The sequence below is a fragment of the Talpa europaea genome, assembly GCF_964194135.1.
Source record: "Talpa europaea genome assembly, chromosome: 2".
In the NCBI taxonomy this organism is placed as follows: domain Eukaryota; kingdom Metazoa; phylum Chordata; class Mammalia; order Eulipotyphla; family Talpidae; genus Talpa; species Talpa europaea.
Window position 1 is genome coordinate 11,088,014 of NC_140068.1, and position 144,179 is coordinate 11,232,192.

The 144,179-nt window shown below is 46.5% G+C and overlaps 1 protein-coding gene across 1 annotated transcript; it reads left to right on the top strand.

Moving 5' to 3' along the window:
- Positions 1-19,535: 19,535 nt before the first annotated feature.
- On the top strand, positions 19,536-98,393 carry FNDC1 (fibronectin type III domain containing 1; the record flags this gene model as incomplete). Its single annotated transcript, XM_084257199.1, has 24 exons — positions 19,536-19,644; positions 40,515-40,709; positions 42,925-43,011; positions 43,767-43,835; positions 58,353-58,559; positions 59,911-60,009; positions 61,449-61,566; positions 63,332-63,519; positions 64,511-64,618; positions 66,992-67,180; positions 69,146-71,686; positions 73,425-73,525; positions 75,440-75,551; positions 77,033-77,342; positions 77,532-77,665; positions 80,845-80,913; positions 82,248-82,391; positions 84,255-84,485; positions 87,738-87,846; positions 91,115-91,194; positions 93,075-93,104; positions 93,865-94,026; positions 95,259-95,381; positions 98,278-98,393. The coding sequence occupies 24 exons, from the start codon at positions 19,536-19,538 to the stop codon at positions 98,391-98,393; spliced, it is 5,631 nt and encodes a 1,876-aa protein (XP_084113325.1).
- Between the last annotated feature and the right edge of the window lie 45,786 nt (positions 98,394-144,179).

A 144,179-nucleotide genomic window follows, 5' to 3' on the forward strand; every position in this document is an offset into this window, starting at 1 on the left:
GGAGTCGCCTTCAGGTTCCTGCTCTCAGGCCCGCCCTGAGGGTCTGGTTTGGGTTTATGTACTTTTGAGCAAAGCTGGCTCCCAGGAGGCAGCACGGCCAGCGGTCACTCCCTGTGTAGCTGCTGCTGGTTCCTGACGTTCCTGGCTGAGATGAGGGGCAGAGAGGCCAGCTGGAGCAGAGGCCTTCCCTCCCAGCAGCCAGCTCTCAGGATGTGTGAGAAGAGGGAGGACCCTGGGCCCGGGTCAGCTGCGTGTCCAGGGCCAGGTCCTCAGCCCAGCCTCACCTTCCCCTCCAGAGGTAAGGTGGCACCGGGGTGTGGTTTTCCAGAGCCTAGTCTTTGAGGCGACAGGAGCATCATCACAGCTGCTGGCTTCGCTAAGCTGGCTGCTGGCCTCTGGGCACCACCAGTGTCCCAAGTTACTTGACTTTTTGCTTATTTCTGCCCTCACTTCCAATGCAGCTCCACCTGACGTCAAAGGGATGACCATGAAAAGTCAAGAAGCCTGAAAAGACACCTTGAGGTCTTTTTACATTGAAAAAGCAGTTTGCAAAACTTTACAAAACAATGCCTGACATTTTCTTTGTTCAAAAACGCAGAGGTCTGCATCCAGGCAGGGACGCCATCTGGAGCAACTGGAGCAACAGCCACTGACATGGTAACTGATTATTTTCCAAGTGGCAGGATTGGAAGGTACTTTTTATCTTCTTCCCTGCATTGCCTGCCAGGAAAAAATAATCATCACCTAACATTTTTGGAATCAGAAGATCAATAAAGGTATTTGTTGCCTTTTGAAAAGAAATTCGCCTGGCTATGACCCCAGGGAGGTGAGCTTTTTTGAGAAACTGAATTCTAAGTTATGGAGGGGAGCCCTGCCCTCTGTGCTTCCCCCCTTTCATATCATAGGCTTCAACTCAGGTCTTGGTTTTCTAAGTCAGTGGTGGTGAGAGTTGGGGGACCTGCCCCCACCCCCTTCCGGGGAGGAGCAGGAGGGAGGGGAGCACCTGGTCCTGCTGGTCCTGGGTAGGACATCTGACAACCCCCCAACCCCCCCCCCCTCCACCACCCGGAGCAGCAGCCTGCTGGCCTGGAACCACTCTTCAAGAAACACGGCTCTACATAAGGAAGAGGCAGCTTTAACCTTAGAAGGATCGTCTCCTTGTCAACATTTCCAAATTTTCTAGAATAAGTTCTCCTTCAAAAATGTAACCTACAAAATATTGTAAACGATTTTGGAATGGGTCCCCCCGTACAATATATAACATTTCTGTGTGACTAACAATTACCTACCTCGTCGACTTCCAAATACCTGTCGACTGCATTTCACAGAAAACCCACTTCGCGGCGTGGGGTCCCGGACATGAGCAGCAGTCTTGGTTCACTGACAGTTGCTCTGCGGCGTTGGGCAGCTTTGCAGTTCTGTGGGATAAATTCCCGGCCTGAAGCCATTGTTCAAAAAGTCACACCATTTTCGACATTGCACGTTAAAGAATCTCAGTGAACCAGAAGGGTGCATGCCCTTGCTTGAAGTTTTTTAAAAACACTTCCTTCTCTGGGTTCTGTCTTGCACGTGCGCCCCTAGATCTCATCATGCACTAGCTTCAGAAGGCCTTGTCTTACCTGCCAGTGGGGGGCTGTGTGCCAGTCCGTTTTATCACCATCTCTGACGCCTTTTATAGGGCTACCCTCGGACTAGGGGAGAGCCTATCCCCAGCACCCCCTGAACCCAGCTCCCAGGCTGCCTCCTGGGGGGATAGCCCTGAGATGTAATTTACCCTCTGAGTGTTGTCTGTGGGGTCAGCTTGCTGCTCCCCTCTGTGGGGCTTCAGCTTGAGACTGAGTCTTGCTGGGCACCCCTTCTTGCTTCCATAATCAACACATTCCCCCGCACAGAAATCTCCATCTTGGGGTCCACGTCTGGGGAATGCTGATGACCAGCAAGTGTGGAGAGATACTGACATCCTGCAGGGAATCGAAATCTTGTTTGGGAAGACTCAGAACAAAGTTTAATAATACATGGGGCAGGATTATTTGAGACGCATCAGTTTGTTTTCATCTTTGCTTCGTCCTTTGCCATCTTCCCCGCCCCACCAGTGGGTGCTGGAACAGCCAGGAGTCCGTGCGCCCTGAGTGTGACACAGCAGTCACCAGAGAACCGCCCATAGGAAGGGTGGTGCGATTAGGCACGTAAAATGTGTGGGAGACTGGTGTGAAGGGGTGAGGTGAGGGCCAGCTGGTGCCTGCCCGAGGCTCCCTGCCTCCAAGCGTCCCGGACTTATATGCACCCCTGGCAAAGGACAGCAGAGGGGAGGAGCCTTGGCTGGAGGAGGCATCAAGAGAGATTTAATTTTTATGCACCCGAATACATTCTATTTATGATGTCTAATCTTGCCAGGAGCTGAGATGCCCCCTCACTGTCCTTGGTAACTCCTGGAGTGAAAGATGGGGGTGTCAGACCCTTGCTCCGGAAGGAACTTCTGTGTACTTGTTTGCTTTCTCTTTTGTGATACAGAGAGGGTGATGCTTGCCTTGCTAGTTATTAAGGCAATAGAAAAAATGAATCCTCTTAAAGATTTTGGCCTGCATGGAATACGTGTGATTTGAGAAAACTAATGCCTTTATGATTGATAATTTTTCCAATACTGACAATGAAAATATTGACAAATTCCTTGTATCAGCTAGGGTTTGAGCAGAGAAGCAGAACTACTTGGGGAGAGGGATGCGTGTCCCTCCTATGGATGGATGGATGGATGGATGGATGGATGGATGGATGGATGGATGGATGGATGGAAGGATGGATGGATGGATGGATGGGGCTCTGAACCCCACACAAAGCAGCTGCAGGGTGCCAGTGAGGCCTGACTGTAAGGCCCAGGTGATCTTCTCCAGCCTCTTTTCCTTCCAGCCTGCAGTGGGCCAGAATCCTTTAGTGGAATGAGATCTGGAAAGATCTAAGGAGGGAAACAGCAGCTTTCGAAGTCCACAGAACAACAAAAATCCAAACTTGATTCCAAGTAGATTTGTCTCCTAGCCCTCGAACTGGAGTCTGGAGACTTGTTCCATTACTGCACAGGGTCAGATGTGTTTAGTCACTGCGTGGACGCCGGGTGCATGAGTCCCTGGAACCCAGAGCTTGTTTTTTTTTCTTTTAAAGATTTACTTATTTATACAAGAACTGGGGTACAGTCAGAGGAGTAGGAGGGTGAGAAAATTCACCAGAGACAGAGTGGGGAGCAGAACAGGCAGACAGACCAAAGAAACTGCTGAGGGGAGCAGCGGGTGCTACAAGAGAGGCCTGTCGCGCCATGTGGGTTTCTCCCTGGCTGGCTGGGAATCGAACTCGCACTGCAGAGGCTGCGGACAGCTTCACAGCGCTGTGCTCAACCCACTGCACCACTGGGGAGGCCCAACCCAGAGCTTGTTAATCACTTGTGAGCTCACAGAGGCTGCCAGGCTATCTGGCTGGGAGGAGCTTTTATATATTCATAAAACTTTATAGATATAAACCTGCATGTATTTTCAAGGAACAGAGGAAGAAAGAACAGTTTCCTTATTATACCTTACAAGGCTCTCCTGCTCCAGATACATGTTACATTTCCACACAGCCATGTGTAGGCCTGACCCATGCTGACCTGTTCTTTTTTTTCTTTTTTCTTTTTCTTTTTTATTGATATAAGCACTGGGTACAGTCAGAAGCACGGGAGGGTGAGAGAATTCACCAGAGCCAGAGCAGGGAGCAGAGCAGGCAGACTGATGAAGTACACTGCTGAGGGGAGCAGCGGGTGGCAGGAGAGGTCTCACGCTGACCTGTTCTTAACCACCTCCAGGCTAACGGATGGGCGTCATGCTGCCTTGACTTTGATGGCTACGATATTTATTTAACAACTTCCTTTTCACAGCTAAATTATTTTTTGAGATAATGTTGGTCCACAACACTGTGTATGATTTAGGTACACAGGTTCATACCTCTTTGGATATGACCATGTCTCTAGTCTCCAACCTTCCACCATAGTTCACTGGGGTCCACCCCACCTCCAACACCCCTGACTCCAGCCTTGTATCATAGTCAGAGTCCAAGAGTTTGTTTTGATTTGATTCTGTCTGTCTCTTTCTTTGCTTTGTTTTTCATGTTCCACAAAAAAAGTAAAATTATCCAGTATTTGTTTTTTTCTTATTTCGCTGAGCAAGCATCATCCCCTCCAGTTTCATCTGGGTTGTCGCACATGGAAAGAGGTCATCTTTTTTTCCATAGCTGATGGACATTCCTTTTCTTTTTTACTTTTCACCATGAAAAACACTGTTTCAGCACAGTGTCCACCACCCACGTCACGTGGCTACCAGGCCCTTTGGGTGGATTCATGACATGGGATTGCTGCAGAGACTGGCTGTGCTGTTTTGTCTACATCTGTTACATGGTAGGGTGAAGGGCACCCCAGGACCCCCAAACCTCCATGCTCTAAGTGGGTTCTGCCACCCTCCACATCAAGAGAAAACATACTCCAGCGCATAAGACCTCCAGTGGAAAGAAACTTTAATACAATAAGTGCAACAGAGAGAAGAGAAAGAGAAAGAACATAGTTTCCAAATCCAGCACCCAAAGTTACCCACCCCCTCATGGGTAAATGCCCAGCCAAACAGGGTTGGCCCAAAGCAGGGCAGCGAAGGCCCAAAAGCCTGGCATAAGTCTAAGGCACCTTCTGGCGGGGACCCACAGGAAAGGGGTGAAAGGGGCCAGGCAGGGCTAGAGGGAAAGGAGCAAAATCAAAACCCAGTCAAGACAAAGACTGCCATTGTCGCCTCCCCAGGGTCTCTCAGCCATGTCTCTTTCAAGTGTCTCCTTCCATGTCCCCCAAGTTTCAGGTACCACCAGCCCAAGGCCTTGAAGCAAGTGCGGCTGCTTCTCCACATGTCTCTCTGCCCTGTGTGCCTCCTCCAGGACTCTCCTTACTCCCTTCCCGTCCTTGTCCCCATCTTTTCTCAGTCTTCTCCTCCCGGCTCAGCGCCCCCCTTCCTTAGGGTGGGGCAGGGAACCTGGAATCTCCCCTTTGCCCAGGGACCACCCTGTTGTGCTTCCTTTTGATAACAGTGCCTCCTTAGTCCAAGATTTCTGTAATTTTTGTCTTTTGCTGTTTTGGTTTTTTTTTTAAATCAAATCCACTAGGACCAGTACCAGCCCTGTCGGGGGAGGAGCTCTGTTTTTCTATTAGTTTTGTGTCCTAATACCCAGCAAAGCCCATCAGGTGTTCCCTCTCCGGACCTTGACTCTGGAAGTGTGACACACAAAATAATGAAAACCAGTTGGAGGTGATTTGTCCCAAAAAGGGCGTCTTAAAGGATCTGGAGGAAGCTTTCTGCCCCAAAGCTCTCCCATGTCCTACTTTTCTTGCAAAGCAGTTATTCAGCTTTTCCTTCACCCTGTGAACTACACCTATTCTTCTAACACTGAGGGTGTTGTTTGTTCTTACTTAACCTGGCCTGAGGGTGTCTCCTTTGGTTGTCAATGAAGAGTATGTGCAATTAGTATTTTGGCAAATACACTTGTCCTCCTGTCTGAAGTTTAAACTTCCCCCAACAGCTGTATGGTTATTTGCTTTAGTATCTTGTGGTGTTACAACAGAGAATCTCCTTTTATTCAATTTTCCTAATTCAATGCCACTTTGATTTCTTGATAGAGTGACTATTCATTTCTAAATGAGTGAAAGGTCATTTGTTACAGCTGGTTGGCCAACAAATAACACTTTTTGCTTGAATCCAACTGGTTTGTATTAACTTGCCAGAGGTATGGTTGATGAAGCAGTCCAGGGTCAAATTAATTTTATTTATAAGTAGAGTGATTCACAATGCTATGAGCCACATACTTTGACTCCAAGGATTCCAAAACTGAATATTCTCACATGATCACCTTAGCAACTGTAAGCAATGACCTAATTGTCAAATACCAGCAAAAAGAACGGACAAGCATGCTACCAAAAATTCCTGTAATTGACATCATGTTTGCCAGTTGTTTTATTCTTATTTTAAATACACATCGGAAAAACCAGTTGGAAAAGTAGAACAATCTGTGATTTCAAGTGAGGGCATATGAAAGAGATTCAGAAAATACCATCCCTAAAAGTAATGCTTGGCGGGTTTGTGGCTCTGTGTGAAGAAAAATGTCCAAGTGACCTATGGACACAGAATTTGTAGCTAAGATGAGTGATGGTGAGAGCTGACCCAGCAAGGGAGGACTTGTTCTGTCTCTGTCCCATCAGAGAAGCTCCCTTTTCCTTTATTTTACCCTCTAGGCTTAACAGACTTTGTTTCCTTACATTTCGAGTGAAGAGCATCACTAAGAAGACAGCATCTGAGTCTCTGGGCACCAGGTGATGGCGAGAGCAAGCTGGGGCCCACTGAAACCTCCAGACGCTCATGTCACAGGGATGGACATGCTGACTCTTGCCCACTCCCCCTTCTGCTCCCTGATAACTCTGGATAAATGCCCCTGCCCTCTGCCAACCCCTGCCCTCTGCCAAAGAGCAGGATGGTGGTATTTAAGACAGTTTGTCGACAAATTAAGACTTTCCTTCTCCCCAGGCTCTGTTTCCTTTTATTGGCCAAGGGAACCGAGATAGGCCAGCATTCCAGAATCAGAACTGTGTGATCAGGCAGAGTGTGGAGGGGTGAGTCCTGCCCAGACCAATTTTTTGAGACAATTCCTGCAGCATAAGAGGAAAAATGTGGATGTTTGAATCTGATCTCCTTTTGTCACTCTGCCTACTTTTGTTGAAACACAAGGAAGAATAAAAAATGTCCAGAGAGAGAGAATAATGCTTGGCCTGAGAGCTATTTGAAATATTTGACAGCCGGTGTGGTGATGGAAATTAATATAGAAGCCATGATTAAGTTAATTACAACCCTGAGGCTCCTAGGCCCCTACAAAGGAAGATTCCTTAAGTAAATCATTATGTTGTTTGTCACCAAGACACAAGGAAAAGATTGTCTTCCCGCACCAAGCAGGCTGGCAGACAGGCAGCAGGACAAACTGCCAAGTGCCTGAAATAGAGGCGGGCTCGTTGCCAAGGCTGGTGAGAGTGGACATGCTGTTTGCAAACAAGAAAGGTGTTTGCTGCATGGAGGCTCTGCAGAGAGTCTTCATCAGCCTGCAGTGTCATCTTGTGCTCTGCATCTCTCTCTCCCTCTTTTTATTTTTTAAAGATTTATTTATTTATGCATACAAGAGCTGGGGTACAGGCCAGAGATGCGGGGGGTGAGAGGAGACACAAGAGATAGAGTGGGGTACAGAACAGGCAGACTGACTGAAATACACTGCTGAGGGAAGCAGTGGGCAAGACAGGAGAGGTCTGCCTCGCCATGTGGGTTGCTCCCTAGCCGGCCAGGGATCGAACTCTTGCTGCAGAGGCTGCGGATTGCTTCGTAGTGTGGTGCTTAACCCCTTGCACCACCAGGGAGGCCCCTGCTCTGCATCTCTTAAGAATTTCTTTTACTAGGAAGGGATATTGAATTTTATGTAACATTTTTTTCTGAATCAACTGAGATGTATGATTTTTCTCCTCTAATCTATTAATGTGCTAAATTACTTTAATTCTGATGTTAAACCTCCCTTGAATTCTTGGGATAGAGAAAATTTGGACAAGACATATTTTTGTCTATGTACTCGGCTGGCTGCATTAATGTTGAGGCTCACCTACGTCTAGTTTTGGCATTAAGGATATATTAACCTTACTGAATGCTACTCCACATTTTCTACCTTCCAGAAGATTGGAGCCAGTGTTCTTTTAAGGGTATGCAGACTTTGCTAATAAAATTGGTTCTGCTATTTTCTCTATGGGAAGATATTAAACTACTGATGAAATTGCTAATGATTATAGGACCCTCTGATGGAGGAAAGAATAGGGAAAAAAATTAAAAAGGCGGTACCACAAGACCAGAAACCTGGCTCACACAAGGAGGTGGGGGCAGAAGAGATTAGCACAGCCATCAACACAGATGCTGAAACTGTTACAGGGCAGAGAGAGGGGCAGCCCAGACCCCGCAAACCTGCCTACACTTTATGGGTTCTGCCATTGGCTGCATTAACACAAAACATATGAGACTTTAATGGGAAGGAACTTTAATACAACTAGTAAACAACACAGGAAAGGCAAAGAGTCTAGTTTCTAAATCAAGCACCCAAAGTTACCCGTCCCCTCGTGGGTAAAACTCCATCCAAATGGGATTGGCCCAGAGCAAGGCCCCAAAGCTTGCCACAAGTCTAAAGCATCTTAGAGTGGGGACCCACAGAAAAGGATAAAAAACAATCAGACAAGACTGGCAGGAAAAGAACAAAATCAAAATCAAGATAAAAACTGCCATTGTCACCTCCCCATGGGTCTCTCACCCACATCTGTGGCAACCAGTCCCCGACCAAAAGGCAAGCGCAGTTTTTTCACGAGTCTCTCCGTTCCATGTGCCTCCTCCAGGGCTCCTTCTGGCTCCATCCTGCTTCCTTCCTTCTCAGTCTCCTCTGCAGCTTCTTCTCTCCCTGCTCAGCTCCACCCTCCATTTGGGTGGGGCAGGGAACCTGGAACCTCCCCCTTTCCTGGGGACCACCCTGTTACAAAACTAGTATCCCGAGGCACGGACGACACTAGTATCCCGAGCAGGGATGCCTAGATTACAAAGCATCACATCCAAGCAGCTATCAGTCTGCTGTGTAGAGCACAGGCCCAAAGGTAAAGATATGGAGATTGAGTCCATTGTAGAATCTCCGGTCCCTTTCAGATTCTGCCTAGTTATCCAAAATTAGCAACCAGCTGAATGCGCACAAGGAGTGTCCCCTCCCAAAAAGAAGAAGACTAGCAGTCTCCGCACAGGCTCTGGGCAGCAATCCCACTGCCCACCTGTGACTCTGCAGGTCCCTCTTTTCACCAACTCTCCTCTGCAGGGCAGCAGCCTCCTGCCTGCCCCTGACCTGTCAAGGCCCCCCACCTGCAACCATGCAGGCCTCTCTCAGCAAACCTGTCCCTTCTGGGGCAGCTCTTCCTGCCCACTTGTGTCTATGCAAGTGACTTTTACTCTTTTGTCCCGCTCCCTAATAAACCTGCCCTTTAAATATAACAACCATTTCTGTCTGGGGGGGGGGGGAACAAGCTGCGTGTCACTGAAACAGGAGCTCTGGTGACACCTTTCCCAGCGGGACCCCAAGGACCCCTCACTCCAAACCCACAGACTCCAAAAACGACACCACCATCCAGGCACTCTTTCTTCTTGAGTCAAACTTAGTAAGTTGTAACTTTCCAGGAGTCTGTGCACTTCATAGAAGTTCTCAAAATTATTAACTTTATATTTAGGAGCAGAGCAATTATGATGAGGAGATAATATAGAGATCATAATTTGTATTTTTTTCCCCCTTTAGTATCTGCTATTTGTAAAGTTTTGTCTTTCTCTCCCCACCCTGCCCCATTTATTACAAATTATCTGCAGGCCTTTAGTTCCTTTTCTGGATAAGGATAACTAGAGATTTGGTTATTATATTACTCTTTTCTAAGAATCAATTTGTTTTGCAATATATTCTCTGTTGAGCCTTTTCATTACTGTCTACTCATTTACTGTCTCCTTTTCCTTTAAAGAGTTTATTCTCTTCTTTTCCTGCCTTCTTAATTGGATGTTTAACGTACTTTCAACGTTATAATTTAAATACAAATGCTTAAAGTTATGTATTTTTCTCATATGTAAATATTTAAGTTTCCCTGTTTTCCAGTTTTGCAATATTCTACAGTTTATGATACAAAATTTATTATTCATTTCTGAGCATTTATAATGTTTCATTATGATTGTATCTATGAATATTTTCCAAAAGTATATTTTTTTAAATTAGTTTTTTTATCATTTTGATTTCTGACTTCATTGCACTGTGGTAAGAGAACATACTCTATATGCTACCTATTTTTTGAAATCGGTGTGGCTTCTTTATGGCCTAATTAATGGACAATTTCTGTAAATGTTCCATGTGTACTTGAGAATAATGGGTAGTCTATATGTGATCACTGTCCATCTTGGGTAACATTTCCTATAGATTTACTATTTTATCTATACTGTAATTGAAGAAGGAATGTTGAAGTTTCTCCTGTTGGATTAGAAGTTTTACATTCCATATTTTTCAGTCGTTACTCTCAAAATTTTGCCATACTCAATAAGAAAATTCCAAAGTTAATTTCCCAACCTCCTTCTTGAACAATCCAAGTTCATCTGGTATTCTAAACAGCCATGACCCCGGTGCCATTGCATTCTTTCATGCTCCAGTACTTATCATCTTTTTTTCATTCCTTGATCAGACACTATTTTTATTATCTTATACCACCAGTGTTTGTTTAGGTCCATGACTGTCTTAGCGCCCCCCCCACCCCCTTACATAGCACCCTCCATTCTGAGGTCAGGGGTTCCTCTGGCAAAGGTCAGTAGGTACTAAGTATTCTCAAATTTTATTTATCTGAAAATGGCTTTATTTTACCTAATTCTTGAAAGTTAATTTTGCGGGATACACAAATCTAGAGTTGAGGTCATTTTGTTAGGGGGAAAGGATGTCCTGAGCTAATTCCATACAGGCTTTGTGGACCCCACCCCGACTCCAGACCAAAGCCATCAGGACATTGGGAAAGACAAATCCCGTCACCACCAAAGAGAAGGTGGCTGGGACCTGAGGGTGGGGTTAAGCAGCCAGGTTGGGTATAAAACCAGACAGGTGGGCCTTGGGGGGCTCCCTTTTGGCTATCGGCCAGCTCGCAGCTCTCGGCCAGCTCTGAGAGTGCCTTTGGGTTTCCAGGTCGTCGGATCGGGTAGGACGCATTAAAGACTTTATTTCCCTATTTTCTCCCTGAGTTGTACATTTCCTCATTTCCCCTTCCCTTGTAAATAAACCTTTTATTAAGCTTTTGTGTGTGCCTGTAGTGGAGTATTCATAAGTCCCTTTTAAGCGCGCGGGTGAGGACCCACAGCCAGGCACCCGTTTCATATCGGGGCTGCTCTGTAACAATTTTCTCTGAAAATCTACCCTTATTGTTTTTCACCTTCAGCTTCCTGTTGCTGAGAAGACTGCTCTTTAACTATTATCCTTTTGCAGGTGTCCTTGCTTCTATCTCTGGCTCTTTTAATCATCTCCTCATAGTCTGTGCTCTCAGCATCATTCTGTGTATGGATTTCTTTGTACTTTTCCAGCATGACATTTACTGTGCTTCCTACACTAGTGGATGGATATTATTGATCAATACTCATTCATTATTTCTGCGAATACTGCTTTGTTTCTCTTCTGTTTATTCTTTTCTTCTGGGACATTGGACATAGGGTAGACTTTTCAGTTTTTTCCATCTATTTTTCATTCTTTATATTTTCCATCTCCTTGTGTCTGTGTGCTGCATTCTTAATAATTTCTTCCAACTAGTATTCCAGTTCTCCATTTTTCTCTTCTACCATCTCTAACCCACTATTTAACTCAATTTTTATAATCCATGGTAAGTTTATAGGCTATCGTTCTGGCTATTGTTCAAACCATTATTTATTTTTATTCTGTTTGTACGTTTGTATTTCTTTAAACATGCCATGTCTAATTATGCTATATTTTGAATGTTCTAGTGTCTAGTGTTTAGATACAGATAATAGTTCTAGTATCTAAAACCACTCAGGGGCCCAAATCTTACTTCTGCTCACTCATCTTGTGATATTTCTTTGAGGCTGTATAATCTGTCTCATATTTGATTGACCTTAAACTGGAAATTCTGAGGGACTAAATTGGCGTGCTTTCCTATGGAAAAATTTCATGTTTGTTTCTGCCAGGGACAGAGGATGTCACTGACCTCAGACACGGAGGGTCACCAGAGATTTTCATGGGGTCCCTTAAAGCCCCTTTTCCATCACACAGACATCTCATCTATTAACCCTGCCCCAAGGATCTTGCCTACGAACTCATTTCTCTGCGGAAGCCCTCATTCGCATCCCACCTGCCTGTCTGCCGCAATTCCTCACACAACCAACCAATTCTGCAGCCAGCTGCCTGATTCATCTTTCTCAAGCACAACTCTGACTTTTATAGTGTACATTCCTCGGGTTTATAGAGCTGTCACCTTAAAAAAAAAAAATACTGTCACTAAGTTACCTCACTTTCTCCACATTAGCTATGAAAAACACTGATAGACTTGCCTGCTCAGAGCAAATCCAAAGCCTTCAGGTCTACCTTTAACTTCTTTGACCACCTCCATCTACTTTAAACCTCACCACCTGCTAATCCCTTTCATGTAACCTAATTCTAGCCAAGTGGGCTTCTCAGCCCTCTGGTGAGAATGTTCTGTCCTCACTTTCCCCGGCCTTACCTTCCCTGCAGGTCTGGCTCAAATGCTGAGAACCTGCCACAGTCACCTGGTGTGGTGCTCAGCAGTTTCAAGTCCTCCTGGTGATATTTGGAGCTTTGCGTATTTTCTTGCCAATGGTTATAACCAAACAAATTTTTTTAAAAATGTATTCCAGTGGCATTTTCTTGTTGAACTCACAAAGCTATCAAGTTCCTAGAGAGACTCTTCAGCTCCATATTTACCTTCGCTTAGGAATTTGCTAACGATCCCAATTTGCAGTGACCACAATTCGCATATTTTAATTGCTACACTTGAAGTCTTTTTTTTTTTTTTTTTAATAGAAGCATGTTTCATTTATTTATTTATTTGTTTGTTTGTTTGTTTTTTGTTTATACATGCACTGGGTACAGTCAGAAGCGCGGGAGGGTGAGAGAATTCACCAGAGCCAGATCGGGAAGCAGAGCAGGCAGAAGGACAGAAGTACACTGCTGAGGGGAGCAGCGGGCGGCAGGAGAGGTCTGCGCGCCATGTGGGACCCTCCTCCAGTGGCCGGGGAGCAGCCGGGGATCGAACCGGCGCCGCAGAGGCCGCGGGCAGCTTCGCAACCCAGCGCTCAACCGCTGTGCCACCGGGGAGGCCCTTGAAGTCTTTTTTGACATGAAGGTTATTAAGCAGATAAATCACACATTGAAGTGAATGTAACACAATTGGACCTGCTGTTTTACTGCTACCCAAATATCCTCTAGGAGAAATCCCTCTTACTCATGCTTGTGCCTTTAGTATTTATCATAGTGCTTGACACACAGTAGGTGTTCCATAAATGTTTGTGGAAAAATCAATTAAGATACTTAAAAGTGATTTTTAAAACCTATGTTTTCTACATTCTTTTTTTTAAATTTTTATTTATTTATTTTTTTAAAGAGGCATGTATTATTTATTTGTTTGTTTGTTTGTTTATACATGCACTGGGTACAGTCAGAAGCGCGGGAAGGTGAGAGAATTCACCAGAGCCAGAGCGGGGAGCAGAGCAGGCAGAAGGACCGAAGTCCACTGCTGAGGGGAGCAGCGGGCGGCAGGAGAGGTCTGGCGCCATGTGGGACCCTCCTCCAGTGGCCGGGGAGCAGCCGGGGATAGAACTGGCGTCGCAGAGGCCTCGGGCAGCTTCACAACCCAGCGCTCAACCGCTGCGCCCCCGGGAAGACCCTATTTTCTACATTCTTAATGAATCTGTTACAGGGCAGGGAGAGGTGCACCCCAGACCCCCCCAAAAAAAAACCTGCCTGCTCTAGATGGGTTCTGCCATCCACTGCATTAACACAAAACATGAGACTTTAATGGGAAGGAACTTTAATACAATTAGGAAACAAGACAGGAAAGGCAAAGAATCTAGTTTCTAAATCAAGCACCCAAAGTTACCCGTCCCCTCGTGGGTAAAACTCCATCCAAATGGGATTGGCCCAGAGCAAGGCCCCAAAGCCTGCCACGAGTCGCACCTTCCAGTGGGGACCCAGAGAAAAGGGTCAGAAACAACCAGACAAGCCCGGAAGGAAAAGAGCAAAATCAAAATCAAGATAAAAGCTGCCACTGTCACCTCCCCACGGGTCTCACCCACATCTGTGTCACCCAGTCCATAACCAAAAGACAAGCGCAGTTTCTTCACGTGTCTCTCGGCTCCATGTGCCTCCTCCAGGTCTCCTGGCTCCATCCTGCTTCCTTCCTTCCTCAGTCTCCTCTGCAGCCTCTTCTCTCTGCTTAGCTCCACCCTCCTTTTGGGTGGGGCAGGAAACCTGGAACCTCCCCCTTTCCTGGGGACCCCCCTGTTACAGTTCTATGGGCTACCAGAGTAGAAAGGGAGTTTTAAACCAGAAAAAGAACATAAATGATAAGCAAAATGATGCAGAACAGAATATCAATACTAAAGAAGTTTGCAGGGGAAAGTCCTTTAAGGACATAGTCAGGAAAGGCTTCCAGGATGTGCCATAAGATTTGAATAAATGTTTCAAAAACATGGTTTGAAATGAATTGATCAGGTCAAGGGAAAATGGGTGTGGGACTTTTAGGGTAGGAGAGGTATGTAAGAGAACAGAGGTGGGCTGGCCCCATGGAGCAGTGAAGAGGGAAACCTTTGTTTCCATCCAGATGATTCTGTACACGGCCTCCTATTAAAGGCAATGAGGCTGCAAATGGAGTTTATCTTGCAGGGGCGCTGCATTGAATTTATGAGCTACAGTATATGTCATGTTTTACGAATGCACAAGAAGGATACCTGCCATAAAAGCAAACCAAAGGGTCATAATGTAGTTAAATACATCATCAGGGACACAGACAGGGGCATACACTGAAAGAGGGCCCCAGACGGGGTGAATAGGAGGGGGGAAGAAGAAGGGACGACTCATGTTCTATGACTTGCAGGACAGGTATTCTGGGGATCACAGGTGGAGTGCTTTCCCCAGGAGCCTGGCCTCAGTTGAAACAAAGGTGGGCGAGCTTAGAGTGAAGATTCAAAGAGAAGCATCTCATTGTTCAGTGAACCTGGCATGTGCCGGAAAGCAGGGACAGTGCTAGAGGGTCAAAGCCCCTTTGAGCCTCCAGGTCAGCACCTCTAGGCATTCATATCTTTGTCCCTCCCCTGTTGAGTCAAGGTTAATCTGTGTCACCAGTAGTATACTATGGAAATGACCGTAGGTGACTTCCAAAGCGGCCTTGGACTCTTGCTCCAGGGAAAGCCAAGTGCCATGCTTTTAAGATGCTCAAGGAGTTCTGCAGGAGGCCCATGTGCAGAGGGAAGCAGGTCACACCCAGCAGCCAGTGTGAGCATTTAGCCACCTGGCCACATCCCTGGGGAAGCAGGATCCTCAGCCCCAGTCACACCCTCAGAAGGTGGCAGCCTGAGCTGACATTCTGGCTGCAACTCACGAGGGAACTCCAAGCCAGAAAAAGGAGTAGAGAGCCGTGTGCACTCTGGACAAGGTTTGACGTCAGATGTTGCTATGAGACGTGCACTTTCAAAACTCTGGAGTCTGCACAGGATGGTCATTTGAACTTCGCCCCATTTATCCACATGAAACAGGAGAATAGCATTTTAATCTACCTTATCACATAGGAATGCCATGACAACATGTAAGGAAAGTGCTGAACTCTACGAATGTATGATTATTTAAAAAAAATAACGAGAAACAGTGATTGCATGTGTGGGTCTGACTGATTTCATGCAGCTAGAAATCAACCAGAGAAGTAAATTAGGGGCAAGGAAGGGTCCCATTTAAAGACTGAGGTTCTGTCTAGCCCAACAGTGCTTATCCCTGCCCTTCTGTTTTGATCAATCTAGTAGAAGCAACAAAGAGGAGCTTATGAAATCATCTGAAAACAAAACAACAGGGCATGAGTAACAATAGAGTGGACTAAAATTTCATTAGAGGGAAAAGAACTCCCAAGGGCTTATAATTTTGAGATGATCATATTCAGGGCAGATGGTAGGACTTTAAGGTCAGAGCTTTTTTTTTTTTTTAACTTTCTTAGTTTTTTTTATTTTATATGTATTTTTTACGTCATTTTCCATTTTTGCACAATGTATGCATTTTCATCTTGGTTATAGTGCCCAGACAATTCCCCCTCCCCTTGTTTTGATTCTATTCCCTCCCCCACCCCCCACTGTGTGTCTCTGGTTTGAACTTTTTGAAACCTAAAAGTAGTGATACCTTTGAAGTTTCCTTAAAAACTGTTGAAGTAGGGCCTCCCTGGTGATGCAAGGGGTTAAGCACCACAGTATGAAGCAATCTGCAGCCTCTGCAGCACGAGTTCAATCCCCTGCCAGCCAGGGAGCCACCCACATGGTGCAGCAGACTTCTCTTGTCTCGCCTGCTGCTCCCCTTAGCAGTGTACTTTGGTCAGTCTGCCTGTTCTGTTCCCCACTCTGTCTCTGATGAATCCTCTCACCTCCTGCATCTCTGACCTGTAACTCAGCTCTTGTATGCATAAATAGTCAATCTTTAAAAAAAAAAAAAAGACTGTTGAAGTAAACACTCTCAAATTTGTATTCAAATTATCATCCATAAATGTCACACCCATAAATGTCAGTAATTTCATTTAGTATCTACCAGCCATGGCTGACTGCTCCGAGGCAGTCATCCTAATTTTGTATTGTTCTTTTCTCTGAAGTTGCTCGAATCCATCAAGTGCTGGGAGGCAGGTGAATTGCATGCATTCATGAGAAAGGAAGGAAACTTCCCTGAGTCTTCCCTGTGTATTTCTGCATATTCATTATGTGATAATTTTATTAAAGCAAAATTGAAGAGCAAGATTCTGAAAGTCTTGATGGAGAGTTAAAGACACCAGGGTCAGTACAGTGTGACCTTGTATATTACCACTTCTCTTTTCTTCCTCTCTCCCCCCCACCCCCCACCTCTCACCCAAAAAGCAGAAAATCATCCTACCCCACCTTCAGGCTACTCCATCCACGTTCACGGCTAGCCTTCTGGTCCACCCACAGCCTTCTTTTGCCTGGATGATAAGAACCTGCTTATTGGTTGTCCTGCTTTCACCAGCTCAGCTGCAAATCTCGTTTGTGTCTCTGCTCTTACCAGAGTCTTCCCAACTCCCCCACATACTCTCAGAGCAAATGTGCAAGTCCCTCCAGGCCTGTCAAGTCCTTGCCACCACCTACCTCTCACCTCTCTTGATGACGGGCTGCTAAGTTTTAGTTTCCAAGGCTGATTTAGTCACACCTATCCCTGTGCCTACAGCAGTGTCAGGCCTGTGGTAAATAACCAATATTTGTTGCATGAACAAATGAACGACAATTAAGGTATCTTTATTTCCTGAAAGTGACTATGCCTTGGGTACTGGCATGGCCTCTTGGGGGTGGCCGATAGGAAATAAAGGGCAATATCCATTCTCCCCTCTAAGTACTGGTTAGAAGTGATTGGCAACCTGGGCGAGAAATCCTGCTCCAATTTAGCAAAAGGGAATTGACTTTCTTCCAAAATGAACCTTCAGGAACCTTCAGGAAGCAGGAGATGAAGCTGGGGCCCAGGCCTCATGCAGCAGCCACTCTTTTTCTCCTCATTCAACCACTTTCCTTTTGTTGGCTTCCTTCTCTCCTGGTGGTGTCCCAGTGCTGAAGCCAGACAGTTCCCTCTTTGGCAACTGGAGCCTTTCCTGTGGCTGCCGCAAGAAAGGAGGGCCAAGGAGGGGCTTGGCACTACAGAAATGTGTCCCTTCCCTGCTCCGGAGCCTAAAAGCCCAGATCAGTTACCCCAGATCAGATCCAGGAGCCCACAGGGCGGTGCTGCTCCAGAGGCCCTGGGAGGCTCTGTTCCTGTCTTCTAGGCTTAGCCAGGCCAGCGCTCCACCCACCTCCACCTCTGGGGTCACACCCTCTCACCAACCTCCTCCTCCTTAGAAGGATGCGGGATGGCATTTAGGGCCACCCCATAAGCCAGTTCATCTCTCCACCTCTAGAAGCTTAACAACCTCATTTATAACCACCCCCCCCAACGTAAGGTTGCATTTGCTGTTTCCAGGAATTAAGGCAAAGGTATATTTTAGGGGGTAAGGTGGCATATTTCAAGCTACCTGGGCAGGCATCTTTCCACATCAGAGGGAGAGAGAGAGAGAGAGAGAGAAAAGACTTCTGCCTGCCCCACTTACAAGGCCTGCCTCTCACTGTCCAGGCTTAGGCCCCTATGACCCTTGGACCAACTCAGGGGGCAGAAGGGCCTGGGAGGGAGCAAATCAACCCCGGGTTGTTATTCCTGAAGAAGAGCAGGTGGGGTCTGGGCAGCAGGAAGTGCCTTAAATGGCAGTGGGATCTAGAAAACTTAAATAAGGGATCAGGAAAAAGAATATAAGAAAGTGAAAATCAAAATCAACAAAAACTATGAACCAGAGACGCTTTTTGGGTGGTGGGGGCCGGGAGGGGAGGGATTGGGGTCAGAATGGGGCATGTGCAGTTGTATGGGGGAATATAAAAATAAAATTTATTATTTAATAAAAAAAAACAAAAAAAAAATGGCAGTGGGAAACCCGGCACATGAGGGAGCAATGGAAGTGTGTGCTTAAATGCTCAAGACCTTGCAAGGACAGGGACTCGGAGGCACAGAGCTTGCAAGAGGAAGGAAGGGGGAAGCCTCCTTGGGAAGCAAGAGGAAATTTGCCCTCAAGGAGCTGTCTCCAGGGGAAGACCCGCCTGGCAGGGCTCCACAGCCTGTGTGTCCTTTCAGAAAAGAGAGAGTTTTTCTCTTCTCCATCAGGCATTTATCCAACCTCTCCTCTTTACCCAACAGCACACATCTGCCCAAGCTCTGGTTGTCACCAAGGAGACAGCTTTAGGTTGTGAACTCCAACCATTTCAGCTCTGAGCGGGATCAGGGCGCAGGGGTCCGGCTCACCTCCAGGGGTGCTGCTTCCAGCGCCAGGAGCTGGTCCCCAGCAGGTGGGAGTCCACCAGAGGGACACCCTAAGCTGTAGCAACGTGCCTGACATCGGAGGGAGCGAGGCCAGCCATGTCCTCCACTAGAGCTCTCGGGCGTCCTCAGAGACGCTTCCTTCGAAATTCGGTCACGCGTTGCACAGAAATGACACCAGGGGCGACAGTGGCTCGGGGCACAAGCCCCTCTCCTGAGCGCGCGTGCGGGGCGAGCTTCGGGAACCCCCGCAATCGCGCGCAGATAGAGGCGAGGGTCTCGGCCGGGTCCCGACGTTGACACCAACGGTGTTTACTTAAGGGGGCGAGGGCACGCCTGACCTTGGCCGCGACTGGGCGCGAGTCAGAAAACCGGAGGTTCCCAGGCCCTTTCACCCGCCCACCACCAGCGAATTTCGAGTCTCCAAGCGGGATTCCGGGGTGCCCAGACACCCGGGGCCCCGGGACCTCGCGCAAGTCCCCCAACCCGGTCCTCTTACTCTTCTCCCCAACCCCCAGCTTCTGGCAGCTGTCCCCCCAACCTTTCACCCCGCGCCCCGTCCCCCGCGCCGACGGCAGGGGGCGCCGGCGCGCGGCTAAAAGGCGAGGCGCGCGGCGCGAGGTCTCAGTGCAGAGCAGCCGCGGCGCGGGCGGGGACCGAGCTGCGCGGGGTCGGGGTGTTGCCGGCGAGGCGCGGGCGCGAACCCTCCCGGACCGCGGGGACCCGACGGCGGCGCCGCAGCGCTCCCGACTCCAGCCCAGCGCCCCCCGCCAGCCGCCCCCTCCCCGCCCGCCGCGCACCCCGGGCTCCCGATGGCGCCCGAGGCTGGGGCGCCCCCGCTCGCCCGGGGTCCTCTGCCCTGGGCGGCGCTGCTGCTCCTGGCCGCGCTGCTGCCGGCCGCCTCCTCGGCGGGGGCTCCAGGTAGGCGCAGCCCGGGCGCGGCTGCCCGGCTCTCGGCGCCTGCTTCTCTGTCCCCCCTCCACGCACCGCTCACCCCGCCTGTCGCTCCGGGGTCCACCGCCCCGTTCGCTCTGTGCTCGCTCCGTGTCGTGTCACTAACCCGGGCGTCCTCATCGTTCGCGAATCGGGGTGCGGAGGGATGGCGGGGGGCGCGGGCTCTGGGCCCTTGGCGCCTTTTGCGCCGGAGGCGGACGAGGGGGACGCCGTCGGTGCCAGGGGACCCCAGCGCCCCGAGTTTCAGCTTTGCCGTCCAACCCGCGGCAGTCGGGAGACTCGAGCGGTCTGAGTTTCCGGGGAGACTCAGGCAAAACTTAAGAAATAATAATAAAAGGAATAAGAGCGACCCCGCGGGGGTGAGGGTGGGGTGACTTTCTTTCCAAGATTTCCTGGCGGCGCGGCTCAGGTGGGCAAGCTGCTTTCCTCCAGCTCACCTGCCCGGAGGCAGGGGTGCCCTTGGAGGGCGGCATCCGGGAGGGCAGAGAGGCGGGACGTCTCCAGAAGCGCCCTGGGAAAGCTGCGAGCCGCGCGGGGCGCCCGGGCACCTGGGCGCGGGGAGCAGCCGCGCGCTACCAGGCGGGCGCGGGGATGGGAACTCGGGGCCAGGGCCGGGAGGAGACAATGGTCCAGAGCAGGGGGAGAGGGACGCTCCAGAGCTGGGTCCCGAGGAGCCGGGACGGATGCTTTCGTGGAGGCTGAAACATGAGCAAGCTTTTCAGAAAATGCCAACGTGCTGTGGTCAGATTTCTTGTTCGTTTCCCTTGCGGACAGGGCTGCGGTGGGTTTCCATCGCCGAGCCGCCCCCGCACCCCCACCCTTCACCCCCACCCCTGCAGGCATTTACACACTCGAAACGATGTGGCTTTTGTTTATGTCATTATTTTACAGGGACCTAAGAAGTGGACTTTCTTGTTGTTGTGAGAACTCACTCTCAGCCGGGCTGTTAAAATTCAGATGCGATTCCTAGATTCCTTCCAGGTCCCTAGGGTGCCATTTGGTGCTTCTGTTGCGCTCACCACAGGGAAGGGGAAACGCTGGGAGATTTTGCCTTGTGACTCCTTGGCGGTTGCTTCCCGGGTGCCAAATTCCACTTTTTTTTTGTAGAAGGCAGCGCCAACTGTAGGTTTTGTTTTCCTGCCTGTTAGCATTCTCTAGGAAAGCATTCACTGAATATTTTGACAAGAATAAAACTATTCTAGAGCCTTTCAACTTCCCCACCTACAGCCCATGCCCTTTATTTTTTCTCTAAATCAAAATGTTCTGAGTGTTGAAAGAGTTTTTGTTTAGGAAAACGGACTGAACCAGGAACCAGCCAGAAGCTGGCTTCATGGTAGTTAGGGCTGTGATGCTGCCAGGTTCCTCGCCACCTGCCTGTGGGCTGCCTCAGAGTGTGTGTGAAGTCAGGGTTGCTGCGATCGCTCCCCAGTCTGTGTCCTGTGCGCTCTTCCTCCCCTTGCCTGCTGCTCTGTAAATCACTGAGCTGTGGAATGTTGGCGTTGGGAGGCTGCTGGCATTTCTCTCCACTGTGTTGACGTGGGATCTGCAGTAAAATGATGACCAGACTAGAAACGGATAAAGGAGGGAAGCCCCCCATTTTGCAGTGAACATCTACCACAGTTACATGAAATGAAAAAGGAAAGAGACAGACATAACAACCTGTGGACACCCTCTCCCACCCCACTCCCCACCCCACATGCCATGGGGAAATCAGGGGTGCTAGATTTGTTCCATCTGCTCCTAGAAAGGTTTACTCAGTCTTGCCCTACATAGCTACAACCATTGCTATGTACCGGTCCTGCGGGTCTGATGTCAAGGCCATGGGCAGATCACACTGGCTTGAGATGTATTAATGCATGGACCTAACCAGCTGCTGAAGTCAGCCCCCCAATACCCAACCTTCACTGCCAGAATCCGTATAATGAAATCATCCAAAGGCACTTTAACAATAATAGGCCACCAAAGCCAGAGGAACTAACCTTAAAACAGGTGCTTTGTAGGGAACGTTGAAGAGCTAATTAAACCCTTCCAATTGGCGATCATTAAAATGCAAAACAAAATAAGCCAGAGATTCCATCCCAACCCCCAACACCTCTCCCTCCATGGTCAAGTACGCCACCATTAAAATGTTGTTGGCGATGGCCAGTTCTGAGAGGATACAGTTTTCCACAAACATGTGGACACACACATTTCTAGTGATAATTTTGGGTGGGGGGGGGTTTAATTTTTTTCTTCAAAGCTTAAAAATCCTTTGAGGGAATCCAAAGGTCAAAATTGCTCTCAAAGTAATCCTAGGGTACTGTTTGCTTTTCTAAACATTATGATTACTTAGTTGACACATCCAGTGAAGGTGCAAATGTATGGTGGGTCAAAGTGTGGGTATTTTAGCATGAATCCAGGCCTGGAACCACAAGGAACTTGCCATCACGGAATGTTTCCAGCCTTTGAAGTTTAGAAATGGTGCAGCAATTTCTATTTAGAATGTCTTTGCTGACTTTTTCTTGACCTTTTGTTTGATTTCTCTGTATTCCACATAGAAGTGAGACCATCCAGAATTTATCTTTTTCCTTCTGACTTCTTTCAGCCAGCATCATCCCTTCCAGCTCCATGGGGACCATGATGTTGTAAGAAAAAAAAATCAATTAAAAAGAAATAAAAAATAAATTACACAACTAAAGAAATACAGAAATAATATGAATAAAAATCATTTTCTTAAAAAAAAAAGAATGTCCTTGGTGCAACAATAAAAATTATTAATTATTAGATGTCTGCCCTCCAATGTGTGTCTTCTCAGTATTCTCTGTGAAGAAATGAGGACACAGAAAGCACTGGACTGACCCCCGAGGATGGAGGCAGAGCTGAGGGAAAGCACGCGTGTGCTAGTTTGAGTTGTGAGCTGAACTGGCTGCCTTCCTTCTGGGGTGTCATGTCTACCAGAACCACTACAGACAAGCTGTAGTTATTCTGACTTTGGCCTTTGGCAGGCATTTTAAAGAACAAAGGAAGCCTGCCAGTTCTAGTAAAATATCTGCTAGTCTGTGTTGCCAGTGATAACATTTGAGCTTTCAAATGAAAATTAGAATTTTGCCAAGTTTTCTCCAACTTCATAAGCTTGACAGTTTCCCAATACTTAAAAACAGGATCATTGGGGCTATAAATGAATGTGATTTTCAAACACTGTGGTTTAAAACATGTCAGCATTTTGATTATCCCCCAAATCAAGTGAAATAGTAAATGCAAGCTATCACTGCTCAGTGTTATGAAATCTCACCCAGCAGACAACCCGTCCAAATGCAAGACAGCCCAGAGGATTTTTAATGTAATAAAATGAGACCAGTTCATCATATGGTTTCAGATTCTACACTGCAGTGAACTTTTAAGTAACTCCTACTTGATGAGTTTTGGTGTAGTATCAAAGATTTTCCAAAATTATCCAAAACAATTATTAAAATACTTTTCCAATTACACATTTGTATGAGGCAGGATTTTCCTCAGTGCTTTAACCAGAACAACTTCCTGCAAAGACCAGCATGAGCTGATAGGAGATCCTGTTGTCTTTTATTAAAGACATTTGCCAAAACATAAAATGCTACTCTTCTCACTATTTCTTCTTGTGTTAGAAACCAATTTCTTTTTTCCATAAAAGGCTTTATTGTGCCAACACTTAATAATTTACTCTTATTATTTTTAAAAGCACTCATAAATACATAATCCACCCTCTTCTTAGTTTTAACTTCTGGCACCAATAGATAAAACCTACACAAATATAACCCCATGAGATCCTCATTATTTTAAGAGCAGAAAGGAATCCAGAGAACAAAAGGTTTGATAATTCCTGGAATCAAGTCTCTGCACTGAGTCTCTGCACTGTGTGACGTTGGGCCAGTTAGTCAGTCTCTGTCAAGGGACTGGAAAGATCTGGTAGGGGCTGTCCTGTGGCCCAGCCACCTCCAGTTCAGTAGGACTCCCCTCTTCTGTCTTCCTTAACAGGAATATACCCTTTCCTTTTGTCCTGTGCACTGAAGCCCAGCCAGATAAAAGACCCGGTTTATAACATCCACTGAGTGGGCAGTTCCCTACCATGAAACTAGAGGTTGTAATAGAATTGAAGTGACAATTCATTTCCCCAGAAATTTGTCAGATGATTTGAGAGCATCGTCCATATGTCTTACCAAGACCACTCATATCTCTTTTGAGGTGGTACAGGCCATTCCCAGACCAACAGGCAGGGAGGGAGGGGTGGAAGGGAGTATTTGTTTCCTATTGCTGTAAAACACACGTATTATTCTGTAGTCTGGGAGGGCACTGGTCTGAGGTGGGTTTTCTGGGCTAGCACCAAGGGTGAGTCCCTTCTGCAGGCCCCAAAGGAGCACCCTGCCCTCACCTTTTGTGACTCCTAGAGGAGCCACGTGTCTTCCCACGCGGCACACTCAGCCCTGACCTTGCATTGCCTTCTCCGACTCTGACCTCCCGTCGCCCTCTTGCACTTATGACCACCTTTTGGATGGCACTGGACCTTGGGAATAACCCAGGCCCATCTCCTTTTCTCCAGATCCCTAACTTAATCACATCTGCAAAGCCCTTTTGCCACAGAATGGAACATCTTTGCAGGTTCCAGGGATTAGGGTGTGACCATTATTCTGTCCACTAGGGTGTAAAGGCCCACATTTCAGGAAGGAGCGACCTCACCCAACTGTTCCCCATGGGTCCCAGCCAGGGATTTCTTGAGTTAACATCAGCCCTCTGCTTACCTAGAGCTTTATTTCAGTTAGAAAATATAGAGGTGTGTAAAGGCATAAAAATAAAGGTGAGAAAAGCATACATATTCCCTTGTAAGACCACCTAATACTAGTTGGGAGACTTTAGAAACTGAAATCTTGGGTGCCTTCGGGTGGAACCAGCCACCTGGGGGTGGAGGTGATACTGCTTCATTATTTTTTCTACCAGTTGGGGTAGATACAGCGTTGAGCTTTTGGAATCGGGGAGTAATGGTTATACCTGTGAGCAAACGTCCTCTTTTCCTTCCTTCCAAAACTTATCTTTGGCTTAGTTACAGAAGATAGGAATTTTATTCAATTTGAAGGAATTGTGTTGTTATCATTATTATTTCATTAAGGGAAATTCTCCAATCTGGGCCAGATGGTTAAAGTTTAGAAGTCTTGAATAAGGGATGTTTGTGGCTGGGAGGGGAGGTGATGTCACGCAGAAGACACGTTTCCCTCCAGCTCTTTGCTCGGCTCCGGCCCGGCCGCGCTCGCGCCCCGCCGCCCTTAGAGGGCGCTCCTGGCCTGACGAAGCGTCTCCACCGCCCACTGGCCGGGCCGTTGTGCCCCAGGAGCTGCGACTTCGTAGAGACAAGAACATCAGAGTGGGGTGTTGACACGGACGGGGGGTGGGGGGTGGGGGGTGAGCTGAACACGTGCACATATGGAAGAACAAAAAAATATGACCCTCTCCCAAGGAGAGTAACGCTGGTCCTAGAGCAGGTTATAGGTGCAGGGAAATAACTTGAGAGTTCTTTATGTTGATGTCTCATAATTTTCTCCAGGTCCACACGTGGAGGAAATGATTAAGTTATAGCATCACCACCTATAAAGTGCAATCTTCATAATTCTATTTTCACCCTTATAAGAAGCGCTTAGGTGTATACTTTTCCTTTTCATAATCACCTGCCGTCCAGCCTGCGGAAGAGGCTGCCGTCTCCCCGGATTTCATTGCATTCATTCCCACAGCGGCTTTGTGAGGCTGGCAATACTCTCACCTTCACCGCAGATAACTGGATTCAGAGGGGTTAAGTGGTTTTCCCAAAGTCAGTATCTAGTACCTGGTAGTCCCAGGATTGGGACCTGAATCTTCTGTATCCAAGCCCCATCCTCGTCTTGCCACAATCCCTGCTACTGTCGGTTTGGGGGTCCCTGTAGTCCCCTTGTCTTCTTCCTTAGTCTGCGTGGGCACCATTTCTGACCTTCTCGGGATGCCCTTCTAGGTCCTTGCTCCTGCTGTGGGCTGATGAGAAATGATCCTCACCCCCCTGTGTTGAGCTTGCATAGCTTCCATCATCAAGATACAGAATGCACTTGGCTGCTACCCTCAGGATGCTCACTGTGGACGTGCCCGTCTCGATGGGTCCTGTTGCAAGTTGTCCTTGAGGCCAGTGCTGTGTCCGCTTTGTCACATGAATCCTTCAGTGTTTGATTAGCTGGTTCTCTGCAAGGTCCAAGCCTTAGGGTGGGGAGGGGGGAGGGTGAGAGGGGGGCCCCTCAGCACCCACACTGTGGCTAGAGCTAGTTACAGGGTCCCAGCAGTGAGAGTATGCAGTGACAGCTCCTAATTTGAGTTGACATCCCACCTGTGGCCAGAGCTGGGCAGGGCTGAGCAGGCCAAGAGGGGCCAGAGTCTCCAGGTGGCCAGGTGTGTCCTCATAGGAGCTCAGAGAACTGCAGCTGGTGGTGGATAGTTTGTGTGTCCAGAGGGGGCAAAGTGCCCATCCTCACACTGTCCTATAAAGTGATTCCCGGGAGCAGGCACAGCTCTCTGGACTAAGGTGGCTCAGGGAGCCTGCACCTGAGGCCAGCAGGGCTGTGTTTGCTGAGGGTCCGCTTACAGGGGTCACTTGCCAGGAGCCTCCTCAGGCGTAAGGGTCAGAGAGCGACTTCATTATTGGCTTAAAAGATTTTGTGAAAATGATTTTAAAAAAAGATTATTTTGAGATATTGATTTATATGCAATTGCAAGAAATAGTATAAATGCCCTGTGGGCGCATCACTCCATTTCTTTCAAAGGTAACATCTTGTATAAGGACAGCAAAATATCTCAGCCGGAAGGCAGACATTGGTTCAATCCATTGACTTTAGATATGACCAGTTTTATGTGTTTTCGTGTGTGTTTCTATGTAATTTTATCACATAGGTAGATTGTATGACTATCTCAGTCAAGGTCCAGAACATTCCATTGGAAGGCTCACTCAGGCTCCCTTTCTATGGCTGCATTTCCCTCCATCCCAGATACTGGCACCCGCTCACTGTTCTCCACTTCCATCATTTTGCCATTTCAGTATCTTATAAGTGGACTTGTACATGACATTTTGAACTAGACAAAAGCCTATATTTATAGAAAAGCACTTACCTTGTCCCATCTGCTGTAGCGCACCTCCATAAGCCTGGAGGTGTCTGGGTGTGCGCTGAGCTGTGGGTCACACATAGGTAATTAGCAGAGCAGGGGTGCTGCTGCCAGTCTGGTGCATGTTGCCACCCCTGGATTATTGCAGCATTGCGATAACTGCCTCACTGGTCTCCCAGCCTTTGCCCTCTGCCCCTCCACTTTAGTCTCAGAACATCAGCCACGCTGACTCTCTTGATACCTGAAGTCACGGAATCTCCCATTGGCTTCCTGTCTCCCTCAGATACAAACCAGTCCTAACAAGTTCTCAAGACTGCACATGGCCATCTCCTATACCAGTCCTCTCACTCTCAGCTGCACTTACTCAGCTTCTCGCTGGTTCTCTGATGTACTGGGTGCCTTCCACCCCAGTGCCTTTGCACTTGCTGTTCCTGTTGCCTGAGAAACTTTCTATAAATTTCTATGACACCTCACCTGCTTCAGCCTCTTTCTCATGAGGCCTGGCCTGGGCCCTCCTGCCATCAAAGAGCGGCACCCTCCGCCTACCCCAACACATCTTACCTGCTTCCCTTTCCTCCACGACCCCTTCACCTCCTGCTAGTTGATGTGTTTCACTTTAGCATTTGATAGTTCTTGTCTTCCAGCTCCCCGAGAACAGGGCATTGTGGTGGCTTTGTTCACTGGGGTCTCCTGCCTGCACGTGTGGGAAGCATGTGCCGCGTGGGCGGATGTGCTTCTGCTGGTCTTGATGGCAAGCATTAAATACCCTTCTGGGTGCCACCAGCAGGGTACACGTGGGTGGTAGTGAGAGGCGGTCCGTGTCCCTCTCACCCTAACCCAGTGGGGTCAGCACCAGTGCTTTGGGGGAACGTTGTGCTTTGGGAATGTGTTGGAAGTCCAGCCTGAGACTGGCGTGAAGAACGTATTTGCACTGTTTGTGTAGCCAATTACCAGACACGGAGAAGCTTCTTCTCTGGAATCTAGAAGTTTGAAGTCTGTAGGGTTGTAGGGTTGTGCACCCCCTGAAGTACAGCTAGGCCCTCTGCCTCCCCACCCCGCCTCCCCCCCCCCCCCCCGCATCTCTGTCGCTCCTGGTGGTTGCCAGGAATCCTTGGTGTTCTTTGGCTTGCACGTGCCTCGCTCTGATCTTACACGCCATTGTTGTAAGGGGCATCACCTTGTGTGCTGTTTGTCTCTTAGAAGGACACTGGTCACCTTGGATCAAGACCAGTCCCATCAAGTACAAACTCATCTTAACTTGATTACCCCTGCAGAAACCCTGTTTCCAAGTTGGTTCACAGACAAGGGGCTGGGGTGTCTGGGGGCTTTGCCTATTGTAGCTCCGTCTCCACCATCTGCGTTTTCACCCTGTTCTCTAGCTGAGAAGTCTAGTTGAAGACGCCAGCTTTGTTCTCCCACAGAATGTCACGCTGTTGGCATTCTGTATGTTCTGGAAAGCTGCCATGTTCTCTGTCACACGTGCCCTGGCCCTGCTCTGGCTCTTAATACCATCTTTACCCCACCCAACAAGTTCCTTCTGTTATTTTCTGATAGAGTTGAAACATCTTGTGGTTAATAACTCTCAGGATCCACAGAGGAGCCTGCAGATACCCAATCAAACCACACCCACAGGGAGGAAAAGAGCAGAGAATGCTAAATTCCTGACTCCCCAGAGACCTGGGCCATCTCTTTCCCCAGCTACATCACGATCCCATTTAGCCTGTTGCAGCAGGCGGGAAGGAGCACTGGGAGGAGGCAGCTGTGTGAGCAGAGGGCGGGTCTCTCTTACAGAACACGAGGGTTTCAGCTTGAGGCTCCTGGGAAGAGTTTCATAGGATCCACTGATGCTCTGAAATGGTAATGAGTTTTCATGAGAGGAAGCATTCTGAGGCGGCCAAGGGTGGGCTGGGTTAGGGTCACAGAGAAAAAACTCCATTAAATGCCCCCTTAGAATTCCAGCTGTTTGCGCAGGCGGGGAAATCTCCAGCGGAGCCCCCCTTGAGCCCTCCCAACACCACCCTTGGTTCTCTGGCCATCCGGGCGTGACGAGACCGCCTTTCCCCACCTCTCTGAGCTTTGGTCATGTTTATTGTGGGCGACACTCAGCTGATAGCTAGTGTACCGTGTCCACGCTCTGCGCATGTGCCCCGGGTGCTTCTGTCTGGAAACCATTGTCTTCCACGTCTGAGTAATAACTCACTCGTGTTCCCAGGACGCCTTTCTTAGTGACTTCATGTCACCCGACTGAGTAGCACGTTCATAGGTGTTGATTCAAAGATGGGGAACCGCGTTGGCGTTAAGCAGAGGAACTGCCTCCTCGGAATGCCAGGCTAGGTGCCCAGCTGGAGGAGCTTGAAGGGCAGTCCGATCAGATTACCTGTTTCCTTTCAACTCTCAAGTTTTTAAAACTCAATTTCGAAGTATATGCTCCAAGATTGAGGAAAAGGGGATGCAGGGCCCGATCCTGCCTGAGCTGAGAGCTCAGGCCCAGGTTACGCCGCCCTCCTGCCATTGGATTTTAATTGGTGCCCTCAGGTCTCTGGACTCCTCTCCCACTCGTGCCTCAGTTTGTCCGTGCTGAGTGCCTGACTTGCCTTTTATTCTTCTACTGATCCTTGAGGGTAGCTGTGGAAAGAGAACTAATTAGGTTACATATTTGCGGAGAGGAACTTTGGTGGCCTGTGTGCTTTGAGGACCTTCAGTGGGGCAGGACGCTGACCTAATCATGGGAGGAGAAAAATCGCCTCTTCTCAGGCTTCACGTGACTTGACTCTGAGGGACGTCCTTTCTTCCTGACCATCTCTCCTCTTCTGGCTTCCTTGTTTCCTGGGAGTCCTTGTTATCATGGTTATTTCAGATTTAAAATGTCTTCTCCCCAATTATGCCGCAGACACTCGTGTCTCTTGCTTTCTGCTGGGGGTGTTTGTAGGTGGTCAGACTCCCTGGAGCTCAGAGGCGAAATGTAATGCACTTGGCAGCCGTCAGCATAGGGATGCTGTTTGCAGTCTTGGGACCAGATGTGCTACTTGGGGTGACAAGACAGTGGGGCAGGGTGCAGAGAAGGGGAGGCCCCAGGCTGGGCTCCAAAACACAGAGGGGAGGAGGTGGCAAAGGACGTTAGTGTGGTGGAAGAGAATCCAGGGAGCAGGGTGTCCGGGAAACCAGGAAGACAGGAGAGGAGGTACTTCCCGAGGACGTCAGCTGTTGGGAGGAAGATGCGTGAAGGAGCGACAGATGCAGATCTGGCAACGTGGACTCTTCTTGATGTTCTGGAGAGTTCATGCAGGCAACAGGTTCGGGGGTCTCACGAATTCAGCTCCACCATAACTTTCAGTTTTATACCTTAGATTCTGATTTCTCTCCAGACCCACATTTATCACTGTTTTTTTTTTCGTTATTTGTTTTTTTTTTTTAAGTTATAATTATAACAGAGCCAGCCAAGTGTGTAGAAATATCATGGTCTTCGGCATGGGGTAGGTCTAGGTTTGATCCCAGGCACTTACGAGCTGTGTGAACATGCTTGGCAAACCACTTCACTCTCTAAGACTCAGTTTCCTCATTTGTAAAACTGGGGGTGCCAAAGCACTATTCACAGAACTATTTGGAGATTCAAGAGCTAATAGTTATGATAACATGGAACTCTTTTTAATCACTTTTGGATCCCTAGTGCCTAGCTCAGAGTCTGACAGAGTAGCTACTCAGTAAATGTCTGTCAGAGAAATAAATGAAATAGCTGACATTCAACAATTGCTCATTTCTTCTTTACTTCCCTGTTATTTTCTCCCTTCTCACAAATGGACCCACTCTAACACTTAGCCTTTTGCTTTTCATTAGGTGTGTATGCATTTTTTCTCCTTATTAGTAATTATTTGCCTGTGCCCATTCGTAATCATTAAGTGATTACTGACATACTTTTTCAAAATTTAAATATTAAAAATCATTTTTTTTAAGTGATTGTCTTTGGCTCGGTTTTCCTCGGGTCCGTGTGGTGGCTGGCACTGGGTCATGTGTGTGTCGTGTGCTCTGTCTCACACCTGCGTCTCCGCCACACGCTTGGCCTGGCTTCTAAGGGCATTCTTTTTTTTTTTTTTTTTTTAAAGATTCATTTATGCATGCAAGAGCTGGGGTAAAGGCCATAGGTGCTAGGGGTGAGAGGATTCACCAGAGCGGGGAACAGAACAGGCACTTTGACTGAAATACACTGCTGAGGGGAGCAGTGGGCGCGGCAGGAGAGGTCTGTCATGCCATGTGGGACCCTCGCTAGTGGATGGTGATTGAACTGGCGCTGCAGAGGCTGCAGGCAGCGTCATAGCCCAGGGCTCAACCACCTAGCCACCAGGGGAGGCCCCTAAGGGCATTCTTGAGGGAGCTTTCTGAGTAACATGAGTGGTGATTTCAGGGATAGTCATGCCCACGTGGTTACATAGTTGCACAATGACTTTCACACTTGGGGACAAAGAATGAATTTCCAGGGAGTTTTCTCTGGCCGCCATGTCAAGCAGTTTCTGGTAGGCCGACTACATGCTACACCAACAAACAATGGTAACTGTTCAAGAAATTATTTCTTAGTTACGAATTGAATTTGAAGAATGTGTAAAGAGATCCCACAAAAGTCTGGGAAATGCTGGTCTCCAGCGGGGTCAACAGCAAGCGTGTGTCCGTGTTGTCTTCACGTTCATGGGCGTTTTCTCTTTACAACCCCTCGTTTTCTTATTGCTGTTATAAATAAATACATCTATGGAATCCCTCCAGTTCTATTTCCCTCAGCCATTCTAGAAAGCTGGTGTTTTAGATTGGGAGAAAAATCTTATTTTTTTGTTTCCCCCCCTTGGGAAGAGTAGTTTTGCTTACACTCGTTCCTGAATAAAATGACTAAGAGCCCTAAAATCTTACATCCTAATGATCATATTCTGCCAGCTCTGCTGGTTCTGGTGACTTTAATTTCTGGCTGCATCATTTTCTGGACAGATGTCCTTACTCAGGTCCATGGCATACTGACAAGGAAAGCATTGGCATTGACAAAATTAAATTCCCAGAGTGGATCCCTTACAAACAACAAATGAAGAGAAGTTAAAATTAAAAGCAGGTCTCATTTAGAAATGTAGAGAAAAAGTGACTTGATTTTATAGATATAGAAATGAAAAAGCTGGGGGCGGTTGGTCGGGCTGCTGCTAAGACCATGCCTGACCAGCAGTGACTGATAAACAGGTGAGCGAGTTGTTTCTCTTGCTCACTAATAAACTTGGGAGCAGCAAGCCTGCCAGGGACTCAGGAGCTTTCCCTTTTTCATGCTACCATCCCTGCTAGGCCATCGCTATCCAAGATGATGCTGCTTCTTCAGGTGCCATGTTGACATTCTGGGAGGAGGAGGAAGACACAAAAGGACCAAAAGCATACTTGGCCGATTCTGACCCAGGAAGGGCCTCGTCCATTTAGGCGACGGCTTCCTTGGATGGTCGCGGCTGGACTTGGGTGCATGTGGCCAACCCTAGCTGCAAGGAGACGGGCAGGTCCTGAATGTCTAGCATCCCAAGAAGCCAAGGGAGGAGCCGAGAATGGCTCTTGGGTAGCTACTTCCCGCCTCCAAGTCCACCATGGCTGTTTCTGATTTCAGCGCAAGCTGCTAAACTTTTATAAACTAGTTGGGAAACTTGACTTGGATGGGACTAATAATAATTCCACTTAAAATGTCTCAGAAAACATCTAGAGAGAGAAGGCAGATTCGTTTTAACAGTATCCCTTGGGTCAGACTTGACAATTTGGACTGAGTTTTGCCTCTTGCTGTTTGTTTTGAAACAGAATTCTTGTTGCTTCATTTTATTCTCCCTTTTTGTGTCCTTCTGCTTTGTAGCTTTTACCAAGTTGGGGGAGGGGGGGAGGGAAGGAGGAAGGTAGGATGATGACGGAAGTTATATGGAGTAAAGTGTATTAACAAATATTCTGTCTTTCTCCCTTCGTCCCAGTTCCCCCCAAATGCAAATAAATAGACAAGCTAGAATCTGGAACATTCTAGCAAAGTTTGTCCTAGGGGCCATTAACTCTTGAGATAATGAGAAAGAATTTGTGAAAAGAAAACCTTTGTTTACCAGTAGCCCAGGGGTGTGGGTGCATTTAGAATGGGGGTGGTTTTGGCTGGGAGGTTGGGGGGGGGCCTGTCCTGAGGAGAAGGGGGACAAAGGAGTGAAGGGGCTGCCCACAGGACATTGAGGTTCTATTTTTGGGACATTCCCACATGCAAGCTGGGCCCCTGGCAGCCTCAGGGTGACCAGCAGGCACAGCCCTAGATGGAGCAGTTACTGAAGCCCAGGGGAGAGCAATCACTCTCTCCCTAACCCAGGATCCCCTGAAACTCGTCCAAGATGGAGATGCTGATGCAGAGAGAATCAGGGTGGCTGAGAGACAGAAATGGACTCAGATAAACGCACAGATGAGCCAGTGGCTGGGAGTTTGAGATCTGGGTGTCTTCACCATTTGGCTTCTTTGGGCTGATAGAGAAAAGTGTGATTCACAGTTGTGTTCTGTGATCAACTAGTGTCCTTATGTTCATTGGCACGTGTGCTTGTGAAGTTGGCCCTTTAGTCCAAACAAGTGATGCTTTGCTGTTATCAAAACACTGGCAAGTGCAGGGGCTGGAGAGAACAGCTGGGAAGGCAGGCTCCATCCGCAGAGGCCCCGTAGCGGGGAGGGGGAGCGCGCTCAGCCCAAGGGCCGTGTCCCCTCTACCCTCCGGGGCCTGTTGATGCCCATGAGTCACGGGCACTCTGGCCTCAGCAGGGATGGCCAGGCTCCTTTGGCCTCTAGCTTCTCACTCCATGCACCTCACCAGGTGAACACCAAGGGGCATTTTATGGTTGGAATCCAGCGAGTCCTCGTGACTCGGGACATGATTGGGTTTTGAGGCAAGTGCACCAGCAGGACAGTGGGGGGGTGGGGTGGGGTAGGGGGTTAGGCGGCTGCCCTTGATCTCCCAAGGGCTCCAGAAGGCTGCCCCTCTCCACCCCCCACCCCCACTCCCCGTTTTCTCTCCGATGTGGGGACAGTACTGTGGGCCTTCCCGGAGGTGGGGTCAGAGGAGGTCAGAGGTTCTGTTTGCAAAACTCTTTCTGCTCCTTGGAGGAATTTTTAAACTTAAAGTTTCCAAAGACCTAGAGTCTGATTTTGGAGCTTGGAAAGCATGACGGGTTTCGCTTTTTATGCAGTTGTCCCTGAAGAACCAGGCAAGTGTGGAAAACACTTTATTGAACCCTGTGTGTATTGTGAAATGTCAGAAGAGGAGCCAGGTTGTTCTTTTCAAACTCAGACCGTGTCTCCCCAACCTTGGCCTCCCCTGGGGAAGAGTCAGTCAGCCATTCGCAAATCTCACTAGTGTGTTTTCCGTCAGAGCAACAAAACCAGCTATTGCGGCCTCCCTTTTATGTTTGATGGGGAATCAGACTTATTTGGAAAAGCTAATCTGAGCATGTAGATGAGAAATTATTTAAAATTCAGTCAGGCATTTCTGTGTTCTGCCCACATGTTGCCAACTGTCTCAGCATTTTAAGAAGTCCTGTGCGGTCTGATGTCTTCTGGAAAACAGCTGAGTTTGCCCACCCATCCCGGGCCTCCTGGGCTTGAGGCTGGGCTGCACATTGATCGCCTCCTGAGCCACACGCACCCCAGTTTTGGTCCCTCCTAGCCTTTTCTGGCTTATCAACTGGGTCTCTGCTCAAACACTCATAGCCACGCTGAGATCTGTGTTTTCTTCATTTCAGAGTCTGGGAAGGATTTGTGGTTCCAGTGGAAAGTCAAACCTGAATTTCAAGCAAAGATGAAGTAGGGAGACTTACATAAACATAAAGGTTTTGTTGCATTAAAGAGCAGTCCTTGGTGTACTTATAAAATAATTGTTGCATTTTTGGGGCTTAGAGGGACTTGTTTATTTCCAAAGCCCTTAACATTCCTTCGGGTGTTTCTTCTTAGCCTGCTCTCCCGTCCACTGCCAGGCTGGGGTGGGGGTGCGCTGGGCTCAGCTGGCAAGGGTAGCCCTCCCCACTGGTAGGTGCCTTCACTTCTTTGGGTGTGTCTGCTCTGACAGCTGTTTATAACCAAGCGTCCTGGCTGCTGGGCTGGCTTTAAAAAGCTATTTTTGACTTTCACAGAAGATCTTCATTTGTTGTCTTTGAATCCATCAGGGTATGCAAATGCAAAAACCCACCTTGAACTTGTGTAAATCCCATAGCTCATTGGTTTGAGGAGCTATTCAGGGGGAAGGGCAGGGCTGAGCTGGCTCGGGGATGCCCAGCCTCTCCTCTTCTCTGCTCTCTTGTCTGGTGACAGTGGGGCTGATGCAGGTAATTCCAGGGTCCTCCGGCACAGCTTCAGGACCAGGTGGCACCGAGGATCCAGCGCCAGTCACAACAACTCCAGCCAAGTGGGGTCTCCCAGGCCCGCTGGGCTCATGTGATTAGAGGTTAGTTACCAGGAGAAATGGGTTGAGCATCTAAGAAAAACTCGGAATGTTGGACAACATGGGGCCTGAAGCCCTGCTTATAACGGGTCCCTGGAATGAAACTGTGGCTTCAGGCAGAGTGTCCTTAACACGCCTTCGCTGTTTGCTTGACCCTCCCGGTCCTTGGAGGCCTCTGGGGTGGAGAGACATGATGGACCTGACTGGGCTTAAATCCCTTCATGTCTTTTACTTTACTCTGACTCCCATTTAAGTGAGTGTGGTCAATACCTGGTGCCAAAAGAGAGGCCGGCGTGGGAAGACAGGGAAGGGGCAGAGAGGAGCTGTGTCCCTGTCCACCATGGACAGGCCTTGCAGATGTTGGTCAGGTCAGGCTGGCCCTGTGGACCTGGCTCTGGATCCAGGTCCCTGAGGGTGTTCATCAGCCCCACAGAACCTCTAGAGGCCACTCTGCAGAAGCTGATGACGTACAGGTGTTAGGGAGAAAGGATGTCCTGAGCTAATTCCATGCAGGCTTTGTGGACGCCACCCCCACTCCAGACCAAAGCCATCAGGACATTGGGAAAGACAAATCCCGTCACCACCCAAGGGAAGGTGGCTGGGACCTAAGGGTGGAGTTAAGCAGCCAGGTTGGGTATAAAACCAGACACGTGGGCCTTGGGGGGCTCGCTCTCTCGCTCTCTCGCTTGCCTCCTGGCTTCACGGCTCCTGGCTCGCGGCCAGCTCTCAGAGCACCATTTGGGATTCCAGATTGGCGGATCGGGTAGGATGCATTTAAAACTTTGTCTCCCACTTTTCTCCCCGAGTTGTACATTTCCTCATTTCCCCTTCCCTTGTGAATAAACCTTTTATGAACCTTTTGCGTGTGCCTGCAGTAGAGCATTGATAAATCCTTTAAAGCACGCGGGTGAGGACCCACAGTCAGGCACCCCGTTTTGTATCGGGGCTGCCCTATAACACAGGGACAGACACCACAGAGCCGGGGTCTCAGGGACCTCCCGTGCGCAGACGCAATCTGTGCATGGACATTTTGCTACTTGGCACCTAGCAAAATACTCTTGAATCTGGATGAGGTTTGCTGTAATGAACTCTGGAAATTACTTTGTCTTGGTGTGAGGTTGCCTGAGTTCTCACAGGTTCTTCCTGGCCTCCTTCTGTCTGGAATCCTTCCCAGCTGGTGCCATCCCAGACAGCCTTGAACAGGGCAGGGGGAGAAGGCCATAGACAGGAAATTCTTTCACTGGACCTGAAATCCCTTAGGCTGTACGTCAGTCCGTTTCCTCTGTTTTACCCTGTGGGAATGGGAAAACGGCTCGTCTGGGCCTCACCTGTCAGGTTTGACTGAGCTTGCACCAGGGTTCCCGTCTCGGGCCAGAGGATCCTTGGGGTGCAGACTTTGGACCTATAACTTCAAAGACCATCTCCAGTGTCATGTTCACTCTACGAAATTACTGGAAACTATTACAAAAGTGTGTGCTTCATTCACCTCCAAAGGCGCTGGTGGGCTCTTAGTTCTGGGGCCACTTAAAATAAATGAGGAGCACATTGTCCTATTTCATCTTTATGCCACTGGATGCTGAGGCTGCTCCCCAGTCTGTACAACCTGGATCCAACTTCATCTAATGTCCTCAATAGCCAAGGAATGAGTGGTGAGGCCGAGGGGATGGTGATGGGGAATAGAACTGATTGTCAGGTTTCTAGCTCCAAAGCCAGCTTTCTGTCAAGTAATCCAAGCTCAGGCAGGTTGATGTGCAGTGCTCTGGAATGGTGGTTGTTCGGACAGATGATAGTTTGATGCACTCACGTGGCGCTCAGATGAGGGGAGGTAGGGGACAGGGGTGGAGCTGGATCCACAAAAGAGATTTCCTCTTGCCCAGTGAGCATTCTTTCTGAATGAACCATGGAAGATGTGCCCAGGACATATCAATAACAACATCAATTTTAAATACTAAAGTCAATGGCAATCCAGGCAATGCAACTGTCTCCTACCCTAAATTGAGCTGAATCAACCCAATTGCTTGCATTGGGATTAGGGTGGGTGTGGGTGTGGGTGGGGGCTTGCTGGCTTAGGCCTTTGGAGAACCTTAAATTCAGGATAGACCCAAAGCCTGCCCTGAAGGTATGAATTCCGCATCCCCTCCCTTCCCCCCAGGGCCTTGTGTTCAATACCAACCCCATTAGGTAACTTTCCGGGGTCTGAAATTACACTCTTAGAAAGTTATTTCTTCGGCCTAAGCTTTTGCTGTAAGAATGCAAGTGTCCCTGAGAACCCTGGGATATCCGTTCTTTCCAGAGAGGAGGGGTTGAGGACACCTGCACAGGTGGAGGGACAGCAGGTAGGGGCGGCCATGCCCCTCTCCCTGAGGAGAACGTCTTGGGAGCTGGGATAAGGCAGAGGGCATGATGTGATAAGCACAACTATGGAGACCTCACCATTGTTCAGCATGATAGTGGCTCCCTAAATTAATTTTCCGTGGGCAGGGTCATTATCATTTACGAGTAGGGTCAGACGACAGACTCCGTGGTTCCGTGAGCTGTGGGATTACCTGGACTGGAGGTGGACAAAGTAGGGTCTGTGCTTGGCTCCACCCCACAGCAGCTGGTGGCTCGGGGCAGTTCTAACCTCTGAGTTCCAGTCCTTGCTTCCCTCGGCTGTGGTGTGGGGGAGCCACGAGGGCCCCAGGTTGTGCCTGTTAGGAGCGCCTGGTGCTGGGTACCTTTATGGGCTTGGAGAAGTGGGTGGCAGATGGCGGACACTCAATATTCCCTTTCCCATCCATTTCACTTTTATATACTCTAGAGTGGTTTGGGCCCTGTGGCCTTAACACGTGGATGCCAGTGCAGGGTTGGAGTTGAGGAGAGTGGCTGGATAGCACTTGATCCTGGGAAGGAAAGACCGTGGACTCCTCAGGGACTCCGACTGGGTCAACAGTGTGTGATGACGCTCATTAGTTACGGCAACCCAGAGGTCTTGCCCTTCTTTTTTTGCTATTCTTGTTGGATAATTCTGGAAGGTTTTGAGCATCTCTCCTCATGCTGGACGATGCAGACACTTGAATGTGGATTCTCTCTGAGTTAGAAATGATTTGATGTTGTGTCCAAGGATGCACCAAGGCACAGCAGGGAAGAGCTGTGAGTGTATCTAGAAACTGTCCTTCTTTTCATACAGCAGTAATGAAAGTAAGTCATTTTCAGGCCCAAGTACTTGTATACTGATTAGAGTCACTGGTACCCAACAGAAAATGTGATAGTGTTTGGATTTCACATTTTAGGCTTTCTGTCCAGGATCTAACTTTTCTTATTTTGAAAAAAAAAGATTTTTTTTTTTAAATGCATTAAAGAGCTGGGGTGGAGGCCAGAGGTGTGGGGGAGGGAGAGGGTGGTGGTAGTGGTGGTGAGAGGATTCATCAGAGACAGAGTGGGGAGCAGAACAGGCAGATTGACTGAAAGACACTGCTGAGGGGAGCAGCGGACAGGTCAGGAGAGGTCTGCTGTGCCATGTGGGTAGCTCCCTGGCTGGGAGATCAAACTCATGCTGCAGTGGCTGCGGATAGCTTCATAGTGCTGAGACTTTAACCCCTGCACCACCACAGAGGCCCAGATCTAACTTTTCATCTCTCATGGGACAGCTGCCAGCCCTCGGCTTTTCTCTGCAGGTTTTGGGGACCTCGCTTTGCTTCCACATGCCTTTGGTCAGTGTGAACTGTCAGAGTCCTGGGCATCCTTCTGCTCTTGCAGGAAATAAGGGTGACATTAGGAAAAGTTAGTCCAACACTCAGCAGAGACAGGAGAGGTTCTTGTAGTGAAACCTTGGGAGAAATAAAGGAAACCCAGGGAGGGAACCCCAGTCCTCCAGCAAAGAAAATCCTGAGAGGTTTTCTTGTAGGCAGGAGAGTAAATGAGACTCCTGGGGGGATATATACAACTGCTGGTGGTGATGCCCAGAAGCCACTGGAGACCCCAAATTTCCTAGAGGGCATTCAGTTTCTCAGCTGTGATTTCCCCTAGGGGAGTTGCAGGGACCTCACTTCTGAGTTGGGGGTGGGGGAGATGCTTTGTAGGTTTTGGTCCATGTCCATAGTCTGGTATTGTGCTTTGTCCCCAAAATGGACATGCTTTTTCTACTGCTTTGAAAATCATCATCTTCATTGTCTGTTTCTCCTTCCTCAGCTTTCTCTGAGCAATTCACAGGAGTTATCTCCTTTGGTCATCTTTTTATTCCAGAGGCAGTGGTGCAATTTTGGAAGAAATAAGTGGTATTTGTTAGAATCATCCATACTATTCTGTTCAGAATTTTCATTTGGTATTAAATTCACATACTAACCAATGTGTGTGTCATCACAAAACACTTCCCCTTTTTTCCTTTTCTGACATTTCAAAGTCACTTTTCTTAATGTTGTTAAGTTTAAAGGTTCAGGGTTTTTAAGGGTTATTTTCCTCCCCCTCCCCCTAGGACTGTCTTGCATCTTAGAATAATCCATTTCAGATGCAAGCTTGCCCAAATGTGATTGTTGATTGGTATTTAGCATCTATTTGTGTTCTGTCATATGGCCATGTTACATCGTAAACAGAGAGATGTTGTTTGGCAAAATGTTATGTTTCATTTTGGTCATATTGGAAAATCAACACCATTTTTATGGAGCTTCATAACTGAAGATGAAAATGTAACTGTGCATTTAATAGCTGTTTTTTTTTTTCTTCTGGGACAAAATATGGAAGCACAGTAATTAGCTATATGCAGATAAACCCGAGGGTCCCTCCCTTTTAAACTGTTGATGATCTTCATTTGGTTTCTTTGTGGAAACAAAAGCATCACTTCCTCCCTTTAGATCCACTGGGTAGTCTCCTGGTCATCAGAGTTTTATGTTATTCTTCTCAGAGGTATCCTGCCGTACCATGCGACACACTCAGAGCTTATTTAATACATAAAAGCCTCTGGAGACTATGTCAAATTACTAATTGGTTATTCTTGTACTAGCAAGTCACCATAATCAAGCCAGAGAATGTCTAGAATTTATTTTGATTTGTTTCACTCTTGGTTTAAATTTACCACCCACAGTTATCCAAAATACATAAAAGCTGTGGGTTTGGTGTGTTTGTTTTACTGTCATACTGTAACCATGTCCAAACACGACTGCACTTAAACTCATTAGGAACAGACAGATTAAAAGTTATTTGCTCTTTAGCTAACAATATCCAAGAACATTGGGGAAAAAAATTCCTTTGCCCCATCTGCCATTCCCATAAGTTGATGGTTGCGCTGTTTGCATAGCTGACCACCCACTGAAGCCAAGGCATGTGAAACTGCTGTCCACTAAAATGGGCCTGAAAGTCACGTGGGACCCACCCAAAGATGCTGCCAGTAGACCGGTGGAGCATTACAACATTGCCTATGGGAAGTCACTGAAAAGCCTTAAATACATCAAGGTGAATGCGGAGACACTCTCCTTCCTTATTGAGGACGTGGGTAAGTGATCCCTGGTCTTGTCCCCAGTCGGAGCTAACTGTACACCTACCTGCTCAGTCCTGTTCTCAGGACGGCTGTTTGTGGAAGCGGCACCTTCAGACCCCAGGTACAAGTGGCTTCTTGGAGCAGGTCGTCAAGGCCGTGAGCCCGTTCCTTAGCCTTCATTTTGCCCCTGGCTTTTCCCTCCAGCGTTTGAACTCTGGGATCCCTGTTCTCTCTCCAAACTGATGTAGGAAACAGTTTTTTTCATTTCTGAATGTAAGTTTGGAAAACCTAGGGATTCTTTTTTGTCTCATTGACACTTGACTGCTCGACAACTTAGGAGCCTAACATTGAGATTTCTCACCTGTAAACCACTTTATGATGGGCGTGGCCAGGCCGTGTCCTGTGAAGGTGTGTGTGACAGGTCACGCTGAGCCACGTCTGGGTCAGAGATGGAAGTCACAGCCTACCTGTTTGTTCAGTTTGGTTCCAAGTCTGGAGGGTTGTAAATTTCCCATGTATTGTTCCAGAAGTGCAGGCGCAGGTGCCTTGAATCTGAGAACTTGAGCTGCCTCCTGTGGATCCACTGTTCTGGGTTTTTTTTTTATCCCAGTAGGCTGAAGCTCCATTTGTTTTACAACCATCTCCTGGCCCAACCTTACCCGAGATCCCAAGGAGGTAGCAGAAGTCAGCACCTGTGAACACCAGGTCCTCCTTCCCCCCATTCCACCTACTCGGGGCCACCACACATCACCCCTTCTCCTCCTCTGCCCCCACCCTCGATGCCGGGCCTCCTACCTCTTTGTAATGGAGCAGAGAGTATGTGCAGAGGAGGTAAAGGGGGTCAGATTCCCTTCCTCATCATTCCAGCTAGACACACTGAGTCTCTTACCTATCTCTGGGGCCCCACAGAACCCAGTTGTGGGGTTCAGCAGAGACCCCATGGGATGGAGGCAGGAGCAGCATTGTAATTGCTTGTTACTATTGCTGCAGAGAAGACGCACATGCAGAAAAGGGACCGCAGCACTCCTTGAAAAACAATTAGTGTCTCTAACCGAGACCGAAGCACAGCCATGTGGACTAAATTCTTTGAAATGTGCATAAACTCAGAATGAAGAGAGAGAGCGCCTGGCGAGGCATGATGCTGCATTATCTGAACCAAATGCACTCCCCAGTTTGTCTGGCAGGTCATGCCAGCCCCTAAGTGCCACCAGGCCCTGCCACCATCAAACAGAAGCCACCCCTGTCCTGAGCGCTCGGGCCCCAGTTGGCACCGGCGGTGTCGCTGTTCCTGGGCCCCTGGCTGGAGAGCCCTGGACTGTTAGAGGAAGTTCCTCGTTTTGAAAATTACTGTTTTTGCCTCTGACAAAACTAACTCTCACCTCTCCCACCCTCATGCCCTGAAATGCATGTCCATCTCCTCAGGGTGCTGGCGCCTTCCCTGGCCTGGCACCAGTTAGCTGTGCGCTTTGAGGAAAACCAGCACACCAGGGGTCTGCTTTGGGAAGCAGCAAGTTCAGGATGTGCTCACCTGGTTTCCTTTCACATCCCCAAAACTTGAGGAGCTCAGTCAAAGGGCTAGCACGGTTGACCTTGACCACACATTCACCTTGACCCCTGGTCACTGGTCCAAAAGTGAAGCCTGATTATTTCAAGGTTAACATTTTCAAGATTCCAGGGACTGTTTCTAGATTCCCGGGAGTTATTTCTCTAGTCAAAGACAACTTGGGGCATCATAAGGAGAACATTTGATTGCAGAGCAGGAAATTTCATAAAACTTCATCTGTTGTAGCGAAGGTTTCCTATGTACTCAGTTTTATGATTTATATTGACATTCTCTTTTTTTTAAGCTTTTGTTTTGGAACATCTTGGGAAAATAATATTTGTAGTTGCTCACACTGTAGGTTAAGCCCCCACTTTGCGGATAGTGTATTTGTGTGGCCTACATCAATTTCACACTAAAAAGCTTATAAGCATTTTTATTGACTGCTAGTGAATCCAGGTTTCTACCATGTGCCATGTGCTTTGTACTAGACAAATCTTGTGGCTTTTTGGTCAGGTGCATTTGAGTTGCATGGGGAGGTTACCGATTTTGATTTTTAAAATAGAGAGAAAGTTATAGACTTGTCACTTAACTCAGATTTTTATAATTGGCTAGCACTGGTATAAGGGGGACAGTCAGTGAGTCACACTGTCCTTCTCGGGGTGGTTTGATGTCAACCATGTGTTCCAGAGCCGGGGGTAGTGTACTTTGTGCTGGTCACCGCAGAAAACCACAGTGGAGTGAGCCGACCCGTTTACAGAGCTGAGAGCCCGCCCGGTAAGTCTGACCTGGCATGGGGCTGTGCTTTGTTACACAGAATGTGAGAAACACCCCTCCTGCTTCTTCAGGTCAGTGCCCATTAGAATTATTACAGAGCTCCCGAACAAGATTTGTCGAGCAAGGCGAGAACTATCTCTTTGTTTAAAGTAATTTCATGTAGGTTAGCAGCATGTTGTCCTTCATTTTCCATTAGGGGAAGCCATAAGCAAAAGACCAAAAATCTGCACCATCCATTCAGCCCAAGGGCCCAGCCACTGCTGTGGTCAGAACAAATCCTTGAAAAGACCAGTTCAGCATCTGTAGGAGAGTGACAGCGCACTCGGGGTTGGCAGGGTGGGGGCGGGGGGTGGGAGGGAGAATAAGGTCCCAGATAGCACTTAGATGGTTTGAAAGATAAAGGGAATATTAAACAGTTTAGCAGTTGTCATCCTGGCTTGTACGGGAATAAGTTTGCTAAGATCCTGGGGTGGGGTTGGCGGGGGAGGACATGTGTCAATGTCACCACAGACAGGAAAAGCAGGAGACAGTAACAGAAAAGCAACAAGATAGGTTAAATAGGAAAAAATGCAAAAGGTAAACTTTTAGTAAGACAAGGATATTTAGCTTTGAGCATTTATCATGACATGAACCTAGAGTCTTTATATTAAACCCTTTTCCTTTGGAAAAAATAAATATGCCTTAGGGATGCTCTGAAATGTGGAAACTCCAATAGTCCTCATTTCTAACTATCAAGTTGCATTTTCCTAATTTAGGAGGTGAATGGATCGAGATTCATGGTTTTCCCATTAAGGGTCCAGGACCATTTAATGCAACCATCACAGGTACTATTTGCTCATTGAGTTCGTGTCTTCACTGAAGCACCGTCTCGCAAGAGGGTTGTGCTTCTGTTACACACATGTGCTCACAACCTCCGTTAGTTCCCATCGCTAAACTAACCCACATGCCACCGTGTCGGGCGTCTGCTCTGCACCTGTGGCCAGCCAGTGTCGCTCATTCCTCATTGTTCTTTTATGTTCTGCCTTGGAAAGTGTCTGCGTGTGCATCTGGGGATGCTCTTGTGCCGTGAACAGGCAAATATGGTGGTGGAGATGGCAGTTTGGGCCTGCCAAGGGCACTCCTGGCTCTCACCTCTGGGTGGCATAAAAGAAGGGGAGCCACCAAAGAGTGGTTTTGATTGGCTGGTATGTTGCATCAAGTCTTGCTCACTCATCACCAACAAAGTATCTGTAAGATGGCAGAGAGCCTGCCTCCATCTCTGCTCCATATTTGTCTATGTGTGTTTATCATTCGGATGTTGATGTTGTCTGGTCCTAATGTTTTCTGGAGAGAAGTGTTGACATTTCTTGTATGTTTCTTGAATATATTTAATTAATGTTGAAAAAGAATGCAAAATGAATGCAGTTGCTTAAGAGTGTGGTTGGGTGATACCCCAAATATGGCAGGGAGCTGTTTCATGCTAGTGACCATGTTTTTAAATGCATTAATCTGGTATTACTGTTGAGAGGAAGGTGAGTATGTTGAAACCAATGGCCATAACCTGCTTCTCCAATCTGATTTGATAGGTGTTGGCAGTTTTCAAAGTTCCTTTTATCTGAAAAGGGGGTGGAAAAACAAAGGGACAGAAAAGGAAAATGGTTTTCCAAGAAAGGTGATACGGTCTTGTTCAAATATCGGACTGGAGGGGACCTTTGGTTGTTGTAATGGAGATGCTTGTAGGTGACTGCAAGTTGGAAGAGAGAAGGAAGAGCTAGACAGGAATTTGGGAATCATGTTGTAGAGTGGGAGCCGAAGAAGAGAAAGAGCATTGAGTGGGCAAGAATCAGGAGATACGAGAGTAGAGGACCGAGACTCAAACTTGGAAGACGCTGATATAACATAGCTGGGAAGGTATACACCTAGGAAATTTGCAAAATTGGAAAGGATGTTTATTTCAGAGGTTGTCTACCTCAAAGACACCATGTAACCATTCACAAACACACGTGCTTTGTATTTAAATCTTATATTTTATGTTTTAAATAAGCATTTTATTTTTATAATCTTCTGGATAGTTGTCTGAATGACAGTAGTATAGAATAAGTTATTTTCTTAAGTAACTGTTTTTTATGCTATGCGGGGTGTGTGTGTGTGCACGCATGTGTGTGTGTGTGTCCTACTGAGCAAGCACATGTTTCAGAAAACCTGGGAATCTAGGACAAGAGACACATGCACTCCAACTCATTATTGGTGAGATCATTTAACCTCTTTCTGCAGGATCCCTTGTTGCTAAAATGCTGTAAGCAATACTATATTTGTCATATGATATAAAAAACTAGTGGAATAAATTGCTAGCTGAAACCATTTGCAACATATTAAATAGAACTTAAAAACAGAACAAAAAATGAATATCCAGAATGCATAGATTTGGTTGAAGTACTCCAGAAAAAAAAAAAAAAACTACATTATGTTGTTAACCATAATGAGAAACTATCGTAAGTTTCAAATATCAAGAGGCAGCGATACCTTTTTTTATGAGGTCTGGAAAGTATGCTAAGCTTGCTCTGAGGAATGGTTAATATATGATAACCCTGTCAAAGAAGTATTCTTAATTCCACCTATTTTCATTCCCCCTATCTTTATCAGAAAGAATTTATCCTCCAAAAGCTGATACTAGTATTGGCACTTAGGGACTTCACTTTAGTGCTTTAACTGATAACATCTCACCTTCTTCCAGTGTTTTATTTGAAACCAGAGGAAAATCCATTCTTTTACTCTCCTCAAAACAGTAGCTTTAGTTCAAGTTTCAGAGGCCCCATTTTGCTGGCTAAGATCTGTCTAGACTTCATTGTCTTTACTTAAAAATAGTAATTATTGATTTCATTCACAGGTGTAGATGCTAGAGATAATAAGTTGGTGAATAAGATAGACAAGATTATAATCCAGTAGGAAGGAAAGTCAACACACAAGTAAGCAAGAAGTAATGCATGTAGTCTGTATTAGTCTGCTGTGGCTGCCATAGCAAAAAAAAAAAAAAATCCATAGTTTGGGTGACTTAAATAATAGAAATTAGTTTTCTCATAGCTCTGGAAACTGAAAGTCTAAGATCCAGGTATTGGTGCAGTTGGTTTCTCCTAAAGGGGTGGTGGATTGCAGGCCATCTTCTTACTGTGTCTTCTCTTACAGGGTCTTCTCTCTCTGTGGGCACACGATTGTTTCTCACTGTGTGTTCAAATTTTTCTCTATCTATAAGGGCTCCAGTCATGCTAGATTAGTGCCTTCCCTAATGGCCTCATTTAAAAGTTCCAAATTTCAAATACCTCACATTCTGAAGTAACTGGAGGTAGGAATTCAACATGTGATTTTTTTGGAAAACAATTCAATATAAAACAATCATAAATTCTTTGAAAAATAAACAGATTTGTTATAGCACAGCCAGGGTGGGGAAGCCCAGGAGGTGCTGATAAGATGGTGGCCCCAGACCAAGACCAGGTGGAGACCCTCAAACAGGAAGCTGTATGAGAAGAGGGAGACCATCCAGGCATCCTGGAGGCCTGCAGGACTTGAGTGATTCTGTGACTGGTCACTTGGCCAAATAGGAATACTCTAAGGATTCAAAAAATGATAGGAGTCAGCAAAAATGCATCTCTGAGGCAAAGTTTTGGCTTCCTCTTTGGGTAGCTTGTCACATATCTTTAGTTAGAAAGTTTCTTTGTATTTAAATATAAAATCCCTCCTGTTGGGAATGTAAACCCATCTCCCTTTGTTTTGCCCCCAGGGAAGAGATGTCACAAGGTTCACATATTGAAATCCTGTTACTTAGTTTCTCTGCTGACTTCTTTCCTGAGATTGTTTCAGCTTTTCTCTGTGAAAATCTGGGGTGATCCAGTATCACAGAGCCAGGCAGTGGGAGTTGGACAAGGACCCAAATCTGTTTCCAAGCAGCCAAGGGACTCAAAGGAAGTTAATCTGCTTTTACTAGGGAAATTTTAGCTCTCAGTCGAATCATGTATTTTTAATAGGGTCATGATTAAAAAAAACCTAGTCTTAAGCCACGGAGCCCAAAAACTAGACCATAGTACTGACATTAAAGCTTCGCTTAGGACACATATTTTCTTTATATTATATTTTAGTTCATGAAGCTTGTTCATTTTGGGTGGGGGGAGGTGAACAATTAAACCATAACTTCAACTCAAGTTCAGTGTAGAGTTCACAGACCTCTGGCCGTTTTCAGCCAACACCAGCATGCTGCCTGAGGCCCTGCCGTCCCCTTCCTCATCAGGGTCACCCCGACCACTAGGTTGTTCCCTAAGTCCAAAGAGCACATGAGCACTGACTTCATAATATCCCTGTCCACACTGCTGTCCACATGTCGGCCTCCATGAGAAGGCCCCGTGGGTATTCCCGCCTTATTGTATTGGTAATTGGAATAAAAGTCACAGTAACAGTTAAACAAAGTTTATTAGATGATAAAAGTGAGCATTTAAACCCAGGAAGTAATCTCTTCCAGATTTTACTCTGCCAGAGAAGTATTCCATCAACTACAAGTTTGAGTTTAGAGTATAGGTAGGAACAGTGAGTAATTGATGTCAAATAATTCTTGATGGAATTGAGGGTGGGTGGTCCTGGGTTTTATCTCTAGGCTTAGATCTTCCAGTTTCCTAAGTGTCTTGACCTAAAGATATGTTGATGCCATCTATGCGCAGAGGAGGGCAAATGCTGGCTTTAATCAATTTACAGATTTCTAAAGACTCAGGCGTGACCATCTGCACCTGCCACTCCACTTTGGCTTTCAGATTCTAGGCTGTGAAATGAGGGCCCCCGACAAGAAAGTTCTAAGCCCCTTCTAAGAACCTTCTCAGGTTCTACATTTCATTCTAAGATTGCAGGGTTCCTTTCAGCTTTGACCTTTCGTGACTGTGACAACGGGGCCAATTCCACCACTGCTAATGAGTGGCCCTACATTTTGCAAGCAGTCAGAATTATTTGTATTCTTAAGAAATGGCTAATTTGCCTTTTTCTCCACCCTACTTTGAATGTGTTAGGTCAGGAAATCCAAAAATCATGTAAGTGAAGGAGAAAACACTGTGGTATAGTTTCTTTGCCTGAACACAAAGGCACACAATGATGGTCTCCAGGATGCACGTGAGGGTCCCACCATAGGCCCCGTCTGTGCAGTGGCAGGAATCCTGCCACAGGAGCCATGGAGACAGCACCTTAATTTATTTAAACTGCCCAGTGTCACGCGGGGTAAAAGTGCCAACCTAGGGAGGCAAATCACTTAGAAACCTCCTCAGATGACCCAGGCCATGGGCCATGGGCCTGCTGAGAACCAGACTCAAGTTTAAAGTATACCCCAGTTCAAATGTTTAAAATTAATTTTGAATTTTAAGAATTAATTTTAAGATTAATTATGAATAAAAGATTCTCCTCTTCACATACTAGTTTCAAAGTCTTTGACCAATGAGGAGTTAATGTCTGTGATGTCATTTTCTCAGCAGATTTCTCAAACAATTATGAATTTTTAAAAACTTTTTTAAAGATTTATTTGCTTATGCATACAAAAACTGGGATGTAGGCCAGAGGTGCAGGGGGTGAGAAGATTCACCAGAGACAGAATGGGGAGCAGAACAGGCAGATTGACTGAAATACACTGCTGAGGGGAGCAGCGGGCAAGACAAGAGATGTCTGCTGCACTGTGTGGGTCAGCATCCTGGCCGGGGATCGAACTTGTGCTGCAGTGGCTATGGATATCTTCCTAGTGCTGAGACTTAACCCCTTGTGCCACCAGGGAGGCCCCAATTATGAACTTTTTTAAGAGCACAGTTTGCAGAGCAAAACTGAGCTCTGGTTCATAGCCTGGAAGGTGGGCTTCTCAAGGGCAGGGCACAGTGATTCACTCTTCTTTGTATCTCAAGCATCTACTATGAGACAAGCACATAGTAGGTGCTCAATAAATGTGTGCAACGTGAGAAATGCAGTGGAGACTGCTTTTACTGGCTGTCTGTGTGTAGTGGGGGAAATGAGCCATGGCAAGGGCTGGGGGATGGGGCTGCAAGGCCACCTGTCAGAGCTCAGGGTCACCTGTCTAGTGCAGCCCCTGATTCTGGCCATTTTGTTGGCCACAGAGAGCTGCTGTCATTAATCAGAGAGCCTAATTCTGGGTGAAGATGAGCATGAAGTGCACGTGTAGACTGGAAAGGATGGCACCAATAGGGTTGTGAGCATGTGGAGGTGGGAATGGCTCCAGCCTGGCTGGTCAGCAAAGAAGAGGCCTTCATGTGCTGAGAGGTCGCCTCCTTCCCTGCATTGGAGGCACGTCCCGGGAACAGGGTGGCACTTCCCAGGCTCTCACATTCAAAGCCAGTCTTCACCAACCTCAGTGCCTGCTCATGACGAAAAGGCACACGAGGAGCTGTGGTGCAGAGCTGTTCAGCTCACACAGCCACATGTTCTTGAGTCAGAGCAATTAACTCAAGTCTCAGCAATTAACTTGAGTCTCAGTGGCAAGAAGTGCAGGGAGGGGCCCTGGACCACCCCAGTGGGAACAGGGGATGATTGTGAGCATCCTTCTCTGGGCTCAAACCAACATCTTGTATGTTCCATTCACAGATGAATGTAAATACCTGCTCAGAGATTTTCCCTCCAGAGAGTTCTTGGGAAGCAAGTGACAGCCAAGCCAGGATTATGCTTAGTGGGGGGCTGATGCGGGTTCTCTGAGAGGACAGGCAGGGACTATGGACATGGGAGAGGTAACTTCCCCATGTGTTTGGCCTTGAAAGTGGCCTTCGCCGACTTTGCCTTTGTGACCTGGTTCTCAATAAATCTAAGATTCTGCTGAATCATCCCCAGGGGCTGACTGTATTGCCATCTTGGGCTTTTGCTTAGATTCTGAGTGAAGAAGAGGCTAGATGGGAGTTGTGACATCACTGAGAGGGACGCACTTCTTTTGTGGGGTCCTGTCCCTGTAGAGTGGCCTTGAAAGAAAGTGCTTCTTCAAGTGCTTGAGCTACTTGTACATATGGGCCTTTCCTTGGCTGGTGATGTGTTGCTTAACAGAAAAAAAAAAAAAAAAAAAAGAAAGAGTCATTACTAGCCTTTCAGCAAAGCAAGGTTATTCACTGCAAGGAAGCAGCAGCTCTACTTCCTGTCCACTCCTGAAGGAACACAAGTACATGAGCTTTAGACAAAAACAAAACAAAACAAAACCACCTTTGAATTGAGACATATTTCTTCAAATATGTCACTCATGCCTCTTAACTGACATAGCCGACCAGACCATGGGGCCTGGAAATGCCAGATGCCTGCATTATACTGTGAAGATCAGAAAAGGGGGCGTCATCTTTGCTTTCTGTGGCCCCTAGAGTCCTCTGAGAGTGAGGCTGAAACTAAAGTGAAAATGACAGCACCCCCAGCTGGATCTTGAGCTGACATCCCTTTGGCCACACTTTCTCATCACTAATGGAGGAGCCTGTGGAGCTGGTCCCCCGGACAGGGCCTGGATTCTGTGTGGATGGCGGCTGCACCGTGGAGGAGAGGGGGAGCTGGGCTGGTGACCGAGGATGTCAGAGCTGGTATCGGCCTCCCAGGCTTGTAGATAAACCACTTACAGGACACAGATGCCCCTGCTCTACCTGCGTGGTGGTGGAGTGAGTCTATAGTCTCCCTGCAAAATGCTTCTGAGCTGCCCGAACAGTGGGAGGAATCCAGCAGCGGCACGGACGCCCTGTTCTCGGGCTGGTGACTGGATTGTGCAGAGTCTCCCGTGTCCCGGACATGCTGGTCTCTGCCTCGGGGAGACTTGACATCTGTAGTCCCCACAGAACCTCAGTCCAGGGTGGTGAGTCACTGACACTCATGGCTCAGAGCTGCCACTGATGAAATTTGGGTGACATTGTCCCAGAGTGCCTTGCACCCCAGCAACTCCTGGGGCCTCCTCAAACTGGGGTTCTCAGGACCTGGGGAGCATGGCACAGCCGGGATGGTGTAGGCACAGGGCAGACAAGCCACGTCCCAAATGTCTTCAGTCACCTAAAATGTTATTTTTTACTTTAAAACAAACACTGAAAATGCAAGTTTTCAGACAAAACAGATTGTAATAAATTGTCATGCTCCAGGCTTCTAGGGACGGTTTATTTTCTTCGGTGAGAGGTAAACTTTGGGGAAAAGTTTGAGGAGCCCTGTTAAGTGATAAAATGATCCAGCCCTTTTGTGAGACAGATGGGCAAAGCAAAGTTGTGGAAATGAGTGATCCCAGGACAGCCTGACATGTCTGCTTGGCTTCTGAGGCAGCCTGCGGGACGGGAAAGGCCGCATCTGGGGGCCAGCCTGTGCGCCGGCCTCTGGCCTCCGACTGTGTGGTCCCTTTCTATGCTCCATGTGAAGAGATCGCGAAGCTTCTGCTGGTGACAGCCTGGATGTCACCCATGACCCTAGAAAGAAGGACAGCAGCATCTCTGTGAGGAGCTGGACAGGCCTGGTGGGCAGAGGAACCTGGAACTGGAGCACTCGGGTTTTGTTTGCAAAGTCAGTCGTCGGTGCTCGCCACAGCTCCCGGCCTTCCCGTTCTGTTAACATTACTGATGGTTGGCATTGATTAGCTTGGAGGATATCACTGTTCTTTTTCTTTTTTGTGATTTTTTTAAGACCGTCTCTCTTCTCCCGCACCCCCTGAAAGGCAGCCAGGATTTGCTGATTCGAGGTACAGGTTTTGGGGTGCATGTGCCAATTCTCTCCTAGTGTCCTGACAGCTTCCCAGAATGAGCCAGGCAGCCAAGTCTTCATGCTGCTGACCAGGAATTTGGCTCATCACCAGATGTTCTTTCCTTGAAGCACTAGAAACACATGTAAGGCGGACTTAGACCAAGGGGGCAATCCTAAAGGGACAAATGGACCGATTTCCCTGAAGAGCAACCAGGCTCATGGAAGTCTAGCTGACATTTTCTGTAACTGGATAGACTCAGCCTGAAAATTCGGGCTGGTGGTTCCTGGCATTACTCACCAGGCCCTTCACTGGCGGTGCTTGGAGGCACCCAGGGCTCCTTCTCCCAGAGCAGGCTCTGTGCTTATGCCTCAGGGTGACTGCCAGGAGCACCGACTGCAACCACTGGATGCTTCCAACAAGAGCAGGTAGCTAGGAGTATAGCTCTGACAGGCCCTGACCCCAGTCTGCCAGTGTCCACTGCTCTCTGGCTTTGGGCTTCTCCTTTGGCCTTTCTAAGACTTGGTTTCTTTGTCTATAAATGGGTATTGGGCTATAGTGAGGATGTTTGTCAAATGCCTTGCCTGGTAGGGACCCTATAAATTATCACGGTTGGTGACACTGACAGACACTGTTCCAAATAAAAGAAATGATATTCTCTTTGTTGTTGATGGTTAAATAGATGGACCTTTTAAATAACACACACAAGAACTCAGTACACAGTTCAAAGTATTGGGGTGATTTGCTGTCAAGGACAATGTGACATTGAGGAGAGAATATGTCACTGTGCAGTAAGCTCACTGCCCAGTATGCATAGCAGCCAATTACTATGATGCCAGGTTCTGAGACAAGAAAGGAGTTTGTTGCAAATTGACTGACAAGGAGATCGGAGAAAAACTCAAATCTGCCTCTCTCGTTAAGGAAGGGGGTGAGGTTGTATAGATTTCAGGGAACAGAGCTGGAAATGGAGAAGTTAAATTTTATTGACTAAGGAGTGGGTTAAGGGCAAAGAATGGACTTGACTGCACTCATTGGGCAGTTACAGGATAGCTCGTACGTGAAGATGTGTGAAGAAGCTTTTCCTCAGGTAATTGGAGTTTTGAGTTTCTGTTGGTAGGTGCCTTGCCTGAGTAGCTCCTCTCCTCTGTTTGTGTTCTCCAGACTCTGGCTGGCACAGGTTGTGTCATTTGTAGGTAAGGTCCAAGCTCTGGTGTATCTGTGAACTCAACCCTCAAAGGGACAGTTATATTTTTTTTTCTTTTGTGTTTTAGGGTCTGAAAACAATTTAATCGTTTGACCTTGGTGTCAACTTTAGACTAAGTGTCACATACATGGGTGTGTAGAGTCTTGTGAAGCATTTAGAGCTATTTCTGGAGGATTACATGTCAGAACTTGCCCGGGACGAAGGAATCCTTGGCTACAGACTAGTGAGGTTTTTGCTCACCTACCTTGGAAGATGTTCATCAGTGCCAGGCCCAGACCCACGACCAGGCCAGGAAAGTCAAATTCAGAGTGGGACCATCAAAGCAAGCTCCTGTGTCCTTTCTGGTTGTCCACAGCTCAACTTCACCCCTCTCTCTAGCTTATGTTCACCCCACTTTTCCTTCCTCTTTCCTCTTTACTGTGCTTACCGTCACCAGTCACAGAAACTCTGGAGAGGTGAGAGCTAAAGCGGTTTTCACCTTGCAGGTGATCATGCAGAGCTAGACCACTGCTGTAGCCTCATAGGCTGGCGTCCCTTCTGCCTAAGACCAGTGTCCCCAGTTCCTTTGAGATCTGGTTCTTAGGGACGGCAGGGGAGCTGCCTGGGCAACGGATGGCCAGTAGAAGACCAGTGGCTCTTTCAAGCCACAGGGGAGAAACCACAGGCCATCTACGAAGCTTGGCGGTCTGGCAGTGGGGCATCCAGTGGTCGGAGGGACAAATCACGTACTCTGCAAACCTGTAGACAGAGTGACACTTGATGTTTTGCTGTAAAGTGAAAATGCCTTGGTGACTGAGATGTGGCCAAGGAAAGTGGTCACCTGGCAGCAGAGGCGTGTATTGTACACCCACAAAGAGTGGGGACTTGTTCAGAGCAAATGGTGATCATTAGATGTTGATGAAGACAATGACGATTGCTTTTAGTTTATGGTGCAAAAAAGTCAACTAGAAACACACAATCTCAAATTTGAGGAGGTTTTCAATTAAAGAGTCTTTGTTAATAATTCCTGCTCTTTTGCTGAATTCTGGTATTTTGAAACAAAATTTTAAGTACCCCTGTGTGCAAGGCATCATGGAGGGCTCTGTGATGGGGTCCTGACATTTTGGAGGGGCCACCTACCCTGCCAGTGAGGCTGATAAACTGAGGGCTTTCATTTTGATGACAAGCGGACATGAATGGGGCTTAATACATGCCAGGAACCTCCCTAAATGCCTTCTGCGGGTTGTCTTACAGTACCAGGCTTGCTCGCACCCTAGCCCAGAGGAAGAAACTGAGGGTGAGTGAAAATTCTCAGTCTTATGACCAGTGAGTGACAGATTCCCCTTCACTCTGACCTCAGAGCCTGTGGGAGCCCACATCAGAAGCTGCCGGGTTTAACTAGTCCTGAAGATGTAAATGAATAAAGCATCAAGTTGAATTTTGAATTTTTTCCCTTTGTGAAAAGAACAGGCTTAGATTCCATAGAATTTCAGAATATTTGCCGATTTACATTGCTGGCGATACAAATCGGGAGGAATGTTCTAATCCTGCCTGGCTCTTTGATGTCAGCTGTGATCTAGAGGGTCCTTGCTTCTCCCAGCTGGCCCTCTGTGTGGACAGTGTGCAATTATCGCCACAGGCCTTCCGTCCTTCCGTTACCGATCAGTTCTGTGTAAGAGCCGCCTGATCATGTGGTACCAAAGTGATGCAGGGTCGTTGCTGCCTCCTGCCAAGGTTAAATACACTCAGCAGGAGGGGGTGAGCTTGATTGCCCTTGGCAATTGTGACTTCCTGTTTTCAAGATAAAAGACAGAGTTTTATAAGAACATTTCAGAAGGCTTCTGTGAAGCTATCACATATGGCTTAGAGAAAACACTTAAGTAACATTATTGCAAGAGAATTTGAACCATATGGATCTTTTTTCTTAATATGCACATCAGCTTAAAGAGGATTGCCACATGACCTGTGAAAGAATCAGTAAAAGATGTTCAACCATACATGTAAGCCAGAATATTAAAGAAATGATATTTTCAAATACCTGAAAAAATATTATGTGGATGATTTATCTAAACCCAAAGATCTGCAATCTGCAGGGCCATGCTTGGAGGGATGGGGTTCCTCTTCATCCCTGTATTCAGGGTTCAGTGATCTCTGTGCTGCAGGCAACAGCCCTTCAGGACAGTCTTTGGCAAGAGGCCTTCTCTCATTCATTTGCTACCTGCTGATTTATTAGCAGACATGCACTCTCTCACACACACACACACACACACACACACACACACACACACGCGCGCGCGCGCGTGCGCTCTCACACGCTTAGGGTGGGGGCGTTGTGCTCTCCCTCTGAGGGAGACCTGTCCAGCTCAGAACCTTTACTTCACGTTTATTAGCAGAAGAGTTTAGTGGCTGGCACACGGGTGAGGGGAGAGCATAAAAGGAAGGGGTGCCGTTGGGGGAGAATGGAACTTCGCATTGGAATGGTTGCATTCGGGTCCTTCTGTGGCACTCAGCAGCTGTGTGACCTTGGCTCAGTCACTTCACCTGTCCAGCCTCATTTTTCTCAGGGGGATAACTCTCTCCTGTTTACCTGGGAGCTACTATAAGAATGAAGACGATCAGCCACGTCAGGGCTTGTGGCACACTGGAAAGCTGCACACAAAGGAGGCAACATGGCGAGCTGGCTAAAAGGTGCCCTCCGCCTGTTCCTGCAGCTTGTTCACAGCCAGGCCTCATTCTCCACCCCTGGCATGAAGCATGAGATACCCAGGCTGAGGCTCAATGGGCCTGGCATGGGGCAGGGTCGTGCGTGGCGGCACTGCAGATACCAAGGTCCCTGTCCTTGAACCTTACCCTTCCTCCTCCCCCGGACCTAGCACTGTAGAAACCCCATCTGTCTTTGTTCTTATTACTGTTTCTCAGTCTTTTGCTGTTGGGTGTCAGGGGTTGTTTGTCCTGCCACACTCCTGAGGCCCTGCGGTACTGATGTCCTGTCCAGGACCACTTCCCAGGGTGGTCTGTGGGGGGCAGGCGGACCACAGGGCAGAGAACACCAGCTCTGCCCAATGACTCATGTGTTTTCAGTCGATTTTCCCATTTGCTGGAGGTTGCCCCAGGCCTCCCAGGCAGTACTTCACCCTGTGATGGAGGGGAGGCTGTTGCTGCCACATGGGGTTTTAGAACAGGAATCTGGAGGCAGCTCCGAGGCCAGTCAGGGTGACCACAGTGCTGTGGGCATCTGTCCTGTACATGCTGCCCCTTGGAAACAGGCTGTCAGTGTGTGGCCTCGGTGGTCACACTGAAAGACAAGCAGTGCAAATGGCCTGTGGTGGCTTCGGCCTTCCTTCCAAACCCACATCACTGAGAGGTTCCTTTAGGAGATTCTGAGATTATCATAAAAATAAGAAAAGCATGTTGTTTACAGAAGGCATTTTCCCCTTCTAGACTTTTTTTTTTTTAACATATCCCTGGCCCTCAGCCCAAGTTGGGGACCCCCTGAAATCGCGCTCCAGTCAGTCTGAACTCCTGTGTGGCGGTTGTTTGTGTTGGAGGCACATGGGAATAAGGGACTTAGATATTAGGAGAGAACGAGGGAGTCTTTTGCTCCCTTTAAAATTCTTTCTAGGTATCTATTCCCACATTCATGGCTCACGTAAGGTTTATTTCCTAACTTTGTATCAATCTGAAAATGACACAAGCATGATTCCTGAAAAATTAAATATGTTTACATATTTTGTTCTGGTGAATGGCCTCCAAAAATTTGCTACCTTTAAAATACCAAAAAATCAAAATGTCATTGTTGTTAAATGCAACTTCTGTTCCTTGACCAGGTTTTGCTCTTCATAAGTCCTTTCACAAGACATTCCCCCAGTATTTAGAAGGAATCTTTCTTACCCTGGCACCACAGAGGGTCAGTTCTACAGTAACACCTACTGATTCCTGACTACTCCGTGACTATCACCCATGGGTAATTCCAATATATCATAAGATTTGATCACATGGATTGTTCTAGAAACATCAAGATCGTGTGGCTATAAGTATGAAGCAAGAGATCCCAAATGGGGAGTGCTAAGCAATCAGCTCACAGGATTATGATGGAAGTCATAGGTCTAATCAATTCACAGGACTCATACAGGGATTCGTCAGATTAATCCATGCTGTGCTGTAATGAGTAGGATTATTAGTTCTGAAAACTTTGGATAAATTGTTTTCTTTTCAGCTGTGTAAATAAGCACATCTGTCATTTCCATAATCCTCTGTGCTCCCTGATTTTTATAGAGGTCAGCTTTGAAATTGAAAGCGCACCTCTCAACTTGGGTCAAAGCTGAGGTCAGTTTAGCAGAGGAATCCCAGGGAAGTCGTCACATCACCAGGTGGCAAGGCGGAGTTGCCTATGGTCAGCCCACTGGCCACACTGTCGGGTTAAAAACAAAAATTCTTATTAATTGCTACATTGTGTATGGAGGAAAATATTTGCTCAACCATAACATGGCATTAGTAGTAGTCTTTCCTCAGTAGTCTTTAGGAATGGAGTTACTCAGTGACTAATGACGTAACTCCACCGAATGTGCAAATGGATATTCCTTTTGGTTAGATTCAGAACATTGGTGTCAAGTATCTGACTTTTCAGAATAACCACCACCAATGGCTATTTATTGTGTTACTGAAACCCACACTAACAGATGACGTTAGTCTTTGCTTTTGCGTCTTAGCAATGAAATGTTAGAGTAGCTGGGACTGTTCCTGTCTAATAAAGTTAGCCAGAGTAGGTGACCTGGCGAAGGTGTACGTAGAGGAGGGTGCCTGGGAAGTGGTGGCTTACTCAACAAGGGAGCCGCTCGCTGGCCTGACTGCATCCCCAAATCCCGGCTAGAATAGGATCCACTCTCAGAAATGGGTAATGACATCATCATTTTGCAATTGATTAGCTTAGCATGAGGGTTTGCAAACATCATTGAATTAACAATGAGACAACAGACATTGAGGTTAGCAGCGGGGCAAGACTTAGGCCTGTAAGAAAAACTAAGATCAAAACAGAAATGAGTATTTACTCTTACTAGTTCATATTCAATTCTAGAAAAGCTGTTTCTTCAACCTTATAGTGAAAGGCTCCCTGAAGGGCAGTTGCCAACAGACATATGTGTGCTTGCTGTCATGCCTGCTGGCCTTTCCCCAGGGAATACATGTCGTTTTGATCAGGGGCAAAGGAAAATAAATAAAAAAGAACACTGGAAACTACTCCAGATTTCTGGATGGCATTCTCCCACGCGATAGGTTTTCAGTGTAAGTTCTCAAGACCTCTTGGTCTGAGCCACGGGGAGGGCCGTGTGCCAGGGTGTCTATCCCCACGGGGAAGAATGTTCTTACTAGATGGGTTGCCAGAATGGATGTGGTAAGACCGCTTGCTAATGGTCGTGGCTCAGTATTTGAACAGACTCTATAGACATGATGGTGTGACACTTTCCGTGTTGTGTCCTCTTTAAGAAAAGGATGTGCCCAACAAGCCCCTGCGTGTGCGTGTCCGATCCTCAGACGACCGGCTGTCCGTGGCGTGGAAGGCGCCACGCCTGTCTGGAGCCAAGAGTCCACGCAGATCACGGGGATTTCTTCTGGGCTATGGGGAGAGTGGCCGGAAGATGAATTATGTTCCACTGTCAAAAGATGAGCGAACACATGAAATTAAAAAGCTGGGTGAGCTTACTGTTCGGGGGCGTTTAATGTTTTGCTGATCTTTGCAATCGTTAGATGCTTGTCATGAGAGAGCATCACATGCTTGCCATGCTTATTACAAAGATGTGCTTTATACATAATGTTTTAATGCATGTATAATGTTCATTACACATAATGTTGCATTGCTGTATAGACATGGTGTAGCTGTAACGCTCATTTTCAAAGTTAGTCTTTGTTCTTTCCTCTTCTTGTATCTCCATCCTTCCACCTTCAGTTAGCAGTAGGACAGGGCTGCCTTTCAGCTGCTACAGGAAACTCAATCCATGGAGCCTGGAAGTGGCATTACAACCTTGGATGCAGGGAAGATTCTGCATCCTTATTAAGGGTGTGACCTTGGGCATGTCAATCAATTGCTCTTAAAGATTTATTTATTTATGCATAAAAGAACTGGGATATAGGCCAGAGGTGTGAGGGTGAGAGGATTCACCAGAGACAGAGTGGGGAACAGAACAGGCAGACTGACTGAAACACATTGCTGAGGGGAGCAGCAGGCGAGACAGGAGAGGTCTGCTGCACCATGTGGGTAGTAGCTCCCTGGCTGGCCAGGGCTCGAACTCGTGCTGCAGAGGCTGTGGATAGCTTTACAGTGCTGTGCTGTGCCACTAGGGAGGCACAAGTCAATCAATTTTTAAGGCTTTATGTTCTTATTTATAAACTAATAAGGTCTAGAAGATGACCAAAGTCTCCTCATGGTCTCAGGTGCCATGATTCCATAATTCTTGAGAGTTGTATGCTTTGTTTCACAATTGTAATTTTTTTCCAAATATAATTATCAAGTTCAGATTAAGTTGGATATTAGTGGGTCCAATATACAAGGGGGGGGTGTAGCTGAAAGAACAATCCAGAAGCAAAATTTTGCATTTAAACTCTTCCCTTTGCTCTTAGCAAATCTTCAGTCTACATTCTGAGGAATCAGGTTCCAAAGAGCCACACACCCCTTGGGGTTCTGGTCTGTTCTCCCTTTTTTTCCCTCCTCTCCTCTATTTTGGGAGTAAAAAGAAATTGAAGGAATTATGAGGGTCAATTACAACCTTTACTTTTAAAATATTGCTCATCCTTCTTTGATGTTGATGATGATGTAGGTCATCCCACGTTTCAGGAATTCTAGTTAAAACTCACCCACATTTTCCAGCATCGCAATGCTCTCTGGAGTTTAGTCCCTATGGTTCTTGCCTCCTCATTAGTCGTCCTGGAGAAGTAGGCATGCCACCCGAGAGATGAGATGGGACAGAGGGCAGAGGAGGGGTACAGAGAGCAGGGGTGTGTGCTGGGAAACCGGCTCAGCTCCTCATCCCCTGCCTTTGGTCCACAGCCTCGGAGTCGGTGTACGTGGTCTCTCTGCAGTCCATGAACTCCCAAGGGAAGAGCCAGCCTGTCTACAGGGCTGCCCTCACGAAACGGAAGATTTCAGGTACTTTCCTGGGGATGCAGTGGGTGGAACCGCCACCCAGGGTGGATTCAGTGCTGTTTCCAAATGCTGCTGGTCGGGGGTGCCACAGTGCGCAGATTTTGTTGACTATACAGGAGGCAGCAGGGCTCAGAGGCTGGAGCACTGCGCTGGTGAAATATATCCCTCTATGTGCTTTGCATAGCTTTAGGCATGTAGATTTGTCCTGGTAGATACAGCCAAGCTGCGCTCCAAGCCTCCTGTAGGTTACCTGTGAACAGAGGAAGAAGAGTAGGTGTGGCGGGGGCAGCAGGCAAGACATGCCCTTAGACTTTATTTCAACTAAAACTGAATAAAATTTAGAAAAGTGACAAAAGTTGTACCTTGGTTGCTGGTCACTCACTGAGGGATGCTTTTCCCATAACCATTCACAAGTATTCTTTATTTTACTCATATATTAACAAATCACACATATCTTTTCTAGATCATGGGCTTTCATTTAAAGAGAGGCAACTACAACTTAATTGTTTTCATGAACTCACAAATTATTCATGAATTATAACTTTATAGACTATAATATGTTTTATTACTACATATTATAGACTTACATTTATAATCATGGAGTTTGCATTGTATAATAGATGTCCTGTCTACATGAATTTATTACACATCAACCGTGCTTATTTAAGTTTCTATCACTTTCTCAACAGGTTATATATGTCCACTTTCCTTTCCTTGTAGTAAAAACCACATTCTTTTGAACATGGTCCTTGCGAAATGAAAAGAAAAAAACAAAGCAAGCAAAAACAAAAACAAGGGACTAATTAATAAGCAAAGATATTTTTTGAGTCTCAATTTATATTGGAAATTGAATAAAAACCAAGCTTCATGATGATGACATATTCTACTGTAAATGCAAATTGAATTCTATTCTGTATTTGATTATGAGTTTCAATTTCATGGAATCTCATATTTTAAATTATGTGGACACTGGGCTCAGTATGATTTGTTTGAACCAGAATTCGCCTTTCATGCCATGATTCTCATGGAAATATCCTGACTTGAGCCTCTTTAAATTTTAGTTTCCTGTAAAAAATGGATTACTTCCCCAAATTTCCCCAAACTCACAGGATAGATTGAGAAAACACTGATTTCTTGCAGCACCTTTGACTAAGGCAAAGCACCTGGTTTTGCACTTTTTTCCTGGCAGCTGGGTTGAACAGCTTCTAAAGTGAGCTGCCTGTTGCTTAGATGGTGGCTGAGAGGAGAAGAGTGGAGGTTTGTATATTTCTCTGTTGACAAATCAGAGAATCACTTAACCTCCCATTCATTTCAGTTTATCTTACTCAGAGTGTAAGCCACTTGAGCCTCATTCAGGGTGAGTAATAAATTCTGGCAGCCAGAGGAGGTCCAGGCAGAGCCTGTTGCCTGGGCCACCTCCATGCCTCTCATTGTCATTTCAGAGGAGGATGAACTGGACATACCTGAGGACATCGCTGTCCGTGTTATATCGTCTCACTCTGTGCTGGTAGCCTGGGTGGATCCTGCTATGGAAAAACAGAAGAAAACGGTTGCATCGAGGTACTTTCCCTTATGTCTTTGACTTTGTTTTACGTATGAGACCTATTGCTGTTCTGCCCCTGGAGACACGCGTTCACTGGAATGGTTGTATTCGGGGACGTAGAGGGACGCCGTCCTCTTCTGTAGCTGACAGATGGGTGCTTCTGTGATGATCGAGCTCATTGTGAGGACGATCACTCATCCTCCAGGACCTTGGGGGCAGGGCCTGGGCGCAGCACGACTCAGCTCACCTGCTCAGTCCCACCTTGCGTCTGGAAATGTCTAGATTCCATTTCTTTCCTCACTGTCCTTCAGGGGTTGCTGTCTTGTGCAGAGGCTGTGGGCCCCTCTTGGGAGGAACCTTGAAGGAAGAAGGGGTCTGCATGGAGCGCAGGTCAAATGCCTTGCACACAAGAGGTCCTCCTTCTAGGCCTTTTCCAGCCGGGATTGCTGCATGTCCAGCTCATTTGTTCAAAACAAACTGCAGCACATTTCTTTCAAGCCGTGACATGATGCTGTTCCAGCTTTTATACTGATTTGCACTAGCAGTAGAAGAAAAGGCATCTTAAGTTTTGAGTAATTTTTGTGTTAAAATATCTTCCCAGGTGAATACCAGTTCTAATTAAATGACGGGTCAACATAACATAACAAATATTATGTGTGAAACGAAGGGTTTATAAGGCCAAGAGGAAGCCAGAGATTTTGTATTTTAGTCATTATACATTAATTTTTGAAACTTAGTGCAACCAGGAAAAGTAGGGTACTTTAATGGGCATGAATGAAATGTAATGCTGATGATCTATATGCATGATGTTATCTGTGTGAGATGTAGTTTCTGTCACTGTCTGCTATTAAAAGAGACATCTGCTTCTTTGAAAGCTCTTGGAGGATTTACAGTGACTCTCCCCAGCCACATGGCCCTGCTCACCATTGGACTCAGTTTCCAACATCTTGATGAACATTAAAGAGGCCTTGGGCTTTCACAGCAGACCTCGTGTGTTCATTGATGTGCCTGCCATGTCTGCAGCTGAAGCCTTAGCCTGACTTATTAAATGTGTAATGAACAGCACATTTATAATACATAAATGTGTTGTGCTGGAAAGAGGTCACAGGGAACATTTCTTGGAAAACAAATCCAGCAACTGGCATTTCCAGTTACTGAGGAGTCTTCTGTCTGGGATGGCTGAATGTCATCATGTTGGGTGGTGCTGGGCAACTGTCCCTGATAATCACCCCAGAGCTCTTTTAGAAGCTCCCCTTCCTGTCTTGTTTGTTCTGCATTTTTGCTCCTTCTCAAATGTTACGTCCACTCAAAACCCCTGGTGCCTTCCCCCCAGACCTACAGAAAGCACGCCTGGCTCGGCATGAAATGGCTCTTCTTGCTTTCCGTTCTGCAGGGTCAAGATGCCTTCTACTGGTTATTAATTTTGCCCTTTCCACATGCACCCCTCCCCTCACCCCCCCATCAAGGTGCACCCGGAAGGCACGAATCTCAGCCGGCCATCCTCCTGCTCCCCTTCCCTTCCTCATCTCTTGATCTTTTGAGCAGTAAGACTCATGGTCTTGACAAGAAAGCCAGTTCCATCTTTCCTGGCAGCTCGAGCCACCTTGGCTTGGAATTTATGTGGATTCTTTGACTGATAATTTCATCACAACTTGAGATTGTTTCTCCTCTATAATTTCCTCAAAAGTCATCACCTACGGGGAGGGAGGGCCAGCGGCGGACCTGGTGAGCTCAGGGTGGGGCTCAGGCGACTGCTTCATGCTTCCCTCTGCGTTTTTCTAGACAGTACACGGTGCGCTACCGCGAGAAGGGGGAGTCGGCCCGGTGGGATTACAAGCAGATCACCAACAGGCGCGTGCTCGTGGAGGGCCTGATCCCCGACACCATGTACGAGTTTGCAGTCCGCATTTCTCAGGGCGAGCGGGACGGCCCGTGGAGCACATCTGTCTTCCAGAGAACCCCAGAATCTGGTTTGTATTGAAAAGAGCCTTTGAATTTTCAGTTTGGGGATTTTCCCCTAAAATAAGATTTAATGACAGCTGAAAAAGCAGATAGTGGTAAGGCCCAGCAGCTTTTTTTTTTTTTTTTTAAAGAGACATTAACCCTAAATCTTGGTCGTATTTCTATGAATAAATACAAAGAGGCGGGAGAGCTGTTCTCTGGATCCATGTTCACACTCATGCCCTTCTCATTAGCGTGTTGTTCTGACACAGGGAACACATGAGACCCCTGGGGAGCCCCCATTAGTCCCCCTGGTGTGTGTGAATGAACGTGGCCTCCCACAGCTTTGGAGGGGAGGGGACACTATTTCTTCCTAAGACTGAGGCTATGCTTGATTCTGGGGGAACATTTTGTTCTGTATCCAAGGCAACAGTTCTCTTAAACCATGACTTTAAAAGCCTTATTAAAAAGAAGTTGGAATTAGATTTTAATTTCTTTTGTATATTTCAATATTTGGCAATGGGAAATTCTCAATTTCTAAAGGCATTTCCCCAGATATGTCTCAACTCATTTTACGAGTTGGTAGAATAAATCACTGGTTTATGCTTAAGATGTGTGATTTAGGGGCAGTATAAAATAAAACCTGACACAGTAGCAATCCAATGAAAACAAGTATACATACAAAGGGTTAAGATGCAACCTATGAAGCTATCTGCAGCCACTGCAACACGGATTCAATCCCTGGCCGGTCAGGGAGCTACCCACATGGCACAGCAGACCTCTCCTGTCTTGCCCGCTGTTCCCCTCAGCAGTGTATTTCAGTCAGTGTGCCTGTTCTGTTCCCCGCTCTGTCTCTGGTGAATCCACTCATCGCCCACACCTCTGGCCTGTACCCCATTCTTGTATGCATAAATAAATAAATCTTGAAAAAAAAAAAACACAAAGCCACCAGCCATATGTCGTTTACTTTTATGAGCTCTGTTAGAGCACTGTTAACCCTTGTGTCCTTGTCTTTTGTAGCTCCTACCACGGCTCCTGAAAACCTAAAGGTCTGGCCAGTGAGTGACAAACCCACAGCTGTCACTGTGGCTTGGGATGCACTTCCGGAGACGGAGGGAAAAGTGAAAGGTAGGCTCCTCCCTCCTGAAGGGTGTGAACTCCCGTAGATAGAGATGTGGGTTCCACCATGATCCACATGGGTACTAGTGTCAGACTTGGTGACTACGAAGGAAGCAGGGAACACCCTACACATATGGGGTGCTGATTCAGGGGACGAGGATATCTCCCGGGGGCTCAGTAAGATCTGGGTATCCACAAAGATGGGTGTTTGTCTTCTCTATGCACCGGGGTTTGGGTGCTGCTACCAGGCAGGGTTTGCATGGTGCACTGTCACCCCTTCAACCCACACGTGACACCCTGCTTTTCATGCTGTGGGCCTTTTCATTGAGCTCCTGAGACCATGGAGAGGACTGAGCAGGACCCCCAGAATTCTCTGTCTGGAGAACATTTTAAAGGTTTTCTCCTGACAGTCTGTACAAATGTACCCTAAGAATGTTTTTTATTGTTCCTTTTTGTTGGAAGATAACTTGAAGTCAAATATGTTCAGAAACTATGACAAGTTTGTGTAAGCTTATAGAAATCTAAAAAGTAATCACTAATCCTTGAGCATTTCTTCATTGACAAAATGGAATTGTTGTTTTTTGTGTTCAACTAAGAGTTATCTTTGCTGTTATGCAGTCAGGAGTATCTTTTCATGCAACAATAGAAGTTCCAGAAGGTGGATGCAGGGTAGTGTTTTCTAAACTTAATGCTTTCTCATTTTCCAGTTTTTTAAGGCTATGCTTACGTTTTTTTGTTCACTTTTTCCACTGGGATAAATGAGAAACAAATGAAGACAAGAACTCTTTAGATGGTTCCTTGACTCTTTCTTCATGACAGTTAAACCTTGGCTTTTATGTCTGTCTTGTGATGCTGAAGAGCCTTCTGAAAATTGAAAAAAAAAAAAAGACATTTTTGTGGCTGAAGCTTTTTTGAGTTATAGAAAAGTCAATTATTGTTCTTTTATGACTTTTTACCATGCTACTTATTTATTTTTGTTCCCTCTCCCCATGTTAGTTTATATTTATAGCTTTTTGGTGAAAGAAGTGCCCTGTAGTCAATTTTGCCAGAAATAATAACAGCCATTGGGTTTTTATGTCCAAAAGCACTCACATATCTTAACCCTGCTTAGGTGGTTTTCAAGAAGGTGTTGTGGTGGGATTGAAAATTCTCAGTTACACTGGAGCATTTTTTATGTATGAGAAATATAAAACACAATAGAAGTATATACTTGGTTAAATATACGCTTAACAAAGTATACATTTTGGTTAAATTTTTTCCAGATGAATTGAAATCATAAAAAATCAGAATTACAAAATTTTATAGACTTTGGGTTCTTTTGATTCTTACTTTTGACCACTGCAAATGACTAGTTTGTTCATTTTCAATGAGAAAAGAATGCTGTGTCTTTTTTTCCAGGCACATTTTGCACAGGCATTTTTGGTTGAAAGCCTTTTCATTGACATACTTTTTAAAGATTAGATTTTAGGGAAGGAAAAGAACTTCCAAACTCTGCTAGGAAGTATGTAATTTCTTGGTTTTCCTATAATTCAAATTTCTTGCTTAACTTCTACTCAGATGAACTTGATAAGTTCAGTAAATCTTGAGTTCTTTGGGAAGAAAATAGGCATAACAATTTTTAGTGGAGGGTGAAAGTTATGCTTTCAAACATGGTTTCCTTATATCACAGTATTTCCACATAAGCATAGAGTTAGGTCAGTCCTGAATTTACTGTGATTTTCAAAGTTCAAGGACATTACATGTCTATATCTATAGCCAACTAAAGACGGACACATTAGACAATGCATAAATCTATTCTTTGCAGCTGTGCTTCATAGTTTAAAATCCTATGATGTATCCTTATCTGCAGATATTGATCCAGAACTTTTATAATCCCTACAAAAATAAGATTGTATTCCAAATACAGTTTCCCTGGTTTAATGTGCAAATAAAATAGCCCAGCTTAATAACCTGAAGCCCTTAAAGGCATCAGCAGGTATTGTGAATCAGCTGCAAGCCTTTGCCATCTCTTTTCCTTGGTTTCTTTGATTCCAGATAAATTAATTCTGTCATAGTAAATTAGTCAATAAATACAATGAAGAAAAGCCCAAAATACAGTGTAAAACTTTTTTGCTAAATTGTATCAAGACTGGCAATCTGGGTCTCCTATGTTTAACTTGCTGAAGATAGAAAATGGCCAGCTAGTGACGGCCCTGCCTGTAGCCCCGGGGGACGCTAGCTGTCTTCTGCGTGTCTTTATGCTCGGCCGCTGACTTGGCGTGCATTGCTAGAGTATTAATTTTAGTAATGCACGTTCTAATTCATCCTGCCCATACAGTCTGTCTGCTGGACACGGGACTGTTTTCAGTTTCCTCCTTCCAACCGTCTGCCAAATCATTTCAGAATACATTCTTTCATACGCCCCGGCTCTCCAGCCCTTTGGAGCAAAGTCCCTCAGCTATCCTGGAGAGACTACTTCTGCCCTAGTGGATGGTCTGCAGCCTGGGGAACGCTATCTTTTCAAAATCCGGGCCGCAAACAGGAGAGGACTGGGGCCTCACTCCAAAGCCTTCATTGTCGCTATGCCAACAAGTAAGCATTGTGTGTTTGTGGTTCTCTCTCATTGTGTTTGTGTTTCTCTCTCGCATTGTGTGTTTGTGGTTCTCTGTCTGTGTCCTCCATTACTGCTAATGGCGGTGTGTTACTTTAAATCATGCTCTTTGGTTAGAACTACTCTGTGGACGATTTTTTGAGCTAAGTTTGCATATTGATTTGCTTTTGTAGTCTCTTTAGAAATTAGTCTTCCCGAAGACTAAGATGTTATTGATTGCTCATAATGTTAGTCACTATTATAACAGCATCACTGTATTAATTAGGGAATTAATCTTCCATCACTGAGTAATCTGGGATTATGATGACAAGAAAAGGATATTTTTACAAATATGGTGTGATCATCTTAATGGATACTTTTTGTCAACTTCTAAATAGCATTAAGCATTTTTCATTTATAGCCCATGACTTTGAGGTGCAGTTTTACTCAGAAGCATTTCAATAGCCTCATTTATCTGCTAGAATGAAAATCAAGCTGATTAAGAAATCTGAAGATGATCCTTGTGTTTGGAGGCTGTGCTTCCTGCTTCCACAGGTTTACCCCAGATGTTAGCAGCTGTGTCCTTCCTTCTGGGCTGTAAGGATCCACAGCCCACCTCACTCTTAAACAGTTTTGTCCTAGAAAAATGAAATAGATGAAGTTTCCCCCTTCTGAGTGCCCATTACTTTCTATAGTCTCCTCCCCAAGGAAATTTCCTTCCATCCATCCTGCTCTCAGGAAAGGTAAATCACACTTAATAGACAGGTAGAGCACACTTAATAGAATGTCTTCCTATACCTGGAGTCCTTTTATCCTAGGTCTTACTTTGAAATTATCAACGTACCCTTTATTAAAGGGATTTTTTAAGATTTTTTTTTATTTATACATGAGCTGGGGTACAGGCCAGATGTGCGGGAGGGTGAGAGGGTTCACCAGAGACAGTGGGGAGCAGAACAGGCAGACGGACCGAAAGCACTGCTGAGGGGAGCAGTGGGCGAGCCAGGAGAGGTCTGCCGTGCCATGTGGGTATCTCCCTGGCTGGACAGGCTCGAACTTGTGCTGCAGAGGCTGCGGACAGCTTCACAGCACTGCGCTCAACCCTCTGTGCCATGGGGGAGGCCCTATTAAAGGGATTTTAAGCAATTAAGAACCTATTAGGGAGACTCCTTATAATGTCTCAAAATGTACAGAGTTGTTGCTCACCCCATTCACTGGCCAAGCACAGGGCGCCCTCCCCCCCATGTAGTTTTAAGTATAGATCATCCAGCATTTTGCACCAGTCTTATATTTATTTCCTGCCTAAGTTGTTCAAACAGCTGTAATTCATTTGTGATATGAAAATTTGCTATCAAGAAAATTATACCTAAGTGTGCATTTACAAAATCAGTGGATTACTTTCAAGTACTCATTTTATTTTATTTTAGTATTTTTTAAAAGATTTATTTATTTATGCATACAAGAACTGGGGTATAGGCCAGAAGTGTGGAGGGAGTGAGAGGATTCACCAGAGTCAGAGTGGGGAACAGAACAGGCAGATTGACTGAAGTACACTGCTGAGGGGAGCAGTGGGTGAGTCAGGAGAGGTCTGCTGTGCCATGTGGGTAGCTCCCTGGCCGGGGATCGAACTCGTGCTGCAGTGGCTGGTGACAGCTTCATAGGTTGCGTCTTAACCCCATGCGCCACCAGGGAGGCCCCTAAAGTACTCATTTTAGAATTCCTTTAAACAATAACCTGTGACATAACCTGATTTGAATTAGAGAAATTCAACTCACACATATTTTCTAAGACTTTATAGAACTCTAAGAGATTCCTGTAATTGGGAAAGTAAGTGTCCAGGGCTGTAAAGATGCGAAGTCATTGATCACAACACCCAGTGTTACCTGCCTTGATGCCACCATCTTAATTGCCACATATTGTGTGACTTTCACCTTACTTCTTTGACGCAAATTCTTTAACATCTGTTACAGCCAGCACGAGTGAGTCAGACGCTGGGCAGAAAGCAGACATCGAGAACAATTGGAAGCCTGAAAAACCTGCTTCTCCCCCAGGCAGAAATGTCAAGAACCCCCTTCTTGACTTGAAGAACAAAATACTGGCTAATGGTGGGGTACCCAGAAAACCCCAGCTTCGGCCTAAGGTTAGGACGGAAGGCTTAGATCTTCAGTCGACAGAAATCACCAACGAGGAGGAGCTGGATTCCCGAGAGGCCTCGCCCACCACGGCCAGGGAGACGCTGGGCCAGAAACCACCAAGTAGATCCGACCCCTCTGTCCTTGATGCCCGAAGGACTCCGGCGGGGGTCCGACCCCCGGTGACGCCCAGAAAGGAGGGTGTGGACACGCGTGGCTCCTCGCTGGTCTCCCACCCTCGTTCAGGGGGCCCCGCCTCCTCTGGCCCCCACGCTCGCCCTGAGGACGGCGCTCACCGCCCCTCGGGGGACCCCTCAACCAACCTGCCTGCCGGAGTGACTGACAATGACTCTCTGGGCCGGGAGGAGCACGAGCCAGGCACCGGCTCCCACCACCCTAAGGACACGGTCCCTCAGCCCCCCAAGCGGGCCGTCCACTCCCGGCCGGCGCTGCGAGACCGCAGCCGGGGCCACCAGGGTGCAAGGCCGGCCCTGCCCGCTCGCAGGACGCCCTATTCCAGGAATGGGGAGGAGAAGCCGGGAGCTTCAGGCCTCCCCTCGAGACCGTCTCCAGCCCAGGGGTCATCCCGGCTGCCGCCCACGCAGCCGCACCCCCGGGCTGCGCTCGCAGGAGGCGGGGAGCCCTCGGGTCCCCGCGCCCCAGCTGCGTCCTCGGTCCCCACTCGTCTTTCCTCGAAGACGCAGGTTGCGGAGGGGGCGGACGCCTCCGAGGGCGATGCCAGCCACGCAGAAGGCGCAGGGCGGCAAGCAGAGGCCACGGCCTCCACGCTTCGGGCCCGGCTGCCCGGGGCTCCGCCCGTCTCAGGACATTACAGTTTGCCCAGAGCCAGGCCCTTCGCTGCCCACGGCAGGTACCCGACCAGGTTTGGCAACGGCCGAGGACCTCGGCTCCAGCCCTCCAGCTCCCCGCAGACCCCCGCGTCCTCCAGGGCTCCCTCTCGGGCGAGTCCTCCCGCAGCGCCTGACCCCCGGCGCGGCCTGGGTGTCCATGGAGACGGCGAGGCGAGGGACACGGAAGACGAAAAGCCACTTCCCGCCACCATGGTCCTGGACCACGGGCCCTCCTCCCCCGGCCAGCCTGCCTCTCGGGGCCCGGACCAGCCGAGAAGGGGCCTCCAAAGAGGAACGAGCCTCCAGCGGAAGGAGCCCCTGACAGAGAACCCCAAATTGGCCGGGCCTTGGGCTGGTACGCACCCTCGAGGCAAGTCTCTACCGCCAAAGGCACAGGATGTTCAACAGAGCACAGAGGAGGGCTTGGAGGGTGGGTCCCCCAAGACGCAGCTGACCCCTGCTCGGTCATCGGCCACAGGGTCACAACCCCACTTGGGGCCCAGCGTGCTCCAGAGGATGACCCCGGGCCAAGGCCTGGGGGCCAGAGCCACCTCTCCCGACAGGCAGGCGCCTTCGCGGGCCTCTGTGTCAGAGCAACAGCCCCACGGTGCCCACAGCAAGGAAGCGGGTCATTTGCCTTCCAGAGCCAAGCATGTGCACCCCCAGGCTGGACGCCCCCACCCCACATCACAGGAAGGCGCTAACTCCTTCCCTGACCCTTACATGGCCAGCGGCAGCAGGTACCCGCTGACCGCGAGCTCCCGAGGGGTGCTCCCTGCGTCTCCCCAGAACCAGAACAGGCAAGCTGAGAGCAGACAGGGAGGAAGCCACGAGGACAGCGCAGAAGCAGAGTCTGCAGGTGTCCGGACGCCCTCACCTGCCGCGCGGGCCAAGGACGCCGCCGGGTCGCTCCCCAAGCACCGCCAGGTGGAGGCAGACGACCTGCACCTCCGCAGATCCCCCGGCTCCGCCCCGCGGCCCGGCCAGCCCGGCGCCCCGCACCCCCACGCCCGCCCCAGGGGCCCGGGCAGAGCACCCCAGGCGGTGGGGAAGCAGGACGGGGCGCTCCAGGCCACGCCATCCAAAAGGGGACCCCTGACGTCAAAGTCTCCGCAGTCGGTCTCGGCTGAAGATGAGGAGGAGGACGAGGCGCTTTATGAAGGAGGCAGGGACGCGGACACTCGGGCCTCCTCTGCTCCGAGGTGGCCGGGCGGCGGCAAACCCGCGGACCGCGCCCCGGGGAGGGAGCCTGCCGTGGAGCTCGCGCCCCCCAGAGGGAGTCTCCCCCGGGGAGAGGACGCCCCTCCCTTGGAGCGTCCTGCCCCGCACCTCCCTCCGCGACACCCCGCTCGCAGCCCGGCCACCCCTAGTCCGGCCGCGGGCACGCCGGCCCGGCCGCGGTCCCCCACCCGCGCCCCTCCGCTCTATTCCTCCACCACCCCGATGCTGTCGCTGCGCCAGCGCATGATGAACGCCAGGTTCCGCAACCCGTTCTCGCGCGCGCCCGTGAGACCCCCTCTCAGACAAGGTAATTGGCTTTTAACTTCCTTTCTCCTCCTGGTTCTCAATAGTGCTCTTGGCAGCCCCTGGGAGGCTTTTAAAAAATTTATTGAGCATCTGTTATATGCAGTTGTAAGTGTTAGGAGCTCACAAATGTCACATGATTCAATCTCCTTCAACCAGCCTCTTAGAGCTTGCCTGCTTGTGGGGGTTTTAGGACCAGGAAGCTGGAGTTGAGGGATCTGGAGGGCTTGCTGGAGGTCAGAGCACTAAGAAGTGCCAGCAGTGCCAAGGTCCAGCCCTCCCACCCCACCCGGCTGGCCCCTCGGCCATGCTGCCTTGCTGAATTCCTTCACATCTGCTCTGAATCTGTGGAAATGTGTCCCAGCCAGGATGCCAAACTCAGGTTCTGTATTTTAGGTTATTTTTAGTTGCTGGTATGCCAAGGGCTATTTAGAGTCCTCACCAAGGAGCCAGATACTGCTGGGCTCCATTTTGCTCTTGTTGAGTAAAACTCTCAAATGAACATACTCTGGAACAAGCACATTGCAGTCAGTGAAAACCTCCAGAAAAGGCATGATCAAAGTGATTGCCACACAGATGAGTCACAGGCAGATCTGTGATTTACAGTGAGGACAGAACTCAGCTATGAACTGGAGTGTAAGGGGACAGCACCCCCACATCCTTGGCAGAATTGTGGGGATGTCCCTTGGTCTGCTTCCCCTTAAGTATCACCTTGCACTCTTTGCATGGAATGAAGGCTTGATGAAGTCCTTGAAAGAATACATCTGTGTCTGTTAAGCTATGCATTGTATTGCTATGATAGCCCAACACTGACATAGAACATTACCCATAAGCAGGTTAATTTTCCATTGAAAACTGACCATTTTAAGCAAGTCTAAGACCCTGATAATAGATGTAAAAGCCACATTCCCTTGTGCATATTAGAATGTGTAGAAATACTTGATTTTAATTAGATAGTTGAGCTGGAGAAATAAGTCTCTGCTCAGCAAATACTTGTCAGAAAGTCTAAGCACCACATCCCAGGGGAGAAGCAAGACCAGGGGGAATCCCAGCAGAGCCCTCGCAGAAAGGGCGCAGATGGAAAAGGGCTTGAGATGAAGGCGAAAGAGCAAACAGAAGCAGCATCCCAAGGGAACTAGCTGGAACTTCTGCTTCCTCTCGGAGCAGATAATTCTCAAGCGGCCCAAGAGGTCAGCAAGCTTTGAATCTGCTCTGCGCATTTATACTCAGTGATTAATGGCTGGGACCTGAGTCAAACAGAAATAATTGTGGTGTCTAATCTATAACTGACTGAGATGAGCAGAGAAGCATCTAGTATGTTTTAGCCATGATTTTCTCCATCCTTTCCAAATCTCCCTTCCCCCAACTACCAATTGACTAAAACCAAGCTACAGCTACTAAGGTCGTAAGCTTTATCTGGAAAACGTACTTGTACTGAACACTCATTACCCCAATATCATCAGAAAATTCACTTTACCATATTCTTAAGAGACATTCATGTTTGTCATGAGACGTCCCAAATTAAGGTTCTCAAGCGTATACAAGCAGTTGGTTTAAAATTCTGTTTAGTGTTTCTCTGCGTAGCAATGTCTTGCTCCTTGTCATCTATCTAAGCAGCTTCTCAAATGAACTTCTCGTTTCTACTCCTGAGGCTTTCTTTTTATCTTTTATTTATTGTTTGAAGCCAACTTTCCCGGAATGTTGAATTTACCAGGTTCTGTTATCTTTTTGGTACTGTGTAGGTTATAATGGCAGACCAAATGTAGAAGGGAAGGTACTTCCTGATAGTAATGGAAAACCGAATGGACAAAGAATTATCAATGGCCCTCAAGGAACAAAGTGGGTAGGGTAACCTTCTTTACACATACAGTTGTTTTCTGCGGTTGGGAAGAGAAAAATGGTAACAATAAAGGGATCTTTTTCTTCTTTTTCTCTAGTGTTAACCATTCCTATGTTAATATGCTTGTCTATAGCCTCTTCCAGTGCTCAGAAAAATCTTTGGTTCTCTTGAGTCAGTAGTTTAAATAGTTTGAATAAGTAGTTTGCTTTTCCCTCCCAGCCAGAATGATCTGTTTCTTGACTGGGTAGGAAGTCACACAAAGGGAGGGTCTGGCCACAGCAACTGAACTTGGACAGGACCTCAGGTGAATGTCTATTTTCCACTCCCGATAGCTTTATTTTATTATTTTTATTTATTATTTGATTAAAGAGCACACATATTTTCTATAAATTGTGTTCAATATTTTGTAAAAGGAAGTAAGGGGGAAACAATGAATGGCACAAAGAAGTCCTGATTCAAATAGTCACGTTTTATCAGATCATTTGGAATCTTCCAATAGTTGTTGTTCAGCTAAAATAAAACAGAGTTAGTACTTTGTGGATGTTTAAATCAGCCACTTCACTGCCTGCAGTTAACATAAACATCCAGGGAGGTGTGAGTGGGCTGAGTGTATTGGGCAAAATACTTGACAATGTTCAGGGCTTTAAAATATTTTCTCAAAGAATAAAAAGATCCTTCATAGTGGAATTCCCAGCCCAAACTTACCATATACAATAAGGTTAGGAAAACAATGAAGGATTTCATGAAATCTTCAGGCACAGGTGATTTAAAGATGCCTTTTATCATTTCTTAAGGGAACAGGCATTAATAACAGGAAGAGTTCGCATTAAAGCAAAATGCCATAGATAACAATTTTAAGCTGAAATGGTATGGGGTAGATTTCAAAAGTACAATTCATATAAAATTTAATTACCAAAACAGCACCTAGCAAAGTAGGCTGTTCACAGGGGCTCCTCCAGTGGCCTGTTAGGGCAGATGGTATATCGCTCCAATGTTACCCAACATTAGAATCACTGGGGAACTTGGCAATGACAGCAGGACGAGGTAATTCATGAGTCTGACATATTCCCAGGGGACACAGAAGCTGCTGGTCCAGAGTCACACTTTATGAACTACCTGGGGGAAGCATGAGCTTTTACTTTCTCAGAGATAATGACAGCTTTTTCAGAGTTTTAAACTTCCTTAACATGTGAACTTTTTGTATGTTACTACATTAGGCAATTTAATTACAAGTTAGATTGTTTTGTTATAGCAACATTAATTTTTACCATTAACATCAAAATGGAACCATTTCATTATTTTAATACACTAGCAATATACATTCATTGCAAGAAGTTAAAAAAATTCAGATACATATAAAAAAGATAATAAACCCCATCTGCTTCTCAGAGATATTACTGATTTGGCATGTATCCATCTAGACATGTAGGTCTAGATTTTTTCTCTGTCATCATTTTAAACTTCCAGACACAAATGAATATATTTTTAATTTTTCAAAATAATGAGTTTACATCAGCATATGCCAAAATATGAAGAATTTCCAGGTCCTTTTCTTGGCTGCATAGTATTCCATCACATAGATAAGTCATACTTTTTAAAGTCTCTTCGTTTCATTGATGTACATTTGTTTCCTACTTTCCTACATTAGACACAACATACTAAATGGGGAAAATATTTTGAACATCTATTGTATTTTGAGGAACTTAAAAAATAACTTACATATACATAGGTAAGCAATTTTAATATGAATATGACTGTTTTGTACTTTATTCTTATTAAACCATAGAGTGATACTGACAGAAGCCATGTTTCCACTCATTATGGTTTCTTCTGTGGAAGCTTCATGCATAATATACATTGGATTAATGTGAACTTTAAAATGTCCATTATATTCTTTAATCTATGTCATGGATTTAGGTGGTGGATCTTGATCGTGGGTTAGTACTGAACGCAGAAGGAAGGTTCCTCCAAGATTCTCAAGGAAACCCTCTGCGGGTTAAGCTGGGAGGAGATGGTCGGACCATTGTGGGTAAGTAAGAGTGGTTTTTTAAGGAACAAAAGTGGTAAATTAGCTGTAAAGTAGCCACTTCTCTCTTCACCTCCCCTCATTTTATTTTATTTTTATTTATTTTTTTAATAATAAATTTTATTTTTATATTCCCCATACAATTGCAACCCCCCCCCATTCTGATCCCAATCCCTCCCCTCCCGCCCCCCACCCCCCCAAAAGTGTCTCTGTTTCATAGTTTTTTGTTGATTCTGATTTTCACTTTCTTATAGTTATTCATTTTCCTGGTCCCTTATTTAAGTTTTCTAGATTCCTGCTATGAGTGAGACCATCCGTTATTTTTCTTTTTCTTTTTGGCTTATTTCACTGAGCATGATCCCTTCCAGCGCCATCCATGTTGCTGCAAATTGCATGTGTTTATCTTTTTTGCATGCTGAGTAATATTCCATGGTGTATATGTACCACATCTTCTTGATCCAGTCATCTATTTTTGGGCATTTGGGTTGTTTCCGAAGCTTAGCTATTGTAAACAGTGCTGCTATAAACATAGGGGTGCAGGTGCTCTTTGGAATGGATGTTTCTGTGTCCTTTGGGTGAATACCTAGGAGTGGAATTGCTGGATCCTATGGAAGCTTTATGTTTAGTAGGTCCAGAAATCTCCACACAGCTCTCCATAGTGGTTGGACCAGTTTGCACTCCCACCAACAGTGCAGAAGAGGTGTCCTTGCTCACTTACTTTGAGCTACCTGGAAAGGAGCACCTCGAAAGGGGAAGAAATTTGTTTTTCCCTAAAGACTTCAGTTACGCTCTTCCTGCAGCCTTCTCGCTCTGGAAAAGGCAGCACTCTTCTTCACTCCTGAATTGGGGAGCCTGGAGCAGAGGCCAACAAACCTCAGCCTTCGGGCCACACCTTGTCTGCAGTCCCTTTGGGGCCCTCCTCGGAGCTCAGAATAGTACACACATTTTTAAATGCTGGCAACACAAATTAGTGCAATCATATTTTGTGACATGTAAAAATGATAAGAAATTCACATTACAGGGTCCATGTACAAATTTGGAAATTTGAAACACTCACTTATTTTGCACTCATGCATTAGCAGAGCTGAGTGGATGCAACATAAAACTTACAGCATTTACTCTCTGGCAGAAAAAGTTTGCCACCCTTGGTCCAAAGTAACACTTCTCCTCCTGAGGTGCAGGAATGAAGAGAAGCAGAGAACTGCTTTCCTTACTGGACACTAAGAGTTATGCAAGAGTAAGGGGCTACTGATGAAACAGTTAGACGTTTATATGAGAAATGTCCAGAGTAATGGACACTATGACGAGCTCAGAGCTTTTCCGAGAGCAGCAGACACTGCTGCTACAACTGCGATCCTTTTGATTATTCCTTTGCCCTTTTACTGATTAAAAGTTAAACTCTAAGAAGGCACCTTCCACTTCCTATTTATCTCATCTGCCTTGTTTCATCCTGTTGCACAGATTCTGTCTGGTTTTGTTTTCAGATCTGGGAGGAACCCCTGTGGTGAGTCCCGATGGCCTCCCCCTCTTTGGGCAGGGGCGTCATGGCAAACCCGTGGCAAGTGCCCAGGATAAGCCCATTTTGAGTCTTGGAGGGAAGCCCTTGGTGGGCTTGGAAGTCATCAAAACAACCACCCGTGCTCCCACCACGACAGCAAGACCCACCACAACCACAAGACCCACCACTACCACGACCACCCCACGGCCCACCACCACGACCACCCCACGGCCCACCACCACGACCACCCCTCGGCCCACCACCACGACCACCCCTCAGCCCACCACCACGACCACCCCTCAGCCCACCACCATGACTACCCCTCGGCCCACCACCAAGACTACTCCTCGGCCCACCACCAAGACTACCCCGCGGCCCGCCACCAAGACTACCCCTCGGCCTACCGCCACCCGTCGGCCCACCACCACCACCACCACCCGCCGCACCTCCACCACCCGCCGCCCAGCCACCCCCAGGACCATTAGGAAAACCACTACCACCTCCCCTAAGCCCACCACCCCGGTGCCTACCTGTCCCCCTGGAACCCTAGAACAGCATGATGAAGATGGCAATCTGATCCTGGGCTCCAGCGGGGTCCCAGAGTGCTACCCTGAAGAAGGTTAGTGGTACCCATGTAGCCAAGGTGTCATTGCAGAGCAAAGTCACAGAGGCTGCCAGGTGGGTGGGGCAGGGAGGTGAGAGGGGCAGGTACTGGGAGGTGGGAGGGGCAGGTGCTGGGAGATAGGAGGGGCAAGGGCTGGGCCTTGGGAAGAGCAGGGCGCTGGGCAGCCAGAGGTGCTTCTGACATCTCAAGGTTAACTCCCCTGGCCGTGCCATGGTGAGGGTTGGCAGATTGAACAAAAACATTGCTTAGCTTATGTGTGCATGAAAAATTATTTGCTTGTTCTCCAAAATTTAAACAGCAAGTGATTGGCTTGTGTTCTATCTGGTAACCCTTGTCACAACCCAAGTCTAAAATTTAACTGAGACACAGAACAGTATTAGATTGGATCAATGTTTCCCAAAGTTGTGACCTTGTACGTGACCTTGGGACATGACCCAGAAAAACATCAGTTTTTATGGAAACCAGTTTTTATGGAAACAGCTCCCGCTCAAGACAGAAAATAGAGACAATAGTGGAAAAGGCACCTGAGCTGCACCAATTGGACAATTTGCGATGCTTGGGTTTCAAATGGCTACTGTTTATCTTCTCTCTAAACTTCCACTGAGAATACTTTTATAGGGTTGTTTTTGTTTTTATGTTTTTTTGATCTCTCTAAAGCTAAGACCCTAAATCTTGGGTGACAGGTTACACTGGTTTTGTTCATTATCACTTGGACATAGTACTCCAGAGAATAAACCAAACCGCTGTGCTTGGTGACTGGTTGCTACTTCTATATCCAGAGGTGGAAACTTATGCCTTCGATGCTGGGTTGATTTAACAAACATCCAGTTTTATGCTGTTCTGAGAGCTTCAGGTTGGCACTTAGGTGTGGAAATTCTGATGCAAATATCTTTTATCACAGTGGGTAGTTCCTTTTACTTGGAGAAGAGGGGTCTATTTCAGAAAAATTATGTCTGGCTTTAATTGGTCTTCAAAATAAAAGAGCACTAAGTCACAGTAGAATGTTCCATTTTGCTGGAAGAATTAACTGTCTCCCATCTCAAAAAGTGATCCCTGTGGCAGGGCGCTGCATGTGCTGGAGTATTTCAGCACCTCGAGGAATTATGCTCAATACCAGGAACCCAGGAAAGAAACTGTATGCTTTTCCCTCTGTTTTCTTGCTCCAGGGTGCAAAAATTATGCATTTTTCCCATTTTGACCTGATTAATAATAATAATAAAATAATGAAACCGATCTGTTAGTATAAAAAACAAGACTGTGTTCTTGAAGTTAAATTTACAAGGGAAAGGGCCTCCCCGGTGGCGCAGCGGTTGAGCGCTGGGTTGCGAAGCTGCCCGCGGCCTCTGTGGCGCCGGTTCGATCCCTGGCTGCTCCCAGGCCACCGGAGGAGGGTCCCGCATGGCGCGCAGACCTCTCCTGCCGCCCGCTGCTCCCCTCAGCAGTGTACTTCGGTCCTTCTGCCTGCTCTGCTCCCCGCTCTGGCTCTGGTGAATTCTCTCACCCTCCCGCGCTTCTGACTGTACCCAGTGCTTGTATAAACAAACAAACAAACAAATAAAGAAAGAAAGAAAACATGCCTCTGTAAAAAAAAAATAAAATAAAATAAAAAAATAATTTACAAGGGAAAGAAAATGGTATTCCAGCAAACAATGATGAGATAGCCCCAATTTTGGGGGGTATGAACTTAAAAACTGTCTGGTTTGAATCAGCCCAGGAGCAGTTCCCCTCGACCCCAGCATATTGACATTGGAATGGTCAAAGGAAAAATGATGCTTAATAGTTCTTCTTGAAATGACCGTCCTGCCCCCCAAAGGGTGGGGCCTTTATAACTCCTCTGTAGGTCTCCACTGGTCCCAGCAATACACCCCACCAAGGTCACCGCCTCTTAGTGAAGCAGGAGCCAGGGCACCTCACTGGTCACTGTAGGGCTTTTTCTACAACCCACACAAGGGCTGGGTGGGCAGCCCGAGGTTGCTGTGGCCCCCCGGGTAGAGTTTGCTTTGGCACCAGAGCCTTCACAGTGTTATTCAATGAGGCTCAGAACTGGCTGGAATCTCTCTGGGGGATGATCCATGATTTCCTAACAGGAAGAAATGTCAACATGGGTGCATATAATTTTGATAGTGAAGGGAGTTTTTATTTTCTACTTCAATTCCCCCTTTGTTATGCTACGGAAGACCAATTCTAATAGGGTGGCTGTTGGGTTTACAAGATTTGCAAGCTATTGGCTGATTAGTTCAATGGTTAAAGAGTCAAGGCAATTCATGAAGGACCAAATACCTGGTCTCAGCAGGGAGAGAACTTGAAATTCAGGTGGTGTTCCTGCTCTGTCCTTGACAGTGACCCCAGGTGCATTCTTGGCCCCATTGCTGCCCACGCTACTAATATCAGGCTGTCATCGACAATAGTCATTTCAGTAAAAACTCTGATAATTAGATTTCCTGGATGACATGAAAATATCAACCATAAACTGCTAGAAATTGCATCTGATGGATAATTCTGTAGCCATAATAGATTAGTGGCTTTGTAAGTAAAGCCCAACCCGTCTTTAAAGAGAAATTTATTTCCAGGCTTGTCTCCTGAGTAGGTGACAGAGTGTGGGGGGCTGGGGGAAACATTGAGGTATAGGGAACCCCTATGTGTGTCTGCCAAGTTAGGATACAGAGAGGTGGGAGCTCAGCCAGCACTGGCCTGTGCCAAGCAAGGGGTGGAGAGAATGAAGGAGCAAGGAGCAGGGGGACTCAGGGTGGGAGGGATTTGTCCCCATCCTGAGTGTCCCCCCCAACTACTTTCTCTGAGGCCTGTCTTTGGGCCTGTCACGTGTGGGCCTGGTCCTGCCCTCTGCCTGCTGAGAGCTGCCTGGCGGATGAGTGGGCGCTGAGATGACGAAGGCAGGTCAGACAGAGGTGGGCGCTAGGGGAGGTGTCTTTCTTTTGATGCCCGGGCATCTCATCTGCTGTGAGCACCAAGGAGAGAAAATCTGGATGCATCTCAGGGTCTACTCCCTTCCTCCTGAGAGAGCTGGGGAGCCCTGGAAATGGCCCTATTGCTATTGGAATGATTGTTCTGATGGGATGAACGGAGGAGTGAATGGCACTGTCCTGGGCATGATTCTGAAAGCACCTGAGACACTCCAGGGCCTTGGGTGACCCTGCTTCCTCCTCTTTCCCCAGAAGACTTCTCCGGCATGGAGACGGCCACGGCCACGCCCACGGAAGAGGCCTACGTCGTCTACGATGAAGGTACTAAGCTGATTTTAAGCCCATTATTTACATCTTCTTGATCAGAGGGTCTTTCTGTAACTACTGCGTAGGTGGCCTCAATCATTCACAGTCTCCTTCTGACCTGGGGTCCAGGTGGCCCTTCTCAGTCACCCCCAGTGCCTATAAGCTCTGAAGCCGGCCAGTGCTCCTGACCTGCATACGCAGCTTCCAGACAAGCCCCAAGTTGCCCACTCACTCCCTCCCAGGCCTTCCTTGCCCTAATGAAGTGGGGGACCCCTTCTAGTTGAGCTTCCCCAACCCCTGCCTTTGTGAACCTACTCAGTTTGCCCCTCAGCTTCCTCTCTTGGCGTTTTTTTCTCACACTTATAATTTCATAGCAAATGTGATGTAGTGAATTGATTGACCTCTTACCATAGAACCTTTAATTAAGGGTGAACTTTTAAGATTAAGAATGCAAAATGCCTTTGCTGGCATGTGCAGCAGTCCCGGGCTCACTGGCCCCTGGTGCTGCCATTACAGCCCAGTGGTGGGTGATATGCGTTGGAAGTTGCCTCTGCAGAGGACAAACTTCCCCTTGGCATCTGGTCCCCACCTGTGGCCTCCCTGGACACTCAGGCTGTCCTCAGGGTTGTGCTCCACCTGCCTGCTGACACTGTGGCTCCGAAGGCCTCAAGTCACCAGTGTGGGCATCATGTCCCCTTGGATGCAACCATCAGTTTAATGTCATGATTCCATCCCACAGTTTTCAAACAAAAACCAACTTCAAAGAAAATAGCAGATATGCAAAAGCAAAAGAAGCTCTCTTGGCTTCTTTGAAATTACTAAGCACCATTCATACCTAGGTTTATTTCTCTTAATAGGATTAACCCTATCCTTTCCCAGAAAAAAAGAACACATGCAAATGATAAATGAAAAAAAAATCCAGTTTATTTTCTGCTGTAAATTGTTTATGGCTCCACAGGGGAAACCATGCAAGGAACAGCCTTGGACCAGAGTTGGCTAAACTGGATGAATTCTAAGCTTCAGTTTTGATTCTAAAAATTTCTTCTTCTGGTCTGTTTCTGTTTTCTTGTCCTTTCTTTTGTGTGCAGTTGCTTTGCTGATGAGACTGAAGTGGAGTTTGGGTTGGGGGTTTATTAGAAACAAATTAAGTCAGGCACCACATCAGGGTGTATGTATGAATGTACGTGCATGTGTGTACATGTGTGAGTGTGCATATCTGTGCATGCACATGCATGTCCTTGTGTGGACGCGTGTGTGCTGTAATCTGGAGCCAAGTCTCACGAGGCATCTTAACTGCAGACAGTGTCCTGTTTTAGAAGTGCCCAGTGACCAACCTCCATTCATTTCAGATTATGAGTTTGAAACCTCAAGGCCACTGGCCACCACCAGGCCCTCCACCTCGGCTGCCGTGCCCAAGGTCATCTCTCCAGAAGGTTCTGTTAGTTCCTTTCCTGAAGAGGAATTCGATCTGGCTGGAAAGAAACGATTTGTTGGTAAGTAGAACTTCCTTAATCAGAAAAGCCTGGGTTTTTCACTGTTGTTCTTTGAAGAAGAGCTTTGCTAACTCCCCGGGCTGGCCAGGGCCGCACGTTTGGAGGAGAGCAAAGTTTCCACTTGGGGTGATCAGTGAGTCCTTTGGAGGCACATTAGCTTGTTTCCTGCAGAAGGCAGGTAAAGGGAGCACTTGGAGTCCAATGGCTGAATTTAGGGTGACCGCCTGGCATATCTAGAAATCATCAGTGCCAAGGACATGAGCGTTTTTATTGTCAACAGCTTTCTTTAGATTTGTGCCTGGAGCTCCACACTCAGGGCTAAATTCTTCCTGCAAGATGAGCATTTTATCAACTTGAGCTACTGGAATTTTGGTACCATGGAGCCAGAGCTGTTTGTCTCCAGTTGTTTTTTTTATAATTTTCATTAGCCTCAAGGAACTGGATCTAGACATTTATTTGACTCTTCTTTCTCAGCCATGAAAACATTTTCAAAAGGAAATTCTATTGAATTAAATGTGCTACATTCCCTTTGGGAATCTGCTTTTCCCATGTCCTTAACGACCTCCACTAACAAGATAGATTAATATTACCAAGTGGAATAAAATCGTTGGAGACAGCGATAGCTTAAGCTAACATGGCACGTTTCTGTTTCCAAAACAAATGTCCTGCCGTCAGCAGAGAACAGCTCTTGCCTGCCAAGATGTAGAGTCGAGTGTCCAGACTATACGCACTGGAACGTCCATTGAGGTGGCATTCCTGAGGCGAACTTGGTGTTGGCCCCTGACCCAATCCACCAAATGTTCCGACTCTTCTCTCGAGAGTGCATGACAGTAATGGAAATTCTGTCAGTGGAATCGTTAACTGTTCCAAAGAATTCTTCTGAAGGCTGAAATGTTCACTGTAGTCTGGTTATCTTCACATGTCTGTGACCATAAAGCATGGCAGATGACTCCCCAAAACTTTATGATGACACCCATGGCAAGCTCAAAAGGCCTAATTTATACAGAGTACTGGAAAAGTAGAGAATCTAGAAATTGCTTCCAGTCCTAACAGCAGTTGAGAATGAGAAGCTAGTACCCAAAGATGCCATGGAATATTTAGAAAGTTTTAGAACTTGTTATTTGAGAGTCTTGCATGTAGACAGCCCTACCCTTAACTCTTAGGCCTTTCTAACTTCTCTTGACAGCTATGGGTTGGAGGTAAATCTCCTTAACTTCCTGACCCTCTCAAGGTCACAGCTCATCTGTGATATGGGGTATCAGTCCCAGGGCCCTTGTATGCACGGAGACAATGTGGGTAGCAAAAGCTCGATCCTGTCCATCATGTGAGTAGCTATAACTGCTCTCAGATGTCACGTTGTTTGAGGCTGTTCAGGCCTGACCTTGTGCGGATATTGCAGGTGGTTGTGGGGGTGTCTCATGCCCTAGGGAGGCCCCAGGCACTAATAGGGGTATCACTGTCATCTCTGCACATTTTCCCCTGGTCCCAAGACAGTCTAGGGAATAAACTGTGTTGAGAGACCCCTATTTAAGTGCCAGTTGGGCCTCCTTCACACTTCCCCAATATTTGGGTATAGGAAAGACAGGTTGCTACAGACACAATGTTTGGGGTTCCTTCAAAATCACTATGAAAGCAGAGTCTTCAGTACTGATTGGGCACTAGAAGACTTTGAGACCGCCAGATTGAAAGGTATATTTGCATGGATCCATTTGGGGGCGTTTGGTATCGCACTGGGGCCTGGAGCCTCTGCCTGGTAGGTACAGAATGACTGTGAGTCAGACTTCATGGAGAAGAAGTTAGGTGTCTTCCCTCAGAGAAGGCCATGAGCCCTGGCCCTGACTGAGCATCTCTGCTCTTTTCCAGCTCCCTATGTGACATACCTCAGTAAGGACCCATTGACTCCATGCTCTCTGACCGATGCTCTGGATCACTTCCAAGTGGAAAGCCTGAATGAAATCATCCCAAATGACCTGACGAAGAATGACCTGCCCCCTCAGCATGCTCCCCGAAACATCACCGTGGTCGCCATGGAAGGGTGCCATTCATTTGTCATCGTGGACTGGGACAAAGCCACTCCGGGAGATGTGGTCACAGGTGTGTCCAAGGCAGATGCCTGGAGTTCCCATCAATCTGTCGGTAGGAAATATGACAATAAGGGCTGGATGGAACATAGGCAACAAAAGAAGCCTTGTGGGGCAGTTTAAAGAGCCCTGGATGGAAGCCAGAAGTCCTGAATTCTAGTCCCAGATTGTCTGTGTGACCTTGATCTATGTACTTCATTCCCCTGGACTTTGGTTTCCTCCTATGCAAAAGTGTTACATCTATAACAGTCTCTAATCCTGTGCGTGGCCAGAGAGTCCCCCCAAGTCCAAGGCTTCCCTTGTTGCCTGTGTTCTTCCCTTCTGAAGGAAGACATGTGTTTATCCATCTTGTTCATCTGTGTGTCCAGTTGTCCATCTATCCTTGATCCACCCAACTCATCCATCCATCCAGTCACGCATCCACCTTCACCTATGCACGCATCGTCCTTTCATCCATCATCCGGCCAGCCCTTATTGTCCACTGTGAGCTGGCCCCCTGTGGCCTCCCCCTTGGGATTAGGACTCTAACCTGCTTTCCCTGCCTCTGGGTGCTTCTGAACTCCTGGTATGGGAATCGGATGTGATGGATACGTGTCCAAGGAGCTTGTGCCTCTTCAGCCCTGGCCTGTGGCTGTTCATGAATTCATTTGACTCTCCCAAGGATATATTTGAGGATAAATCTGTTGAAATACATTCTTAAAGAAGAGAATTTATATATTTTCTTTGTATAGGTATTTCCTTTGCATTCTGGCCTACAAGTTATACAAGAAGTAGGAATGTGTCTGTGTGTCTGTCTGTCTGCGGACTGGGCATTGGTTGGAACTTGACTTATTATCTGCCACTGTTATACCAGTTTAGTTCAGAGAATTCAAAAATGACTAAAGGTTTTGCTTTTATTTCTCCAACATTATCTCTTAAAATGAGAAAAATGTCCAAAGACATTTTGAGAGGAGTTTTCCTATGTTATTTGCATAGAAACCCAAAAGTCAGGACCAGAGTCCTAGGGGCACCTAGGTGTCCAGCCCATGTGGTTGAAGGCCCAGGGCAGTGAGGGTCAGGATGGAGGAGGCTGAGTCCTCGGTGTCCGTGTTTGTGGCGGTTGCTGTGGTCCACGCTGCATGGGCTGTGGAGGCCAGCATCTGCGGAGGCCAGCGTGTCCCTGGCAGAAAGTGAATGCCTCATAGCAGCAGGGAAGTCTGTGGTCAAAACAGCCAGCAAAGTGTTTTATTCATTGAATGTGGTTTTATGAATGACAATTTTTAAAAGCAAGTTAGCATACCGGAAAGTAATTAAAAACCTTCTTTTAAGCTACTAAGCTTTTGATCTCTTGCATAACCGGTGTTATTTAAGACAAACACACCACTGCGCCCTGTGCCAGGGGCCTCTTAAGAAACGTTGGCTGCAGGAGGGCGCTGGTCATGCTCTGCTGTGCCTCAGGGGCTGATGCAGGCAGGACCCCCACAGGAGTCTCTGGATTGAGCCAAGACATGATTCCCGCACTGTCCTGTAGAGGGCGTGCTTCTGAACTGCCTGCCTTGCTAACTTAGCATCCCAAAGCTGTCTGGAGGATTCTGTGTCTCACACCACCACTTCCCTTCCACCTAACCCGAAACCAAACCTCAGTACATGAGCAGTCACAACACTAGCATAAATAACGTGGAAGGGTGTCGTAGTGACTCGGGCACCCCCAGTATAAAGTCATGCCAAATCCTCTCAGGCTGAGGAGAGTGGAACATTCCATCACACGACAGCCAATCTTCTTCTGGCACCACCCTTTCTGTCCATTAACCAGCACGTTAACCTAAGCCTGTTGCCAGCTCTCAACTGGATATTACAGCAGCCCATGACGTCCCATGCCCATCACACCCCACGCCCATCACACCCCACACCCATCACACCCCACGCCCATCACAACCCATGCCCATCACACCCCACACCCATCACACCCCACACCCAGGCATTCTCTGCTGCTCGGGGCTGCACTGTGGACAGTCTGGTGTGTCACCCCTGAATGTCCGCTCATTTCTTTGGACTGAAAAGCAGCTGCCTGCGTGACCTAGGCCCTGCGGGTCTTCTCCATCCTGTGCTTCTCAGACTCGCCTCCCTCCCTCCCCCAGCTGCTCCTCCAAGGCTCCTCCCCCTGGCTCCTCCTTCTTCAGCATCTCCCCAGGTGGTCCCTCTCTCACCTGCTCCCACACACCTTAAGTGCTGCCCATCCTCAGACATCAGCCCCATTTCCTGACCCCCAGGATGCTGTCCTCCTTGAGGAGTCAGTGCTCCCTGCCCCCCCTCAGAGCATGTGGCACCTGCCTCATGGTGCTGACTGCAGGGTCTAGTTCTTTCCTCTTTGCCTTCCTGCACACCATTCTGTCTCCAGCACTTGGTACGGTGTCTGCCAAGGTGTAGGCGCACGGTAAATATTTGTGGAATGAATCAGCAAGTGTGAACTTGGAAAGATACTTAACCTCTAAGGCTCACTTTCCTCAAGTGTTAAATGGCAATGCTGACATGCTCGGACGAAGAGAATTAATCCAAATAAGCTTCACTGACAGCGTTTAGCAGAATGTTTGGCACAAGGAAGTGCTTGACAAATGTTTCTTCCTGTGTGAATAGCATAAGGGAGCCGGTGTGAGGGATATGCAAAGCTGCGGCCTGAGCACCCTAGGCCTTCTCAGGCAGCCCGGAAGGCTGATAGGTGTGGCCCAGGGTGGCTGCGACATCCTGTGACAGCAAAAAGCAAGTGGAGAGCTGCCCGCTGCTGCCGCTAGACAGAAAGGTCCAGGCGGGCCCGGCATTCAACAGCTAGAAAGCAAGGGAGAGGCTCACCTGCTGGGTGAGGAGGCCCGGGGGGCGGGGGGGGGGGTCTCTCGTTGCACAGGCAGGACTGTATGTGTCTCTCAGGAAACAACACCTTGTGGAGGCCACCATGTCTTCTGCTGCTGTGTTATCCTCTGTGCTGTCAGGATTAGATGTGAAGCGTCTGAGGCCTGGACAAGGCCTGGGAATGTGAGAGACTCTAAGTGGAGGAAGGGAGGCTGGGAACCAACCGTCGTCGTCAAGGGTGTCCTGAACTTGGCCATTCACAGCTGGAGTCACAGAGGGTCTGGGAACCCAGAGGTGCACGCATTACATTCCACCTGACCCAGCGTGCTGCTGGCCCCTCCTGAGCCCTCCCCTCAGCCCGACTCTGCCATCCCTTCCCCTCTGTGCCTCCTGGGTGTTGGCTCCTTGATGCCCACTGGGTGGTTCTTCTTTGCACCTCCAGGCTACTTGGTCTACAGTGCCTCCTATGAAGACTTCATCAGGAACAAGTGGTCCACTCAGACCTCCTCGGTGACACATCTGCCCATCGAGAACCTGAAGCCAAACACACGGTATGAGACTCTGTCCCTGCGCCTGGGGCTAGACTTGCACAGTGCGTACGTAGCTCATGGGCTCAAGGTCAGGCCGGTGGCCCAGATCTCCTGTGTTCTGTGCTCAGAGGAATGCAGAGGAGGTTGGAACAAAACGCCCTTGTTACAGAGAAAGGACAGGACCTGCCTTGGGGAGGAGAGCCCTCAATTTTCTCGAAGGACTTAAAAAAAAAAGTTATTCTTGCATTTTATTGATTTGCCAGTTGCTTACATGACTGTATGACTTGGGGGTACAGCACACACATGCCCACCTGCCCCCCACCAGAGCCGCACACTCTCCTGTCCCCACCTCTCCTCCCTCCCCCCAGCCCTTCTGGTAACCGTGATGATTTTCCACAGAGTCCAAGAGTTATTTTTGTGTGTGTTTTGCCAATTTGTTTTCTTGGGTTATTTATATTTCGAAAATGAGTGAAAGTATCTGGTATCTGTCATTCACTTTTGGGCTTATTTCACTTAGCACAGCCACCTCAAGGTGCCATTTTGTCCCCAAAGGCACTATTTCATCTTTTTGATAGCCGAGTAGTATTCCATCGAGCCCATACACCACAGTTTCGTCATCCAGGCGTCTGTCGGTGGGCGTCTGTGTTTGCTCATGGCTGCTGTGACCACTGCTGTGAACTCAGGGGAGCTTACTCCCTTCGTGTTCCTGTTTTCACTTTCTCTGGGTAAATACCTGGAAGCCGTAATTGCTGGATCACATGGTATTTCCATTTTTCATTTTTTGAGGAGTCTCTGCCCTGTTTTCCACAGGGGCTGCACCAAGTGACATCCCCCCAAGTATGTGAGGGCCCCCCTTTGCTCCACATCCTCACCAACATCTGTGGCTCCCAGGCTTTCTCACAGGGGTGAATGGTCACTCCTTGTGATTTCGATTTGCCTTTCCCTGATGGTGATGATGAGCATTTTCCCACGTGCCTGTGGCCGTCTGTCTGTCTTCTTTGGAGAAGTTCTTGTTGAGGTCTTTCATCCAGCTTTCGATTGGGTTGTTGGTTTATTGCCTCATTTCAATGTGACATTTGGGTGCCCTTGAACCCAGTGTTCATAGCTATTATGAACGTCAGAATTTAGCAAATAAGGAGTAAGTCACAAAATAGGAAACCAAGAAGGCCCTTATCTTTATTTTTCCTTAACAATGATGGTAAATTGATTAAAGGAAACAGAGGCAGTGTCATGAAGCAAACGGGGTCAACATGCAGTTTTCCAGCTGTGTGCAGTGACAGGCTGCTGCAGACAGCAGGAGACGCCTTAGTGACTTGCAGGAGGATTTGAATCCCGGTCTTCTGCCCTCCCCTGCCCAGCCCAGTGTTCTTTCTACACCATTTGCTGCTGGGCTGATGTTGAGTTTTGTATCATGTCAAGAGGCGGTTTACTGATCCTTTCAGTAGGGGCAGAAACGCACCACAGCCCTCTTGGAGCCCAGAGTTTGATAGGAGACAGATTGTTTATAAACAAAAGCGTTCACTGGTTGGTACCTTGAGGGGGAAAAGTCCCCCACGCATGAGTCCGAGGGCACCCTCGGGTGTGTTACCATTCCTGGGGAAGCCAGATAAGCAGGAGGTGGGGGCCGGGTAAGGCCATGTTGTTCCCGGCAGAAAGTTTGTTCAAAAGCCTGGCGTGTTTGTGGAAGGAAAACAGGCTGATGTGGAGGGTGAGGAGAGGGGGCCAGAGACTGGACAGGCTGCTCCCGCAGGACCTTCGGAGCCCCTTGTCACTTCTGTCCTACCTGCCCCCACATGACAGACAGGGGCTGCACCTGCTACCCCAGCTCCTTTCCAGGATGCCCGCCTGGCACCTGAATGGAAGGGGCAGGAGGACGCGGGGCAGCTATGGCCACTCTAGCCCCGGCGCAAGGGCTGGCCTCCACCGCCAGGAAGGGAGAGGCTGGAGGCACCTGCTCATTGTTTCCCTGGATGCCCTAACGCAAGCTCTTTTATCAGCGCGTGCCATCTGCTGTCTTAAGTGAAGCATTTAGTAACAGTGAAGTGTGACTCCTGCTGGCAAGAAGCCACAGGAAGAGGCTCATCATGAGGCTCTAAAATGGCGGACACCATCGCTCCAGGGATATTTCATTCCCCCTTCTTCGCCTGTAAGTAGCTGAGGACTAAGAGACAACAGATGACAGCTGGAATCCCAGAGGTGGGAAAACAGGCGATCAGGAACAGTTGGAAAGGTTCCTGGAAGGATCCGCTATGGCCTGACCACCACTTCCTGTCCTTGCTCATAGGAATAGGAAGTATCTGCTTTGGGAACCCAACCTACTTGGTTTCTCAGTCCTTCCCTAGATGAACTAGCTCATTCAGACAATGTGCTTTCTAGCGCTTTCTTTGTTCCAAGACAAAAATCAATCCCACAGCAAAACCTCTCCAGGCGTTTTCCACTTCCCCTGGTTCTTTGAGACACAGACCTTGAAACTCAGGAAATTTTCAGGCTGCAGAGCCAGCCACGGTGCCCACTCCATGCCCAGAGCCTCATCGATGGGTCAGTGCCACTGCAGAGGCAGCCTCTGGCTGGGTGCCCTGCTCTCTGCCAACCACGAGTTTCAGCACTGCTGGGTCAGCCATCCTGCTTTTCCAGGACCCAGTGATAAGAATCCAGTCAAAATTCAAATGTGTTCTGCGTGTGCTTTGTGGCCCCAACTTCTCCTTCTCAGGGTGTGGGACTCAAGCTGAGACGAGAGCAGGGGAAGAAAGGAGCATCTCCCCGGGGAGCCCTGCGCACCTGGGGCACACCTCCATGCGAGGGCCTTACTTGTCTAAGTGCCTTTTCAGTTCTCTTTAACCGCACGTCTGTGCCGCTGATTGCATTGTTTTTAGAAGTTATTCTGGGCCTCACTGGTGGCCGAGGGGTTAAGTCTCATTGCTATTGCTGCCACGCCTGAGTTTGATCCCTGGCCAGGGAGCTGACCCACAGCAGACCTCTCCTGTCTCGCCTGCTGCTCCCCTCAGCTGTGTATTTCAGTAGATCTGCCTGTTCTGCTCCCCACTCTGTCTCTGGGGAATTCTCTTCTTCCTCCCTACCCCCGCATCTCTGTCCCATATCTTGGTTCCTCTATGCAAAAAAAAAAAAAAAAAAAAAAAGGCTATTCAAAAAATGAGAAAGCCCAGAAAAAATATGAAGAAACAGCAGTGGTACATGCATTTGTGGAAAGCTGGGCTCCAGGTTTGGGGGGTCAGTCTCATCACGCAGAAGTCAAACTTAGGTTTCAAAAAGTGTTTTCTTCCAATTTCAGGTATTATTTTAAAGTTCAAGCCAAAAATCCTCATGGCTATGGACCTGTCAGCCCCTCGGTCTCTTTTGTTACAGAATCAGGTATGGGCGGCTTCACATAATCACTGTTTCCTTTTCTTAAGAGCAAATAATCAGGAATCACAACCGTAACAGAGAAAACTTTAATGACGTGAAATCCTTTCCTTTCTATTCAATGAGTCCGCGTCGGCTCCCTCTCTGTTAAGTCGACATTGGCAGCTCTCCTGGCCGCCGGGGACTGCGCAGACGCCTCTTTTTCTTTCTCCTTTTCCTAACAAACCTGTCCTTTTAAAATGTAAGTAAATAAATAAAATCAACAGTATTTTCTTTCTCCGGGTTAAAACTTGGATAATGAAATCAAAGTCTTCTTTGGAAATGTCTGGGAAATAGAAAGCTCAAATTCCAATGAAGGGGGGGAAAAATCCAGTTTTTAGCCACGTGCGAGAGATAAGTTTAAATCTATCTGAAAAAGATTTAGTCACAGAAATAATTTTGTTTGTATTTCAAACTGCTGACGAGTACAACTGTCTTGTGGCCAGAGGCAGTTGCTTCTACCAGGGAGTCCATCCCTACGATGCTTCCTTTACTGGGAGACCGAGATGTCTTCACTTAAGGTGGAGACTTTAATCCAAAGCCCATGTAGTCTCATAAGCAACACTAACACTCATGCTCGGGCCTGGGATGCTGGTGTACAGGCTCTCGGCCCTCCAGGAAAACGTGCCTGTGGTGGTGGCCTGAAGCCTTTCCACAGACCTGTGACAGTCTGGATGCCTGGCCTCGCCACCTCTCCCTCTAGGAAGCCCATCTTTGTCCCTGTGGCTCCACGCCAGAGTCCCTGGGAGCCTGGCCGAGCCCGCTCCATATGGCAATGGCTCTGTCTGCAAGTGGCTAGATTATTTCCTCTGTGAAAGGACATTTGTCACTGGAAGATGCCTGGTGAAAGGACATTTATCACTGGAAGATATATTTAAGTGGAGATTTGAAAGTACAGGATCAGAATACGTAGAAAAATAAAATCTTTTGTGGGAATATACTTTGAACTGGAAAGATAGGCAAAGGCCTTCCAAAATATTTACACCTATTTCATCAAGAAAGCATATTTCTTGTTCATAGCTAGGAGAGAGGAAGATGAACTCATTATCAAGGGCTAATTTGCTTGAGTCAAGAACATGTCTGTGGTTGCATTTCCTAAAAATAAATGGTCCTTTGGCATCTACAGAATTAACATGGCAAAGTCTATAGAAAAAAATCATCCACATCCATAAAAAGCAGACATTAAAGTCTGAAATCTGTATCATATAGATTGCAGTAGAAAACGATATGAAGCTAACTTCTGAGATTGCAATGCAAAATTTTGAGAATAAAGCTCTTTGCCACCCACTTCCCAAGAGGCAAGCCACCCTGCTCCCACTCTACCTTGGTGGCCTCCCAGGGGTGAGAGATGAAAATCTGGGCCCTTCCAGACTCTAATAGGATTGTCTTGGGTGAGACTGAGGAACAAGTATTTGTATAGACATGATTTAATTTCTTTTGGATAAATACCTACAAGTGCAGTGGAGGGATCATAAAGTAGGTACATATTTACCTTTTTAGAAAACGCCTATCTTTTTCTCAAGATAGATACATGTTTGCAATAATGAATGTAGAATTATTTTGTAGTAGCCAGTATCAAAAGATTATTTTTAGGGATTTGCATATAATGGAATTCACATATAAACCCACAAAAAGCTTCTATATAAATAGCAAGGTGATATAATTAGACCATTCCTCAAAAGGAAATGCTTAGAAAATAAAAACTAAGGGGAAATATTGGCATTTATGAAATAACATTTCATTGTTTTTATTTCAGTCTGGTTAACTCTTGTAATTACAAAAAACATTTTAATGATTACATGGTCATGAAATACAATACTGAAGACAACTATTTCTTTTTCATTTTATAGACAATCCACTGCTTGTTGTGAGGCCACCAGGTAAGTTTCTCTCTTGATAAAGTTGTCAAGTTGAATATTGAATAGAAGATTGTTATAATTACTCACAAGTGGAAATGCTGGACTATTTTTACATTTTCATAGTTTTCTGCCAGTTTCCAGGGTTTCCTTGTACCCTGTCAAAGGCCTATATCATGATCCAGGGAAAAGAATGATCTGGGAATTTTTTAACAGAGCCAAAAAAAAACAATGTCTTCAAACAAAATCATTATGGGGTGGTCAATATCTATGAAATATTTACATTTAATAATTGACATCATCCTTTTGAATATTTCAAATGGATCAAACGATAGCAAAATATGCAAGTGTATAACAAATTTTTACTGCACTTTTCAAACAAACTAGGAAAGCCCCCTTGCTTGACTTCACAGCAGGGTTGATGAGTGATAAGACCAGAAGGAGGCTGAGGAACTTCAGGAATGGGGAGTAGGATAGCAAATTTGCCCCCAGAGTTTATTTTTCCTTGAGGCTTAAAGGATTTCTTACTCCCAGAATACTTTAGTGAAGGGATTCACTATATTCGGGTAAGCTGTATTTCTAAATCATATTCAGGTGAAAGAGACTACTGATTATTCGTTAGTGCAAGAAAGAAGGGGAGAGAGAAAGAGGGCACTCCTTCCAGAAGTGGGAGCACTTCACCCCAAAAAGCCCTGAAAGGAAGGGAAGCCAGGGAACTTACTGGTACTTTGGGCCGTAATGAGCCCTGTGGCCACCTCCCTCAAGGTGTATCTGCACTGTCTAGGTGGTGAGCCCATCTGGATCCCATTTGCTTTCAAACATGACCCTGGCCACACCGACTGCCACGGGAGGCAATACGTGAAGCGGACATGGTACAGAAAGTTTGTGGGAGTCGTTCTTTGCAATTCACTGAGGTATAAGATCTACCTCAGTGACAACCTGAAAGGTAGGTCTTTGAGGATGGTCAACTCTGGCAAGTATGAAAGGGTTCCATTCTATTGGGTAGTCGCTTCACATTGAGGCGTGGGCCCATTGTGTCTCACTGGCTTGAATATACATCACTTTTGTGGGCTAGTTCTTACACTGATATCCAGAAACACGAAAGTCATTTTTTTTGCCATTAACTCAGTAATAATTTGTATGAGTACAAGCTGGAAATCTAAGTTCCCCTTCCAGTCCCCGCCATTGCCACAACTTCACAGAGAAAAAAAATGTAGATAGTGAACTTTAGCATCAAGTACTCTTTGTTCTGTCTCTGAATAAAAACATTGTTTTATCCTGGTAAAGAATTAAAACAAAGAATAACAATTAACTTGCAGTACTAACATTTTCAAGATAGCCTTTCTACAGAGATGGTTTTGACTCACCTCCTACACAAATTTCATTTTTATTTCAAAATTTACATAACCGTTAATTTTTTAGTACACACATTAAAAAAAATCCCTCAACTGGTCTATATTTTGTCATAAGTCAGGTTTTTTTTGGGGGGGGGAGGGGAAAGTGTTTTCATTAGTGTTGATCATTTCAAGACTATGTCGCCAAAGAAAAATCTCCCTATCAGCCCCCACTCTGGCAGTTTCTCAGCATATATGCCTCTCCCAACAACCTCTGTCTCCTTGCTTCTCCCTGCTCTTTCTTTCCTTTCCCTCCCACCGCCCCTTTTCCTCCCCTGCTTTACAATTCTTGAAAGAGCTGAACAGCCATCTCTGGTATCCCAGGGTTGGGAGAGCAACTTTGCCCTACTGTGCAGCTGCGATTCAGGACCGCGGACAGTGTCCCATGCCAGACACGTACCCCACCGCTAGTTGGGTCTGAGACCAGGTCCTTCTATTCTTGTAGATCTTCACATCTTTCATAAATATTTTATATGATATTCTGTGACTATTGTAGTTTATTCCTTTTTTAAACTAAGGAGTATAAAGGTCTACTATGTATAACCTGTATTTGTTATAATATAAATAAATTCCATTTATTGAACACATCAGTATTTAGCACTCATGATCTCACTGAATCCTTACAACACTTATGAAGATGGTGCCATTATCACTGCTGTTCAAACATGGAAAGTACAGCACATAGAATTAAGTAATACATCCAGTTCAAATAGTCTCCAAAACTTGTGCAAACCAGTTGTGACATCTTTTGACCAGTCGCTGGCCTGTTATGTTCTTTATTCAGACACATTCTACAGCATTGGTGACAGCTGGGGGAGAGGTGAAGACCATTGCCAATTTGTGGATTCACATCTTGATGGAAGAACAGGGCCTCAATCCTACATAGAAGGTCTCCCTACCATTCCAGGTAATGCCAACAAAGGCCTGATGTGTTACACTGGGGGTGGGAGTGGATGGCTAATATAGGGGGAAATTCATGGTAGTTTTGCCACTTGAAGATGGATATTGGCAGAATTTGGAATCATAAAAATAAGGAATTGACAAAATATTCCCACCATGTGCTGAAATGGGATGTGGATTTGGGAGGTGAGGGGTACAGAGGGAGATTACTAAGAGTGAACCACTTTATTTAAAGTGCAGATGATGACAAGGGTGATATCGTACAATGGTCCTATTGCCAGGAAATGTGCAGATTATAGTCATAGGTCAGAGGGCCACTCAGAGTCTGTCAGGGAGAGTTTTCAGAAAAGACAGTCTGGGTCAAGTGATAAAGTCTACCTAGAAACGCAAAGGTTGGAGGCCCTCCCAATCGGGCAATGGCAATGACAGAGAAAGAAAGATAAATGCAAATCAGCCATGAAATGCTGCAGGAGAAAATGTCTCAACTGTTGGATAATGGCAACACTATGAGTGAGAACGAGTATATTCACAGCAAAGGTTAACAACTGTCATATGTTTTAAACTCATCCAGCCCCCAAACCAACAAAGAAGTAGAACAACTGAGTGAAGTCTGACACTCTCCTGCTGTGTCCTTGTCTTGGTGATCTGACCTTTGCATGACCTGAGATGGTCTGTCTATCAACTTTCTTAGTTTGGAGAAAAATAGCATAGGTGGCATACAAGCTACCCATTTCCAAAGAATTAAAATATAGTATAATAGGGGCCTCCCTGGTGGCTCAAGGGGTTAAGACGCAACCTGTGAAGCTGACCAAAGCCACTGCAGCATGAGTTCGATCCCTGGCCAGGGAGCAACCCACATGGCTTAGCAGACCTCCCCTGACACGCCTGCTGCTCCCCTCAGCAGTGTGTTTCAGTCAATCTGCCTGTTCTGTTCCCCACTCCATCTCTGGTGAATCCTCTTATCCTCCCATACCTCTGGCCTGTACTCCAATTATTGAATGCATAAATAAATAAATCTTTAATAAAATATAGTAAAATACACAAAACAGTATAAAATAAGTGTATTACTCAGGGTTCTCCAGAGAAACTGAACCAATTAGAAAGGGAAGTGGGAGGAGAAATTGATATATGTTAAGGACCTGACTCACTAGATTGTAGAGGCTGCCAAGTCCAACTTGCAAGTCGACCAGCAGCTAGAGACCCAGGCAAGGGCTGCTGTTGTAGGCAGCATCCAAGGCAGTCTATGGCAGAGACCCTCCCTCTTTGGGGGGTCAGTCCTCTTTTATTAGGGCCACCAACTGATGGGAAAGGCCCAGCTATATTGTGGAGTGTTCCCTGTTTTAATCAAGGTCTGCTGATGTAAACATTCATTTAACCTAAATCATCCTTTCACAGAAACACCTGAATACTATTTGACCAAGTACCTGGGTATCATAGCCTAGTCAAGCTGACACACACAATTAACCATCATGCTATTCTACAAAACCCATCCCACTTGTTAATTGTCTCAAGCTCTGTGGTGCCTCAGGGTTACTATTCTATGCATGACTCATACTTCAGAGCATTTCTATGACTGGTCCCAGATTTGGCTCTCAACAGAGGCTGCTGGTTAGTCAATGCTTTTGCAGGTAGAGTGGCAGGTAACCTTTCATTTACAGTGAACAGGCCCAAAGCAGGGGGAGCAGTTGTTCAACTGCAAGTGTAAGGAGGTTGGACCATCACATTTCTACTTCAAGGGAGAGATGGTGATAAGTAGTTTTTCCTTTGAGATGTTTACTCTATAGATCTCAGAGTCCAGCACAGTAAACCTTGGAGGACTGAGCTTAGGTGGCCACAAAGCACTGTGAGGACCCGTGAGACTCTGGTAACTTGCGCTTGCCCCTGCTCGGGGCCTGCTCTGCAGTGAGCACTCCAGAGCTATTGGCTAAAATCTTCTACTTGTGCATAGAGAGAAGAGAACTGAATGGAGGTGGTAAGCATAAGAATTGCTCCTTTTGGTTTGGGCACTTCTGAGGCTACTATTCTGGCACCAATTTTGAATGTGGGCTTTTCCACCACCAAGTGATTCTCCAACATCACCTAAGTGTCCTCAATTAAATTCTGACACTCTCTGCCCAGACCTGGTGTCAGATCTCTCAGGTGAAAGGCTCAGTCCTACAACATTCCCCTCCCCACCCCTTTTCAGGTACCAGTTACAGGCCCAGGTTATTACTTGTGTTTCTGATCCATTAGTTACAGGTTGGAGGCTCCAGACCCCCTCCTCTGGTTCAATTAATTTTCTAGAGCAACTCACAGAACTCAGAGGCATTTTACCTACTAGATTGCCAGTTCACTATAAAAAATATGTAACTCAGGAGCAGCCAGATGGATGGAAGAGATGCACAGGGCAAGGTAACCGGGAAGGGGCACGGAGTTTCCATTCCTGTCTGGACCACTGGTCTCCCAGCACTTCCAGAGTTATTGGTACCCAATAGCTATTGGTACCCATAGTTCACCTTCCAAACCATATTCTTAAGGAAGTCTCATTACATAAGCATGATTGATGAAATCATTGGCCATTGGTGATTGAATTCAAGCTCTTGCTCCACTCTGGAGGTCGGGGTGGGGGGTGGGTGGGACTAAAAGTTCAGTCCCCCAAATCATGTGGCATGTGGTTGGTACGTTGGCGAGCAGTCCCCATCCTTAGGTGCTTTTCAAATGTCACCTCATTACCATAAACTCAGGTGTGGCTAAAGGAGCTTAATGTGATTATCAAGACATCTTTATCATTCTTACCACTTAGGAAATTCCAAGGATTTTAAGAGTTCTGTGCCAGGAGGTGGGAACAAAACCAAGTATACTTCCTATCATAACCACAGTATCATGTATGCATTTTCTTTCCTCTCCTTCTTTTATCCCTCCAGGCTATTATCGCCAGTACCGCCAGGAGCCTGTCAGCTTCGGCAGCATTGGCTTTGGAACCCCCTACTACTATGTGGGCTGGTACGAGTGTGGGGTCTCCATTCCCGGGAAGTGGTAACCACAGAAGGATCAAGTGAACGTTCGCTCTGCCCGGTCCCTCGACTTACTTGCACTAGGGGCTGTGAACAGGAAAAGAAAGACTGTGTCCCCAGCCCCCCTGTCAGCCACATGATGGACACTGGACTTTTCGGGCATCTTCTGTCTGGAACTCAGTCCTACTTCCTGGCCTGGACTTCACACAGATTCCTTGTTAGCTGTTAACTTCGCTTCTCTTGTTTGCTTTAGGCGACACCTCCCACAGGCAGCAAGAGCACACAGGAGGTGCCTCTGATTCAGTGCGATTTTCACCCTTTTTAGGCACAAAATTCACACTCTTTGGTATCTCCAGGGAACAGCACAAGCGTGCTGTGCTGGCTTCATGGAATGCTACACGCTTTCTTCTCATAGGACTCCAAAATAGCTGAACTTACCTTCAGGGTTCCTTCTATACAGCAGAACTACATTAGTCACAGCACCACCAAAGGAAATGTATCCTACTTAAGACTTACCCCGCCCATGGACTTGCCCACGCCTAGACCAAATGTATCAGATCCAATTGTAAATTCTCAATTTTGATATATATATATGTATATATGCATATACACATCCACACTTGTCCGCAAGAACATTGATTAAAATTGCTCAGTTTGTACTTGTTCACTAGATCAATGTGCATGGGACTTTTTGGACTGAGGGTGATGTTTATGAGCATCTTGTGGGGGTGCCCAGAGTCATGGACCGCAGTGGGAGGCGTGTTCCCCCTGTGACCCGGGATGCAGTGCTGGCAGCAGTGGGGTGAGAGCTGAGCCCCCACCTCGGGAGACCATCTGCAGCGCCCTGTGCAAAAGGCTCCAGCTGCCCCTGTGGGGACATACCCAATGTGTTTCCAGGTTAATTAAGGGTTTAGGTGCCAAACGATTTAAACATTGAATTTTAAAAGACTCCTTTGCCCTTCCTGCCGGTCTCTTCCAGCAGCCCGCCCCTCTTGACTGAGCAGGAGAGGGGTTATTTAAAGACACTTCATCTAATTATTTTTAAAACGTGATGTTTTCTCCTTGTGCTTGGCTCTGGTGTCCTCAGGCGCTCTGTAGAATGAGGGTCTGTCTTCTTTCCTAAAGGTTTCAGCGAGTGAGAAGCAGGGGTGGGGATGGGCTGGAGGCCGGGCCTTCTGGGGCCTGCGGGCTGACCACCCTGTACGGGATTCCAGGGCAGAATGCGGTCCAGTTTCTGGAGTCCATTACTCCAGGGCTGGTGCTGTGGGGGCGAACCTCCTGTGGCTTCTAGGTTGGAAGGTAAAAGTTATAAGGAAACAAGTAACTCCCGGCAGTTGCCGACATCCGGGACAGCTGAGGATTCCTCAAATCCCATGATCCCCTTTCTGCAGTAAAAACAGTCAGGAAAATGCGTGCACTCTCAGCCTGGGAAAAATATTAAAATTCCTTAGGGAGACAGAGGAGTTGCCCCGTTTATAGGTGACTCACTTTTCAGTTTGCACAGCAGGACAGGGACCTTGAAGCAGCACTCAGGGCTCTTGTGCATGAAAGGGGGGTTTAGCAAGGAAGGTCCTTGCTACACTTTCCTTTTCACGCTATGTAACATCCAAACGTGCTTCTCAGTGCCACCCCAAAGATCCTTACAAATTAGTGCATTTTCCTAATAAACCCACAACTCGCTTCCTTTACTTCTCCCCATGCTTCCAAACTTGTCTGGTTGCCAGCCTCAGCAAGCCTGCTACTGGGAAGCAGAGAAAGGTGCCCCAAAGTGCCCCGATCGGGGAGGCACTTCCTTGGGGTAAATAGTTCATCATTGTGGGCAACAGAAGAGTCATTCTACATGGTGGCGCCTCTTTTGGGAGCGGGGGAGCGTGCATAACAAAGAGACGCAGGCAGCCTCTCCTTTTCGATCCCCACTTTCTGGGCATCCAGGGTGTGTTCCTGCCTCACCCCCGAGGGGCTCTATGTTTGTTTCATTTACTAAAGGGCATGTTTCCCTCCAAAGGATTTTACGCTCACTTCACAGAAATATAAAGAATTTGCTGGCACTCACTCATGCAATGATGGTCCAGCCTTGCCTGGAACATTTGACTGTATTTGATTATAGAAACCTAAACTTTTATTAAAAATAAATATTTGCAATTTTGGATGGCAATTACTGCAAGTCTCAGATGCTAAGCAGCCTTAGAACAAAAACTCTGACCCGAAGCAGAGTGGCATCACCAGCGGCACTCTGCCCGCAGAGGTTATGTCATCGTCCCAAGTCCGCACGTCACATCAAACCCCAGCACTCTGCTAGTTCCCAAGACCGTGTCTTAGGAATGGCACTGGCAGGGAGAAGCCCAGGGGGGCTTCGAGATAGTAAAGGGTCTGAAAAGCATTTCATGTTGAATTAGGATGAAATTAGCAGGACTGTTTTCCTAAAGAGAGAAGACTTGGTCTATTATTTCTAAGTCTCTGAGAAAGCAGGGAGTTGCCAACTCTTGAGGTCGGAAGTAAATACCAGTGGGGATTAAAGGAGAAGAAAAGTTGGCTCAATATGACAAAAAATTCTAGAAGAGTCCAGCTGCCACATGAGTGTCATTGGCAAAGAGCGAGCTGTCTATCCTTGCAAACCCTTAAACGCCACTGGGAACACCTGAGCGGGAGCTCTGAGGCCCGCAGCCTGCTTCACAAGGGCCTTGAGCTCAGCGTGGTTTCTACATATTTAGAGGCTTATGAACAAACAAACATAAGCCAAAACCCAATAATTTGCAGCAGAGAGCTAGAATATTTACTATCTCACCTTATAGGAAAGTATGTACCCATGGATTAGAGTTTTCTTAAGGCTAAAAAGAAGGTGCAAGATTTAAAAAAATTAGTACATGCTGTTTAATCAAGTGTGTTCCCTTTTCTCTTGCTTGAGTTATATTTATTTTCTGACCATCATCTCCAGTAAAACCTAAATTCCGCCCTGAGTGGTTGGCGCCTGGCTCCGGGGCTCCCCTCTGACAAGCACTTGTCTGCGCTGGGGTCTCGGGAAGTAGGGCACGCCCTGCAAGCTTTCGAGTACCTCAAATATTACCACTGGCCAAGCCATCAACTCCAGCTTTTAACTGAGGAGTTTCAACTAACTCTCCCGCTTTGACCTCTTCCCGTCACCAGCCTTGGAGAGTTCAGGAGGCTGGGGTGCGAGAAGGCCTATGGGTGGGATGGCACGGCCTTGCTCTCCGCTCAGACAGGTCTCCATCAGGACACATAATTCTACAACAGCTCTGCTGATGGGCTCAGCCGTGTTTCTGTAACGTCGCTCATGTGAATGCCTTACAACCACCTCCACCACATGTGACTATTTTGCAACTGGAGATTAGAAGTGATTCTAAAAAGGAAAATGTGGTCTTCCTGGTGGCGCAAGGTGTTTAGTCTCAGCACTGTGAAGCTCTCCGCAGCCACTGTAGTACAAATTCTATCCCCAGCCAGGAAGCTGACCCACAAGGCGCAGCAGACCTCTCCTGTCTTGCCCGCTGCTCCCCTCAGCAGTGTATTTCAGTGGATCTGCCTGTTCTGCTTCCCACTCTGTTTCTTCCCACCTGCACCTCTGGCCTGCACCCCAGCTCTTATATGCAAAAATAAATAAATCTTAAAAAAAATAAAGTAAAAATAAATAAAAAGGAAAATGTTTTCCCAACCATCCTGTGTCCCAATTCTTGGTAAAACTGCATGAAAGCACCACACCACCCTGTCATGAATGGAGAGAGGGTTTGAAATCTAAATTTCCAGTGCATGAATTTTTTTAAATCATAAGGAAAGATAAGCACATAAGTGTTTGTGATAAAAGCAAAATAAAATTAATATACAAGTGGAAGCCAATCAATTTAACACAGATACAAAAAAAATTTTTTTTTGTCCAACTTAGGAAAGCAATACTCCCTCAGGGAGTGCTCGATGGCCGAGAATAAAAATGGCCTCGAGTGGTAAGCAAAGGGTTCGTGTAAGGGTGGACCATGAAATCTCAGGAAGGAGGTATTGCTGGGTTGTGGGATTGACAAGTTAGCAAGATGTTGCTCTTGCCTCCTTTCCCCCTCTAATCCATTCATTCTCCCTCTCTTCTCTCTATACATTGCTCTATTCTCCCAGCAGACTGACTTCCGTTAAGTACGTATGACCTAAGTGGCCGCCAGCCTCTGGATGCCACACAGGGCTGAGGTGTGACATCTCTGCTCTCCACCAGCTCTCCAAGTCTCCAAAGATCCAGAGCCGAAGACTTGGGGTGCCAGGCGCTGATTGGATATCTTGGGTCACATGCCCACACCCTGGTCCAATCAACTGCTCCTGTGTGAGGGTGTCACTGGGTAGAAACACGTTTGCTGACATAATTCCTGAGAGCAGGGTGCTTGCAAATGAGAGATAATGACTATCACTTGTGGGACAAATGAGACACAAAATAGGGGAAAAATCCTTTCATTAGGTGGCAGGTAATTTAAAAGTGACTTCACTTAGGATACGTTGAAGGTCTCACGTTTGCTCAGGAAAACCTTGTTTCCCACGCTTGGGTCTTTCCAGCCGCTGTTAGAATCACTTCCTTCTCAAACTAAAGGAAATTGGAGGATGATCCCAAATATTTACTATTAAATTATAATGAATTTATAGATTTACTCTATCACACCTGTGTTTGTAAAGAAAAAGTGGGTGTATTCCTTTTATTGTCTGAGTTAAACCAGGAAAGATCTTAATTCTGAACAGAAATGAGGAAGCAATCAAAATCACAGATTCTGTGGCTTCCTGTGATCACTACCCCGATGAGTTAATAACCAATATTAGAATGGTCTTCCTGAAAAGAGAGTCTATTAGCCTGAGATGGAAGGTTCTCGAAAGCTCTGAGGCTCATTGTCTGTCATGGTGGAGGAGGGGTGTCTTTGGAGTAGCCTGGGGATGCACTTTCTAGGGCACTTCTGAGATGCCTCATTTCCTTGGGGTACAATCCAAAGTCCTCCCATCAGCATCCAAGACCCTCCACAATCTGGTCGCTGCCCCCACTCCTCAACCCCAACACACAGTCACACCAACGCCCCCCTACTGCACTGGTCACCCCAGCACCATCTCCCGCACAGAGCAGGCTGCTGCTAAATGTAGTCAAATTGGTAAATATGACTAAGAATAAAGACAGGAATTAAAAAGTAAAGTTTTCACTCCAAGATTCTCAATGAGCAAACTGTGTCCCTCTAGCATGCCAACCACCTCTGACACCCTCTCAGCTCCCAGTCACTGGCCACAAACTGTCCCCAGGCCCTCAACTCTCCATGGCCCCACTTGGTTAAGACACTGACTCCCCATAACTGCGTGTCTCCCTCTTGGAGGATTCTTCCCCAACATTCAGACACGCTCTAGTCCTTCTCATCTTGAAAAAAATAATCTAAACAAAATTATTCCCCCTTCAGCCACCCACCACACTTTACTTCTCTTTGAACTCAGTTTCTGAATTAGTCACCTCTGTTCTCTCTCCCTGCCCACACATTTCTCACCCTGAGAAGCCCAGCCTCTGTGACCACTGCCTCACACACGCAGCTGCCCGCCCCGGTGCCCCTGGGGCCTGAGTCCAGGGTATTCTAGTCAGCCCTTTTCTGTTCTGGCTATTTGGCCGTGCTAGTCAGTATTCACCAGATTGCTCTTCTAGAAACATTCCCTTCCTGGATTCTCCTAACCCAGCTCCAACATGGCAGATATGGAGGTGACTGAGCTGGGGATTAGGTGGGAGCACCAATGCCTGAGAGTGACAGCTCCCACCTTAGCCTATGGGATCTCACACTTGATGCTTAAAAAGTGCAATAGTATAATGCCCATCTCCTTATCTTTGAACTCAGCGGGACTAGTCATGTCCATCCACATGCTGCTATAACTTTGACACCATAAAAAAGAGGGGGGGGTCTTTATCCTGCTAACCCCAAGGGGAAATTGATCTGAATTCAAATCCATCCACCCAATTAGTCACCCATTTTCAAGTTCAGGCATCAACAGGGCAGAGGGAAGGACAGCACGACTTCTATCCAAAGATCATCCACTCGGGCCTCTCCAGCATGACTGGGCACTTCATTTTCAGATGAAAAAAGGTCCTTTAGTGATTTTCAGAACAAAGGGTATCTACCTCAAGATGAGTTGAAATCTCCCCTCCAAAAGCAAAAACAATTAATTTGGAATCCGCCATATCAGTCTCCACTATCCACTGATTTACGAGTGTCGTGACTGCAGAACCACATCTGTGATGTCTTTTACTGTCGAACTCTGGCATGTACACAGGACCCAGCCCTTTGTAGCTATTCCATGAATAAGTCAATGCAAGAATGAATGACAACCGTGTACCTGAGTGGACACTGCTGCCCTTCTCTGATTGCTCGTCTTTTACATGTCCTGCTTTGTTCAGGCTGCTGGTCCTACTTGCTTTGTTTTGAAGGACAGAGCATTTGACATCAGGATAATTTTCTCAGGGAATTCCCATTAGCATGGAGAGACTCCTCCAGTGTCTGACAATGGTCTTCAGTTAGATTATCCCCAATTTTGTCTCAATGGTGTTCATTTGTGATATTTTCCATTTAGACATTAGAAAACTGATAGCTAAGATAGGTTGCATGTCATTGTAACATGAACCTAGAATATGAAAATTTTCTAACTCAAGACCTAGTTATGGGTCCTGCCCTTCCCGCAGGTTGGAGCGACAGGCACCAGCTCATGGACCATTGCTCCACCTCCCCTGACCTGTGGCAGACATTGTTAATCAATCAAGGCATTTTCCCCATAAAAACCTGCATTTGGTTAGAGCGTGGCTGTCAATTCTGACTGCTCAGTAGTGCTCTCTGATGAATAGCATCAGCAGTCATGTTCAAACCTTCCTCCAACTCTGCCTTATATTGCTTATTCCTGAAGTGTCTCCTGGTTTTGATTCTTGGCAGGAACTAATCTTCCATCCTCAGGACCTCCTGATATATGGCTGGACTAGGCGAGAAATGATAGTTTGAATTAAAACACTTGATGGGGGACAGTTCTGGATTGAGCTGACAATTGTGGTTTCTTTCAGCCTTACATTTTCATTCAGTCCAGGCTATCTAGGATCTGTCAGGGCTTTGCCGTGGGCTCTGCGTTGGGCTTGCTGCTGTCCACACTAAGGGAGAGGCAGCACTCGCTTCCTGAGAAGTTCCACCACTTTAGGAAAGAGGCGTTGACACCACTCCTCCTGTGCCCAGGCTGGGCCTGAGGTCGCTTCTCCCAGCCACCCTCTGCTGGCGCTTCCTATGGCCTCTGCTTCAGAGGAGTTTTGCTGTCTTGCTCTGTCACTGCCTCAGTGTGAAGCCAGGCATGTTCTTGTGACTGTCCTCCCATTTGGCCCTGACAGGCGCGGCTTACAGACCACTGCCTGCCCCAGGAGAGGCTCAGAGCCCTACCTCACTGCTTGCTCCTTGGAAGGTTTGGAAATTTGTGGATTTGCCTCAAGATAGAATATCAGGGGGATTCCGTGGGGCAACCATAAGAAGGAGCCTGAAAGTCCTATATGGAAGCTGGCCCTGTTCTGGCAAGAGAATGAGACTCAATAAAGACACTAATTCGAAGAGATACACATCTCCCATCACAGCAGCATTAATCACGAGAGCAGAGAGTTGGCAACAACCTAAACAAAATGAGCAGATAAAGAAGATGTGGTTTATTTAAACAATGGAGTTCTATTTAGGTACTGAAAAATAAAAAGATGAAAGCCTGCCATTTGCAACCACACGGATGGGCCTCAAGTCTCTCGTGCTGAGTGCAGGAAGTCAGATGGAAAAAGAAAGACACAGATGATTGCTTTCACATGTGGTAGGTAAGGAACCAAAACAATGTGTGAATGAAACAAAACAAAAACAAACTCAGAGACTAGAAGAACAACATAGTGGTTACCAGAAGGGAATGGAGGGTGAGGTAGTAACTCAGGGTTAAATGTCTGGTGAGGGATGGAAGCGAGACCTTGGGTCACATGCAGAGTGTGGGATGTATTGATGTTGATTCACAAGGCTGTGCCCTGAGCCCACATCATGTTAGAAACCAGGGTTATTTCAGTTTTTAGTTTTTTTTAAGGTTTATTTTATTTATTTATGCATATAAGAACTGGGGTATAGGCCAGAGGTGCAGGGGGCGGGGAGGAGTGGGTAAGAGGACAGAGTGGGGAGCAGAACAGGCGGATCTGCTAAAATACACTGCTGAGGGGAGCAGTGGGGAAACCAGAGAGTTCTGCTGGGCCATGTGGGTCAGCTCCCTGGCCAGGGATTGAACTCATGCTGCAGTGGTTGCAGAGAGCTTCATAGAGCTGAGACTTAACCCCTTGCACCATCAGGGAGGCCCTATTTCAGTTTTTTAAAAGTCTGAGTTTCATTCAGGAATGTGTGGCAGGGCTGAGGTTCCTAGCACCCCATGTTCATAGGTCTTTGTGGGCTCCAACTTCAGATACAGGTGATGTGAGAGAGTGGGTGCAGCCCGTCTGTGCCCACAGCACCTGGTGATGTTTAAGAAGCTCGACAGGTGTCCCTGCTCAGCACATGCTCATTCTTTCTAGGACTTAACAGACTTTCTAGAATATTCTAGAACTCAGCAGACTTTCAGTGGCCATGTGTGCCAGGGACTGTGAGTGAGTGACAAATATTAATAATAGTCCCTGCCTACCCCAGAGTTCACAGACCACACTAAAACCATACTTGAAAATCTGTACTTTTAAAAAAAACTTGGGAGAATTTTCCCTAAACGATGGATATTTTCTGTTCATTTGTTTCCTGTGTGCTGTCATCGCTATGATTCTATTTCCATGTGAAGCCCAGCTGCTTCGAGGCTCTCTAAGTTCTATTTACAACATTTCTGGGTTGTCTTGTTGTATAGAAAATATTTATTTGGTGACCAGGGCTCCATTCTGGCTTTGATGCTGAATTGGAAAGTGCTTTCTCCATTGGGAATGCTCTAGTTAATGAGAAGCAAATGGTGGTCTGAGAGGTACAAGACTTGCTGACCAGCCCTGATGATTTTCTTGGTATCAATTCAGGGCTCGACCTGCAGTCAGGATAGTTCTGAGTTAATCTGCAATTATTGAGTTGGAAAGTAACTTGTGCCCTGCTTCACAGTTCATACAAGACAAATATTATTAACACTTTCAAATATACATCCACAGCAGTTAACTTATTGCACTTATCAAGAACCAAGAATCTGCCATGGGCAGATTCATTTATTTCTTGTTTTATGTGTGTGTGTTTACATTTATGCTAGAGACCAGCTCTGGCTAGAAGTTGTGTCAGGGGTCTCAGAGAGGAGAAGACAGCATCTGCCAAGTTTTCTCAGAGGACTGAAGGGAAGTGGAGCAAGGTAGGAGTGAGGAAGACACAGACACGTTATGTAGGGTAAGGAAAAATGTCAGGCTTTTCTGCCCTCCCGCCATCAGGATAGATGATGGATCCTTGAGGTCCTGAATGCATGCCTGATGGCGGGCACCTGGAGTGGGGTGTGGGCGTAGGTAGATGAGATTCACCTGGGCTGAGACTGGGCTTTTAAGGGCGGTGTCACGGGGACGCCAGCAGCAGCAGAAGCCGAGAGAGAAGCTGAGAAGCAGAGAATGTCAGAGAGCCCAGATAGAGTGAGGATTTGCTGGGGGCTGGGAGGCCTGCCACGTACCCGTGCCTGCCACGTACCCGCTGAACCCCAATAAAAACCTGCAAAACCAGAGGACTCTGATTCCTCCTTTCCCCGGTCTGCATGGGATCAGAAAACCTGCACTGTGTCCTGTCCTGCCCTTACACCTTATCTCGTGCAAGTATCTCCTGCTGAGGGTCTCAGCGAGTCTTTATTTATACCTTAAGGCGAGCAGTGGGATTACATCAGCGTAAGCATTGAAGCAGAGCAAAGACTATCAATATATATTTTCTCATGATCATGTAAAGACTCTCTTGGCCTTACACCTGTAGGCCATTTCTCTGGTAACCTAAGAACAATTGGTTTCCTTGGCTCAGCTCATTTTCTAGCATAATTAATTATATAAGACAGCACAGTATGTGGCAACAATTAACCATTCTATTAAACTTTGCTACTTTCAGAGTGGGTGAGAAAAGTCTTATTCTATATTCTATTACTAAAATCAATCTATATCCTGGTACGCAATTAACTTGGCTAATTTATTGATTACTTCAAAGTGGTTTTAAAACAGCTTATCAAATCTATGTAAGTTCTACTGAAGTCTAACTCTTATCTAGAAATTCCCAAACTCCACACGGCCTGCAAACGATTGACCTCTTGCATACACCAGGAAATGTACTGCTGCCACAAGCATACACCCCCTGTATAGGGCTATGGCTTCCAAGCACAGCTGGTTCAGGGCAGCTTGTTCTCCATAGTTCTCAGGGCCAAAACATTTTCTTTCCTAACTTTACATTTAGCATTTTGTACTTTCTTTGATACTGATTCGAGTGCAAGAATAACAAATCAATTAAGGTCTAAGTCCGAATTGGGTATTCATACGCCAATTAATAACTAACTAACTTTTGCATTAACCAAGAACAAAGAGGAGAGCTTTAGCAGGCGTTGCCATGGAGGCTCCCTAGTTCATATCTTCTTTGGGAAGTGCAAGAACTCCCCTCTTCTGGGAAGTACAACTTTCCCTTTTCAGGGGAGCACAGAAACTCCCCACTTCTCGGGAGTCTCCCCCAATGCCCAGACCATGTCAAGGGACAGCATGGGAGGCTCAGCCTGCTGCACATTTATTTATTTTTAATTGAGATAATATTTGGATATTCCCATCATGTATCGCCGCCATATGGCACCTGCCACCACATCACCCACTGTCACCACTATAGTCCTTTGTGCTTCCCTCCCTGCTTCATCTCCTCCCGGCTCTGGAGTCTTCAGTTCTGTAGTCAGCTTTCAAGGTTCATTTTTAAGCTTGTCTTTTCCTGACTCTTAGTTTAGTTACTTGATATCCCACACATTAGTGACACCAGCTGATATTTATTGTCTCCTTCTGACTTACTTCACTTAACATCTTCCCTTCCAGCTCCATTCACATGGCTGCAAGTGGGATGGAATTATCTTTTTTGATCACTGAGTAGTACTCCATGGTGTATCTATACAACATCTTCTTGAGCCATTCATGTATTTTGGGGAACTTGTGTTATTTCCATAATTTAACAATAATAAATAGTGCTGTGATATACATGGAAGACAAATTTCTTTTCGAATTTTTGTGTTTGAATTTTGAGGGTAAATGCCTAGGATTGGAATAAATAGGTCATATATTTATTTATAGTATAAAAACCATTTGATTGAGTAATGATTAACATACAAAAACTGGGTATAATTAATGTATATGACTTAATAACTTGGGGATGAAACCATTCAGGATTGATGTCACAGATATATCCATTACTTCCAAAAGTTTTCTCCCATTCTATTTCTTTTATTATTTGTATGTGTGTGTGTGTGTGGTAACCTAAGATCTACCCTCTTTGCAAAAGTCAAAGTATACCATATAAGATGATTAATGAGAAGCACTATGTTGTACAGTGGGTCTCACACTTACTTACTTTGCAAAATTGAAATTTTGTAGCCTTCTACTAATACCTTTCCTTCTGCGCCCCCCACCCCCAGTCCCCAGCAACCTCCATTCTACTGTTTACTCCTACAAGTTTGATTATTTAAAATTCTTCCTAGAAGTGGAATAATGCATGTCTGCCCTTCTGAGCCTGCTTATTTCACGTAGTATTTTGACTTTCAGTTTCATCCATGTTGTCATAAATGGCAGAATTTCCCTCTCTTTCATGGCTGAATAATATTCCTCTGTTGTTGGATACTTGGGTTGTTTCCATGTCATAGTTACTATAAATAAGCCTGTATGAACTTGGGGGTGCAGCTCTCTCTTTGAGATAGTGACTTCATTTCCTCAGACACATAACTAAAAGTGGAATTGTTAGAGTATATGGTAGTTTAATTTTTAATTTTTTGAGGAACTGTCATTAGTGTTTTCCATAGTGACTACATCGAAGTACTGTACTGTACATTTCCACCAATAGTGCTCAAAGATCTTCCCTTTGCCACACTCTTACCAACACTTGCTACCTTCTTCATAGCCACCATCACATGTGAGGTGATATTTTGTTGTGGTTTTGATTTACATTTCTCTGATGTTTGATGATTTGGAGCACCTTTTCACAAACCAGTAGGGCACTGTATATCTTTTCTGGAAAAAATAACTATTAATTTTCTCTGCCCATTTTTAAATAAGATTTTTTTCCCATTGAGTTGTAAGAGTTTTTCAGTATCTATTTGTAAGGTTTTTCATTTTATTGATGGTTTCCCCTTCTGTACAGTGTCTTTATTCACTTTTCAAACCAATAGTACCTCAACAAAAAATAATAGTAAATAAATAAATAAAAAGTAAAAATTATGTAGAGTAGGATTCACTCTTTCTAATCACAGTACGAGTGTCACAAATTTATACAAACAACAGATAAGTGGATCAAGAAGATGTCTCTCTACACTACAGAATACCATTCAGCTATTGGAGAGATGAAATACAGCCATTTTCAGCAAAATGGAGGGATTTTGAGAAAATCATGTGCAGTAAGATAAGTGAGGATGATAAAAGCAAATATAGGATATTTACCTAGCAGATAATTTGATAAAGATAATTTGATTAAAAAAACTGCTTGTACGTCAACAAGCACTGTGATGGGTCTGAGGTTAAGGGGTGGGGAGGGGAAGGGACAGGGAATATTAGAGGTGACATGGGGAGAGAGAAATGAAGAAGGCCTACAACTTTACCACAATTAATTTTATACCATTTAATTTAGTGAAGTAAGAATAATACATAAATACATAAGAATAATACGTAAACTATATAAATGTTTATGTATTACATTAATGTTTAATGAGGTTTTTCTTACAAAAACATACTTTGGATACAGAAATATTGCACCTATGAAGCTATTTGGCCTGAATTATTAATAAAATATCTAAATGACTGAAAGGTACTACCCAGAAAAGCAGCGCATTTTATGCACTTTCTAAAATTTTGAGTGCATCCTCCTGATAATAATAGAAACTGGATCCCTGCATTGATCCAACTATCTGTCACTGATCAAAACACTACTCAGTTAGGGCCAAGAAGGCTGTCTTTTCCTTGTTCACAAAGCAAAAGTCACATATTTCCACTGGGAAATAACAAAAATCTTAATTCAGTATGAAACCCTAACCTTAACTTCCAGTAGCTTCTGATCTAGGTAAATATGGGCAACCCTCAATTTGGGAAAGATTCATTCTTAGAGTTCACCTTCCCTGACTTCTGTTAAGATAACCTGTGCTGGGTCTCCCTGGTGGCATAGGGGGTTGAGCACAGCACTGTAAAGCTATCCGCAGCCTCTGCAGCATGAGTTCGATTCCCCGGTCTGCCAGGGAGCTACCCACATGACACAGCAAACCTCTCCTGTCTCGTCCGCTGCGCCCCTCAGCAGTGTATTTCACTCAATCTGCCTGTTCTGTTCCTCACTCTCTCTCTGGCGAATCATCTCACCCTCCACACCTCTGGCTTGTATCCCAGTTCTTATATGTATAAACAAATAAATCTTTTTGAAAAAGATAACTCGTGCAAAGCAAACAGTCTCCATTCAAAGCTCCCCCAAAGCCACCAAGATGTTTTAAGACTTTTCCAAATATCTTATCAAACATTGCTAATAGAACCCCCTTAAAGAAAACCACCTGAATTTTTCCTTCATCATAAAATGATTTTAAAAATTTCTTAACTGTGGAAATAAAATGTGTGTCTATAAGATGGGAATTATGAAATCATGCATGTCTGCTTCCAGAGACAAATTAGGCTACAGTGTCTTTTGGAATAAAACCCTGTCTGTGAATTCTGCTTATGGAACTTTTTCGGCATTGTAAACAGAGCATGCAGCCATGCCTGAGCACTGGAAGAATTTTCTAGGCACTTATAATTAATGATGCCTACTGAAGGGCATCTGTAAAAACTGTTGCAGAACATGTGGCCTGAGCTGCTCTAATCACGCATGTGGCTGTGCCCTGCGCAGGCTGCAAACCAGCCCAGAATGTGCAAACACCTATTTAACCGGAGAATCCTTAAGAAATCAGTCTCTGTTTTAGATTAGTTTCTTCACATTTCAAACAACCAAAATCTGTTATGAATTTGAAATAAAATTGAACTGTTAACTTTCACTTACCCTACAAGACACAGAGACTTTGCTCATGAAAAATGGCCACCGACTCCAGGGCCCAGCACCACGGCGGCCTTTGTATCTAGGGTTGGCAGATGCCAGAGCTCCCGGAGGGACCACCAACCATTCCAAATGGAGTTGTTGCAATGAAAAATCTTTTTTTTTTTTTTAAATCTGTTTCCTGCGCAATCGATTTACAAGTTGCCTTTCTTTTGTATGCTTTACTTATGTGCATCCCATTTGCTTTTTTTTTATATATATATAGAGGCATGTTTTTATTTATTTATTTGTTTGTTTGTTTGTTTTGTTTATACATGCACTGGGTACAGTCAGAAGCGCAGGAGGGTGAGAGAATTCACCAGAGCCAGAGCGGGGAGCAGAGCAGGCAGAAGGACCGAAGTACACTGCTGAGGGGAGCAGCGGGCAGCAGGAGAGGTTTGCGCGCCATGTGGGACCCTCCTCTGGTGGCCGGGGAGCAGCCGGGGATCGAACCGGCGCTGCAGAGGCCACAGGCAGCTTTGCAACCCAGCGCTCAACCTCTGCACCACCTGGGGGAGGCCCGCAATGAAAAATCTTAATGATCTCAAAGTCTCTTTTTTTTAGAGGGGAATTCAGACATGATAAAGCATTGAGACTCTTCATAGAGACTTGGGAGACTGCTGATAAGAAGAAGGTGAGGAGAGGCATGAGGAGGGTCATGGCTGCTGAGATGTCTGCATTTCCTTGGAGTCACTTTCCTGGCTATGGAAGTTGACCAGGATGTGCCAGTGGGTGAAGGCTTGTGTGGCCATCGCAGAAAGATGTTCATCATTTTGAGTCCTTCCCTTTTAGGGACGTCATTGTCCTCATGATGAGAGGGTGAGTGATGAGTGGTGATGTCTGGGGCTTCCCCATATATTCAAGTTCTCTTCCTTCCAAGTCCTTGCTTGGATTGCAATTCCTTGTCCTTCCAGCAAAAGCAATGAGTATCACATCCAAGCAGGAGTACCTGACCCACCGTGGGTCATCTCTAGGAAGGAGCACCTAACTGCTCATGGGAGGCACTCCAGCACACCCTTCTCCTGCTTGACAGACCGTGAAAGCAGGTGCCATCTTGAACCATCCTGGATTCCAGGTAAGCAGGGTGAGCAGAGTTTCCTGTCCACTCACATTGTGTGTGCGGCCGCAGGAGGGACCAACCTCTGTGGTGTTTCTATATGATCATAGACCAGCCCTTTCTGACTACCACCTGCTATTTTGGCTTCTCCATCAGCCATTTTCCTTTTCTCAGATTAATGCTCAGGTGGTGAGGCCCCATTCTCTAGCCCCAGGATGGAGAAACGGTAAGAGCCAGGCACCTGAGTGTGTATCATTCTTCTGGAGTCAGGACTTCATGATTCGAGTTACTAATGAGCAGTAAACCCAAAACTTTCTGTGTTCTCTCTGGGAGAATTTTCTAGGCACTTATAATTAATGATGCCTAGAAAAGAGGTGCTCTCTCTCCACAGGTCTTGCCAGGCTGACAGGGCTGAGTCTCATGCTGCAAATGGCCATCTCAGAGCTGACTGAAAAGAGCCAGACACATGTCAAAGCCAACATGAATGGAAACAATGTGATGAAGAGAAATAGATTCCTGGAGACACACTTTCAGCACCTGGATGCAGCTATGCCCTGAAAGAGCACACACCACAGTGTCATAGTTAAAAGTAAGTAGTTCAGTTTTTATGGCTAAGTCATTTGAGTTGGGTTGTTAAGACTTGAAACTGAGACAATCTTGACTGACTCACTTAGGAAAAGCATGAATGATGGGAGAATTCAGACTGTCTCTTGTATTCCTTTTATGACAATTCTGTGAGAGAGAGGTTAGGTAGACTTGCACAACAAGTACCAAGTGACCTGGGAATGGCATGTATCAAAAGTCTGATGGACCCAGTAGGTGAGTGAAGGGACTGATGTAAGGGCAGTGAACGATGAGGGGGCTGAGTGGAGAGGGCAGAGGATTCTAAGGAATGACTCTACAGTCTAAGACCATGTGTGGTCTTAGATCCTTAATGTCCTTTAGGAGATGTCAGACAAGGATCAATGTTTTTAATTACCTTTTAAATTCCTGAGCTGTGTCCCTTAACCCCAATACTGCTATTTCTAGGTTTATAAATTTGTGTAGCAGTTTGTGTGACTTCTTAAAGTTCTAAATTGCTCCTCAATTTTAATTCTTGTTTCTAATTTTTGCTTTGCTTTGAGAACTCTTCAAAAACCTCCACATACTTTATTTTTGACCACTATGAATATTCCTAGAAAAATGATAAAGTAGTAGTTGAAAAGGGCTAATATGAGGCTGTAGAAATATCCAAACTTTGAGTATAATTTTATCAGAAGGAAGACTAAGAAAGAGATTCTGTCTAATCCAGAGACTCCTTTTAGAAAATATATGTTGCATTCCTAATGAAATCTATGACAAAGATCCCTTGTTTTTGTTGTTTTAACTGACTTGGATACATTTCTCAGGTCAAATCTGAGTTAGCAGCACAGATGCTGACTTACTTGTGAACAAATTATCTAGAAATTGAACATGGACCTGTCCGAGCCCCTCTGCTCACCACACCAATACCATCATGGTTGATGGGATTATAGACTTCTTGGATTTTCCATGCTATTTTGAAGTACTAACTGAGAATGCTAGCATTTAGGAGGTTAGCTATAAGTAAATTAATGGTAACTCAACAAGTATAAATATTTTTGGAGACCCAGGAAGATCAAGAGATGCTTACTGTCTTCAGATTCTTGGTGAATCTTTTCAAAGAATTGGGTGTCATTTTGTTCTTGACCCCTTGAAGAAGAGGTGGAAAGAATTCAAGGGGCTAGAGTATCCAAAGGAACAGGCAAGAAAACTGTGAAAATGGGGTCCTTGAAATGTTGCTTTGGGGTGTCATGGAGACTGGCCTTGAGAATCTAGTGGATGGTGCTAACAGCTGTCAATCAGGTGTTCTCCATCTCAAGAGATAAAAGCAGTGACAGATAGGTTTATACCCACATAAGGTGACAGATAATTTTATTCTCATTATTTTTTATTATTTAATATTTTTTAATTGAGGTAACATTGGCTTGCTTACATTATGGTGGTGGACTATGGGTGATTTGGTGGTGGGTACACTATGGTGGCAACACCTCAGAAGTGGATCCTATACTTGTAAAACACCAGCAGATGGGTTTAGGGGGCACCTAGAAAGACATGGATTCAAGCACAGGGAGAGTTCCGTGTCGAGAACTGCTGTATTCTAGTCCAAGAAAGTATGTTAATTGCAATTGACTTTCATCTTCCTGTAAGACTCTGAGGAAAGGGACGGATGAGATGTCTTCACGAGAGCTGCCTTGGGGCCAACTCCCTAAAAAAGTCCCCTGTGAGAATGTTTCACCCAGAATGGGAAACTGCAGCAGCCACTGTGGGTCATAGAATGTCAGCATGGGAGGGACTTTGGTTTTTTCAGCATCCTCTGGAGTTCCTCATCACACTCAAAATATTTTGTAATGAGGTGTGTGTTTAACCACTGGCATCCTCACCAGGATGGGAACCGGCATCCCTGTACCCAACCCAGCAACTGGGCTAAGTGGTCAAATCTACATTTGTTGAGTGAACCCTCGAAGATCTTGCCCAACTCTCTTTCTCACAAATGGAGAATCCATGGCCCACAGAGCTCACAAGCTGATTGGGAGTAAAAGCCTTTCCAGCTCAACCCTCCATATTTGATACATTAAATGCCTGGAGGAATAGCATCCATTTCAACTACCTATAAATCCTAGTCAACAGGGAGCTATTTATTAGGCAAGGTCAAATTTATTTTAAAAGTATGGGCCTTAAATTGCAGATATTTGTCTTTGAATTACTGACAGGTCAAAGCACACATGGTGGGATAATATTTTGGAAGTATTAACCTTTGTATCCCACCCCACCCCCCAAGATTTCTTTCTTCCCTGTCTTTTCCTCTTCACTGTTGGGGCAAGTGTTCTGTGTGCATTGTCTCAAGAGCGGGATGAGGCAGTGTCAAAGCGGACAGCTGTTAGGGGTTAGGGTGCTGATTCATCTCACAAAGATTTAGCGACACATATTTCACAATCAAGCTATGAAGAATGGAGTCCACACTCTCTCCCTGCTGTGTTTCCAGTGCCTCTGTTGGGAATTGACAAGATGTTGGATGGCTGATCAGCTTCTTCCTCCTTCTCCTGGACAGCTTCTGTCCCTCCCACCCCAGGAGCCTCACTTCTTCTGCCTCTTGGCTGATGTCCCCAACACCAGCCCTACTCTACTCCCCTTTCTCTTCTCACACTCTGCAATAGACTGAGTGTTTGTGACCTCCCAGAATTCATATGCTGAAGCCCTAATCTCAGTGCATTGGTATTAAGAAGCAGGATCTTTAGGAGATTAGGTCGTGAGATTAGGTCTTCTAAGAAGAGATACCAGGGAACTGGCTCTTTTTATCTCTCCCTCTCTCTGCCATGTGAGGACACAGCTGTCTCTATGCCAGGAAGGGAGACCTTACCAGATCTTAGCATGCAGCCCACTCCCCCCAAGGCTTGGCCTTCCAGCCTCCAGCCTGGGAGAAATAAGTTGTGTTAGTGACCCAGCCTCTGGGTCTCGGTGATAGTAACCCGAGCTGACTCAGAACTCAGCTCTTCGTTTCAGCAGTCTCAGCTTTGTGCTGAGAGTAGGAAGCCACTGACTAAAAGATAAGAGCAAAGCTCTATGGGAAGTGATAGTTTACTGAAAACTAGCACGGTGGAAAGATAACACCTGATCCTCGGGAAGCTTGGATATCTCTGTGGAGTTGACTCCTTTCCATGATCTCATTCATTACCATTTCTAACCATTCTTTTAGAAACGTTTGAGAATCAATCTTCCATTATCTACATTCCCCTTTTTTCATGACTACTGATAACCCAGCTGCCAAAGATAGCACAATAACAAAATGCATTTAATTTTGTTTAGGTTTAATTCTGTTCCAAGGCCCTATGCTTTGATACCCTACAGACAAAAATTTTTTGGAAACTATGTGCCAATTTAAATTAACTTCTTGGGAGATATTCTCAAATGGAATCTGGACTGGTTTTATTTTAAAACATTGCTGAAAATATTTTTGGCCTCTGAGTAGATATGCATTCCCTGTTGAGTATTAACTTTGATGTTTCTTTGGAGATAAATCATTTAATTCACTTTGATTCAACTTGATTTGATTCCATTCAATTCTGTGCAATTCCAGTTGGTGTTTTAATATTTATTAGCGCCTACATTTACATGTGGCAATTTGCTGGACATTTCAATCACAGTCCCTAAATTTGAAAACTAGTCATCTAATTGGGAAAGAGTCCAATTCCAAGATAATTTGTAAGCCAGAGCATAGCGCTTGACCGAGGCCAGGGAAAGTGTTAGGGGGAAAGGATGTCCTGAGCTAATCCCATACAGGCTTTGCGGACCCCACCCCCACTCCAGACTAAAGCCATCAGGACATTGGGAAAGACAAATCCCGTCACCACCAAAGGGAGGGTGGCTGGGACCTGATTGTGGAGTTGGGCAGCCAGGTTGGATATAAAAACCAAACACGCTGGGCCTTGGGGCTCCTGGCTCGCGGCCAGCTCTCAGAGCGCCATTTTGGGATTCCTGATCGGCAGATCGGGTAGGACTCATTTAAAACTTTGTCTCCCACTTTTCTCCCTGAGCTGGACATTTCCTCATTTCCCCTTCCCTTGTAAATAAACCTTTATTAACCTTTCGCGTGTGCCGGCAGTAGAGCATTCATAAGTCCTTTTAAGCGCGCGGGTGAGGACCCAGTCAGGCACCCCGTTTTGTATCCGGGTTGCTCTACAACAAAAGGAGCACACAGGGGCCGCTCCCCCCTCATCCATGGCAGACACTGCTGACCTGTGCTGCATTCTGTGGGTGACCAGGGGGGCTGCAGACTCCTTCTCAGTCACTACCAATCAATTGGTTACTAAGCCTCCGCTGCATGCCTGGAATAAATTACATAAATGCTCAGATGGATTCCAAATTGGAGAATTTCATTTGGGTCCGTGCCTGTAGGCTTTGTGCTTGAGAAAATAAAGTAACTCGGTAATTACAAGGATTGGTTGGTTGAGAGAGAATTAAAACAATATGAATCTTCGCTGAAATTTTTCCAGTCAACTCACAGCAGGAACTTAAACATCATTGCAAAGAAGCATTTGAAAGATGAATCAGAGAGTTTTGAATCTGAAATTGAGATTGAAATATCAAAATCTGAAAACTGAAAACTGTACTGAACACCGAGGAGCAAGATTCCACTGCACTTGACCACTAATTAATTATGTGACCTGGGACGATTATCAGCCCGTCTGTGCATTTGAATTTCATGATGGGTTGGAGACGGTAACATTATAAGGCAGTTTTTTAGAATGCTTGACCATTCACATAAAATATTTGCAATATTTCTACTTGAGGCTAAGACTGGGGCTCTGGGCCCTGACCCCTAATTATCTTTCCTCAGTCTCTACCCCAGTCATATGGAAGTATCTGGAATACCTGCTGGGAACACTATCAATTTGAGGAACAAATTTGAAAAACTCCTAGAAAAGAGAATGGTTGATCAAAAACTAATCAGGCTGTAATATAATCAGGAAAGTTGATCAGAAAACAGGGATCACGATGGGGTGCTCGACCATGGGTCACCCCCAAGGTGTGTCCCCAGGGCAGGGCTGGGGAATGTTAAAGGTTCAGGCAGGGGAGTGGACAGAGATTAGAGCCTTTGATGGAGAACACTAGGATTGGTGCTTAAGCCATTTATGTGTCTGTGGCTTGCTGACAAGATCTTCAGACTGCAGGCTGTAGCACCCGTTCACTGTGCAATCAGCAGATGCCTCCTCCTTCCTTTGTAATGGCCACCTGCTGAGTCAGGCCACATGAGTATTTCACCCAGAAGGACAAAGGATGAAGGCAAGTCTATTTGATTCCAAGTAGGTCCCAGAGATTCTTTGCTCTTCCAGCTCTCTGCGTGTTAATGAATATAAATGAGCTAGAACTGATCCAGGGTGTGTGCTTTGCACTGACAAACTCTGGAAATCATCGGTATTGGGGCAAACTGAGCCGACAAGGGGCCAGCCCTCTGCTCCCCCTCAGGTCCTGGTTTTGGGTTCTGGGCAGGCCATCTGACCGTTTTCCTGTTACTTTGCTCTGGCTGCCCTGTGACTATGTGAGATTACCTCTGTGTTTATAAAATAAGAGGAGTGAGTAAACTTCTAATGAACTTGGAAGCCAACTTTTTAATATAAGTCTGTTTTGAGTATTTTGACATTTTCTTTTGACACCAGTTCAGTAACACATCAAAAGTCCTTCCAAGGACTGTATCTGTCGTAATACCCTGAAACAGATGCATGGGGTGCCGCTTGCCATCAAACCATGAAAACCATACTTAAGGCCTCTGAAACTTACTGTTCGGCTACCCCTTCTGTAAAGCTAGCATAACAAGAATAAAAAGTATTAAAAATGAGAGCCAGAGTCTTTGAGTTCTGATGATGACAGAACAGGTGTCTCATGATTGGGTTCTTGCATTCTGGGCTCCAGCAGTGATTAGGTCTTAACCTGGCTGGAAGTTCAGGGGGGCTGGAGAACCTTTGCATGTTAGTAACATCATACCACTTATGAATTCAGCCCTGCTGGATTTGAAGTTGGAATTATGCAAGGAAAAAAAAAGCAAATTAAATCATTTAGCAAAATTGTGCTTTTTGATTGCTCACTCACAAACAACTACAGAGAATGCTGGAACATCCCTCCTGGGATAAACTTTCACAATGAATTTTCCAAGCTCTAGGGTTCTCACACAGGCACCAGTAAGTAGCAAAAGTAACATAGGATAAAGAGCTTGGCCAACATCCAACAGGCCTAGAAACCAGTATCAGCAACTCTAACCTGAGCTAGAGGTAATAAGCATTAAAAATCATTGTTTTAAATGTGAATTGTCTTTAAAAGGGGGGAGAGTCGAAGAGAATCAGATGATGTTGGACTCCTGCCTTAGGAAGTGGGGTTTTGAAGCAGGAGGGTATAACCCACATATGCAGGCTTTGCCTTCTGAGTGGACTGACCTCCAGGGTCACAGTCCTCCACTCCTAAAGGCTGCACAGGCTAACACTGTTCTCCAGCATGCTTTTAGGAAACACACCTTCTAGGCCACCCCAAACCTCCTGAATTAGTCTCTGAAGGAGGGTCCTAGGAATAAGCGTGTTTTTAAAGTTGCTGATGTGACAATGACTCTTTGCCTAGTGAACTCCTACCTGTTCTGCAGAGTACAGTTTCAACATTGCTTCCTCAGGGAAGCCTTCCCAACTCTGCTGTAACCTTAGCTGAAGTGCTCTCTGTGCCTTTATTTGCATGATTATTTGTCATTACCTGTCTCCCCCACCTCAACCAAAATTCTACAAGAGCAGAGATTGCTCTTCTTATTTCCCAGTGAGTACTGGGTCTTAGCAGAGCTCCACACACATCACAATTAATGAGTAGATAGCTGCTGAATAAATGAATGAATAAATGAATGAATGAATGAATGAATAAGGAGATAGTTGCATGAATGGATAGATGATCAAGGAAATGAATACACGAGCTGCTAAATTTGGGAGATGCTCTTGGCAGTGAAACTCCTGGTCCACAAGTTAGCTTTTCTGATCTCTGCTAACATCCTGTTTCTTATTATGGGATGCATGTCATTGTGATGATTGAGGGACGGAGGAAGGAGAACTGAGTGAAGTTTGCAAAGTGGGAAAAGACACAAGCTACATAAACTTTCATCACAATTTGCTCCTCTCAATAGAGACAACTTGTCCAATTGCCAACTCAATGGGACAGCCCAGGTCATGAGCAGATGACCCAACTCCCACTCTTCGAACTTTGCCCCAGGTCTCAGAGAACTCCCACCTTGACCCCCATTCACTGATTCCTGCTGTGAACCATGCTCACACAGCACCAACACAGTCAGACCCTAAGACTCGCCAACAAGGCAGTCAGTTCACATGCTGCAGGGCCCTGAGCTCAGCTGTTGAGCAGAGCTGGTTACTTTTCAACTGGTTGTCTTTGTGGGAGCCCTATCCAGGGCGAGGTTGAATGCATGAGATCTTGCAGGTTCAGTACAGCTTATAAATAACCCAGATGGCAAAGTTACTCTGGAAGATGGCCCAACTCAATAGGTATGTCCGAGAGAAGGAACGGATAGTGGTTGAGGTTGATGACAGATAAGAAACTATCCTTCCAGAAGTTGGGCAAGGTGGAGCTTTGGATGTGGAGACAATAGCCACGCCTGCAGTCAGAAATCAGCTCTGGTAGCTGACGTCAATTCCTAAGACAAAATCCAGAGCCGGTGTTGTCAGAGTGTTATAGGACAGGGAGAGGGGCAGCCCAAAGGTCTAGATCAAACCTGTGGGCAGGAGTCGAGTTTCATTGGTCATGACTGGTCTCCGAGGTGGGCCCAAGTTGAAAGTCAACAAATCTGCCACTGGCAACTGGCACCAACCCATGGCTACTTCTCCCCATAGCCTTCTAAAGCAGGCACGGCCACGGCCACCACAGCCAAGGCCAGGCATAGGTCCAGAGGGCAGTAGTAGAATATTAGCATTTTTTGAATGTTTATATCATACCAAAATGTATTAATTCACTTGATTCTCAAAGTTCAACAAATACTAACAAAATGCCCACTCTAGAGCAGGGATGTGCTGGGTGCTAGGAATTTAAATATCCACCCAACAAGGGCATCCCCCTCTGACTTTGAATCTACGACAACTGTTGTAGAGCAACCCCGATACAAAACGGGGTGCCTGACTGTGGGTCCTCACCCGCGCGCTTAAAAGGACTTATCAATGCTCTACTGCAGGCACACGCGAAAGGTTCATAGAAGGTTTATTTACAAGGGAAGGGGAAATGAGGAAATGGACAGCTCAGGGAGAAAAGTGGGAGACAAAGTTTTATTTTTTTTTTTTTATTTTTTTTAAATTTTATTGTTATATTCCCCATACAATTGCAGCCCCCCCATTCTGACCCCAATCCCTCCCCTCCCACCCCCGCCCCCCTAAAAGTGTCTCTGGTTCATAGTTTTTTGTTCATTTTGATTTTCACTTTCTTATAGTTATTCATTTTCCTGGTCCCTTATTTAAGTTTTCTAGATTCCTGCTATGAGTGAGACCATCCGGTATTTTTCTTTTTCTTTTTGGCTTATTTCGCTGAGCATGATCCCTTCCAGCGCCATCCATGTTGCTGCAAATTGCATGTGTTTATCTTTTTTGAATGCTGAGTAATATTCCATGGTATATATGGACCACATCTTCTTGATCCAGTCATCTATTTTTGGGCATTTGGGTTGTTTCCAAAGCTTAGCTATTGTAAACAGTGCTGCTATAAACATAGGGGTGCAGGTGTTCTTTGGAATTGATGTTTCTGTGTCCTTTGGGTAAATACCTAGGAGTGGAATTGCTGGATCATATGGAAGCTCTATGTTTAGTAGGTCCAGAAATCTCCACACAGCTTTCCACAGTGGTTGGACCAGTTTGCACTCCCACCAACAGTGTAGAAGAGTTCCTTTTTCTCCACACCCTCGCCAGCATTTGTTGTTGCTAGTTTTTTTAATATGTGCCATTCTCACTGGTGTAAGATGGTATCTCATGGTAGTTTTGATTTGCATTTCCCTGATGGCAAGTGATGTTGAACATTTTTTCATATGCCTGTTGGCCATTTGCATTTCCTCTTCAGAGAAGTTTCTTTTTAGCTCTTCTGCCCATTTTTTGACTGGATTATTTTCTTTGTTGTTGTTGAGTCTCATCAGCTCTTTGCAGATTTTTGTGATCAGTCCTTTATCATTAGTGTTGGGTGCAAAAATGTTCTCCCAGTTGGTGGGGTTTCTCTTTGTTTTTGTTATTGTCTCTTTTGCTGTGCAGAAGCTCTTTAATTTGATGTAGTCCCAGCTGTTTATCTTTGCCTTCACTATCACTGCTTTGGGTGATGTGTTTGTAAAGATGTCTTTGATGTGCAAATCACGTAGTGTTTCGCCTATATTTCCTTCTATATATTTTATGGTTTCAGGTCTTATGTCTAGTTCTTTAATCCATTTTGAGTTGATTTTTGTGTATGGTGTGAGGTAGTGGTCAAGCTTCATTCTTTTGCATGTAGCGACCCAGTTTTCCCAGCACCATTTATTGAACAAACTTTCTTTGCTCCAATGCATAGTCTTTGCTCCTTTGTCAAAGATTAGTTGACCATAAATCTGTGGGTTTATTTCTGGATTTTCTATTCGATTCCATTGGTCTGTATGTCTGTTCTTGTTCCAATACCATGCAGTTTTGATGATTATGGCTTTGTAGTATAGTTTGAAGTCTGGGAGTGTAATGCCTCCATTCCCTTCTTTTTTTTCAGGAGAGCTTTGGCTATTCGGGGTTTTTTGTGATTCCATATGAATTTCATCAATAATTGTTCTATTTCTTTGAAGAATGACATTGAAATTTTGATTGGAATAGCATTGAATCTGTATATTGCTTTTGGAAGGATGGCCATTTTAATAATGTTTATTCTTCCAATCCACGAGCAGGGGATGTCTCTCCATTTCTTTGTGTCTTCTTCTATTTCTTTTAACAGTGTTTTATAGTTTTCTTTGTATAGGTCCTTTACCTCTTTTGTTAGATTTATTCCCAAATATTTGATTTTTTTTGTTTCAATAACAAAAGGGATGGTTTTTTTGATTTCTTCTTCTTCAGATTTATTGTTTGTGTATAGGAAGGCTACTGACTTTTGCGTGTTGATTTTGTATCCTGCCACTTTACTGAACTGATTGATGAGTTGAATTAGCTTTTCTGTGGAGTTTTTGGGGTTCTCTATGTATAATATCATATCGTCTGCAAATAGTGATAGTTTGACTTCTTCTTTTCCTATTTGGATTCCTTGGATGTCTTTCTCTTGTCTTATTGCCCTGGCTAGGACTTCCAGTATTATATTGAAAAGCAGTGGTGAGAGTGGACATCCTGGGAGACAAAGTTTTAAATGGGTCCTACCAGATCCGCCAATCAGGAATCCCAAAATGGCGCTCTGAGAGCTGGCCGCAAGCCAGGAGCTGTGTAACCAGGAGGCCAGCGACAGCAAGCCCCCCAAGGCCCACGTGTTTGGTTTTTATATCCAACGTGGCTGCCCAACTCCACCCTCAGGTCCCAGCCACCCTCCCTTTGGTGGTGATGGGATTTGTCTTTCCCAATGTCTTGATGACTTTAGTCTGGAGTGGGGGTGGGGTCCACAAAGCCTGTATGGGATTAACTCGAGACATCATTTCCCCCTAACACAACCACTAGGACAGGAGCTCTCCATGGGGTCAATTTTGCCTCCCAATGGCCACTGGGCAATGTCTGACCATATTGTTGTCACTGTTGGAAAAAGGGTCTAGTAGCACGTCCTGGGAGTGTTGTAGAGCAACCCCGATACAAAACGGGGTGCCTGACTGTGGGTCCTCACCCGCGCGCTTAAAAGGACTCATCAATGCTCTACTGCAGGCACATGTGAAAGGTTCATAAAAGGTTTATTTACAAGGGAAGGGGAAATGAGGAAATGTACAGCTCTGGGAGAAAAGTGGGAGACAAAGTTTTAAATGCGTCCTACCCGATCCGCCGATCAGGAATCCCAAAATGGCGCTCTCAGAGTTGGCCGCCAGCCAGGAGGGGTGAAGCCAGGAGGCGAGCTATCGCGAGCCAGAGAGACCCCAAGGCCCACGTGTCTGGTTTTTATATCCAACCTGGCTGCCTAACTCCACCCTCAGGTCCCAGCCACCCTCCCCTTGGTGGTGATGGGATTTGTCTTTCCCAATGTCTTGATGGCTTTAGTCTGGAGTGGGGGTGGGGTCCACAAAGCCTGCATGGGATTATCTCAGGACATCATTTCCCCCTAACAGGAGGAGGCCAGGGGTGACACTAAATACCTCACAATGCACAGGGCAGCCCCATGGAAGAGCACGGCCACTCTGCCCCCAGGAAAAGTGGGGGTCACACAGAGGCTGTAAATGCAACAGGACTAGCATGTGATGGTACCAGGGAATTCAGGGTGTGGAGGCTCAATATCCAGGGCCATCAAGTCCACAGTGGGGTTCAGGAGGGTGCAATAGTGGAGGCCACTCAGGGACGACTTCTCAGAACAGGTGGGTCTTGAAAACTGAGTAGGTGTCACCCCAGCAGATGGGGTGCAAGGGGCAGACCCACACCTATCGGTTTGGTCCTCAAAAACCCATGGTGTATAAAACCAACCACACCTACAAATCAAAATAATTCTTTTTGCTGTGTTTTCATTTAGCACATAAGTGAGAAAACATTATGAATTAAGGAAACTCTGAGCAGTGATTCAGCAGTGTGAGCTGACCTTCCACTATTGTTGGTCTCACCTTGAAGGGTGGGCTGATGAAATCAACTTTCCCACTCCACAACTCCAGGTTTTCATCTGAGAAGTGCAAAAACTGAAGTGACTGCTCAGTGACTTCTTTTGCCCTAGAGGGCTTGATGAGATTAAGAGCCTGAAAAACAGTTTTGGAATTTGCCAGAACTGCTTGCACTTTCACCTAGTCTGTCCCTTTGTTAATCACCTTCTCACTTTAGTCCTATGCTGTGGGAGTGAAGTCAGCCCGAGGCAGCCGCCCTCTCTGCTGGAGATTCACTTATGAAGGTGCAGAAAGACAGTTGAGGGGAAAGTTGCCTTGTATAGGGAGGACTTAAAATTACTCCAATATACTAAAGAGAGAAAAAAAAGAATGACCTTTTGGGATAAAGAGGTTGGTCTCTGAAAAGGCAGGAGAAAATGTATTTAACTGGTCCCCGAACAGGAGGTAGTTACATAAACCCTGGCCGGTGCACAAACAACGTTCCTAAAATGGGATTCGAGCCCTCTTACGGCACAGGGCAGGAACGTGATGTGCTGGGTAATGGAGCAAAGCATTGGAAGCATAAAAGCGCAGAGATCTGACAGGCTTGATTCTTTTCAGAAGAAAGCCCGACTTGCAAAAGTGCTGATGCACCTCTTTGCAAAGTTCTATAAAACTGTGGTAAGAGCAGGGAAATTTACCTTGGAAGCCCTCCACTCGTCAGCTGAGTTTCCACTGCCCTGCTAGCTAAGACGCTTGGCTGCTGGTTGTGACAAGGGGGGAGCCCAGCAGCTCATGTTCAAATGCAGGAAGCTGCACCGTGACCAAATGCCGGGAAATTTAGCCAGAGGAGGACGCGGGGCCAGGAAAGGCGAAGACACGTGTGATGGGGGGATGGGGAGGTGGGGCCGGCTGCGAACAGAAAAAGGCCTCCCATCAGTGAGGGCCAGGGTGGCTTGGCGAGCAGGAGCCTTCTCTGGCTTCTGCCTGCACAGACAGCAGGAAAGAAGTGGGCTGGACGGCTCTCCGGCGAGAGGCGAGAGACGAGAGACCCGGCGGCCCCGGACTGCAGGAGCCCAAGATACTTACAAAGCTGCGCTCCCTCTGGAAAGAGAAAACACTGTCTCCGCTTCCACAGAAGGGGTGTGGCTGAGCCCTGACGATGCCAGGGCCTTGTCTCCAGCGCAGGACCAGGGGGACACGTGTGGGAGAGAGGGAGAGCTTGTCCCACAGTCTCATCGGCCACTGCCCACCTCCCTCGTTTCCCTGGGGCCTTCCTCCACTGACCAATCTCACTTTTCTTCTCTTGCCCCATGCTCTCGGGAGGAGGGAGGGCGAGGGGTCCGTGTCTCAGGGCGGGGGCGTGGTGTCTCCATGCCCCTGGGCAGACTCTGTCTCAGGGAGCACCTGTGGGATGAGCCCCCCTCCTCCCCCTGCCATTGACCCCAGACCCTGCACGGAGCAGCCGGACAGGCTTTTTCTCTTCTGTCCCCAACAACCCACACGTCTGTAAGGGGTCCCTTCCCACGTTCCCACGACGATGCAGCCTGGGCTGGGGGTGGTCTGGGTCTGCAGCCCCTCTTCGTGTTGATTCCTTGCTCAGACCTGCCTACACCCAGCTGCTCCCTCTGAGCTGCACCCTGGCTGCAGGGCCTGGAGGTGCCCGGGCTGCTGGAGAGACAGGACAGCAGGAGAGCAGGACAGCGCTCTCTGGATGGCCCAGGAGGCCCCAGCTCAGCTCCCGGAGGCCTGTGCAGAGAGTCAGGTCATGGCCAGTCACCCCGATGGGGAGCAGAGGAAGGAGCAGCGAGGGGTGAACAGTGAGGCCTGAGCTGGAACGCCGGCCAAGATGCTGAGTTCTGTATGTGGAGTGAAGGCGAGAGGCCTGTGTGTGCGGGGTCTGCCCTGTGGGTTACGTGGAGGCAGCGGGAAGCCAACCCTCTGAGAGCACCTCATTTGGGAAACAGAGGCCTAGAGAGCACGGTGGGCCGGAAAGAGCCCCCAGCTGGAGCAGAGGTGCCGGTTCTACCCCCGCTCTGCTGGGAGCAGCTGTGTGGCCCCGAAGCCGGCTGTCTTCTCTGTGCTAAGAGTTTCAAGAGATGCCAAAGTTTCTCTTGGGTCTCGAAGGCGAATGGAGAAAATGGAATAGCTGAGCATTAATATAACATAACAAAGGAACGGGCCCTGGAAACTCAGATTCCCCTGCCAGAGCCAGGGCTGGCTGCCCGGCCTGTTCTTATTTCCCGAGATTTGAGGGGCCTAAGCTCTGCCAGCTGCTTGGGGACCATGAGTGCTGAGAATCCTGGGATCTCATCCTTATGAGGCTCCTCGGTGAGCCTCAGTGCTGTGGAAGGTGAGGGGGGTAGGGCACACCCCAAAAGGCTTGCAGGGGAGGGTGGGGAAGGGGCATGCTCCCCAGAGAATAGGCCGTCCAGGGGACAGAACCCTAGGCCATGGTATACTGGCATTGCCAAACAGAGCATCCTAGGTTTTCATGTCCTCCAGCAAAAGAGTCCATTCTTAAACCAGTGACAAAGGTTTTTTGCTCCTAGGTCCAGGCCCCTCTGAGGACAGCTGTGTGGCCTAGCCAGTGGACAGCTCTTAGCCTCCAGCCTCTGAGTCTGGGAGAATCAGGGAGACAGCCTGTTGAAGGGGTCCCCGCTCCCTCTCTCACTAGGGCGGCTCTGCTCCCCCCAGTGTGGATGGTCCAAAGCGCAGGGGGAGAAGGCAGTGGTTTCGGAAATGAGTTTATGCTGCGAAGTTGGGAATCGAGTCAGTCCAGCTTTTGCTTCAGTGCCTTAAATTGAGTTCCCCGTTCTTTGGGGTGTTTATGACTCATGTTAGAACTTCTGGCCTGTTTCCTTAGCATGATTCACTACAGAGGGAACTTATCCCAAACCGTGTCCTACTTGTTGAACTTGTCAGAGATTTTGAAAATACTCAAAACTTCCATTTGTCTCAGTTTTACCCCAAGGATGACATTTTAGTAAAATTTTCTCTAGGTCTGGTTTTACTTGATGCTGATTTATACCTTTCCCTGCCAACCACTTCAGGCCATCTCTGGGGTACTCAGAGGAATGAGTCCTGGGTAGTAGCAATGAGGGTTCTGAGCTGCTATCAGGGAAAAGATCAGAGATGAGCAATCCAACTCTGTTCAATTAAATGAGCAAATTATTACACTAATGGACATGGCTCTGGTCCCAGAAGTTCAGGGTGAGTTATTAGAAAGGTTCTTCTGTTGAGATCTCTGGGGGTGCATTACTGTCATCTTGATTTGATGGTTATCTGTGGATTGATCCACTTCTGCAAGTGTAGACATTTCAGAGCAAAAGCAGCAAGGAGGAGACAAGATCTGAGCTAAGCCAGGACTGGGTGATGTGTCTGGAATTATTTCTGAAGGTCCCAGCATGGAGCCAGCCCAGCAGAAGGCATGGACACACACACTGGACTGATAGGCAACAGATCACCCAGGAAATCTGAAGATAAATAGACTTCTAGAAAGAGAATGCAATTGCAAATCTACCCCAGAGTTTTTCAGATTCTTTTTATCCTCATTTCCAATTTCTTAAAGAAAGGCTTAAAGTTCCAGACACTCTGGGTTTCTCTTTAGATTTCAAGGCAAAACATCCTTGCAAAACTCTGTTCCACCTCTCTCTAGAACTGTCTCTCTAAACTGGTCTCTAGATGCTTTTGTGCGGCAGGGAAGGAGGAGAGGTTGTCCTGGATATAGTTACACAGCGGGATAACAGGAAGTGCTTTCCTGCTGGAATAAAGCTCCTGCAGCTCAGAGGAAGACCTCCCTGGGGACCCACCCACTGTTTGATCTCTTCTGTCTGGATTTGAAATGAACAAGCCAGATTGGTGGCATGAACTCCACACTCTGCAGAAGGCTGTTGGAAGATCGCTGAGTCCTGGTGCCTCGTTAAATCAAACAAATGTTCTGAGCAGTTGGGACACCCTTGGAGACACTCTGTTTACGTGCTGACTTCCAACAACAAAGGAAGTTGGAGTGAGTTAGGTTGGAGGTCTGCGCCTCGCCGCCGGCAACATGCAGGCAGCAGGCCCAGGCATTCTCACTGGTTCAGAGGCAGGGCTTTTGTGCTCCCTGTCACTCTCCCAGCAGACATCCTTGGTGTTTCCGATTTCCCGGACTCTTCCTTGCTAGTCTTCCTAGTGGCAGGTGGAACCAGCCTCTGGCCTCTCCAGGGGGGTTGTTGCGTGTCTGTACCTGCCTTGACTTGGCAGAGCCAACGCTGAGGTCCTCATGAATCATGAGACATTTTCATTCTTCAACAGGCATAGAAGATGTTTTACTCTTCCTGGAAGGGTAGGGTTTTGTTTTTTCTACTTGGAGACAATTCTTTTAATATAAGAAAATTTCAAACAGAGTTACATCCCCTGACTTCAAAATTACATGCCACAGGTTACCTTTATGAAGTGTGATGTGACAGTTTCCATCTAATGGTGAGAGACTGAGCGCTTTCTCCCAAAGATCAGGAACAAGACAAGGACCTTCACCAACCCCCTTCCAATCAACATTGTACTGGAAGTTCCAGCCAGTGTAGAAACGAAAGCCTCTACAGTGTAAAGAAAGATGATTGTGTATGCAGAAAATCAGAGGAAATCCACTAAAAAGCTACTAGAAGTAATAAGTAAATGATGTATACGAAAGACAGTTGTACTTCTATATAAGTAGAAATGAACAGTTGGAAATTGATACTAATAAAACATACCATTTAAAATTGCAACCAAATATTAAATATTTAGGATAAATCTGACAAAAGATGTGCCAAACCTGTACACTAGCAGCTATAAAGCATTTCTGAAAGAAATCTTGAAAGGAGAGAGAGACTATGCTCATGGATGGGAAGATTTAATATAATATTAATATGATATCAACTGTCCACAATATAATCAATGCATTTTCAACTAAAATCCCATCAGGGTTTTTTTTTTTTTTTTTTAGAGAAATTCACAAGCCGACCTCAAAATTCATGTGAAAATTCAAAGGATCTGGAATAACTAAAATGCTTTTTAAAACAAGAGTAAAATTGAGGACTTATACTATCTAACTTCAAGACTTATTATAAAGGAGCAATGACTAAGAGTGTGGTGTTGGTGAAAAGGTGGACATGTGGGGCAGTGCACATGAAACCTCTAGAAAGAAACACAGAAGAGGGCCTCTCCGGTGGCGCAGCGGTTGAGCGCTGGGTTGCGAAGCTGCCCGCGGCCTCTGCGGCGCCGGTTCGATCCCCGACTGCTCCCCGGCCACCGGAGGAGGGTCCCACATGGTGCGAAGACCCCTCCTGCCGCCCGCTGCTCCCCTCAGCAGTGTACTTCGGTCCTTCTGCCTGCTCTGCTCCCCGCTCTGACTCTGGTGAATTCTCTCACCCTCCCGCGCTTCTGACTGTACCCAATGCTTGTATAAACAAAACAAACAAATAAAGAAAGAAAACATGCCTCTATTAAAATAAAATAAAATATTTAAAAAAAAAAAAAAAAGAAACACAGAAGACAAATGTTTGTGACCTTGGGTTAGGCAATGAGTTCTTATTTATAATATCCAAATTGTTAGGGGGAAAAGGATGTCCTAAGCTAATTCCACACAGGCTTTGTGGACTCCACCCCCACCCCAGGCCAAAGCCAAAGACACTGGGAACTCCAAATCCCATCACCACCCAAGGGAAGGTGGCTGGGACCTGAGGGTGGGGTTAAGCAGCCAAGTTGGTATAAAGGCAGACACGTGGGCTTTGGGGGTTCCCCCATTTTGGCTCTCCGCCAGCTCACAGCATCCGGTCAGCTCTGAGAGTGACTTTGTGTTTCCAGGTCGGCGGATCGGGTAGGACGCATTAAAGACTTTATTTCCCTATTTTCTTGCTGAGTTGTACATTTTCCTTATTTCCTTTTCCTTTGTAAATAAACCTTTTATTAACCTTTTGTGTGTGCCTGTAGTGGAGTATTCATAAGTCCCTTTTAAGCGCACGGGTGAGGACCCACAGCCAGGCAACCCATTCAATATCGGGGCTGTCCTATAACAGCTTGGCGCCCAACGTGATTTCCAAGCTTCACCCGTGGTTGACCAGCCCAAAGTAATTTTTCTTGCATTGGTCGCCATACCGTTCAATATCGGGGCTGTCCTATAACAAAAGCACAATACCAATACATAAAAGAACAAACTGAAGATTAGATTTCATCAAAACTTAAAACTTCTGTGTTTCAGCAGACAATGCCAAGAAGATACTGAGAGAATATCTCTGTAAAGCACAGGTTTGATATAGGACTTCTATCCCAAATATATATTAAGAACCCTCACAACTCAAAAATAAGAAAAGCAACAGCCCAAAGAATGAGCGAAAGACTTAAAAAGACATTCCACCAAAGAAGATATGTGAATAGAAAATAAGCATGTGCAAAGATACTCACATGATCAGTCTCTAACGAAATGAAAAATAAAACCACATGAAAAATCACCATACAGCTATTAGAATGACAAAAATGATCATATTGTTATAGGACATGGAGAGGGGCAGCCCAAACCCCGCAAACCTGTCTATTCTAAGTGGGTTCTGCCATCCGCCGCATCAACACAAAACATATGAGACTTTAATGGGAAGGAACTTTAATAAAACTAGGAAACAATACAGGTAAGGCAAAGAGTCTAGTTTCTAAATGAAGCACCCAAAGTTACCCGTCCCCTCGTGGGTAAAAAGTCCATCCAAATGGGATTGGCCCAGAGCAAGGCCCCAAAGCCTGCCACACGTCTAAAGCATCTTCCAGTGGGGACCCACAGAAAAGAGTCAGAAACAACCAAACAAGCCCGGAAGGAAAAGAGCAAAATCAACATCAAGATAAAAGCTGCCATGGTCACCTCCCCACGGGTCTCACCCACATCTGTGTCACCCCGTCCACGACCAAAAGACAAGCGCAGTTTCTTCACGTGTCTCTAGGCTCCATGCGCCTCCTCCAGGTCTCCTTGCTCCATCCTGCTTCCTTCCTCAGTCTCTTCTGCAGCTTCTCCTCTTCCTGCTCAGCTCCACCCTCCCTTGGGTGGGGCAGGGAACCTCCCCCTTTCCTGGGGACCACCCTGTTACAATCCCCCCTTTTAATTTTTATTCCACCATATCTATGGTGGCACAATCTCAGGGTGTAGTCTTAGGAGACAGTCTTTTTTAGGGTTACAATGTGTGTAAGAGAAGCAACAATTAGTCAGCAGCATTGTCTATGAATGTCCAGTATGACAGTTTTACATTTTGAAAAATAGTCCATTATACCAGCCAAAAGAAAAAAAAAAATTGGAGCGTTAGCTAAAACAAGACAGCAAATATATATCAAAATCACAGGGAAAAAATGTTAAAATGGTTCAACTTATGCAAAAATGAATTCTCTCAACCTTGATCCCAAACTTTTAACAGCATAGCAAAAGTTTGCAGACTAAATTTACTTTTAAACCATTTTTCATATTTTTGCATAAAATTACAGGACAGAAATAATAAGTATAATCAAGAATATATTAAGGAACTGATGGGCATGAAAAATGTTATAACCTTTTAAAAGTTACAGTTAAGACCTACCTGGTGGTGCAAAGGGTTAAGAACAGCACTGTGAAGCCATTTGCAGCCTCTGCAGCACAAGTTCGATCCCTGGCTGGCAATTAAAATTAAATAAATTAAAATTAAATAAATTAAAATTAAATAAATTAAAATTAAATAAATTAAATAAAAAAATACTTACACTATTTTAATTGCAGAGAGCAACCCACATGGCGCAGCAGACCTCTCCTGCCTCACCTGTTGCTCCCCTCAGTTATGTATTTCAGTCTGACTGTTCTGTTCCCTACTCTGTCTCTGCTGAATCCTCTCATGCCCCGCATCTCTGGCCTGTACCCCAGCTCTTGTTTGCATAAATAGATAAATCTTTAAAAAAAAAAAGTTACAGTTAAACGTATACCTACAATTTGATCCAACAACACCACTCCCATTTACCAAGGGAAATAAAGCCTGTGTCCATTAAAGACTTGTACATATATGCTCACAGCAGCTTTATTTGTAATGTCCCCAAACTGGGAACAATGCCAATGGCAGAAAGCAGATCAGCAATTGCCCAGGAAGGGGAATAAGGAGGACTTACAAAGGGCCATGAGGACAATTTTGGGGTGATATTTTCACTATTTTAATTGCAATGATGGTTTCATGAGTGTATACCTATGTCAAAATTCATCAAATTAGAGCTTTTAAATATATGTTGTTGATAGCATACCAATTATATCTCAATTATACTATTACACAAAATGAATACTGTGCTAAAGCTTAAATGTTAGAACAGTGGTAATGCTCTTAATCTAATCCCTTGCAAACACTTTGGAAAGAAAATGGCCCCAAACATTAATGATGATAATAATCACCAGACTGTTCTATTGTTTTATAACTATTAGCCCAAATACCCCATGATTCACCTCTAGAATTCCTATTGCACAGGAGTCACAGAGAAGGACAGTGAATATACCCTTTGCCCTATTCACAAGGTGCAGGGACAGTGAGTGGCCTGACAGGTGAGTTAGGAAAAGTGGTGTGAGCAATCAGAAGCCAAAGGTGCAGTTCCTCTTTTTTTATAGTTGATTTTCTACTTGGTGGCTCCTTGTCAGCTGTGGAGGGCTGTGTCATGAGTGAGTTTGGCAGGGAGAGGGGCGGTGGTTGGTGTGTGAACTAAAGCATTCCCAGCAAGAACCCCTACCTGTTTCCATTTCAACAGAGGACCTTTCATGAAGGCAACACAGAACTTTCATGGAAGTCACAGCAGCCAACACAGAAGTTACAGAAGTCAACATGAAAGTCAATATGGAAGCCAACATGGAAGCCAACACAGAAGTCAATACCGAAGCCAACATGGAAGCTACAGAAGTCAACATGGAAGTCACAAAAGTCAACACAGAACTTTCATGAAGGCAACATGGAAATTAGAGGAGTCTTCTGGCACCAAGGTTAGCTGTGGATTCCCTCCAACAGGTCTTCCCTCTGTGTCAACCAGACAACTCACAAATAGACTGCACTCATAGCAGGGAGGTTGGGACTAGCGGACAGAGATTAGTGGCTGTAAGTCCTTTTCCACTGGCAAAGAAGTGGGCATGCACACATTCTAGGTCTACCCAGTTTGCCCAGAACTTTCCTGGGTTTAATACTGAAGGTTCCTTGTTCCCAGAACCAACCCCCCAAGCCCTGCAGAGTGAACAATGTGTTCCAGGGCTACCCTTGCTTCAGAAGCACCCCAGGGTCTCACCAGCAACAATCAGCAGGACTAGGAGACAAGGTGGGAGATGGGCGCCAAATGATGAGGTGGTGACTAGGGCTCAAACCTAAGACCCCAGGGCAGGCTCTCACCCCGCTTAGAATGTTAAGTAACAAAGAACATCAAAATTTGATGGTGGAAGCAGTTGTGGAAACCCTTCCTAATGTATCAGACCCAAACCTCCACTGGCACTATTTTGCCAATTCTCTTTTCTCTAAAATGAGATCAAGACCTGGAATTTCTCCCCCCAAGAGATTCCTTCTCCTTGCCCTGGCTACCTAATACTTCTTTTCAGATGGTAACCCCGGGATGGTGATTGAAAGGCATGGTTAGTGAACAGCGCTGTAATAAGAGTCACCTCTGCCTAACACTGACTTTCTCTTAGGAGCTTCCCGGAGGGTGTGTTTTGAGGATGTGAGCCTCCCTGTTGGGGTTTAGCTGGGAAGCCCCTGGGATGGTGGCGGGAGCCTGTCTTGGCACCCTGCTGGCCCACCCCACTCAGCGCTGTGCTCTTACGAGAGTTTCAGCCTCTCTAGACCTGGGCTTCCCCTTCTGAATGGGGATGAGAATGAAACATGCCCCTGTGCTGTCTGAGAAAGAAGTTGATGCAAATCGAAAGCACTGAGACCAGTGCCTGGCACACGGGCCACCCCTCATAGTCATCGAACACGGCAAGTAATTGTCAGCAGCTGCCTCGCAGCACACGTCCAGCAGGAGTATTCCTCATGCCCACTGCCCGGTACCTTGCAGCTGCTGGTTCTCTCCCAAAGCCTCATGAAGCTGATGTGACTTATGGAAACTTCTCGTGGAAACTGCCCCTATAGCAACAAAGCCAGCACCCCCGGATCCAAGTGGGACCGGAGCTGGGGGGCGGGGGGGGGGGAGGAATTGGTGTCTGTCTCATCTTCAAAGGAAAGCGCCTCCAAAGTCATCAGTGGCTCAAATTCATTCTGCCATTCTGCCATCAAAACTTTTAATTAAGGATGTTGAATGTTCTGTGCCAATGTTTAAAAATTCCCTAATCTGAAAATGCGTTGAGGAAATGGGCGGAAATTCAGGAAGTAAAGGAGCCATCATCATTCTTTATTATTCTTTGCTGTGTTTCTCCATTTCCTTCCACCCTCAGGGCATTTCAGCCTGGGAGCAGCAGGGGACCCACGGGGTGGGGGGGGGCAGCAAATGAACAGGGCAGAGGTATTCGGAACTTTCCATGTCTAGGCATCATTTTTAAAAATGGTAAAGTATTTCAGAGTGCAAAATAGAACGAAAGGCTTTTAGGCACCGTAAAAGATGTAAATGTTCTCTGGAAGGTTCAGGCAGCGGGGACAGCCATCAGCTCTGCAGGAACCAGAAGAGAATTGGAAGGAGATGCCCCTTTAAAGAAAGGAAGCCACAGTGCTTAGGAGTTCCGCGTGGGGGCCCAGTAACCGGTCTGCACCCTGCCCCCCCTCCACTGCGTCGTGATGGGCAGAAACAGCCTTGCCGCCACCCCAGGACGCAAGAAGTGCTGGGCCTCTGATCTCAGGGCGCTGGGTGGTTCACGCACCGCCCTTCTGTGGGTGCTTCTCCCAGCCAAGAAACACCTGTCCCTTTTCCAGCTTCCAACACAAACTTCCTGGGCTTTGTCTTCTCCCAGACGGGCGTGATGCCGGTGCAGATGCGGCCTGTGGTCCTGGGCCCCCTGCAGCAAAGTCCCTCGGTGCACAAAGGCTGGGCTGGCGGACTTGCCAGTTAGATCAGGGTCTCGGCCCCTGCCCTGGGGCTGGTGTCCCGCCAGTCCCCACAAATACGGTCCACTGCCACTGCCCATGGCTCTCAGTCACTGTTGCTAGGTGGGGGTTTCTCTGGGCTCCGTTCAGATGCTTGGATTGCCTTCTCACCAAGTGGGTACTCAAGAACAGCCAGGGAGCAGCTTACTGGAGAAGAGAACCACTAGATCCTGAACTCTTGTTTCCAGACAATCCTGTCAAAGATATGGCTTCTCTCTGTGCTGCAAGACATTTAGACCTGACTTTCATTAGTAGCGTGCTAGAAAAAGAAATGGGTTTCGTGTCTTACCAAAAATATTACAGGCATGGAAAACACATGACAGGGCACAGTTTCATGAGAAAAATGAATTTTCCCCACATAGCAAGCGGTGGTCATGGACAGCACAGTCGTGCTGTAGACATACACGTAGTATCTGCTTAGTCTTTGCTCATTCAATGATTTGGATAACTACGAAGTCCAGAGAACAGATACGGTTATCTTTATCCTGTAAAGGTGACTTGTCCTTTGCCACTTGATGATGAAGGGTCAGAGTCAGAAGAATTTTGTTCTCTTCCCTCCTGGCTCAGCACTGGATCACTTGGGGCCAGACAGGCTCTGTCAGCTCCAAAGTCTGCCCTTCTTCATCATCACCCCATCCCACCCCGGGGGAGGCAGCCTTTCAGCAAACAGTGTGTGGAACCACAGAAAGAGCAATGCCAGCATCTTCCATAAGGTCTGTTTGCCTGGTCCAGCATAGATGGTTATGAAGATTCAAGCAAAACTTCTTAGCACAAGGCCTTGTGGCCCACCATCACCCAGCCCGGGGACTCAGCAGAGTAGTAGAACAGAGGCAGGGATGCAAGAGAGCAGGCTGTGCTGTGATGGGAGGACTGAAGCCGACCCAGGAGGCCATGCACACTGAGTGATTCCCGACCCATTCCTGAGCCTCGACACCTGCAGGCAGTGAGAGGCAGGACTGCGGCTTCCCCACTCATTCCCCTGATGGAGAGGCATTGCCCCCAACTGGTCAAATCAGCCTGTGGGCAGCCCAGATTCCAGGGAGGAAACTGATGCTATGTCTTGATGGACAGGCTGCTGATAGACCCCAGGAAGGGCAGGCAGGGGGATGGTGCCCTTCCTCCAGATGGTGCCACGCTCTCTGCAGTTGCTTCCCTTGCGTGCCTGTCTTCTGTGCACGCTTCTCCTCAGTGCCAGCCTCGTGCATGTCTACCCATGTGCCCTTGGGGCACTGCACGTGGCATTGCACTGACAGGCTTAACATACGTGGATGTGAATTCATGAATAGGACACGGATGAATCTCAGTTTTTACCATGGCTTTACAATAACCAGAATAGAAGAGTCATTTAAAAAGAAACACTCAGCTGTCCTTCAGACTTCAAAAATGTCAGATTTTCAATCCTTTTAAAAATGTCAGTGCATGTACTTCTCTCTCTTTGCCAAGGTGATTTTAGCCCTTGGGTACCACAAAAAGCAAAATAGCAGTTTTGAAAGGAAGCATGTACTTCGCCTGAACTGCAGATGAAAGAGATTTGCCTGGAGAGTGGATGGAAATGAGGACTTTAGGAAGCAATAGTCAGGCCTTAAAAAAATGGAGACAGCCTTTTACATATGTGTTGTATATATTTTTTGCATGTATAGACATATTGAAATTTCAAAACTATGCAATTTTTGAAGCAAAGCAAAGTTTAGCAATAAAAGCAAATCCTTACAACATCTCTGAGGGAATCGGCACTTGGGCCTCACGGCACATTCTTGCCTCAAACCTTAGTAAATACATGTTTCTCTTCCCAGAGATCCATAAAGCAGACCCTGGTTTGGTGGACTGAAGCTTTGTTTTGATCTTTGCATCCAAGCTAAACAACCAAGGGTCTTTATGTAAATCCAGCTCCCCAGGAAAGAGAGCCCTGGGGCCTGACAGCAGTGAGAAAGCCAGCAAAGCCCCTACCCTCAGCCAAGTGGATTCACATGTCCCAACCCCACTCACACCCCATCCCAGCCACTCCCCAAGCCAAACACAAACAGGACACCCGCTTTCCTTTGGTGGCGTTGGATTCCTGCAGCTGTGTCCTCGGCCAGGGGCAGTGGGGAGGGGGTAGAAGAGGGTGGGACTCACAAACTTTCCACTTTATGATGCCCTTGGAACAACACAACCCCTAAATTGTCACTGCTGTTAAAGCAATCCCAGCCCTGCAGAGACCTCTAGCCAGTACCGTTTGTCAAGCGTATTGGGTTTCAAAAGGGAATCTTAATAGTCACTGTTAAAACCCTGCTTACTTCTGGGGAGAGCATGGTTCTGTTAGGAGCCAGACAACTGTGCTTCCCTTGAATATGCTTGCTGTGTCACTCGTGTTAATTGTGCTATAGCAACTCAGGGGCTGGCCAACTCCAGAGAGCCAGGCTAATTCCTGATTCAGCAGCACAAGGATAATGCAGGCTGGGAGGCTGGAGGGGCTTCGTGGGAATGATGGCTGAAACTGCAAGGAGAAAGGTAGGACCTGAGCTTTGGGGTCTGGTTCCAACTAACAATCAAACCCCATAGCTGCCATTTGCTAGCCTTCCCACCTTCAAGGCTTTCTTGATTTCTGAGCCTCTCAGTTTCCTCATCTGTAGAACAGACGTGATGGCACAGCCTTATCAGGCTGCAGGGAGGACTAATCTTCAGCCTCATGGCAGAGCTTCATAAATCAGCTCCTGCAAGTGACTTAAAAACAGGCTGACTTCCATGAGAGTTCTGTATGAACCCCAGGTACACTCAGCCATTATTGGAGAACAGCATCAGACCAGGGCTATTAAGTCTTCTGACAATATTTTCTGGGAGGCCTGATGGGAAAGCTATCACTAAAGGGAAGGCAGGCTGATGGTTCTGAGAAATGAAGCCTGGTGAGTAGAAGTCTTGTGTTACCAGGGACATTGATTCACCGGGAGTGCTTAAGGAGATTGGTCACTAGATAAAGAAGATAGAATGAGGCCTCTTACGTCAACCAGAGTCAAACATACAAAGAAAGGGACAAAGTCAGTCATGGAAGCTCATGCTCCATAAAGAGAAAAAGTCCTCTCCCAATGATTAATATCATCAGAAGAAGTTAACCCTTTGTCTGAAGTAGAGGCTTCCCAGAGTGAACTTGATGGGTGAATGGAAGACAGGCAAATCAACAAAAATTCTTTTTCTCTGATTTAGAGTGAAAAATCATAGTTTTCCAAGACCCAGTCACTAGCCAAGTGATAGGAGACAGGAGATGAAACTCCCCAGTTACAACCAAAGGAGCAATTTTGTCTGTTTTCAAGGATAGAGAAGTTCATTCAAACCCTTGCCTCCAAATATAGCAGCTCCTGTTCTCATTCAATTTTTGGCAAATGACACGCGATACTTAAGAGGTTTCAGCTTTATTCAAGAAGGCTTTGGAACTTGGGAAAATATGTTAAGAAAGAGGATGTTATGCAGAATTATAGATTCAGCTCAATTCACAATGTAATTACTTCCATTCTTTTTTGTTACCTGTTGTTGTGGGAAGTCAATACTTCACATGAAAACAATGATCGATTTCTAATAACAAGGTTGTATTTAGAAGTCTTAAAAATAGTCTTGTTGAGTTCTATACTTATATGAATTCCCAAATATATATCATATATAGATTAAAAATAAAGTCAACAAAAAAGTCTTGCTTTCCAAAGGTCATCAATCACTGTTAATATACATATTTGTGCGTGTGTGTGTGTGTGTGTGTGCGTGTATACAATTTTCCAGAACTGGTTGATATAAGTAAATTCTTTCTGGAATATATATAAACTTATATCTTCTTGCGATCTTATAATTCTCTCTGTCATAGGTTTTAAGTTCCCTCCACATAATTATATAATCACTGTAACTTTACACTGTGCCTTCAAAAACACAGCTCTGATGAGAACATTTCAAGTTTTATGAATCTTCTTTGGTGTTCTACTTCAACATAGGAGGTATAAAGTTGGAAGAGTATCAGCCCACTTAATAATGAGGAAAATCCAGGAGAAAATATAATATCACAGCTTTCTTGAACATCAGAGAGCTGACTTTCAGGACAATCAAATAGCCCAAAATCTGAGGAGGAGTCTCCCTAGGAGATTCAGGGTGCATGGACTGGCTCACTTGTGAAGGAGAATGGGAAGAAGGAAAGGTTGTCCCACTGTGGGTAGCAGATGTCAGCTAAAATATTAAAGAATTTCTGAAGCTCAACAGTGAAATAACATGAATCCATGGAAGTCTAGACAGGAGGGATATTTGTGCTGACTCGGGATCTTTCCACAGATCTCTGCTAGGTGATCAGAAGAAAACTTAGGAGCAAGGAGGAGACAGACCCCGGCCCCCAGCTTAGTGGTGCTGATGTTAGGAATTAGAGCAGCTGCCACTGTGAAAAAATCCTGGAGCCTTGCCCCTTACCTAGAGATCTGTTCTTACAGAAGAAAGATCTCAAGCTTCTTAGGGAAGGAAAGCAAACTTCATCATCCTCAGAGCATACTCATTTGTTGTTGAGCAAAACATAGAACTCTCTTGCCCTCCCCCCAAACCCCTTTATTCCTAGGGAAATTCAGGGACTAGGGTCTTGTACAATTCCTATAAAATAGTGAAAAAATGATGTACATTTTACTGTAAAAGTTGCGAGATGTTTATGTGTGTTTATCAAATACTGTGTTTATATAACAATCCATAGCTGTAGAGCAGCTCGACGTGGAGAAAGAGCATAGCTCACTGAAAGCTCTTAGTCAAAAGTCTTGGGGTCCAAAGAAACCCTTTTCCAATGGGAAGTGAACCACATTTGGGGGTTGATTTGAATGGGAAAAATGATTATTTGCCATTTTTCTCAGCTCAAGAAATCTGCAGATGATAATTTAACAACATTTAGCCAAAGTACTTTTAAGATAAAAGATTACCTATTAATAAGTCAGTTGTAGTTGCCAGGTATTGTGCCCGTAGAATCACATGGCAACTATAGCCACCTTTTTTATAAAATCATTCAAAATGCATTAACCATAACTGGTTATAGACTTTGCAACTAAAGACTTTTCCCTCTTTAGAGTCGAAGTTAAGCTGGTGAAGTCCCAAGTCCCCAAATCCCCAGCTCCTGGCATTTAGCATAGTGTCTCTTATTACAGCATCTCAGAGCCAAGAATTCAGCTTTACTGTTGAATTTTCCCTTGAGGTTTCTGTTTCCAGAACTCCACCAACACCACCGGTGGTAGGGAAAGTAATGGGTACAAAGAACCGCAGGGAAAAGTACCTCAAGAGAAATCTCAAATATGCTGCATCGCCAAGTTGCTCTCGTCCCCATTTCAGCACTAACTCCATGTCTTCAAACACTGCCCTGGACACTTAGCTGCTCTTTAGTGCTTGCACATTGGAAATATTGGACCTTTAACAACTCTGGTTACATAACAGTATTTTTGCAAGATCAGTCACTGTTCCATTATCTTTAAAACTACGCCAATTATTATCAGCAGAAAGAAATAAATCTCATTATTCAAACTGGAATGCTCTATTTTTCCATATTGAGGGTCTTCACCATGGAAATAGATGACTTGGGTAACCCGTGACACCAGCACTGGCTTGACGATGTTAGTTTCAGTGTGGGAAATTCTATTTGGCTAACACATAGTAAATGATAACCTTGTACTCTTAGTTCAAGCTTCCAACTGGGTCTCTATGTCTCCACCCCTCCCCCTACATCCTGGGAGTTTTCTACGCTTTATCCTAACTCTTTATTTCTGCAGATACTATATAACACAATGGGAATGTGTCGATTATGACTATGCTGATTTATCGGTTTCTTATTGTGATGTGGTGGACAGGTAGAGAGGACCCTGAGGTCTGATGGGCCTTGATGACAAAAGGAATAGAGGCCGTACCTTCTTTCACTGCCAAGGCCCCCATATCATTCTGCTCAAGTGCTGGGGGGCTTGGGGGCAATGATATATATATATATACAGTGTGTAGAGCAGAGTAACTTTCTAACACTGAGATGGGGTCTTTATTGTAGACCTGATCTTAGTGAGTGAGTCTGTGGAGTTCAAGTCATTAATTCATTCAATAAATATTTATTGAGAGTTGGTATTATTCTTGGGATGGTTCTAGTTGCTAGAGATTCAGCAGCAACTTAGAAAGTCCATCCCTGGAGGAGATTATGCTTTAGTATGTGTGTGGGCATATGGGGCTAGGTAATGAACAAGTAAATAAATATAAGCTGGCAGGTGATATATGCTATGAAGGAAACAAACTGAAACAGGGTTAAGGAAAAAGAGAAATAAAGAGGGATGATGGGGGGTTTTGCATGGTGGTCAGGATAAGCCTGACTCACCACTGTTATTTAAGCAGAGACGCAGAGATGCAGAGACATGAACAGAGTGTGAGGTCAGCCATGCTCTGCTGCATGACCCGTCCATGATCCCATATGGCAGCCCTCACTCCAGCATATTCTCCTCCATCCCACAGGGCACAGCTGGGCTCATGACATACTACTACTTTGGGGCCAGAAAATGAAAATAGAACATTATTCACTGTTAATTTCAAAAGCCACTGGGCTGGTATAAAACAGAAAGGACTTGACAGGAATGTGATCTTGCTTAATCATGGCCCTGCCTTCTTGTAGGGTAAGGAAAAATGTCAGGTTTTTCTGCCCTCCCGCCATCAGGATAGATGATGGATCCTTGCGGTCCTGAATGCATGCCTGATGGCGGGCACCTGGAGGAGGGTGTGGGCATAGGTAGATGGGATTCACCTGGGCTGAGACTGGGCTTTTTAAGGGCAGCGTCACGGGGACGCCAGCAGAAGCCGAAAGGAAGCCGAGAGCAGAGAAGGCCGGAGAGCCCAGATAGAGTGAAGACTTGCTGGGGGCTGGGAGGCCTGCTGTGTACCTGGTAAACCCCAATAAAAACCTGCAAAAAGCCACTGAGGACTCTGACTCCTCCTTTACCCGGTCTGCATGGGATCAGAAAACCTGCACTGTGTCCCTTCCTGACCCTATACTTCTCCCCTGGCATCCAGATCTGAGCACTATCACTTGAGCTGGGAGGCGGATGGAGAGTGGCAGAGGAAGCCAGGGCATAAGCAGGGAGCTCTGGATCAAACACAGCTGTCCCGCCTATCCTGGGATTTCACACCTGTGGATTCGACCAAACACTGATCCAAAATACATGCTGCGCAGTTAGGCCTACTAAGGTGACGTTTGT